At 43.4% G+C, this 121896-nt stretch overlaps 1 protein-coding gene and 1 long non-coding RNA gene across 3 annotated transcripts; one reads left to right on the forward strand and one right to left on the reverse strand.

Annotated features, from left to right (window-relative positions):
- Window positions 1–57796: 57796 nt before the first annotated feature.
- On the reverse strand, window positions 57797–58839 carry LOC311104805. The gene is made up of 2 exons (XR_014610188.1): window positions 58655–58839; window positions 57797–58422 (listed from the first exon to the last, which is right to left on the reverse strand). It is a non-coding gene; the product is annotated as an uncharacterized lncRNA (long non-coding RNA).
- A 7351-nt stretch (window positions 58840–66190) lies between these two features.
- On the forward strand, window positions 66191–119798 carry LOC311132573 (S-adenosylmethionine synthase-like; the record flags this gene model as incomplete). Of its 2 annotated transcripts, XM_084165832.1 has the most annotated exons (9): window positions 66191–66440; window positions 100053–100130; window positions 100630–100752; window positions 102444–102700; window positions 114896–115021; window positions 115195–115287; window positions 115698–115880; window positions 116092–116225; window positions 116552–119798. In XM_084165832.1, the coding sequence occupies exons 1-9, from the start codon at window positions 66371–66373 to the stop codon at window positions 116652–116654; spliced, it is 1167 nt and encodes a 388-aa protein (XP_084021958.1). In that variant the 5' UTR covers window positions 66191–66370. The 2 variants fall into 2 exon arrangements, with proteins under 2 accessions (XP_084021958.1, XP_084021959.1); XM_084165833.1 differs by lacking the exon at window positions 116552–119798 and having other exon boundaries at window positions 116092–116229.
- Window positions 119799–121896: the final 2098 nt, after the last annotated feature.

A 121896-nucleotide genomic window follows, 5' to 3' on the forward strand; every position in this document is an offset into this window, starting at 1 on the left:
TAAGGCAGTAGTTGTCAAAAACTGATTTGTTGTCATCTTTTGGTTGACAAGGTAAAAGGTCAGTGGTGAAACTTGGCAACTATGGCAACAGAATTTTCTCGAGTTCCCCACTTTTAATTCCGACTTGAAGGGTAATTAAAGTGAAACATGGTAGGCCGTCATTGTAAATAAGAATGTGTTCTTAACTGACTTGCCTAGTTAAATAAAGGTTAAAGAAAAAAAGAAAAGAAAAAAGAAACAAATATCCCAGTCTGAAATAGGAATTTCCGATAAATCCAATAGCATGTGAACGCATAGCTTTTAAAACATTGGCCAGTCAGACCATTACTAGCCTACTTTTCCAGCTGGTTTATTGCAATTTTTAGGCTACGTACAGTTGAAGTCGGAAGTTTACATACACCTTAGCCAAATACATTTAAACTCAGTTTTTCACAATTTCTGACATTTCATCCTAGTAAAAATTCCCTGTCTTAGGTCAGTTAGGATCACCACTTTATTTTAAGAATGTGAAATGTCAGAATAATAGTAGAGAGAATGATTTATTTCAGCTTTTATTTCTTTCATCACAGTCCCAGTGGGTCAGAAGTTTACATACACTCAATTAGTATTTGGTAGCATTGCCTTTAAATTGTGTAGCTTGGGTCAAACGTTTCGGGTAGCCTTCCACAAGCTTCCCACAATAAATTGGGTGAATTTTGGCCCATTCCTCCTGACAGAGCTAGTGAAACTCAGTCAGGTTTGTAGGCCTCCTTGCTCGCACATGCTTTTTCAGTTCTGCCCACACATTTTCTACAGGATTGAGGTCAGGGCTTTGTGATGGCCACTCCAATACCTTGACTTTGTTGTCCTTAAGTCATTTTGCCACAACTTTGGAAGTATGCTTGGGGTCAATTTGGAAGAACCATTTGCGACCAAGCTTCAACTTCCTGACTGATGTCTTGAGATGTTGCTTCAATATATCCACATAATTTTCCGTCCTCATGATGCCATCTATTTTGTGAAGCGCACCAGTCCCTCCTGCAGCAAAGCACCCCCACAGCATGATGCTGCCATCCCCGTGCTTCACAGTTGGGATGGTGTTCTTCGGCTTGCAAGCCACCCCCTTTTTCCTCCAAACATAACGATGGTCATTATGGCCAAACAGTTCTATTTTTGTTTCATCAGACCAGAGGACATTTCTCCAAAAAGTACGATCTTTGTCCCCATGTGCAGTTGCAAACCGTAGTCGGGCTTTTTTATGGCGGTTTTGGAGCAGTGGCTTCTTCCTTGCTGAGCGGCCTTTCAGGTTATGTCGGTATAGGACTCGTTTTACTGTGGCTATAGATACTTTTGTACCTGTTTCCTCCAGCATCTTCACAAGGTCCTTTGCTGTTGTTCTGGGATTGATTTGCACTTTTCGCACCAAAGTACGTTCATCTCTAGGAGACAGAACGCGTCTCCTTCCTGAGCGGTATGATGGCTGCGTGGTCCCATGGTGTTTATACTTGCGTACTATTGTTTGTACAGATGAATGTGGTACCTTCAGGCGTTTGGACATTTCTCCCAAGGATGAACCAGACTTGTGGAGGTCTACAATTATTTTTCTGAGGTCTTGGCTGATTTCTTTTGATTTTCCCATGATGTCAAGCAAAGAGGCACTGAGTTTGAAGGTAGGCTTTGAAATACATCCACAGGTACACCTCCAATTGACTCAAATTATGTCAAATAACCTATCAGAAGTTTCTAAAGCCTTGACATAATTTTCTGGAATTTTCCAAGCTGTTTAAAGGCACAGTCAACTTAGTGTATGTAAACTTCTGACCCAATGGAATTGTGATACAGTGAATTATAAGTGAAATAATCTGTCTGTAAACAATTGTTGGAAAAATTACTTGTGTCATGCACAAAGTAGATGTCCTAACCGACTTGCCAAAACGATAGTTTGTTAACAAGAAATTTGTGGAGTGGTTGAAAAACGAGTTTTAATGACTCCAACCTAAGTGTATGTAAACTTCAGACTTCAACTGTAGGTGGTGTGCAAAGCACAACACAGTGCAAAAAAAATATGTCATTGTATATACTGTGTGGGATCATCAAATCAGGATATTTGGCTTTTTCATACCAAGGCTTGGTGATTATCGAGGCCGGGAGAGTGTTGGAAAGATTTTTCAAATACTGTGAGGAACTATTCGGCTATCATTCACAATGAATGTTAAAAACACTTTATTCGTTGACTTACTGTGTGAGGTGAAGAAAAAAGGACTGAGAAACTCAGATTATTAGTGGTGGATGTGGTGAGTTAAGAAAATAAGAAATCAGACATCCCCAAAAGGGCACTTTGTGGCAGCAGGCCAGGTACTTCTATGCGTGCTCAGGCGTGCGCGCTCCCTTGACATTATCAGGACAGAGAAACCAGACACATGCTCATTGCTCACATGACACTCCAAACAAAAGACAATGAACAAAATGACAAACCTCGTAAAGGATGGTTATGGAATAAACTGAAACTTGTTTCTCACAAATGTAGCAGGTTGTGAACTCTGCAAACAACGTTTCCACTCTGAGAATGAGAACGGTAAACTGTAGCCTAATTAATACATGCATTAACAGACATTTATGTAACCAAATGACTGGGATTAATGGTACATTTACTAGGCCTACTGGTGACGTATGTAATTGGGAATCGATAAAAATAAACAATCAAAGGGCAAACAATTCACACAATGAAACAATGAATCCGCAATAATTGTCTGGAGACAGCTGTGCCATTCTGGAGAGCGTGCATTCTGGAGAGAGACGCGCCACTTCTTCTTGTCTCAATGTTTTGAATTATACCCAAGACACATTGTCTTCACACATATTTTAGATGTTTTTTACTGACAGATGCAACTCAATAGTCAGTCAGGCCTACTGCCACGTGCGCTGCCCAAATTGCTGCCTTCCCAAATAGGCATAGGCCTACTCGCTTATGATTTGAAACAATCCACAGCAAAAAAAAGAAAAAAGAAAAGAAGCTAATGATCAAATCAAATCAAATCACATTTTATTGGCCACATGCGCCGAATACAACAGGTGCAGACATTACAGTGAAATGTTTAGTTACAGCCCTTAACCAACAGTGCATTTCTTTTTAACAAAAAAAGTAGAAATAAAACAACAACAAAAAAAGTGTTGAGAAAAAAAAGAGCAGAAGTAAAATAAAATAACAGTAGGGAGGCTATATATACAGGGGGGTACCGGTGCAGAGTCAATGTGCGGGGGCACCGGCTAGTTGAGGTAGTTGAAGTAATATGTACATGTGGGTAGAGTTAAAGTGACTATGCATAAATAATTAACAGAGTAGCAGCAGCGTAAAAGGATGGGGTGGGGGGGCAGTGCAAATAGTCCGGGTAGCCATGATTAGCTGTTCAGGAGTCTTATGGCTTGGGGGTAGAAGCTGTTGAGAAGTCTTTTGGACCTAGACTTGGCACTCCGGTACCACTTGCCGTGCGGTAGCAGAGAGAACAGTCTATGACTAGGGTGGCTGGAGTCTTTGACAATTTTGAGGGCCTTCCTCTGACACCACCTGGTATAGAGGTCCTGGATGGCAGGAAGCTTGGCCCCAGTGATGTACTGGGCCGTATGCACTACCCTCTGTAGTGCCTTGCGGTCGGAGGCCAAGCAGTTGCCATACCAGGCGGTGATGCAACCAGTCAGGATGCTCTCGATGGTGCAGCTGTAGAATTTTTTGAGGATCTGAGGACCCATGCCAAATCTTTTCAGTCTCCTGAGGGGGAATAGGCTTTGTCGTGCCCTCTTCATGACTGTCTTGGTGTGTTTGGACCATGATAGTTTGTTGGTGATGTGGACACCAAGGAACTTGAAGCTCTCAACCTGTTCCACTACAGTCCCGTCGATGAGAATGGGGGCGTGCTCAGTCCTCTTTTTTTTCCTGTAGTCCACAATCATCTCCTTTGTCTTGGTCACGTTGAGGGAGAGGTTGTTGTCCTGGCACCACACGGCCAGGTCTCTGACCTCCTCCCTATAGGCTGTCTCATCGTTGTCGGTGATCAGGCCTACCACTGTTGTGTCGTCGGCAAACTTAATGATGGTGTTGGAGTCGTGTTGGAGTACAGGAGGGGACTGAGCACGCACCCCTGAGGGGCCCCCGTGTTGAGGATCAGTGTGGCAGATGTGTTGTTACCTACCCTTACCACCTGGGGGCGGCCCGTCAGGAAGTCCAGGATCCAGTTGCAGAGGGAGGTGTTTAGTCCCAGGATCCTTAGCTTAGTGATGAGCTTAGAGGGCACTATGGTGTTGGATGCTGAGCTGTAGTCAATGAATAGCATTCTCACGTAGGTGTTCCTCTTGTCCAGGTGGGAAAGGGCAGTGTGGAGTGCAATAGAGATTGCATCATCTGTGGATCTGTTGGGGCGGTATGCAAATTGGAGTGGGTCTAGGGTTTCTGGGATAATGCTGTTGATGTGAGCCATGACCAGCCTTTCAAAGCACTTCATGGCTACAGATGTCAGTGCTACGGGTCGGTAGTCATTTAGGCAGGTTATCTTAGAGTCCTTGGGCACAGGGACTATGGTGGTCTGCTTGAAACATGTTGGTATTACAGACTCAGTCAGGGACATGTTGAAAATGTCAGTGAAGACACTTGCCAGTTGGTCAGCACATGCTCGGAGTACACGTCCTGGTAATCCGTCTGGCCCTGCGGCCTTGTGAATGTTGACCTGCTTAAAAGTCTTACTCACATCGGGTACGGAGAGCGTGATCACATAGTCATCCGGAACAGCTGGTGCTCTCATGCATGCTTCAGTGTTGCTTGCCTCGAAGTGAGCATAGAAGTGGTTTAGCTCGTCTGGTAGGCTTGTGTCACTGGGCAGCTCGCGGCTGTGCTTCCCTTTGTAGTCTGTAATAGTTTTCAATAATAATAATAATAATAATAATTAATTATAATTTTCAAGCCCTGCCACATCCGACGAGCGTCAGAGCCAGTGTAGTACGATTCAATCTTAGTCCTGTATTGACTCTTTGCCTGTTTGATGGTTCGTCGGAGGGCATAGCAGGATTTCTTATAAGCGTCCGGGTTAGAGTCCCGCTCCTTGAAAGCGGCAGCTCTACCCTTTAGCTCAGTGCGGATGTTTCCTGTAATCCATGGCTTCTGGTTGGGGTATGTACGTACGGTCACTGTGGGGACGACATCATCGATGCACTCATTGATGAAGCCAGTGACTGTTGTGGTGTACTCCTCAATGCTGTCTGAAGAATCCCGGAACATGTTCCAGTCTGTGCTAGCAAAACAGTCCTGTAGCTTAGCATCTGCGTCATCTGACCACTTTTTTAATGATCCTCTGAGGCTAAGTCATGCTCTCTGGTGAAGTATTTTGAATGGTTTTATTTAGACAGGAGCATTGGCTTATCACAGTTTCTCTGGACCCCTCCCTAAAATAAAAATAAAATGCGTCAGCCAGACAGCCACTCACAAAGTAGCCTATAGACTAGGGATCGCAGTCCATGGTGCTGAAATTGTGACATGTCAATGAGGCTGCCTATCAAATGGATGATATGTTATCTGTGGTGCCAGGGCATGTAGCCTATAGCTTTGCTTTAGCTAATGGATAAATGTTTATTGCTAATGGATAAACGTTTTATTTGGTCATCATTTTCTAAGCTTAACATTTCACGAAGCTGTACTGTGTGGGAAGGCTGCCATGTAATTACTTGTTCAGTAACTAAAGTGGCAATATGTAACTTTTGGGGCCACCTGACCAAATTCACATAGAAATGCTTGTTATAGAGCTATCATTCTACTTGAAAGTATGGTATTATTTTATGTATCATTAAGGCAAATGTAGGGAGAGGTCAAAGGTAAAATATAATAAACATGTTTGATATTTTATAATCCAGATACATGCTTAAATAAAGAATATAGCCATGTAGTATATGCTGTGTTTCAAATGAATGTATGTGCTCTTTCACAAAAGCTCTCAACAGTATGCGTTACATTAATTCTTTTTTAAGAAGGGGCCTAGGCCACGCAGCCAATAGAATGATAGAATGAGAGGCTTCGTATAGAAAAAAGCATTCATGACCTTTTGGAGTGGACATTGTGTGACAGCTGGACGTTGAAAAAGAAGGGTGGTGTAGAACTAAAATAAGTTAGGAATTTGCCATAAGGGGGGTAACTGAATATGCCATGTAAGTATGTTTGTGCATTTGTGTGTGTGTATAAAAGGGATGTCTAAGCCAGAGAGAGACAGCCGTTCCATGGAACTGCTCGGCTTTCGTTATTAGATAATAAGTCTAATTTTTGGATTCACAGGCTCCAGTTTCTTGAGAGATATGTTTGAGTTGACTACTTTCGAGTCATATATTTCTACGACAAAAGAAGCGTTAGAACTGTTCTATGTGCGCTATTTCTATGCTTCCAGTTTTTAAGTTTAGTTTTTGTCTTTTACTTTTGGTTTTGTACACCAGCTTCAAAAAGCTGAAACAACAATATTTTTGGTTATGGAAAATATATTTCACAGCGGTTTAGACGGTAGAATGATTCTCTACACTATACTAGCTTATTTTGTCACATAAACTGAAATTAGGCGAACAATTTGAGTTTTAGCAACCAGGAAATGGCGTAGCGATTTCTGAATAGTGCAACTTTAAAGTTCGAAATTCAAACATTGCAGATTGTAAAATAAATGTTTGATACAACAGCATACTTATCAGCAACCAATAGATTTTTTTGAATATAAAACTGTCCTGTATAACCTACCTGAACCTGCATGGCATGAGCAGTCCTTGCTCTCTCCCAGCTTTGATTTAAAGTTGTTGTGCGTAAAACTAGTCTATTAATGCAAATAATACAGTTAGTCCACCCTCAAAACACTAGTTTACTATGAATTGTTTCTGTAGTATCTAAACAGTTTATGACTTTGCTGACGTTTGCAAATGGTGTGTTAGAGGAAGTTGACTCAGCTTGCGGAAGCATCTGGAAAGCATTACTATAGGGAACCCCTAAAACAGAGGAAGTCTGTTATGTGAAGGCCAGAGATTGGTCTTTAGAAAAACCACCCATATTATGTTACATATTATAAATACCATGTTTGGAACAAAGGACGGGGAGAAATAACACATTAGAGATTGGGTCAGTTGTTCTCCAGATGTCTGCAGGAGTCTGTAAATTGACGCTGAAATCTTTGATATAATAAACCATTATAATCAAGGACAGTGTCAGCGGATTTCTTGTCATCACAGCATAATCAGCATCGTTATCTCGACACTACATTAATGGCGACGAGGAATTTGGGACGTGTTGCGTCTTTTCTCAGCATTCCATTCATGGGCGCCGAGCTGACTCCCGCTCAAGAGGCATGCAGATACGAGACGAGAAGGAGGAGAAAGAGAGAGAGAGGAGGTGCTGACGAGTGCGTCACTCGACAGTGTGTGCTGCTCCGGATCCAGTCCAATCAAGGCCAGTACTGCTCTGTTCACAAAACTTACTTTCCCATAGAGGATATTGTGTGTGCCTAGCATATTTCATGTTGTGACAATTTGACAGGGACTTGGCAACAGACTGATCAATTGATGTAATTAAGAATTGCACATTGGAGTTATTGTGCATGAGTTGGTTTGATTAGAGTTGTGTTGGAAATCCAGCACTGACATTATTCTGTAAAATTAAGGTAATTTGGTGCGTATTAAGCAATTGGTTTGTGAGTGCTGTAGTGTTGCTGGATTACAGGTCTTTCTTTTTTGGATTGCTCTGAAGTTGACTACTTTCCTTTACTTTTCCTGATCGGATGTGGTAAGATTGCCACTAATCAATAATTTGGTAAAATAAAATAAAATAAAATAAAACATTAATTAATAAATTAATAAAAATAAATAAATATATTGATACATTAATTAATTGATTGATTAATTAATTAATTAAAATTTTAAAAAAGGAGGGAAACATAAGCTACATAGTCTAAAGTATTTTTTGGTTTATGTCACGATCGTCGGTAAGAGATGAGGACCAAGGCGCAGCGTTGCAGACGAACATACTCTTTATTTAGCGAACACGACCAAAACAACAAAAACGATAACGTGACAGTCTACGGTCAAACACAAATCAACTTGAACAAGATCCCACAAACACGAATGGAAAACAGACTGTTTAAATATGGCTCCCAATCAGAGACAACCAGCAACAACTGACACTCGTTGCCTCTGATTGGGAGCCACTCTGGCCAACATAGAAATAGCACCCATAGAATTTACACCATAGAAACAAAACACATAGATCTACACACCCTGGCTCAACATAACAGTGTCCCCAGAGCCAGGGCGTGACAGTACCCCCCCCTAAAGGCGCGGACTCCGACCGCGTCAACCAAATACCACAGGGGAGGGACCGGGTGGGCACTCCGCCTAGGCGGCGGATCCGGCTCCGGGCCTGATCCCCGCTCCCTCTCCAACCCCCCAAAGTACCCCTGGTCCGGTCTGGCCCCGCTGGCCGGAGCTGGACTGCACACTGATGGAGCGGATTGCTCTAGCTCCGGCGTAAAGCATCTGACCGGTGCCGAACCAGGCACCAGTGGAACAGGCACGGGCCGTGCCGGACTGACGACGCCCACCACTGGCTTGGTGTGGAGAACAGGCACGGGCCGTGCTGGACTGACGACGCACACCACTGGCTTGGTGTGAGGAGCAGGAGCGGGCCAGACCGGGCTGGCGATGCGCACCATAGGCTTGGTGCGGGAAGCAGGAGCGGGCCGGACCGGGCTGACGATGCACACCCCTGGCTTGGTGCGTGGAGCAGGAACGGACCGGACCGGGCTGACGATACGCACCCCTGGCTTAGTGCGTGGAGCAGGAACGGGCTGGACCGGGCTGACGACTCGCACCCCTGGCTTGGTGCGAGTGGCAGGAACAGGCCGGACCGTGCTGGCGACGCGCACCATAGGCTTGGTGCGGGGAGCAGGAACAGGCCGGGCCGGGCTGGCGAAGCGCACCATAGGCTTGGTGCGGGGAGCAGGAACAGGCCGGGCCGAGCTGGCGACGCGCACCGTAGGCTTGGTGCGAGGGGCAGGAGCAGACCGGGCTGGGCTGGCGACGCGCACCGTACACTTGGTGCGGGGAGCAGGAACAGACCGGACCGTACTGGGGACACACACCACTGGCCCTACACCGGGATCTGGAACGGGCCGGACCGGACTGGTAACACACCCCAGTACCTCTCGCCGTGCCTCTACACCTTCCTTCCCTTCTTTGACCAGTGGCCCCCGTAACCTGGCGCTCTATCGCGGCCTCCTGCTGCCCCGACGTCGTGAGCCCCCCCCCCCCCCCTAAAAAAATTCTGGGGGTCTCTCTTCCCCGTGGGCCAGGCCTCTATAGTTCTCGCCCAACTCTCACTCTTCTGCTTCCAGCTCCAGCCATTCTGCTCCTCATTTGGCTTGACCCAGTCGAGACTCTTCCTCCACTGTTCCCAAGTCCACCCTCTCTGCTCCTCACTAGGCTTGACCCAGTCGAGGTTGCCACGGAGATCTGCTAGCGATTCCCCTGGCGATGGCTCCTGGACACGCTGCTTGGTCCAGTTTTGGTGGGATCTTCTGTCACGATCGTCGGTAAGAGATGAGGACCAAGGCGCAGCGTTGCAGACGAACATACTCTTTATTTAGCGAACACGACCAAAACAACAAAAACGATAACGTGACAGTCTACGGTCAAACACAAACCAACTTGAACAAGATCCCACAAACATGAATGGAAAACAGACTGTTTAAATATGGCTCCCAATCAGAGACAACCAGCAACAACTGACACTCGTTGCCTCTGATTGGGAGCCACTCTGGCCAACATAGAAATAGCACCCATAGAATTTACACCATAGAAACAAAACGCATAGATCTACACACCCTGGCTCAACATAACAGTGTCCCCAGAGACACGGCGTGACAGTTTACAAATTAATTGGTTTAAAATAATAATAATAATAAAATAATTCACAATAAAGGAATATAAAAGAGTTGTTACAATGGGGAAAAAGGACATCAAAACTATGAAAGTAATTACTCCTGTTGATGTAGTACAAAATAGTAATCCTCTAGTTAATGGTATTGGAAGATTTGGAGATTAAAGGTGCTTCATGTTCAAGAGGATTTTATCCTACAATGAAGGGAGCACAAGTAAGAAGATGATGCCAGTGATAATTCGAGGACAGAACCTGGAGTATAAGCCTTTGCAGAATACCGATATGTCAGATATACTTGAGAAGCTGCCTACTCTTCAAGATGGAGCATATCCTTGGATTTCAAAATTGGAAGAAATTACGGTGGGAACACAGTCTGCCATAGGAGACATTAAGAGACTTTTGGCTAATCTCCTTGGGATTCCAGATATGGAATAAATTTTTCAGAGAGCTGGACTTAATAGATATGTGGGGACTGCGGTGAATGATCCTGAATTGTTGGCTGCAAGTAGAAATCGGCTGTGGAGAGCACTGAAAGATATGTTTCCAACAAATGTGCATCCTGACAACATTCTGATTGACCCACTGGGACAACAAGAAAATCAGAGAGCATATGTGTGTCACGGTTTCGGCCGAGGCTGCTCCTCCTCCTTGTTCGGGCAGGCTTCGGCGGTCGTCGTCTCCGGAGTACTAGCTGCCACCGTTCTTTGTTTTCGATGTTTGATTGGTTTGGTCTGTTTAGTACACCTGTTCATGTTTAGTGTTGATTAGGTGTCCTATAAGTTCTCGTTGTTTCTGTCATGTGTTGTGTGTAGTTTTTCCTGTCTGTTGGTGTTCTACTGTTGTTTGGACAGACGCTAGTTATTACCGTCGCACATTTGTTCGTGCGTAGTCAGTTTTTGTATTTTACGCACTGTTGCGTATTGTTCGCCTCCGGGTTAGTTTGACCCGTTTATTTTGTGCTTTTCCAGTAAAGTCAAGTTTGACTGAGCTCCTGTGTCCTGCACTTGATTCCACACCACATTCGCATCAGAACCCTTGACAATGTGTCAAGAGTTCATCAAGTGTGGAGAAATATTACCGGAAATGATCCAGATGTGAGTCAAATTGAGCAGTCAATTTTGAGAGATAAATTGCAGATGGGACTGCCCTCACCAGTAAGTAGCAAACTGGCTGAGGTGGTTGGACTTGGAAGCATGACAAAAGGTATCTATACAGATCATATAGCCCATCAAGTGGATCTGTACAGGAAAAGGAACACAACCAGAAAGAACAGGACCAAGAAACTCTCAGAAAACTCAATCAAATACAACTGGTGGAGAATAAGAAGGAGAAGAAATAAGCTTTGGTTATGCAGAATCAGTGTGCACCAAATCAACAATCACTGCCACAGCTTCAACCGGACCAGTTCCAACTGCAATTGTACCAGCAACCAATAGCGGTACCAGTTGTTTCATATCCACAGCCAGTTTCTGGACAGACACAGAATTGGAGAGGTAGAGGACGAGAAGGCTTAGGAAGAGGAAGAGGAGGAAGATTTAAGCCATACTTCCAGCAATCTTCAGAAGTGTGTTATGATTGTGGACAGGTTGGTCACTTTGCTGTGAGTGTAATGGGCCAGGAGGAAACACAAGAGGGAATTTCAGAGGAAGATACAGGGGCCAGTCAAGATCATCTGGAGGACTGGTGAACCCTTATAGAGGCCCGGAGCAAGGATTCTAGGGGTGCCCAGAAGATCCGAAAGGGGGGTGTCAGCTGGTAGCATCAGGTAAAAAGATCCAACAATTGAGGTGAAAGTAAACAACTGACCATTGGAAGTGATGGCGGATAGCGGAGCTGCTTTTATCTGTGTTCGGCCTGAAGATGTTACACATCTCCCTATGTCCAATCAACTAATTAGGACAATTGGATTTGAGGGAGTGAAACAGCTGATTCCTCTTACGGAACCAATTGAGCTCTGCTATGAAAATCAGAAAATTACAATACCCATACTGGTATCAGAACATACACCTATTGCATTGTTGGGAAGAGATGCATTGTGTAAATTGAACTATACAATAAAATGTACACCAGACGGCTGTCTGGTAGAAGTGCCAAAGGAAAAGGTTTACCAATTGTTGATGACGACAGAGATGGATTCTTCTTCAGTATTCTGGATTGGAAATCTCAGTGAAGATTTTTTGAAGCAGGCTAAGATATGGGAGAAATTCATTGTGGCAAATATGCCAGATGCGAGGCTTCGGGAATATCCATTTCATTGTACGCTCAAGTATTTCAAGAATGCTGCCCAATCGAACTCAGAGGAATGGTTGTGTCATCAACAAAGAAAGTTCAACTCAGCTCATGTTGCATAATTTTAGGACCACAAGGAGCAGCTATGAAGATAAATACAGACGATTATCTGGATAAAAAATTTGAGATTGAGAAGAGTGTGCCACATGTGACCTTGTTGCTATGAGCAGAAGCAAATAGGAGAAATGATGACAGAAGCAGAGAAAGCTGTTGAAAATGAAAGAGAATTTGGGGATTTGGAGGAGTGAAGATCAGCGATTTCTCAAAATAATGATTTCGGCTCAAGGACAAGGAGAGCCACAAGATGTACGGATGACACATTAATCTATTTGCAGTGTGAAGATCGATTCAGACCCTATGAAAGAGGAGATGTTGCAATAAGTTCCAGAATGTTTGTGGTCTCAACACAGTACCGATATTGGACTTGTGAAATCAGCCCAATTGAGGTGAAAGTTGAACTTCGACCAGGAGCCAGACCTCCTTGGAAGAATCAGTATCCATTGAAAGATGAAGCAATCCAAGGGATTGAACCACAAATTGAAGGACTTTCGAAAGCAGGTGTTTTGAAGACAATAAAAAATCCTCAGAGTAACAATCCTTTGTTGTCTTTGGAGAAACCATGAGGGGTTGATAGTAGCGCCTCTAGACCTATTAGGTCTGATGATTTAGGAAGCACATGGGTTAGCTAATGTTGCAAGGGGGGAGGTTAGGAGAAAGATCACAAAGGAGTATGGTTTTTGGGAACCATATTTGCTTGAACAGGTTGACTATGTCATAGGCAGGTGCACAATCTGTCTGAAAAATAATGTTCGCAGGGGTGTGACTGTTATTCTTGGTTACATTCCTACACCAAGAGGTGCATAAGATGTCCAACTAAGCTAAAATATGCTCAATCGGTTGCCAAGTTCTTGTGTAAAGAAGTCATAAGCAGGTGGGGACTACCCGATCGAATATCCTCAGATAATGGGAAGGAATTTGTGGATAAATCAGTGAAATTGATGTTGAAAAAATTGGGAATTAAGCAACGTCTTGGAGCAGTTTATCACCCACAAAGTCAAGGGATTTGTGAAAAAATGAAAAATCGCATTGTCAAAATTTGTCAGCATACGGGTCTAAACTGGATAGCGGCGCTTCCTTTAGCATTAATGGTGTGTCGCTCAAGTGAGTTGCGTGATCTACGTATGACACCCCATGAACTGGTCACAGGAAGAAGGATGCCTACGCCTTGTTTGCAAACAAGCGGAAAGGGTCCAAGCTTGGCTCTTTTGGAAGATGAAATGAGAGCGTACGTTACATATATGGCCAATTTTCATAAAAAGTTGTCCACATATGTTTCTGACAGGCAAAGAAAAGAAGAGGTGCAGGAGAAGCTTGATGAGCAAAAAATGAGTACAGTGCAAACTGGGGACAAGGGGTTCGTGAAGGTATTTAGAAGGAAGTGGTATAACGAACGTCGTGAAGGACCATTTGAAGTTGTTCGTAGTACTGGAACTGCTGTCGAGGTTAAAGGGTCTCCAACGTGGTATCATTTGTCACATTGTGTTAAAGCGCCTGGAGAAGAGGTGCCACGCGCAGAGAGACAGGATGTTGAAGGCTCAAGAGAGCAGGATGAAGATAGGGGAGAACAGGCAGAAGGAGGGATGCATGACAATATCCAGAGTCAAAACCCAGAAGGAGAGATTGTCCATGTTGTGGACAACGTTGATGATAATGTTTACACTTCTGATGATGCCAGAGATGACTCTGCAATGGATGGAAAGGAAAGGAGATTTGGGGACATTGATTTTCAATACGTCCCAGAAACAACAGGGAATATTTCAGTGGAATGTGAAACAGCGGAGATCACCAAGGGGAACTCTGTTACAGGAGAAGCTGGTGATTCGGTTAGACAAAGTAGGCCCAGACCAGTTAAGAGAAAAGTCAGACCAAAACGTTCGAAAACTAGGGTTGAAGTAACTCTAGGAAAGTCAGATCAGCTTCCATGTCAGTGCACGAGAGAGAACAGTGGTGAAGGGAAATTTAGAGTTCAGTGGGAAAATAGCTATGGCAGGAGTTTAGATCTGTTAGGAGCAGTTGCATTGAGAAAGTATGCGCTGCTGAATGATAAGAGAAGACTGAAGATTGAGGGTGATTGTAGTCTCTATGTGTACAATTCCCAGCAGGAGGATCAAGGTGATTATAAATGTATTTTTTATAATCCACAGTTTGAAAGTGAGGGATTCGAGTCGGGACTGAAAGTTAATGTAGTGACACTAGTGGTGATAGATGGAAATACAAGTAAAGAGCTCAAAGCTGTAGGGATAATAGATTAATCAACAACAATGACATCAACACTTCAGCCTAATACAACAAGCGTGAGAAGCAATTCAACTCTTTCAACATTGACAGATATTAAAGCTATAAATGTATCACATTTGATTACAATGGTGCATCAGAAAATCGCTCCAACACCAATTTTAGAAAAAAAGACTGTAATTAGGGTTAGGATGGGTGGTACAGCTCATCTTCCTTGTAGATGTGAGAGACAGAGTGGGGGTGGTGACATTCCTCCCACGTGGAGAGATAATTATAGAGAAGAAGTGTTGTTATCAGGACCAGAAGTAGAAGCTGTTTCATCTAGTCAAAGGAAGTATATTTTGTACAACGATATGAAGTGGAAGAGGGTTATGAGTGATTGCTCACTTATTTTGCGTAATGTTACATGGGAAGATCAGGGAGAATATACGTGTACTTATTTAGAGCCAGCGTAAAAATTTGTTCCGGTTAAGAATTATTGGTTAAAAGGCTATGTAACTCGTAAGGTGACGCTTATGATGGAAGATTTTAAGTCTGCTGAAGTTTCCACAGTCACCAAAGGAGTTCAGGAGCAGTATATTACAGTAGCCACTCCAACAGTAAATAATACACAGAGGATATCTGTCACTTTGCCACTGGAAATAATTAAGAGTGTTAATACATCAACTAAAGCCACTATTTTAACAGTAACTTTGAAAGACCCTATGCTTTGCTTTGACTTCTTTCTCCCCTCTCTCTCCAGATAAAATCTTGCGACTAGTGACTGCAGGCCGCCCAATAACCTGCCCGCTTGACCCCATCCCCTCCTCTCTTCTCCAGACCATCTCCGGTGACCTTCTCCCCTACCTCACCTCGCTGATCAACTCATCCTTGACCGCTGGCCATGTCCCTTCCGTCTTCAAGAGAGCGAGAGTTGCACCCCTTCTCAAAAAACCAACACTCGATCCCACTGATGTCAACAACTACAGACCAGTATCCCTTCTTTCTTTTCTTTCCAAAACTATTGAGCGTGCCGTCTTTAGCCAACTCTCTTGCTATCTCTCTCAGAATGACCTTCTTGATCCAAACCAGTCAGGTTTCAGGACTGGTCATTCAACTGAGACTGCTCTTCTCTGTGTCACGGAGGCTCTCCGCACTGCTAAAGCTAACTCTCTCTCCTCTGCTCTTGTCCTTCTAGACCTGTCTGCTGCCTTTGATACAGTGAACCATCAGATCCTCCTCTCCACCCTCTCCGAGCTGGGCATCTCCGGCGCGGCTCACTCCTGGATTGCGTCCTACCTGACCGGTCGCTCCTACCAAGTGGCGTGGCGAGAAGCTGTCTCCGCACCACGTGCTCTCACCACTGGTGTCCCCCAGGGCTCAGTTCTAGGCCCTCTCCTTTTCTCCCTATACACCAAGTCACTTGGCTCTGTCATATCCTCACATGGCCTCTCCTATCATTGCTACGCTGACGATACACAACTAATCTTCTCCTTTCCCCCTTCTGATAACCAGGTGGCGAATCGCATCTCTGCATGTCTGGCCGACATATCAGTATGGATGACGGATCACCACCTCAAGCTGAACCCTGGCAAGACGGAGCTGCTCTTCCTCCCGGGGAAGGACTGCCCGTTCCATGATCTCGCCATCACGGTTGACAACTCCGTTGTGTCCTCCTCCCAGAGTGCGAAGAGCCTTGGCGTGACCCTGGACAACACCCTGTCGTTCTCCGCCAACATCAAGGCGGTGACCCGATCCTGCAGGTTCATGCTCTACAACATTCGGAGAGTACGACCCTGCCTTACACAGGATTCCAGCACCAGGCACATGGGGTTCAATCTTAGAGACGGTGGCTCAACCTCTATCAACTGCGTGTCAATCTTATGCTTTATCATGGCTGTTGTATCAGCAACAATCATTAACAGATATAATGATGTCGTTGTCGAAGCATTTGTTTAGGCCTAGGTTTAATTGTTATTGGTTAAATTAATTACCCTATGTGAATTTGTTAGATCGGAAGGAAAATCAGTTAAAAGCGATTCCTGAAGCATTGGAGGTGAAACCCGTGAGGGCTAAAAGCTGTTTTTGTTCAAATAAAACATATGATGGACCGGGTATGTTTATGGGAATATCAGATTGTGATGATTATATGATGACTTTGGGTAAGCATGAACGTAAGGTTAGTAATGAGAAACATAAAGTAACTTTTTATGTTCCATTTAGTAAGAAGAGCAGGACTTTGATGGTGAAAGATCAGCTTTTGCCTGGCAATGTGACTATTGGGAATTTTCTAGATATTTGGTGGGTTTGTGGTGATAAAGCATATATATTCTTACCCTATGGATGGACAGGATGTTGTTACATGTCGACGTTGAAGCTTCCATATGAGGTTTATACCATTCAAAAGGGGGAAGCACCGGACACAGATAAATCTGATTCTAGGTCTGGAAATAGGGTGAAAAGGGAAATGGCGCAATTTCATAGTCTGGAATCCTACCATTGGAGGATAAGTCTAGGAGAGAAGTGGGGACTTGGACTTTTTCCATGGTATGGTGTAACATTTTTGGCAGATCACATTGATAATATTAGCTATACCTTGCAGGGTTTTGCAAATGAAACGATACAAGGGTTTAACCTTCTGTCAAACACTCAAAGAAGTCACAGACTGACGCTGTTGAAACATGACATGGCTCTTGACTATATTTTAGCAAAACAAGGTGGCTTATGTTTGGCAATGAACTTGACGGGGGATGATTGTTATACTTTGATCCCCGACAGTTCCGATAATATCACTAGTGTTATAGATGCATTGAAGAATATAAGGGATGCGTTTGGTCGATCTGAAGGAGCTGGATGGTCAGCGAAGGCTTGGTTGCAAGATCAGTTAGGCCCAGTGTGAGCAGTGATAGTTCAGATTTTAGTGGCCGCTCTTGTAGCGCTGTGTGTGATGTTTTGCTTTTGTACTTTGTTATTGACTTTTGCGAAGGCTATGATATTGAGATGGGTTCGAGTTGTGATGCCTGGATCCACCATAATTTGCAAATAAATTCATAAAAAATCCTACAATGTGATTTTCTGGATTTTTTTCTTCTCAATTTGTCTGTCATAGTTGACGTGTACCTATAATGAAAATTACAGGCCTCTCTCATCTTTTTAAGTGGGAGAACTTGCACAATTGGTGGCTGAATAAAAATATTTTTCCCCCACTGTATCCATTTTGAATATCCGATCATTTTTCACATGTCTTTACATATTATTGTGATATTTAGTATGTTGTTATGAATCAAAGGGGGGAAATGGAATGTGATTCATTTTATATATAATTTTTATATTATTGTTGATATTGATGTTTTAATTTGCATGTGTTGTTTTGCAAAAGATACTGGTTGGTGTTTTCTTTTCTTCCAGAAGCATATGGGGGAATGTGTAGAGGGGATTCAAATACTCAAACATGGACAATATGAATGGACTGGAGGAAGTGGAACAAGGAAGGTGTGGAAACGTTCAGATTCCATCATCAACGTTGCATTGAAAGTCAACACTGCTGAGGAGATGCAGTGTAGTGGACTACATTCCAGTGTCTGCAATGATATATAGACATATTTGTATGTGTAATACATAATTTGTGTCATATTCTTACTGTATTAATTTTTGAAGAATTATGTTTTCTGTTGTTGGGTACATGTGGGGACCTCAGATGTTTTTGTTTATTTCGTGGATGCTTAGGGATATTGGGTCTAGGCAGGGACAGAGAGAATCCACAGGAGGGTCCGATGGGTCGACCAGCCTGAATGTGGGCATTTTTGATTGTATTTTGTTTTCTGAGGCTTTCATGTGTATTCAATTGCATCATAGTTTAAAATGCATTGATAAAGATTTATGAATTGATCTGGAGTACTTAGGTGGTCGCCTGGGGCAGAGGAGCCGTGAGATAATTTTACTGTCTTGATTGATTGATGGATATTTGGAAAGAAAGCTGCCAGACAGGTTTTTCGCTCTCACACTCCATAAAGATTTGTTCATATTTCATAGAAATGTATTTACACTCCATATAAAAATTTGTTTTTGGTTTATTGCTGAAGTTACTCAATAAGAAAAATTGTTATTTGTCATAATCCTATTCTTTTTGTTTTCGAGACTTAATTAGTCTCGAAGGGGGGAAATATGTAGTATCTAAACAGTTTATGACTTTGCTGACGTATGCAAATGGTGTGTTAGAGGAAGTTGACTCAGCTTGCGGAAGCATCTGGAAAGCATTACTATAGGGGCCCCCTAAAACAGAGGAAGTCTGTTATGTGAAGGCCAGGGATTGGTCTGTAGAAAAACCACCCATATTATGTTACATATTATAAATACCATGGTTGGAACAAAGGACGGGGAGAAATAACATATTAGAGATTGGGTCAGTTGTTCTCCAGATGTCTGCAGGAGTCTGTAAATTGACACTGAAATCTTTGATGTAATAAACCATTATAATCAAGGACAGTGTCAGCGGATTTCTTGTCATCACAGCATAATCAGCATCGTTATCTCGACACTACAGTTTCATTATGCAGTGTAGCCTACTATCTATAGCTATAGGCCTACATTATTTAGCTGCTATTTATCTGCTATATATAAACAATTTATTTAAAAAAAATTCAATTAGTTCAATAATTTATTTTTGAGGGGCCTGAGGCACTTTGATCAGTCACATTCTTGAAGCCCAAGAAACCAACACTTAGCTTCCTAGTACATATGGAAATTAAAAAGGGTTCGGAATTATTATTTAGAGGATTACTGTCGAAATGATTTATATATATTTAAAAAATAGACATCGATGATGGGCGCATGGGGCTGTGGGGATGTATGCCAGTGGACAGGAGTAATTATATAATTTTGTCAAAACATCAATTTACTTCAGGGGAAGCCAGCATCTGCACAGTGCACTCTGCACCTGCCAACTTTCCTTTCCGATTTGAAAATGGCTGAAACCAGAGATCTGTATATAATGACAAGATTATCATGTCTCCGCCCTAACAATGGGAGTCGTTGTTCCAAAGGCAGGAAGGCAGGAAGGAAGGCAGGGACTTCATGCACCCCAAAATCGGAGGGGTCACAAATTACTTGAGGATGGCTTGGGGGTGGTCCAGAAGGGGGCTAGGTCCCCCGTCCATAAGTTGGAGAATAAAATAATAAAATAATATGAAACAGCTTTTTCCTGCAATCTAGAGACATAATCATTATGTTTAATTTGATGTAAAAATACAAGTGTATTTTTCTGCATATCTAAGAGTACTTCTTGAGCTGACTGTCATCTTGACTAGTGGTTCTTTAAAAAAAAAAACTAAATATGCTTCTCTACATCTCTGCTAAAATCTGGGTAACCGATTGAAAGGAATGTGAGTCTTTTTCAGTACATTTAGTTATTGCTTGCTTTTCTAAAGTCTACCAACCTTGCCAGCAGGCATGCCAGCTAAGATAGTTAGACAAGCTAGCTACTGTAACTTGATTGATAGCCTGAAATGGCTTCTTGGAAGCTAGTTATAAGGTTGGGATATTGGAAACCTATCTGGGCTAGCTAAAGCCAACTTAATAAAATTGCTAGGTGGCTAGAATACATGTATATACATATACAGTTACATTACATTTTACATTTTAGTCATTTAGCAGACGCTCTTATCCAGAGCGACTTACAGGAGCAATTAGGGTTAAGTGCCTTGCTCAAGGGCACATTAACGTCATTTAGCAGACGCTCTTAGCCAGAGCGACTCACAAATTGGTGCGTTCACCCTATAGCCAGTGGAATAACCACTTTACAATTGGGGGGGGGGGGGGGGGGGGGGTGGTAGAAGGATTCCTTTATCCTATCCCAGGTATTCCTTAAAGAGGTGGGGTTTCAAATGTCTCCGGAAGGTGGTGAGTGACTCCGCTGTCCTGGCGTCGTGAGGGAGCTTGTTCCACCATTGGGGTGCCAGAGCAGCGAACAGTTTTGACTGGGCTGAGCGGGAACTATGCTTCCGTAGAGGAAGGGGAGCCAGCAGGCCAGAGGTGGATGAGCGCAATACTCTCGTTTGGGTGTAGGGACTGATCAGAGCCTGAAGGTACAGAGGTGCCGTTCCCTTCACTGCTCCATAGGCAAGCACCATGGTCTTGTAGCGGATGCGAGCTTCAACTGGAAGCCAGTGGAGTGTGCGGAGGAGGGGGGTGACGTGAGAGAACTTGGGAAGGTTGAACACCAGACGGGCTGCGGCATTCTGGATGAGTTGTAGGGGTTTAATGGCACAGGCAGGGAGGCCAGCCAACAGCGAGTTGCAGTAGTCCAGACGGGAGATGACAAGCGCCTGGACCAGGACCTGTGCCGCTTCCTGAGTAAGGCAGGGTCGTACTCTCCGAATGTTGTAGAGCATGAACCTGCAGGAGCGGGTCACCGCCTTGATGTTGGCGGAGAACGACAGGGTGTTGTCCAGGGTCACGCCTAGGCTCTTCGCACTCTGGGAGGAGGACACAGCGGAGTTGTCAACCGTGATGGCGAGATCATGGAACGGGCAGTCCTTCCCCGGGAGGAAGAGCAGCTCCGTCTTGCCAGGGTTCAGCTTGAGGTGGTGATCCGTCATCCATACTGATATGTCTGCCAGACATGCAGAGATGCGATTCGCCACCTGGTTATCAGAAGGGGGAAAGGAGAAGATTAGTTGTGTATCGTCAGCGTAGCAATGATAGGAGAGACCATGTGAGGATATGACAGAGCCAAGTGACTTGGTGTATAGGGAGAAAAGGAGAGGGCCTAGAACTGAGCCTTGGGGGACACCAGTGGTGAGAGCACGTGGTGCGGAGACAGCTTCTCGCCACGCCACTTGGTAGGAGCGACCGGTCAGGTAGGACGCAATCCAGGAGTGAGCCGCGCCGGAGATGCCCAGCTCGGAGAGGGTGGAGAGGAGGATCTGATGGTTCACAGTATCAAAGGCAGCAGACAGGTCTAGAAGGACAAGAGCAGAGGAGAGAGAGTTAGCTTTAGCAGTGCGGAGAGTTTCCGTGACACAGAGAAGAGCAGTCTCAGTTGAATGACCAGTCCTGAAACCTGATTGGTTTGGATCAAGAAGGTCATTCTGAGAGAGATAGCAAGAGAGTTGGCTAAAGACGGCACGCTCAATAGTTTTGGAAAGAAAAGAAAGAAGGGATACTGGTCTGTAGTTGTTGACATCAGTGGGGTCGAGTGTTGGTTTTTTGAGAAGGGGAGCAACTCTCGCTCTCTTGAAGACGGAAGGGACATGGCCAGCGGTCAAGGATGAGTTGATCAGCGAGGTGAGGTAGGGGAGAAGGTCACCGGAGATGGTCTGGAGAAGGGAGGAGGGGATGGGGTCAAGCGGGCAGGTTGTTGGGCGGCCTGCAGTCACAAGTCGCAGGATTTTATCTGGAGAGAGAGGGGAGAAAGAAGTCAAAGCATAGGGTAGGGCAGTGTGAGCAGGACCAGCAGTGTCATTAGACTTAACAAACGAGGATCGGATGTCGTCAACCTTCTTTTCAAAGTGGTTGACGAAGTCATCCACAGAGAGAGAGGAGGGGGGGGGGGGGGGGGGAGGAGGATTCAGGAGGGAGGAAAATGTGGCAAAGAGCTTCCTAGGGTTAGAGGCAGATGCTTGGAATTTAGAGTGGTAGAAGGTGGCTTTAGCAGCAGAAACAGATGAAGAAAATGTAGAGAGGAGGGAGTGAAAAGATGCCAGGTCGGCAGGGAGTTTAGTTTTCTTCCATTTCCGCTCCGCTGCGCGGAGCTCTGTTCTGTGAGCTCGCAATGAGTCATCAAGCCACGGAGCTGGAGGGGAGGACTGAGCCGGCCGGGAGGATAGGGGACACAGAGAGTCAAAGGATGCAGAAAGGGAGGAGAGGAGGGTTGAGGAGGCAGAATCAGGAGATTGGAGGGAGAAGGATTGAGCAGAGGGAAGAGATGATAGGATGGAAGAGGAGAGAGTAGTGGGAGAGAGAGAGCGAAGGTTGCGGCGGCGCATTACCATCTGTGTAGGGGCAGAGTGAGTAGTGTGGGAGGAGAGCGAGAGAGAAAAGGAAACAAAGTAGTGGTCGGAGACATGGAGGGGAGTTGCAGTGAGATTAGTAGAGGAGCAGCATCTAGTGAAGATGAGGTCAAGCGTATTGCCTGCCTTGTGAGTAGGGGGGGACGGTGAGAGGGTGAGGTCAAAAGAGGAGAGGAGTGGAAAGAAGGAGGCAGAGAGAAATGAGTCAAATGTGGACATAGGGAGGTTGAAATCCCCCAAAACTGTGAGGGGTGAGCCATCCTCAGGGAAGGAACTTATCAAGGCGTCAAGCTCATTGATGAACTCTCCAAGGGAACCTGGAGGGCGATAGATGACAAGGATATTAAGCTTAAATGGGCTAGTGACTGTGACAGCATGGAATTCAAATGAGGAGATAGACAGATGGGTTAGGGGAAAAATTGAGAATGTCCACTTGGGAGAAATGAGGATTCCTGTACCACCACCCCTCTGACCAGATGCTCTCGGGGTATGCGAGAACACATGGTCAGACGAGGAGAGAGCAGTAGGAGTAGCAGTGTTTTCAGTGGTGATCCATGTTTCCGTCAGCGCCAGGAAGTCGAGGGACTGGAGGTTGGCATAGGCTGGGATGAAGTCAGCTTTGTTGGCAGCAGAACGGCAGTTCCAGAGGCTGCCTGCGACCTGGAACTCCACGTGGGTGGTGCGTGCAGGGACCACCAGGTTAGAGAGGCAGCAGCCACGCGGTGTGGTGCGTTTGTGTAGCCTGTGCAGAGAGGATTGAACAGGGATAGGCAGAGGCATAGTTGACAGGCTGTAGCAAATGGCTACAAAAATGCAGAGGAGATCGGAATGAAATGAGCTAAGCATCTGGGAGCGGAGAGAGCAGGGCCTCCCTCACCAAAAACTTCTACCTCAGAAACTAAAATTGTTTCACTGAACCACCCGAACAAAAACTCTCCCAACTTCCACCTTTAGAAATCAGAGTTGTTGTGAACCACAGCGGTTCAATGTTTAAAGGAATAGACTCAACCCACTTTATTCAACTATGACACCATAGCTAACTAGCAAGCTAGCATCCAATAACAATAACACACCGTATAGCACCAACCCTTGGTCACAACAAACCACCAATAGTGTGATAACACACTAAACAGATCATTCGTGTCTGTGTCAAGTTCCTTTCATGACGCAGCAATGATTAGACGTTGGCTAGCTAGGACAAGTATATTGTATTTAGCTACTACCGTACAGTTAGCTGGTCGTGTTGGGTAGCTAGCAATGGCCACTGTGTTGACTTTGTTTGAAGAACGGCTAGCTAGCTAGCTTCGTGCTACACCCGGCACACAATGGCTATTGTGTTGACTCTGACTCTGTTCGAAAAAAACGGCTAGGTAGCTCACTTCGTGCTACAGCCGGCGCTGCCAAGACACAGAACGGCTAGCTAGCTAGCTTCGTGCTACACCCGGCACACAATGGCTATTGTGTTGACTCTGACTCTGTTCGAAAAAACGGCTAGGTAGCTCGCTTCGTGCTACAGCCGGCACTGCCAAGACACAGTAACTACCCACAACAACCCACGATGCCTAGCTATGACGCCGTAGCTAACTTGCAGGCTAGCATCCATTAACACACAATTTAGCATCAATACTTGGTTACAACAAACTGCCAAGAGTGTGTTAGCACACTAAACAGATAATTCAAGTCCGTGTCTAGTTCCTTTCATAACGCATAACGCAGCAAAAATTAAACGATGGCTAGGACTACATTAACATTGGAAACAGCTCTCCAGCGTTGCTAATCGATACCAGTAGCTACCCGCTAGCTAGCTAGCCTCGTGCTTCGATACTAACCTACAATTACCTACGGAAACCTACAATAACAACACTACTAACCTATAATAAATACAATACCTAACTACAGCTAACTACCTACCTACGATCTAATACATGGTTAAGCTTTACTCAACACCATATGAGAAGCTTACCTCCTGCTTACCTCCAGCTAGAGAAAAACACGACCTCTCCCTCTCTCTTTGATTGTTCCTGTAGGAAGTTTACATGCACTTAGGTTGGAGTCATTAAAACTCGTTTTTCAACCACTTCACACATTTCTTGTTAACAAACTATACTTTTGGCAAGTCGGTTAGGACATCAAACGCCTGAAGGTACCACGTTCATCTGTACAAACAATAGTACGCAAGTATAATCACCCTGGGACCACACAGCCATCATACCGCACAGGAAGGAGACGCGTTCTGTCTCCTAGAGATGAACGTACTTTGGTGCGAAACGTGCAAATCAATCCCAGAACAACAGCAAAGGACCTTGTGAAGATGCTGGAGGAAACAGGTACAAATGTATCTATATCCACAGTAAAACGAGTTCTATATCGACATAACCTGAAAGGCCGCTCAGCAAGGAAGAAGCCATTGCTCCAAAACTGCCATAAAAAAGCCAGACTACGGTTTGCAACTGCACATGGGGACAAAGATCGTACTTTTTGGAGAAATGTCCTCTGGTCTGATTAAACAAAAATAGAACTGTTTGGCCACTGTATATATAAATATATATACAGTGCATTCAGAAAGGATTCAGACCCCTTCACTCTTTCCATATTTTGTTACGTTACAGCCTTATTCTAGAATTGATTAAATTGTTTTTTTTTCTCATCACTCTAAACACAATACCCCATAATGACAAAGCAAAAACAGGCTTCTAGAAATTTGTGCAAATGTATCAATAAAATAATATCACATTTACGTAAGTATTCAACCCTTTACTCAGTACTTTGTTGAAGCACCTTTGGCAGCGATTACAGCCTCGTCTTCTTGGGGATGACACTACAAGCTTGGCACACCTGTATTTGGGGAGTTTCTCCCATTCTTCTCTGCAGATCCTCTCAAGCTCTGTCAGGTTGGATGGGGAGCATCGCTGCACAGCTATTTTCAGGTCTCTCCAGAGATGTTAGATCGGGTTCAAGTCATGGCTCTGGCTGGGCCACTCAAAGACATTCAGAGACTTGTCCTGAAGCCACTCCTGCGTTGTCTTGGCTGTGTGCTTAGGGTCGATGTCCAGTTGGAAGGTGAACCTTCGCCCCAGTCTGAGGTCCTGAGCGCTCTGGAGCAGGTTTTCATTAAGGATCTCTCTGTACTTTGCTCCGTTCATCTTTCCCTCGATCCTGACTAGTCTCCCAGTCCCTGCCGCTCAAAAACATCCCCACAGCATGATCTGCCACCACCATGCTTCACCAAAGGGATGGTGCCAGGTTTCCTCCAGATGTGATGCTTGGCATTCAGGCCAAAGAGTTCAACCTTGGTTTCATCAAAAAACTAAAAAAATGTGTTTTGCTTTGTCATTATGTTGTATTGTGTGTAGATGAATGAGGAAAGCAATTAATTTAATCAATTTTAGAATAAGGCTGTAACGTAACAAAATGCGGAAAAAGTCAAGGGGTCTGAATACTTTCCGAATGCACTGTATGTACATATACTGTAGGTAAGGATAAAGTGACTAAGCAACAGGATAGATAATAAACTAACAGTGGCTTATGTGATTCTAACATGTATTGACTCATGGGTGTGAATACTTCTGCATTTTTAAAAATTAGATACTTCTGTATTTCATTTTGAATAGATTTGCCAAAATTTCGAAAAACATGTTTTCACTGTCATTATGGGGTATTGGGTGTATAGTCGTGGTCAAAAGTTTTGAGAATGACACAAATACTAATTTTCACAAAGTCTGCTGCCTCAGTTTTGATGATGGCAATTTGCATATACTCCAGAATGTCATGAAGAGTGATCAGATGAATTGCAATTAATTGCAAAGTCCCACTTTGCCATGAAAATGAACTTAATCCCCAAAAAACATTTCCACTGCATTTCAGCCCTGCCACAAAAGGACCAGCTGCCATCATGTCAGTGATTCTCTCATTAACACAGGTGAGAGTGTTCACGAGGACAAGGCTGGAGATCACTCTGTCATGCTGATTGAGTTAGAATAACAGACTGTAAGCTTTAAAAGGAGGGTGGTGCTTGAAATCATTGTTCTTCCTATGTTAACCATGGTTACCTGCAAGGAAACATGTGCCGTCATCATTGCTTTGCACAAAAAGGCCTTCACAGGCAAGGATATTGCTGCTAGTAAGATTGCACCTAAATCAACCATTTATTGGATCATCAAGAACTTCAAGGAGAGAGTTTAAATTGTTGTGAAGAAGGCGTCAGGGTGCCCAAGAAAGTCCAGCAATCGCCAGGACCGTCTCCTAAAGTTGATTCAGCTGCGGGGCCTCACCAGTGCAGAGCTTGCTCAGGAATGGCAGCAGGCAGGTGTGAGTGCATCTGCACGCACAGTGAGGCGAAGACTTTTGGAGGATGGCCTGGTGTCAAGAAGGGCAGTGAGGAAGCCACTTCTCTCCAGGAAAAACATCAGGGACAGACTGATATTCTGCAAAAGGTACAGGGATTGGACTGCTGAGGACTGGGGTAAAGTCATTTTCTCTGATGAATCCCCTTTCCGATTGTTTGGGGCATCCGGAAAACACCTTGTCCGGAGAAGACAAGGTGAGTGCCACCATCAGTCCTGTGTCATGCCAACAGTAAAGCATCCTGAGACCATTCATGTGTGGGGTTGCTTCTCAGCCAAGGGAGTGGGCTCACTCACATGTTTGCCTAAGAACACAGCCATGAATAAAGAATGGTACCAACACATCCTCCGAGAGCAACTTCTCCCAACCATCCAAGAACAGTTTGGTGACGACCAATGCCTTTTCCAGCATGGTGGAGCACCTTGCCATAAGGCAAAAATTATAACTCAGTGGCTCGGGGAACAAAACATTGACATTTTGGGTCCATGGCCAGGAAACTCCCCAGACCTTAATCCCATTGAGAACTTGTCGTCGATCCTCAAGAGGCGGTGGACAAACAAAAACCCACAAATTCTAACAAACTCCAAGCATTGATTATGCAAGAATGGGCTGCCATCAGTCAGGATGTGGCCCAGAAGTTAATTGACAGCATGCCAGGGCGGATTGCAGAGGTCTTGAAAAAGAAGGGTCAACACTGCAAATATTGCCTCTTTGCATAAACTTAATGTAATTGTCAATAAAAGCGTTTGACACTTATGGAATGCTTGTAATTATACTTCAGTATACCATAGTAACATCTGACAAAAATATCTCATAACACTGAAGTAGCGAACTTTGTGAAGACCAATACTTGTGTCATTCTCATAACTTTTGACCACGACTGTAGATGGGTGGGGTACACTGTATGTGTGGGATACAGACATGAGGTAGTTATTCAAAAATCATGTTAAACACTATTATTGCACACAGAGTGAGTCCATGCAACTTATTATGTGACTTGTTAAGCACAGTTTTACTCCTAAACTTATTTAGGCTTGCCATAACAAAGGGGTTGAATAATTATTGGCTGAAGACGTTTCAGCTTTTCATGTTTAATTAATTTGTAAACATTTCTAAAAACATATAATTCCACTTTGACATTATGGGGTATAGTGTGTAGTCCAGTGACACAAAATCTCAATTTAATCCATTTTAAATTCAGGCTGTAATCCAACAAAATTTGGAAAAAGTGAAGGGGTGTGAATACTTTCTGAAGGCACTATAGAATTATCTGTAAGGTCCCTCTGTCAAGCAGTGAATTTCAAACACAGATTCAACCACAAAAACTAGGGAGGTTTTTCAATGCCTCTCATAGAAGAGCACATATTTGTAGATGGGTAAAAAAAAGAAAAAGCAGAAATGGAATATCTCTTTGGATGGTGTATCAATACACCCAGTTACTGCAAAGATACAGGCGTTCCTCCTAACTCAGTTGCCGAAGAGGAAGGAACCTGCTCAGGGATTTCACCATGAGGCCAATGGTGACTAGGAGAAAACCGAGGATGGATCAACAACATTGTAGTTACTCCACAATGCTAACCTAATTGACAGAGTGAAAAGAAGGAAGCCTGTGCAGAATAATGATATTGCAAAACATGCATCCTGTTTGAAAAAAAGCACTAAAGTACTCCTGAACTTATTTAGGCTGGCCATAACAAAGGGGTTGAATACTTATTGACTCAAGACATTTCAACTTGTCATTGTCAATCAATTTGTGAAAAAAATTATTGTTTACCAACTTTTCTGCTACACATGTGTAGGCTTATATTGATTCTAAGGTGTTTTGTCTGCTCTTTGGTTTTCTAGCAAGGTGTTTTATATACCTTCCGGAGCAATAGATCATGGCCCATAGAAATAGAATTAGACATATCCCACTAGGCACAGACATCTACAGTTGAAGTCGGAAGTTTACATACACTTAGGTTGGAGACATTCAAATTCCTTTTTCAACCACTCCACAAATTTCTTGTCAACAAACTATAGTTTTGGCAAGTCGGTTAGGACTTCTACTTTGTGCATGACACAAGTAATTTTTCCAACAATTGTTTACATTTACATTTACATTTTACATTTTAGTCATTTAGCAGACGCTCTTAACCAGAGCGACTTACAGACAGATTATTTCACTTATAATTGACTGTATCACAATGCCAGTGGGTCAGAAGGTTACATACACTAAGTTGACTGTACCTTTAAACAGCTTGGAAAATTCCAGAAAATAAGTCAATTGGAGGTGTACCTGTGGATGTATTTCAAGGCCTACCTTCAAACTCAGTGCCTCTTTGCTTGACATCAAAAGAAATCAGCCAAGACCTCAGAAAAGAAATTGTAGACCTCCACAAGTCTGGTTCATCCTTGGGAGCAATTTCCAAATGCCTGAAGGTACCACGTTCATCTGTACAAACAATAGTACGCAAGTATAAACACCACGGGACCACGCAGCCATCATACCGCTCAGGAAGGTGCGAAAAGTACAAATCAATCCCAGAACAACAGCAAAGGACCTTGTGAAGATGCTGGAGGAAACAGGTACAAAAGTATCTATATCCACAGTAAAACAAGTCCTATATCGACATAACCTGAAAGGCCGCTCAGCAAGGAAGAAGCCACTGCTCCAAAACCGCCATAAAAAAACAGACTACGGTTTGCAACTGCACATGGGGACAAAGATCATACTTTTTGGAGAAATGTCCTCTGGTCTGATGAAACAAAAATAGAACTGTTTGGCCATAATGACCATCGTTATGTTTGGAGGAAAAAGGGGGTGGCTTGCAAGATGAAGAACACCATCCCAACCGTGAAGCACGGGGGTGGCAGCATCATGCTGTGGGTGTGCTTTGCTGCAGGAGGGACTGGTGCACTTCACAAAATAGATGGCATCATGAGGAAGGAAAATTATGTGGATATATTGAAGCAACATCTCAAGACATCAGTCAGGAAGTTAAAGCTTGGTCGCAAATGGTTCTTCCAAATGGACCCCAAGCATACTTCCAAAGTTGTGGCAAAATGACTTAAGGACAACAAAGTCAAGGTATTGGAGTGGCCATCACAAAGCCCTGACCTCAATCCTATAGAAAATGTGTGGGCAGAACTGAAAAAGCATGTGCGAGCAAGGAGGCCTACAAACCTGACTCAGTTTCACTAGCTCTGTCAGGAGGAATGGGCCAAAATTCACCCAATTTATTGTGGGAAGCTTGTGGAAGGCTACCCGAAACATTTGACCCAAGCTACACAATTTAAAGGCAATGCTACCAAATACTAATTGAGTGTATGTAAACTTCTGACCCACTGGGTATGTGATGAAATAAATAAAAGCTGAAATAAATCATTCTCTCTACTATTATTCTGACATTTCACATTCTTAAAATAAAGTGGTGATCCTAACTGACCTAAGACAGGGAATTTTTACTAGGATTAAATGTCAGGAATTGTGAGTTTAAATGTATTTGGCTAAGGTGTATGTAAACTTCTGACTTCAACTGTATTTCACGTTGGTTCAAAGTAATTTCATAAACAACATTTATTCAGTGTGTTCCCAGTGGGATGGCGCTTGTCAAAAGGGTATAATGAAACACAACCAGTTTTGAGAGTACAGTAGCAACCTCTCACCCTTGAAGTTCTGAGAAAAACGTGCCACCCTTGCCTCTCCAACAGTTTATTACTGGCAGCATTTATTCATCAATATGGGTGTTCCTACAGTCTATGGATGTTTTGCAGTAATGATATCAGTAGTAGAGGAGGTAAAATGAATGGCATTGATAATGGCCTTATCATCACCATTATCAACATGTAATGCAGTATTAATATGTGTACAGAACAGTAGGTTAAAGCCAATTCCCCTCCTGACTAAAAGGCTTCTGATCCTACATTTTATTTATATGTCACAGGGGTGATTCCTCACGAAACTAGAACAAAAAAAGTTCACAACATTTAATCCATAGAAGGGTCCTTAGGAGGAATGATTCTTGACATATATTTGACATTTGTATCTTAAAGCATCATTGAAAAATAATTAAAGTTGGACAATTTGTGACATTTTGGCCTTACCTAGGCCTCCTTTTAGACTCCATAATGCAGCGATTCCCAAACTCGGTCCTCGGGACCCCAACGGGTGCACATTTTGTTTTTTGCCCTAACACTACACAGCTGATTCAAATCAAAACTTGATGATTAGTTGATTATTTGAATCAGCTGTGTAGTGCTAGGGCAAAAAACAAAATGTGCACCCCTTGGGGTCCCGAGGAGCGAGTTTGGGAAACCCTGCCATAATGTTTCATCTGTAGGTGCTACAAAGCTTTACCACTTGCTCTGTAAAATGTGTAGTATTTTGATTTCAATAAAGAAAAATCTTACATTAAGTTATGAATATTGAAAAATATAAAAATTTATATTGAAAATATACAATTTCTGATTTGGCTAATTGTTCAATATATTGTTGAACATAATATACTCTAGGGCAGGGCTCTCCAACCCTGTTCCTGGAGAGCTACCCTCCTGTAGGTTTTCGCTCCAACCCCAGTTGTAACTGACCTGGTGCGCTAGAATAGGGTTGGAGCGAAAACCTACATGATGGTAGTTCTCCAGGAACAGGGTTGGAGAGCCCTGCTCTAGGGGCATATCAAAGTTCCAGGGAGTTCTCTGCAGAAACAGGCACAGATAAGGCTCAAGGGGTGCATGAGAATCTGCCCTTTTGCCCTCCTATGAGAAAAGTTCCTTTCAGACAATGCAAATAGTCCGGGTAGCCATTTGATTAGCTGTTCAGGAGTCTTATGGCTTGGGGGTAGAAGCTGTTAAGAAGCCTTTTGGACCTAGACTTGGCACTCTGTTACCGCTTGCCATGCGGTAGCAGAGAGAACAGTCTATGACTAGGGTGGCTGGAGTCTTTGACAATTTTGAGGGCCTTCCTCTGACACCGCCTGGTATAGAGGTCCTGGATGGCAGGAAGCTTGGCCCCAGTGATTTACTGGGCCATACGCACTACCCTCTGTAGTGCCTTGTGGTCGTATGCCGAGCAGTTGCCGTACCAGGCAGTGATGCAACCAGTCAGGATGCTCTCGATGGTACAGCTGTATAACTTTTTGAGGATCTGAGGACCCATGACAAATCTTTTCAGTCTCCTGAGGGGGAATAGGCTTTGTCGTACCCTCTTCACGGCTGTCTTGGTGTGTTTGGAACATGATAGTTTGTTGGTGATGTGGACACCAAGGAACTTGAACTCTCAACCTGCTCCACTACAGCCCCGTCAATGAGAATGGGGGTGTGCTCGGTCCTCTTATTTTTCCTGTAGTCCACAATCAGCTCCTTTGTCTTGATCACGTTGAGGGAGAGGTTGTTATCCTGGCACCACACGGCCAGGTCTCTGACCTCCTCCCTATAGGCTATCTCATCGTTGTCGGTGATCAGGCCTACCACTGTTGTGTCATCGGCAAACTTAATGATGGTGTTGGAGTCGTGCCTGGCCATGCAATTATGGGTGAACAGGGAATGCAGGAGGGGACTAAGCACGCACCCCTGAGGGGCCCCCGTGTTGAGGATCAGCATGGCAGATTTGTTGTTACCTACCCTTACCACCTGGGGGCGGTCCGTCAGGAAGTCCAGGATCCAGTTGCAGAGGGAGGGGTTTAGTCCCAGGGTCCTTAGCTTAGTGATGAGCTTTGAGGGCACTATGGTGTTGAACGCTGAGCTGGAGTCAATGAATAACATTCTCACGTAGGTGTTCCTTTTGTCCAGGTGTGAAAGGGCAGTGTGGAGTGCAATAGAGATTGCATCATCTGTGGATCTGTTGGGGCGGTATGCAAATTGTAGTGGGTCTAGGGTTTCTGGGATAATGGTGTTGATATGAGCCATGACCAGAATTTCAAAGCACTTCATGGCTACACACGTGAGTGCTACGGGTCGGTAGTAATTTAGGCAGGTTACCTTAGTGTTCTTGGGCACAGGGACTATGGTGGTCTGCTTGAAACATGTTGGTATTACAGACTCAGTCAGGGACAGGTTGAAAATGTCAGTGAAGACACTTGCCAGTTGGTCAGCGCATGCTCGAAGTACACGTTCTGGTAATCCGTCTGGCCCTGCGGCCTTGTGATTGTTGACCTGTTTAAAGGTCTTACTCACATCGCCTACGGAGAGCATGATCACCCAGTTGTCCGGAACAGTTGATGCTCTCATGCATGTTTCAGTGTTACTTGCCTCGAAGCGGGCATAGAAGTAATTTAGCTCGTCTGATAGGCTCGTGTCACTGGGCAGCTCGCGGCTGTGCATCCCTTTGTAGTCTGTAATAGTTTGCAAGCCATGCCACATCTGACGAGCGTCGGAGCCGGTGTAGTACGATTCAATCTTAGTCCTGTATTGACACTTTGCCTGTTTGATGGTTCGTTGGAGGGCATAGCGGGATTTCTTATAAGCGTCCGGGTTAGAGTCCCACTCCTTGAAAGCGGAAGCTCTACCCTTTTGCTCATTGCGGATGTTGCCTGTAATCCATGGCTTCTGGTTGGGGTTTGTACGGTCACTGTGGGGATGACGTCATCAATGCACTCATTGATGAAGCCAGTGACTGATGTGGTGTACTCCTCAATGCCATCGGAATAATCCCGGAACATATTCCAGTCTGTGGAAGCAAAACAGTCCTGTAGCTTAGCAACTGCATCATCTGACCACTTCTTTATTGACCAAGTCACTGGTGCTTCCTGCTTTAGTTTTTGCTTGTAAGCAGGTGTCAGGAGGATAGAGTTATGGTCAGATTTGAAATGGAGGGCTAGGGAAAGCTTTGTACGCGTCTCTGTGTGTGGAGTAAAGGTGGTCTAGAGTTTTTTTTCCCCTCTGGTTGCACATTTAACATGCTGGTAGAAATTAGGTAAAACAGATTTAAGTTTCACTGCATTAAACTCCCCGGCCACTAGGAGCGCCGCCTCTGGATGAGCGTTTTCCTGTTTGCTTATGGCTTTATACAGCTCATTGAGTGCGGTCTTAGTGCCAGCATCGGTTTGTGGTGGTAAATCGACAGCTTCGAAAAATATAGATGAAAACTCTCTTGGTAAATAGTGTGGTCTATAGCTTATCATGAGATACATGGAGTCTTAAAGGAGGCCTGGATATGGCCATAATGTCACAAATGTTCCAACTTCAAATACTTATTTCTCAATTATGCTTTAAGATACACATGTCAAATATACACTGAGTGTACAAAACATTAGGAACACCTTCCTAATATTGAGTTGCACCCCCTTTTGCCCTCAGAGCAGCCTCAATTTGTCAGGGCATGGACTCTACAAGGTGTCAAAAGCGTTCCACAGGGATGCTGGACCATGTTGACTTCAATGCTTACCACAGTTGTGTCAAGTTGGCTGGATGTCCTTTGGGTGGTAAACCATTCTTGATACACACAGGAAACTGTTGAGCGTGAAAAACCCAGCAGCGTTGCCGTTCATGACACACTCAAACCGGTGGGCCTGACACCTACTACCATACCCCATTCAAAGTTACTTCAATCTTTTGTCTATGTCATGGTCAGCCTATGGCAATGAAAGAGCAGGTGTTTCTAATGTCAGTGTATATCAACAATCCTTCCCCCAAAGGGCACTTCTATGGATTAAATGTCATGAAGAAAAAAAAAAGGTATTTTTTTGTTCTAGTTTTGTGAAGAATCACCCACAGTTCTAACATGATCTATTTAGCTCCTATCTCCGAATTAATCTGTTTTGGCAGACAAGGACAGATCATTCTAGACATGTAAACATACAAAAAGTAGACTCAAAAGCAAGTCTTTCACTGCTTGTCAAAACTAGCAAGAAAGCCAGATCCGTTCACAACAGCCCTTCTCACAGTAAAATAATAGTGAGCTTCTTGATTTGATAGTGATACAGTGTTAGTGTCTCTATGTCGTTGTTTGTGTCTCTAGTATTTTTGGGTGTTCTGTGCTGTCCATTGTGTGGAACTCCAGGAGGAGTAGCTGTGGCTACAATAACAGTGAATGGGGATCTGAATAAACTGGAAAAAGAGAAGCCAGATCAGAAGTTATTTGAAGAGCTTAATACCAAAAAGCTACATATACATTTTCTGAAATGTTGGTAAATAAGCTTTTATTGTTTAAAGCTGCAATATGTAACTTTTTGGGCGACCCGACCAAATTCACATAGAAATGTGTGTTACAGATCTCTCATTCTCATTGAAAGCAAGTCTAAGAAGCGGTATATCTGTTCTATGTGTGCTATTTCTATGCTTCCCGTTCTTAAGTTTCGTTTTTGCGTCCTTTACTTTCGGGTTTGTACACCAGCTTCAAACATTTGAAAATACAATATTTTTGGTTATGGAAAATATATTTCACAGTGGTTTAGATGGTACAATGATTCACTACAATATACTTGCTTGTTTTGTCACTGTGATGAGTGTGGTGAAAGGAGTCAGGCGCAGGAGGGTAATCACCGAATACAGAGTTTATTCCTTCGTTGACACACAAATGCGCTCCAATAGGGATCAACGAAACAGGTACAGGGGAAACAAACATCCCTGGCAATTACACTGTAACGGAATCCAATAATACATAGGCACAGGGGGAAAATCTACCCTGGCAACACAATGTTATGAGTAGCTCCACCGAGCTACATTACTCTCACAATTAACAATCACCCACAAGGACAAGGGGGCAGAGGGAACACTTATACAGACTAATTAAGGGATAGGAACCAGGTGTGTGTGATTGACAAGACGAGACAATTGTGATGATGATTGGGGCGGCAGTGGTTAGTAAGCCGGTGACGACGAACGCCGAAGCCTGCCCTAACAAGGAGGGGAGGCAGCCTCGGCCGAAGTCGTGACAGTACCTCCCCTTTGACGCGCAGCTCCAGCAGCGCACCAACCCCGGCCTCGGGGACGGCCAAGAGGATGCAGAGCAGGGCGAGCCGGATGGCGACAGTGGAAATCCCGCAACAGGGAGGGATCGAGGATATCCCTCGCCGGGACCCAGCACCGTTCCTCCGGACCGTACCCCTCCTACTCCACGAGGTACTGAAGGCCCCCCACCCGCGATGTCCAGAGGAGGTGGAGGAACCTCCCGCACCTCAGACTCCTGGAGCGGACCAACCACACACTCAGCGGAGGGGCATATTCTGGGTCCACACACTCAGGGCAGGCGGAGGGGCATATTCTGGGTCGAGAGCGAGACCCGATCCCCGGTACTAAGACCAGGGCCTCACTGCGGTGACGGTCAGCGTTGGCCTTCTGACGATGCACGGTGCGCTGGAGGTGAACGTGGGCAGTGTCCCACGTCTCCTCCACGCGCCGAAACCAGTCATCCACCGCAGGAGCCTCGGTCTGGCTCTGGTGCCACGGTGCCAGGACCGGTTGGTAACCTAAAACACATTGAAATGGTGTTAGGTTAGTAGAGGAGTGGCGGAGAGAGTTCTGTGCATATTCTGCCCATGGCAAGAACACAGACCACTCCCCCGGCCGGTCCTGGCAGTAGGACCGCAGGAACCTACCCACATCCTGATTTACTCGTCCCACCTGCCCATTTGACTCGGGGTGGAACCCAGAGGTCAGGCTGACCGAGACCCCCAGACGTTCCATGAACGCCTTCCAAACCTTGGACTTGAACTGGGGACCTCGGTCGGACACTATATGCTCTGGCACCCCGTAGTGCCGGAAGACGTGAGTAAACAGGGCCTCCGCAGTCTGCAGAGCCATGGGGAGACCGGGAAGAGGAGGGAGGCGGCAGGACTTGGAGAAGCGGTCCACAATGACCAGGATGGTGGTGTTACCTTGGGAAAGGGGAAGATCAGTCAGAAAATCAATGCTAAGGTGAGACCATGGTTGTTGAGGAACTGGTAACAGTTGTAGCTTACCCGCTGGGAGGTGCCTAGGTGCCTTACTCTGGGCGCACACCAAGCAGGAAGAGACGTACACCCTCACGTCCTTAGCCAAGGTAGGTCACCAGTACTTTCCGCTCAAGCAGCGCACTGTACGACCGATACCTGGGTGACCAGAGGAGGTTGACGTGTGTGCCCAGAAGATCAGACGATCACGGATAAGAGCAGGCACGTACCGCAGCCCAGCTGGACACTGCGGTGGAGATGGATCTGTGCGTAATGCCCGCTCTATATCCGCGTCCATCGCCCATACTACCGGCGCCACAATGCAGGAGGCCGGGAGTATGGGGGTGTTGTCTCTGGGCCACTCCTCTGTGTCATACAGCCGGGACAGTGCGTCTGCCTTCACGTTCTTCGTACCCGGAATGTATGATAGTGTAAAATCAAACAGGGTGAAGAATAGGGCCCACCTGGCCAATGTCTCCATATGGTCAAAGCTCGGACAACAGCCAACAGTTCCCGATCACCAACGTCGTAGTTCTGCTCCGCCGGGCTAAGCTTCTTCGAGAAGAAGGCACAGGGGCGGAGCTTGGGTGGCGTGCCCGAGCGTTGGGACAGGACAGCGCCTATCCCTACCTCGGACGCATCCACCTCCACTACGAACGGTAGTGATGAATCGGGGTGGGCCAGTACCGGAGCTGAGGTGAACAGACCCCGCAGTCTCCTGAAGGCCAGATCCGCCTCAGCAGACCAGCGGAGCCGGGACGGCACACCCTTCAACGGGGATGTGATGGGAGCTGCGACCTTGCCAAAGCCCCGGATAAACCTTCGGTAGTAGTTTGCAAAGCCAAGGAATCGCTGCACCTCCTTAACCATGGTTGGAGTCGGTCAATTACACACGGCTGAAATGCGATCTCCCTCCATCTCCACACTTGAGGTGGTAATGCTGTATCCGAGGAAGGAGACGGACTGCTGTAAAAACATACACTTCTCTGCCTTGGTATAAAGGTCATTTTCCAACAGTCGGGCCAGCACTTTGCGAACCAGGGACACATGCTCGGCGCGAGTAGCGGAATACACCAGGATGTCATCGATGTAGACCACCACACCGCGACCAAGCATGTCCCGAAACACCTCATTCACAAAGGACTGGAAGACGGATGGAGCATTCAGCAAACCGTAGGGCATCACCAGGTATTCATAATGCCGTCTTCCACTCATCCCCCTCCCGAACACGCACCAGCTTGTACGCACTCCTGAGATCTAGCTTTGTGAAGAAGCGCGCCCCATGCATTGACTCGATCACTGAAGGAATGAGGGGGAGAGGATAACTAAATCTAATCGTCTCCTTGTTCAGTGAGCGATAATCAATGTACGGGTGCAGACCGCCGTCTTTCTTCTTCACAAAAAATAAACTTGAGGAGGCGGGCGAAGTGGAGGGACGTATGTACCCCTGGCCCAGGGACTCGGAGACGTATGTTTCCATAGCCTCTGTTTCAGCCTGCGACAGGGGGTACACATGACTCCTGGGAGGTACAGAGTCTACCCGAAGGTCTATCGCGCAATCCCCCGCCCGATGAGGTGGTAATTTAGTAGCACGCATCTTGGAAAACGTGTGCGCCAAATCAAGGTATTCGGGGTGAATGCGCACGGTGGAGGTACCGTCTGGACTTTCCACCGTGGTTGCACCAACGGAAACATCTAGACACCTACCCTGACATTCACGCAACCACCCCGTGAGAGCCCTCTGCGGCCATGAGAAGGTGGGTGATTCTGTGATGAGTGTGGTGAAAGGAGTCAGGCGCAGGAGGGTAATCACCGAATACAGAGTTTATTCCTTCGTTGACACACAAATGCGCTCCAATAGGGATCAACGAAACAGGTACAGGGGAAACAAACATCCCTGGCAATTACACTGTAACGGAATCCAATAATACATAGGCACAATGTTATGAGTAGCTCCACCTAGCTTCATTACTCTCACAATTAACAATCAACCACAAGGACAAGGGGGCAGAGGAAACACTTATACACAGACTAATTAGGGGATAGGAACCAGGTGTGTGTGATTGACAAGACGAGACAATTGTGATGATGATTGGAGAGGCAGTGGTTAGTAAGCCGGTGACGACGAACGCCGAAGCCTGCTCGAACAAGGAGGGGAGGCAGCCTCGGCCGAAGTCGTGACAGTCACATTAACTGAAATTAAGCGAACTATTTGAATTTTAGCGGGCAGGCAGTCTCGGCCAAAGTCGTGACAGTCACATTAACTGAAATTAAGTGAACTTTTAGAATTTTTGCAACCAGGAAATAGTGGAGCGATTTCGGCATAGTGCATCTTTAAAGAAATTCCGAAAGAGATCGGTGTGTTTTTTCACTATCTAATCTGTTCAAGGACAGACATGTATTTGTTTTAAATCTATCACTTGATGATTTCATTTCAGAGAGACAAATAAACATGTTTCTTTGCTAAATGCTATATATCCACCTCACTCTCAGAGAAATAAGTAGTAGGCCCTACTGCTAGGTTTTACACAGTCAAATGTAACAAATAAGCTTCAAGTTCCTCACATGGAAACCATGTGTTTGATTAGTTAGATTACCATTCCATTCATTACGCTCCAGCCATTACGATGAGCCCGTCCTCCCCATTTAAAGTGTCAGCAGCCACCACTACTGAGGCCAGTAAGTCTCTCCCTATCCCTAACTTTGTGATAAAGTCCATAACCAGAGAGACTACCAAGGGTCCAACTAGACCACTACAAGGCCATGGTGCTTGCCTACGGAGCCGCAAGGGGAACTGCCCCTCCCTACCTTCAGGCTATGCTCAAACCCTACATCCCAACCCGAGCATTCTGTTCTGCCACCTCTGGTCTCTTGGCGTCCCACCCCGATGGATGGTCAGCTACCACTCAGCTCAGTCAAAGCTTTTCTCTGTCCTGGCACCCCAATGGTGGAAGCAGCTTCCCCCTGAAGCTAGGACAGCAGAGTCCCTGCCCATGTTCCGAAAATGACTGAAACCCTACCTCTTCAAAGAGTTTCTTAAATTAATCCCACTAGCACTGACTCTGCTAACTACTTTGAGGGAAAATGTACTTGCTACGACTGTGATATGTGGCTGTCTCACCCCAGCTATCTCAAGATGAATGCACTAATTGTCAGTCGCTCTGAATAAGAGCATCTGCTAAATGACTAAAATGTAAAAATGTAGATCTACCTGCCATGGCCAGGCTCTGGATGGTACTGGTTCACAATCTAACAAACACCCAGGGCTGGGGTTGGGGCTGGGCCTATGATCGTGGCTTCCCAGGCAACACGACCTTGAACCTGCAGAAAGACAAACAGCTGTTAACAACCTTCCTACAGGCTTCACATCACAGGCAGCCCGACTCCAACTCACTTATCTCAGCCTGTTCTCTCAAGTTTAAGGTCTGACGTTCAGCCAATCCCAAATCAACCCTTCGCTCCTACCCCTTTGGTAAGGGTAGGTAACAACACATCTGCCACACTGATCCTCAACACGGGGGCCCCTCAGGGGTGCGTGCTCAGTCCCCTCCTGTACTCTCTGTTCACCCATGACTGCATGGCCAGGCACGACTCCAACACCATCATTAAGTTTGCCGACGACACAACAGTGGTAGGCCTGATAACCGACAACGATGAGACAGCCTATAGGGAGGAGGTCAGAGATCTGGCCGTGTGGTGCCAGGACAACAACCTCTCCCTCAACGTGACCAAGACAAAGGAGATGATTGTGGACTACAGGAAAAAAAAGAGGACTGAGCACGCCCCCATTCTCATCGACGGGGCTGTAGTGGAACAGGTTGAGAGCTTCAAGTTCCTTGGTGTCCACATCACCAACGAACTATCATGGTCCAAACACACCAAGACAGTCGTGAAGAGGGCACGACAAAGCCTATTCCCCCTCAGGAGACTAAAAAGATTTGGCATGGGTCCTCAGATCCTCAAAAAATTCTACAGCTGCACCATCGAGAGCATCCTGACTGGTTGCATCACCGCCTGGTATGGCAACTGCTTGGCCTCTGACCGCAAGGCACTACAGAGGGTAATGAGTACGGCCCAGTACATCACTGGGGCAAAGCTCCCTGCCATCCAGGACCTCTATACCAGGCGGTGTCAGAGGAAGGCCCTCAAAATTGTCAAAGACTCCAGCCACCCTAGTCATAGACTGTTCTCTCTGCTACCGCACGGCAAGCGGTACCGGAGTGCCAAGTCTAGGTCCAAAAGACTTCTCAACAGCTTCTACCCCCAAGCCGTAAGACTCCTGAACAGCTAATCATGGCTACCCGGACTATTTGCACTGCCCCCCCACCCCATCCTTTTTACGCTGCTGCTACTCTGTTAAGTATTTATACATAGTCACTTTAACTCTACCCACATGTACATATTACCTCAACTACCTCAACTAGCCGGTGCCCCCGCACATTGACTCTGCAACGGTACCCCCCTGTATATATAGCCTCCCTACTGTCACTTTATTTTACTGTATATATAGCCTCCCTACTGTCACTTTATTTTACTTCTGCTCTTTTTTTCTCAACACTTTTTTGTTGTTGTTTTATTCTTACTTTTTTGTTTAAAATAAATGCACTGTTGGTTAAGGGCTGTAAGTAAGCATTTCACTGTAATGTCTGCACCTGTTGTATTCGGCGCATGTGACCAATAAAATTTGATTTGATTTGATTTGATTTTACCCTCCAGATGATTGAATAGGGGTTAGTCTCACAAAGCCAGACTCCAAGCCGGAAGATCAAGGTCTGATAGGTGTAAGCAATATGGCGCTATAAGCAATAAGCTTTAAGCAAATGGCACTAGCTCCTGCTTGCCGTCTGATAGGTGGAACTTGTACCATACAGCTCTGGGTCAGGGCTAGGGGTCGATTTGGAATTGGGAAAGAAAGTAAAAAAGAACACATAGGGGGTTTCTACACCTCTGTCACCAAAGTACATTACACAGTCCAGGGAATCCCCCTACACATACTAAGTCAGGTCGTTATGTGTCCTCAATGACTTACCTGGTTAGGTACTCTTGAAAACAAGATGGTGCATCTCAAAAGATTTTATCCTGCAAAATTTCTAATAAATAAAGGCAAAAAATGAAATAAATAATAATCTCTCTCTATGGCTCACACACACAAAACACACTATGCCAGATAACTCTCTATAAAGGTCTGGGAATTAATAATCACTACTGATAATAATAATTTTGTTTTTTTCATCAGAAATGATAGCGAGTACCTTTATGTGTGTGTAAAATATTACTATTCTCAGATTTGTAATTCATTGACATTAGATGTGTATGAAAATGTTTAGTTTTTTTGCAAAACGCTATACTGTATATCCATTGTTTAGCTGGAATGGAATGTTCGTATCCTGTATATTTGACTGTGATATATGTGGTTGTCTCACCTAGCAATCTTAAGATGAATGCACTTACTGTAAGTCGCTCTGGATAAGAGCATCTGCTGAATGACTAAAATTTCAAATTAATAAAATAAAAAAATATCATTAAATATTTATGTCACAAATGTATCATTTGTACATTTCTTTATTTAAAATGTAGTTCTTTGTTACATTTGACTGTGTAAAACCTAGCAGTACTACTTATTTCTCTGAAAGTGAGGCAGATACATACAGTGCATTCAGAAAGTATCCCCTTCACTTTTTCCACATTTTTTACGTTACAGCCTTATTCTAAAATTAATTAAATAGTTTCCTCATCAATCTACACACAATACCCCACATTGACAAAGCGAAACTAGGTTTATAGAATTTTTTGCACATTTATAAAAAATACAAAACTTTAATATTTACCATTTACATAAGTATTCAGACCTGTTACTCAGTACTTTGTTGAAACACCTTTGGCAGCGATTACAGCCTCGAGTCTTTGTGGGTATGATGCTACAAGCTTGGCACACCTGTATTTGGGGAGTTTTCCCATTCTTTTCTGCAGATCCTCTCAAGCTCTGTCAGGTTGGATGGGGAGTGTCACTGCACAGCCATTTTCAGGTGTCTCCAGAGATGTTTGATCAGATTCAAGTCCGGGCTCTGGCTGGGCCACTCAAGGACATTCAGATACTTGTCCCGAAACCACTCTTGCGTTGACTTGGCTGTGTGCTTAGGGTCGTTGTCCTGTTGGAAGGTGAACCATCGCCCCAGTCTGAGGTCCTGAGCGCTCTGGAGCTGGTTTTCATCAAGGATCTCTCTGTACTTTGCTCCGTTCATCTTTCCCTCGATCCTGACTAGTCTCCCAGTCCCTGCCGCTGAAAAACATCCCCACAGCATGATGCTGCCACCAACATGCTTCACCGTAGGGATGGTGCCAAGTTTCCTCCAGACGTGATGCTTGGCATTCAGGCCAAAGAGTTCAATCTTGGATTCATCAGACCAGAGAATCTTGTTTCTCATGGTCTGAGAGTCCTTTAGGTGCCTTTTGGCAAACTCCAAGCGGGCTGTCATGTGCCTTTTACTGAGGAGTGGATTCCGTCTGGCCACTCTACCATAAAGGCCTGATTGGTGGAGTGCTGCAGAGATGGTTGTCCTTCTGGAAGGTTCTCCCATCTCCACAGAGGAACTCTGGAGCTCTGTCAGAGTGACCATTGGGTTCTTGGTCACCTCCCTGACCAAGGCCCTTCTCCCCCGATTGCTGAGTTTGGCCGGGCGGCCAGCTTTAGGAAGAGTCTTGGTGGTTCCAAACTTCTTCTGTTTGGTTTTGACATGCACTGTCAACTCTGGGACATTGTATAGACAGGTGTGTGCCTTTCCAAATCATGTCCAATCAATTGAATTTACCACAGGTGGACTCAAATCAAGTTGTAGAAACATCTCAAGGATGGTAAATGGAAACAGGATGCACCTGTGCACAATTTCGAGTCTCATAGCAAAGGGTCTGAATACTTATGTAAATAAGGTATTTTTGTTTTTGTTTTTTATTAATTTGTATTTTTTTCTAAAAACCTTGTTTTCACTTTGTCATTATGGGGTATTGTGTGTAGATTGATGAGGAATATGTTTTACTTAATCAATTTTAGAATAAGGCTGTAACATAACAAAATGTGGAAAAAGTCAAGGGGTCTGAATACTTTCCGAATGCACTGTATAGCATTGCGAAAAATGTGATTTTTTTGTCTCTCTGAAATGAAACCATCAAGCGATGGACATGTATTTATTTAAAATCTGTCATTGAACAACCCCATGCCATGATTAGATAGTGAAAAAACACACCAATCTCGCTCATAGTTTCTTTATACAATAAAAGCTAATTTACCAACATTTCTGAAAATGTATATACTGTATAGCGTTTTGGAATTAAACTCTTAATTCGTTGTAGCTTTGACATTTGACCCTAGTAAGATTAGATATATCAAGGTAAGACCATGCATCATCTACTGACCTCTACCTCTCTTTATCTTTTTCTCAGCACGTGCATGCTTACGTACACACATTTGCATGCACACGGGCCCACACTCAGACAATCTCTCCCTCTCTTATTCTGCAGTCACTCTTATTTACCAAAACTGCAATCGGTCACATATCTAATTTATGTTACCCCACGTTTCACGTATACAGTATGAATGTGAGCCATGCCTCCATCTGTTAGCTCCTCCTGTATAGCCCTAATGGTCATCTGTAAAACTGTGTCTGAGTTCGTCTCTGCAGGGCCCCTTGGCTCTGTGCAGGTTAAAGTTCATGTGTTTGTGAACTTTGACTCGTCTTTATCCACTGTTGCACTGAGTCGCTGAGGAGGGATTTAATAACCCACCGTCCCCGAGTAAGTAACCCCTCAGACCTAGAAAGAACGGGTGCATGGAAACACTGCATGGTGATAGAAGTTACCTCCTATACTGTCTTGGTTTGTTGTATTGTTGTGGTTGATGTCTTCACCTCCTATATAACACAAACAATCTTTGAATGATTGTGATGATTCTTTGTGCTTTCATTCTCAACATTACAATTACTGTCATAGATAGCACTTATAATGGATTAGTAAATAATTATTCATAATTTATTAATCATAATATAGGTCCTTATAAACCATTTACTAATATTAGTAAAGTATTTTTGTGTGGCCTCATCCAAAGTGTTGTCTATTTTATTTTATAAATACTTTATAAATGTTTTGAGTGACCAGTGTAATTTCTCACCAAAAAAGTAGACATTCCAGCAGTACCTGATGCTCCTTAAGGGCTCAAAATGGCCCCTAGAACATATCAATGGTTAAACAAGAAGCAAGGATATGAGGAAGGTTGGCTCAGAGTTTTCTTTCCGAGGGTGGAGACTTCGCAAACCGGAACGCCCAATTTCTAACACGTATGACTACAATTTCTAACACAGTGACTGTATATACATATCCCAACCAGAAGCCATGGATTACAGGCAACATCCACAATGAGCTAAAGGGTAGAACTGCCGCTTTCAAGGTGCGACACTGTAACCCGGAGCTTATAAGAAATCCCACTATGGCCTCCGACGAACCATCAAACAGGCAAAGCGTCAATACCGGACTAAGATCGAATCGTACTACACCGGCTCCGACGCTCGTCGGATGTGGCAGGGCTTGCAAACTATTACAGACTACAAAGGGAAGCACAGCCGCGAGCTACCCAGCCGCAGGGCCAGACGGATTACCAGGACGTGTACTCCGAGCATGCGCTGACCAACTGGCAAGTGTCTTCACTGACATTTTCAACCTCTCCCTGTCTGAGTCTGTAATACCAACATGTTTCAAGCAGACCACCATAGTCCCTGTTCCCAAGAACACTAAGGTAACCTGCCTAAATGACTACCGACCCGTAGCACTCACGTCTGTAGCCATGAAGTGCTTTGAAAGGCTGGTCATTGCTCACATCAACACCATTATCCCAGAAACCCTAGACCCACTGCAATTTGCATACCGCCCCAACAGATCCACAGATGATGCAATCTCTATTGCACTCCACACTGCCCTTTCACACCTGGACAAAAAGAACACCTACGTGAGAATGCTATTCATTGAATACAGCTCAGTGTTCAACACCATAGTGCCCTCAAAGCTCATCACTAAGCTAAGGACCCTGGGACTAAACACCTCCCTCTGCAACTGGATCCTGGACTTCCTGACCGGCTGCCCCCAGGTGGTAAGGGTAGGTAACAACACATCTGCCACGCTGATCCTCAACACGGGGGCCCCTCAGGGGTGCGTGCTTAGTCCCCTCCTGTGCTCCCTGTTCACTCATGACTGCATGGCCAGGCATGACTCCAACACCATCATTAAGTTTGCCGATGACACAACAGTGGTAGGCCTGATCAGCGACAACGACGAGACAGCCTATAAGGAGGAGGTCAGAGACCTGGCCGTGTGGTGCCAGGACAACAACTTCTCCCTCAACGTGATCAAGACAAAGGAGATGATTGTGGACTACAGGAAAAAGAAGAGGACCGAGCACGCCCCCATTCTCATCGACGGGACTGTAGTGGAGCAGGTTGAGAGCTTCAAGTTCCTTGGTGTCCACATCACCAACAAACCAACATGGTTCAAGCACACCAAGACAGTCATGAAGAGGGCACGACAAAACCTATTTCCTCTAAGGAGACTGAAAAGATTTGGCATGGGTCCTCAGATCCAGGTTCTACAGCTGTACCATCGAGAGCATCCTGACTGGTTGCATCAATGCCTGGTATGGCAACTGCTCGGCCTCCAACCACAAGGCACTACAGAGGGTAGTGCGTACGGCCCAGTACATCACTGGGGCAAGCTTCCTGCCATCCGGGACCTCTATACCAGGCGGTGTCGGAGGAAGGCCTTAAAAATAGACAAAGACTCCAGCCCCTGAATATAGCCTCGCTATTGTTATTTTACTGCTGCTCTTTAATTATTTGTTACTTTTATTTCTTATTTTTTTTAGGTATTCTTTCTTAAAACTGCATTGTTGGTTAAGGGCTTGTAAGTAAGCATTTCACTGTAAGGTCTACACCTGTTGTATTCGGTGCATGTTACAAATAACATTTGATTTGATTTGATTTTATCTGTGGACCCAGAACTGAATCACGCTGACCAAATTACGCAAGATTTTAGTCTCTACACACTTTGGTTTTGGTAGAAAAGTCACTGCCAAGAAAAGCTTTTGTTAGCATTTTCAGACTAAAAACATGATTTTACTCAGCATAGAGTGTGTCTGAAGTTACACATCACACTATTACAACAGTGTGACTGTTTTGGAATAAAATGTTCCATATTACAGTATTTTCTTAAACATCCTCTGTATTGTGTGCTTATTGTTTAACCATTGATATGTTCTAGCGGACATTTTGAGACCTTAAGGAGCATCAGGTACTGCTGGAATATCTACCAATGGCATGTCTATCTTTTTTTGAGAAATTACACTGGTCACTCAAAAAAATAATAAAGTATTTATAAAGTATAAATAGCCCACACTTTAGATGAGGCCACGCAGAAAGACTTAACTAATGATTAGTAAATGATTTATAAAATACCTATATTGAACATCTTATGAATAATTATTAAATACTTAAAAGTTGTTTATAAATGTGTGAATAACTAGGTTACTAACATTTACAAATGTGGGAGTAATGGTTAATAAATGATGAATAAACTGTTTACTAATCCATCATAAAGAATGTATTACGTGGAGTTATTATAAAGTGCTACCAAGTCATATTTCCTTAGTGTCACAGTCCCACTGTAAACTCACAATCCTTATCATAATTGAAACATCCCTAATCCATATATTATGTTTCTTATTCACCGGAAGATAAATTCTGCTTCAGCAACTGTTCGGATTATAATTGATCTATGTTCAATTGTAGTGCCATGACCTTCTTTAACATGTTATATGACACGTGGTCACCCCAGCGATAAATAGCCATTATCTTTCTACACAACCAGAAAGATATTGTCGGTGGTGAAAAACTTCCCCTGCTGCGTCAGTCAGTCATTAACCTTGGCTGTGTAGAGACAGGTTGCTGCCAAACCACATCACTCAACTAACCACTGTCTGTCTTTAATGGTTTGTCCGTGAGGGCACACACTTACACATACACTGGCATGCAGACACACATGCACTGGCACGCAGCACACCGACACATATGGTATGCAGACACACACACACACGAAAACCACAACTTTCTCACTGATTTCTGTGGGACAGAGTGCACAATGTACTATACTGTAAATAATTTCATAGAAAAGAACACACAGATGTGTGTGTGGCCAAACCAAACATTGGTGTCCTCCCCCAGGGGTCAGTTGAGGTGTTGGCAGGCACTATGTGTCACTGTGTGACATTGAACTGGACCGGTTCTGGTTCTGGAGCTCTCTGGTTTGGGCCGAGGATAGGTGTGTGTGTGTGTGTGTGTCAAGAGTAGCTAGTTGCCTAAAACCCTGATCCGGGGTAAGAAATGTTTTCATCCCCCTGATGGTTACGTTTAGGACTGCGGGTGGGATAATCTGGTACTAGATCTGTAGGGTTCTCACTTCAATCACTTGTGTCAGAGGTTGATCCCTTGTTGTCACCAAATGATGACAAAAGACTGTACCAAAAATTGTGCTTGCAACAGTTATCCTTAACTATCAAATGAAGGTAAATGTGTGTATTTGCTGCTATAACATGCTATAAATTGTGCCATATTCGATCCAGAGACAGGTTGGACACAACAGGTTCACAGCTACAGCCGACCACCTGTCTTGAAATATTAACAGTATGGTAAGAGGAGGAGGTGTTAGATCATCACAGCACTCATTACCCAGCCTCTACAACACATTTAACCATTATCTCAATGTGAGTTTGAGATACTGTACCACTATGATGACTGTCTGTCAGTGACAAAGGAAATATAGTGAATATTGCTTTATAAAAATCTGCTTCTGGTATCCTAACAGGAAAGAGACTATTAAGCTGAGCGCTGCTGAAGTCTTGTTAAAATTCTCCTCTCATTTCTTGGAGCTGAGTCAACATGAACTGTAACCAGATCCAGATGTGTGTGTGACTGTGTGTATGCCTCTGCACCATACAGTTGTATTATATATGATTTGTAAAATGGTACATATTCTTGTGTGTCTTGTAGTTGCAGTAGCTACTCTTCCTAGGGTCCACATCAAATGTACAAATACATGACAAAGTACAGAACACTTATAGACAATAACAACACGAGATATTATATTAAATTCAAAATAAAAAATGATAATAAAATAAGAGTCATATAATACTATTTACACACTATTCATATGTATATGCTTATTCATATTCTTATATACAGTACAGTTAAATTAGATCTTTAGAAAGAGGAGAGGCGCTGTGATACAATATGTTTTTTTGTCTGTTTTTTAAAGCTAAACTTGCTTTTTGCCTTAGTAACCTCTAGTGGCAGAGCATTCCACGATGATATGGCTCCATACATAACTGAGTGACGCATTAAATCTGTTTTCTGTGAAGAAATCCATAGTGCCTTCAGAAAGTATTCATACTCCTTAACTTTTTCTACATTTTGTTGTGTTAAAGCTTGAATTTAAAATGTATTACATTTATATTTTTTGTCACTGGCCTACACACAATATCCCGTAATGTCAAAGTGGAATTATGTTTTTCAAAATTTTTACAAATGAATAAAAATGAAAAGCTAAAATGTCTTGAGTCAATAAGTATTCAACCCCTAATTGACAGAGTGAAAAGAAGGAAGCCCGTACCGAATAAAAATATTCCAAAACATGCATCCTGTTTGCAACAAGGCATTAAGTAGTACTGCAATAAAAACTAGAGTTGCTTACCAAGAAGACAGTAAATGTTCCTGAGTAGCCGAGTTACCGTTTTGACTTAAATCTACTTGAAAATCTATGGCAAGATCTGAAAAGTGTTGCCTAGCAATGATCAACAACCATTTTGACAGAGCTTGAAGAATTTTGAAAAGAGTAATGGACAAATGTTGCACAATCCAGGTGTTGAAAGCTCTGAGAGACCTACCCAGAAAGACTCACAGCTGTAATCGCTGCCAAAGGTTATTCTACAAAGTATTGACTCAGGGGTGTGAATACTTATGTAAATTGAATATTTCTGTATTTTATTTTCAATAAATTGGCAGTAATGTCTAAAAACATGTTTTCACTTTGTTATTACGGGGTATTGTGTGTAGATGGGTGAGAGAAAAATTTATATTTTATCCATTTTGAATTCAGCCTGTAACACAACAAAATGTGGAATAAGTCAAGGGGTATGAATGCTTTCTGAAGGCACTGTATGTCTGTTTGAAGTGTATGCAAATATATTATACACAACACAAAACATTTTCTTAAAAAGACTAGAAGAGAAGTAGTACATTTCTCCTCAACCATGAAAGACTATCATGCATGTTGTTGATGTTAGTTCTGTGTGTGCAGTTAGGAGCAAGGCATGCTGCTTTGTTTTGAGCCAGCTGCGGCTTTGCTAGGTCTTTCTTTGCTGCACCTGACCATATTACCGGACAGTAATTGTTGTGGAAAATAACCGCTATACTTTATTACAAATAAGGTCTTACAGAGTTTTTGTTGCATCAAGAAATTACTTTATTAAAGTTTCAACAAAGCCGATACCAGTCTGCAGAGTGGCACACCCCCTTACGGTCTCCCTCCATCTTATATAGTCCTCTTCAGTTTTCCCGCTCTTTTATTGCTCCGCCCACTTCCTTTGTCTCTGAGAGCGGCTAAACTCAACTTTCATTAAGTTCAGAGTACTACACTCAATCAATTATTATCTTGCAAAAACACTCATGTTTAGTTTAAACTCTGTTCAACCCTGTCTCTTTTCACTGTGTTTGAAGACAAAAACAAATGGCCCAAGCCAGTTTCAGTCTTTGATATGATAAGACAACCATGGATCTAAGTAAGAGCAAGCAATCTGACCCTAGGGCAGATTCCCTCTCTACTCAGTGAAATTAAATGACCCAATATAATTTCTGGCCCAGTAACAATGAATTCTAACTTTATGCTCTTGATTAACCCAGTTCTACCTCATAGTCCATTAAGCTCTACAGTTCATTAATAATAATTCACCACATAATCAAGAAGGGACAAGACCAGAGTCTGAACAACTAATACAGTTGATCTTTGTGTAAAAAATGCTGAACATATTTTTTATAATGGATATACCTCTTCCCATCTTCACAACAACTTTGTCAATATGACTTGACCATGATAACTGACCATCCAAAGTTACTCCTAGGAGTTCAGCTTTTTCAACTTGTTTAATGGTCACACCCTTTATGCACAACTCCAGTTGAGGTTTAAGTCTAAGAGAATGCTTTGAACCAAATACAATGTTTTTGGTTTTAGATGTATTTAAGACTAGTTTATTGTTAATTACCAATTCTGACACTGACTTTGACTCATTGCTAAGAGTCTCAGTGAGCTCACTGGCTGTAGGTGCTGATGTGTAGAGTGTGGAATCATCAGCATACATAGTCATATTAGCTTCTTGTAAGACAAGTGGCAAATCATTTGTAAAAATAGAGAAGTAATGGCCCAAGGCAACTGCCCTGAGGGACACCGCACTGTACATATCTGATGTTAGAGAAGCTTCCATTGAAGAACACTCTCTGAGTTCTATTGGATAAATAACTCTCCAACCATGTTATGGCAGGTGATGTAAAGCCATAACAAGTGAGATATTTTTCAATAACAAATTATGATCAATAACATAAAAGGCTGCACTGAAATCTAAAAATACAGCTCCAACTATCATCTTATTATCCAAAGACATGGCAAATAGGGGTGGCAATACAGTCTTCTACCATTCTCAATAGTTTCCCATCTAGGTTGTCTATACCTGGTGGCTGTAACGCCCTGGCTCTGGGGACTATGTTATGTTGAGCCAGTGTGTGTAAGTCTATGTTGGTAAATCTATGTTGGCCTGAGTGACTCCCAATCAGAGGCAACGAGTGTCAGCTGGTTGTCTCTGATTGGGAGCCATATTTAACTATCGGTCTTTTCACTTTGTGTTGTGGTTTCTTGTTCATTTCGGTTCGTGTTAAACCGTAGACGTTACGTTATCGTTTATTGTTTTTGATCGTGTGATCAGTAAAATAAAAGGATATGTTCACTTTCAACGCTGCGCCTTGGTCCACTCTGTTAGACGATCGTGACAGAAGAAACCACCAAAACTGGACCAAGCAGCGTGAAGAGGAGAGAGGAAGGACCTGGGATCAGGGGAGTAGGAGTTTCGGCTGGGCCACGCTAAGTGAAGAGGAGAGAGGCTGGTCTATGAAGCAATGGATCGAGAGTCTGGCGAGAGCTAGGGAGGCCTGGTCCACGGGGAGGAGAGAACCCCAGAAAATTTTTAGGGGGGGGCTCACGACGTGGACGACGGGGCAGCAGGAGGCCGCGATGGAGCGGTCCAGCGGGTGTGAAGAGGAGGCCGCCAGGTTAAGGGGGCCACTGGTCACAGAGGAGAGGGAAAGTGTGGAGGCACGGCGAGAGGTACTGGGGTGTATTACCAGTCCGGTCCGGCCCGTTCCTGATCCCTGCATAGGGCCAGTGGCGTGTGTCCCCAGTACGGTTCGGCTTGTTCCTGCCTCTCGCACCAAGTCTGTGGTGCGCTTCGCCAGCCCAGTCCGGCCCATCCAAGCTCCCCGCACCAAGCCAGTGGTGTGCGTCGTCAGTCCGGCACGGCCCGTGCCTGCTCTCCGCACCAGGTCTGTGGTGCGTTTCGTCAGCCCTGTCCGGCCCGTTCCTCCTCCACGCATCAAGCCAGGGGTGTGCGTCGTCAGTCCAGCACAACCCGTGCCTGGGTCATGTCCGGAGCCGGATCCGCCGCCGAGGCGGAGTGCCCACCCGGTCCCTCCCCTGTTGTGGTTGTTTGGCGCGGCCGGAGTCCGCGCCTTTGGGGGGGGGTACTGTAACGCCCTGGCTCTGGGGACTATGTTATGTTGAGCCAGGGTGTGTAAGTCTATGTTGGTAAATCTATGTTGGCCTGAGTGACTCCCAATCAGAGGCAACGAGTGTCAGCTGGTTGTCTCTGATTGGGAGCCATATTTAACTATCGGTCTTTTCACTTTGTGTTGTGGTTTCTTGTTCATTTTGGTTCGTGTTAAACCGTAGACGTTACGTTATCGTTTATTGTTTTTGATCGTGTGATCAGTAAAATAAAAGGATATGTTCACTTTCAACGCTGCGCCTTGGTCCACTCTGTTAGACGATCGTGACAGTGGCTTACCATTATTGATGGATAACAATCCTTTTTCCACCTCTTCCCACAAACTTGACCAAATTCAAAACAGCAATCCTTCTCTTTCATTATTAGATCTTCAATACACAAATATGATGGTTCACTGTTCAATGTTGTAATTTCACTTCTCAGTTTGTCCACTTTACCAGTGAATTAGTTATTGAAATGATTGGCTATATCAAAAGGTTTTGTTATAAATGACCCATCCACTTCAATGAACAATGGAGATTAATTGGGTTTTCTGCCCATAATATAATATAAGGCGCTCCAAAGTCTTTTCCCATTGTTTTCTATGTAATTTATCTTGTTTTGGTAATATAATTGTTAAATGTTTCAATTCATCATTGATCCAGGGGGCTCTAACAGTTCTCACAGTTATTTTCTTAACAGGTGCATATTTGTCAACAATTGGCAAGGATACTTTTACAAATACTCCAAGTGCTGCATCTGGATTCTCCTCCTCATACAAATCAGACCAACATAATATTTTTAGATCTCCAACAAAATAATCCTGAAAAAACATTTTGTATGATCTCTTTTAAATTATTTTAGGCCCTGCCTTTCGTACGTTGTCTTTTGTTGTTATTGCCTTAATGTTATGGTCACTACAGCCAATGGGAACTGATATTGCTTTGGAGCAAAGCTTTGCAGCATTAGTAAAGATAAAATATGATCAATACAAGTGGGTGTCACAGATCGAACACTATTGGTATACACTCTTGTTGGTTGAGTGATAACCTGGGTCATGTTACAGGCATTACTCACAGTAAGAAGCTTCCTCTTGAGAGGACAACTAGATGATAACCAGTCAATGTTCAGGTCACCAAGAAAATATATTTCTCTGTTAGCATCAGAGACCTTATCTAACATCACACACATATTCTCCAGATACTGACAGTTTGAACTTGGTGGCCTATAGCAGCACCCTAAAAGAAAAGGCTTCAGATGAGGCAGGTGAACCTGCAACCACAACACTTCTACTTCATTTGTGATGAGATCCTCTCTGAGCTTTACAGGAATATGGCTCTGAATATACAGTATACAGCAACACCTCCCCCGTAGACATTCCTGTCTTTTCTATAGATGTTATATCCTTGTATTCCTACTGCTGTATCATCAAAGGTGCTGTCTAAGTGAGTTTCAGAAATGGCTAATATATTTAGATTATCTAAGATTAGCAAATTACTAATCTCATTTTCTGAGGCTACATATACAGCGGGGAGAACAAGTATTTGATACACTGTCGATTTTGCAGGTTTTCCTACTTACAAAGCATGTAGAGGTCTGTAATGTTTATCATAGGTACACTTCAACTGTGAGAGACGGAATCTAAAACAAAAATCCAGAAAATCACATTGTATGATTTTTAAGTAATTAATTTGCATTTTATTGCATGACATAAGTATTTGATCACCTACCAACCAGTAAGAATTCCGGCTCTCACAGACCTGTTAGTTTTTCTTTAAGAAGCCCTCCTGTTCTCCACTCATTACCTGTATTAACTGCACCTGTTTGAACTCGTTACCTGTATAAAAGACACCTGTCCACACACTCAATCAAACAGACTCCAACCTCTCCACAATGGCCAAGACCAGAGAGCTGTGTAAGGACATCAGGGATACAATTGTAGACCTGCACAAGGCTGGGATGGGCTACAGGACAATAGGCAAGCAGCTTGGTGAGAAGGCAACAACTGTTGGCGCAATTATTAGAAAATGGAAGAAGTTCAAGATGACGGTCAATCACCCTCGGTCTGGGGCTCCATGCAAGATCTCACCTTGTGGGGCATCAATGATCATGAGGAAGGTGAGGGATCAGCCCAGAACTACACGGCAGGACCTGGTCAATGACCTGAAGAGAGCTGGGACCACAGTCTCAAAGAAAACCATTAGTAACACACTACGCCGTCATGGATTAAAATCCTGCAGCGCATGCAAGGTCCCCCTGCTCAAGCCAGCGCATGTCCAGGCCCATCTGAAGTTTGCCAATGACCATCTGGATGATCCAGAGGAGGAATGGGAGAAAGTCATGTGGTCTGATGAGACAAAAACACACAGCCAGGGCAACTAAGGAGTGGCTCCGTAAGAAGCATCTCAAGGTCCTGGAGTGGCCTAGCCAGTCTCCAGACCTGAACACAATAGAAAATCTTTGGAGGGAGCTGAAAGTCCGTATTGCCCAGCGACAGCCCCGAAACCTGAAGGATCTGGAGAAGGTCTGTATGGAGAAGTGGGCCAAAATCTCTGCTGCAGTGTGTGCAAACCTGGTCAAGACCTACAGGAAACGTATGATCTCTGTAATTGCAAACAAAGGTTTCTGTACCAAATATTAAGTTCTGCTTTTCTGATGTATCAAATACTTATGTCATGCAATAAAATGCAAATGAATTACTTAAAAATCATACAATGTGATTTTCTGGATTTTTGTTTTAGATTCCGTCTCACTCAGTTGAAGTGTACCCATGATAATAATTACAGACCTCTACATGCTTTGTAAGTAGGAAAACCTGCAAAATTGGCAGTGTATCAAATACTTGTTCTCCCCACTGTATTTACAGTATATGAGCACATTTTAACCCTTTCCTGGGTAGCTTATCTTAAACTGAACTGATAATGGGTTGTTTTTCTAATAATTCTATTTCTGATAATAACAAAGAAGAAATTAATGGATTTTGGAGCAGATTATGTTTAGCAGATGCTAGTAGACTAGAGCAGGCAACCTTTATTATTCCCAACTGGCAATTTCGCTTTGCAGCTATCAAAATAAATTTACAAAATACACAAGAGCAACAATTAGACATAGAGTACATTGAATACAACACCAAAAATACTTTTATGACACTGCTTTCACCATAATCTAAAAGTAAAAATATATTAAATTCCCAACACTGATTGCATCATCTAAAATACAGCATAAGCGTGACTTAAACCCAAGTGTGTGTGTACAGTATCAGCTGTACTTTCATATGCAATCACTGTCAGATCAGTGGGTCAGTGAGTCAATGTACTCATCATGCCACTATGTTTCCTCCCACATCCCACTCCCTGCAATGGATGCCATTTTTCAATCACTTTGGTGCCATTTTCACAAATTTGTGGTAAATTTTGACAACTCTTAGTACAAAACTCAAAACATATAATCAGAAAGACAGTTGTTTCAAAACTTTAAGGACATTTTCAATTGACTAAGTACAACACACAAAATCATACAGTTACAGAAATGTAATCAGTGTTTCATCTAGAAATACATGTTTCATATTGCAATACATGTTCATTTAAAGTAATTGCCTTTCACAATGCAACGCTCACATTACTTTTGATATGATTCTCTTCTCATTTATTCAAATACATTTAACTTAATCTGACTGCTCTTAATTGATAATCACTAAACCATTTGGTAAACCTATAGATTTTAAACTGGTTTGTCTACTACAGATTTTGAGAACTACATAATGAAAATGTATGTCTGTAAAGTAGAAACATATAAAGTATGATATATACTGTAATATTATATAATTTAGTCTATTACGATAATGACCATTATACATTTAATTCACAGTAAGTTTTAAAACATATAATATTGACAAGATCAGAGATGTACTGTATGTAACAAGTGTATCCCCTATACAGTAAAGATGTATGAAAAATGAAGTTGCTGGAGTGGGGTTGACACTGCTTTAGTAAAATTGCATTGACCAATACAGTACTGTAATACCGTAATATATGCCATTTAGGTACCAGACGCTTTTATCCAAAATGACAAGTGAGTCCACACATTTTCGTATGTGACCCCAGTGGGAATCGAACCCACAACTCTGGTGTTGCTAGTGCCATGCTCTTACGAACTGAGTTACGTACAGGACCACTACAATACATAATTACAATAAAATACTGTAAAATATGATAAATGATTACAATAATTGTGGAAGATGTATGACTTCCATCCTCATGAGCGTACCACGCTCCTTCAGGCCATGGATGAGGCAGAAATGACAGGCTTGGATTCGCCATGCCAAAATGTTTTTCTCCAGGTGCATGAACAATGAGGACATTCACTGCGATGTCGATGAAAAGCTATGGCCAAATGCTCAAGACAGGCTTGATGCAAACTGGTGTCTGCTAAACGTTATGTTTCTTTCATTAATTTTTATTTTTTTCATTTGATTACAGTACACCTATGTTGTAATTATATGTGAACAATACATTTATTTTGCATCAATGATTGTGAAAGATGTATTCAATAATCACACCTTTCATCACACGTGATAGAAATGATGGAAATCTGATGTTCAGTTAATTTTAATGGGTAGTGCAAGTGTATGGCCTAATGTGAAAACAGTGTTATGTACTGTAGTTTACAGTACTGTAGCATATTACATTCAAAGGGCACTTTTGAAACATATCTTGCATTTTTTGCTATTGGATTACAGTTTTTTTTATCGCTTTGGTAATATTTTCACAAGTATGTGGTACATTTTCACAACTCTTACTACAAAACTCCAAACTTGTCACACTTGTAACGCAGCCAGTCTTTCATTCAAAACCTGTCATTGTACATTCATTTGGATTGTAAACATCTCTCACCACACAACCATTGATTGAAAATATAAGTTTGTGAAATGTAATGAGAACATTGGTTTAATCACCAAAACACAATATAATATATTTTCAATTTAGTCATTCTAACTACCAGTTAATCCAATAGCAAACAATGCAAGGTACTGTACGTGTTTCAAATTGGCCTTAGAAGTGTTGAAAGTAATATGCTATAGTACTGTAAATTACACAGTTTTAACATGAGGCAATACACTTACATTACCCAACAAAATTTACAGAAAATCTATAATTTCCATAATATCTATCCAATGTGTAATCAAAGGTGTGATCAATGAAGACAGCCTCTACAATCATTCATGCAAAAAAACACATTTAATTTTTCAGATATAATTGCAACATAGGTGTACTGTCTGTAATCAAATGTAAGACATTTAATGAAACAAATAAAATTAATGAAAATAAAACATTACGTTTAGCACGCATTAATTTGCATTAAGCCTGGCATTTGGCCATAAATTCTAATTCACATCACAGTGAATGTCCTCATTGTTCATGCACCGCGGGAAGAACCTTTTGGCATGGCAAATCCAAGCTTGACATGGGTCTGCATTGATGTTGTCGCATGCCTCATCCATGGGCCGAATTAGGGTGACACGCTCATTGGGATGGCGATCGTACACCTTCCACCATGATGAAAGGAGAGTATGGGGGCAGGTATAGCGTCGGGGATGGGCCCGAAACCATACCTGAACCACCTCTACATGATGGAACCTGACAATGACATACCTTGACAGGCCTGCTCAATTTCATTGAGAAACACAATGAGGTGTGCAGCGTTGTAGGATCCAAGTAATGGCCTACGTCCTACCACACCATCTTCAGAGATACACTAGCTGCGCACATGGAGATGTTTCCCCCACGTTGTCCTGGCATTTGGATGGTCGCCCACAGCGCCGAGTTTTGGCCAGGTTGAAGCCTGCTTCATCAACAAAGATATACTTGTCATGGTTCACAGCATCATCAAGCACCATCACCCTCTAAAAATATATTTTTACAGTGTAGTTCCAATATGATATTGTGAAGTAGCATGTTTCAAATAGTAACAGTAATACAGTATAATAGTAATATACATGAACATACTCGGCCCACAGTTGTTTCGCCCGGTCATTGTTTCTCTCAAAAGGCAACAGGTAAATGTGTTTCATAGATACCTGCTGCCTCTTCAAAAGGCGGGTGATTGTTGGTAGGCTGATGGATGCCACATTGGCAAAGGTGTCATCGTTCTCCTCAATGGCCTGCTTTATTTCAGACAGCCGTATGTCATTCCTGGCCCTCACCATTTCCACCACTGCCCACTCCTTCTGGTTGGTCAGCACACGGCCACAGCCACCACCATGGGGTCTTCTGTCAATTCTGAGGGTAGAATGGAGTATACTGTCAATAGATCATGCTGTAAGAATACTGTAACATGTTTTGTGAATTTACATGCATTACAATATGTCATTTACTGTAAATATAATGGTAAAGCATAGTGCATATCCTGCAGACTTATCGGTTTTCTTGGCAAAATGTTCTCATGATCGAATTGACTGTTGATCTTTTCAGATTGGGGTGAACTAATCTGCCATGGTAAGGCCTCTGTTTATCACATGGTCAATGACGATGGCCCGGACTTCATTAGATACAACAGTTCTCTGCCGTCTGCCTCCCTCTCTCTGATGTCCACGTATTTGACGGGGCCCATGCCCACCTCTTTGACGAGGCCTATGCCCACCTTTTTGACAGGGCCCATGCCCATATCTTTGACCTCTTTGATGGGGCCCTGTTCCACCTCTCTGACAGGCCCCTTATCCACGAGCTCATTGATTTCGATTGATTTCTTCCTCTCTCTTGCTGTCTATCCTGCTCCATGTTGAAAGAAATTGCAAGTGTTCACACACACCGTTTTATATGGTGACCAATTGTGGTTAACACTATGTGAAATCAATTAGCAATAACGAGTAGACATTATGTATGGTTATCATGTATCATACATGTCATTTAGATGTTTATACTTTACAAACACACGTATTATTTCTGTAGTTCTCAAAATCCATATAAAGTAGACAAACCAGTTTAAAATCTATAGGTTTACCAAACTGTTAAGTGATTAACCATTAAGGACAGTTGGATTAAGTGATGATCAAATGTATTCAAACAAATGAGAAGATAATCATATGAAAGGTATAGCGAGCATTGTATTGTAAAAGGCAATTACTTTACATGAAAGGTATTTCTAGATAAAATACTGATTAGGTTTGGTGAAAAAGTTACTGTGTGATTTTGTGTGTTGTACTTAGTCAATTGAAAATGTGCTTAAAGTTTAGAAAAAACTGCCTTTTTGATTATCTGTTTTGAGTTGTGAAATTTTACCACATACTTGTGAAAATAGTACCAAAGTGATTAATAAAACTAACTAGTTGTTCAAATAACTAAATTGAGAAGATATCATTATGTTGTGTTTTGTTAATCAAATCAATGTTCTCATGATATTTCACAGTAAACTTATATTTTGGATCAATGGTTGTGTGGTGAAGGATGTCTTCAAACAAAACAAATGCACAATAAAAAAGTTTTGAATATGAGACTTCCTAGTCACAAGTGTAACCAGTTTGGAGTTTTGTACTAAGAGTTTTTAAAATTCATCACATACTTGTGAAAATAGCACCAAAGCGATTGAAAAAAACGGTATGTGGTTGGTTGACTGTCTTATTGTTTACAGTTGTGTATGTGTGTGTGTGTGTGTGTGTGTGTGTGTGTGTGTGTTTGTACCTAGCCACTGCTAGCAAATGCTTTGAAACAGTACACATGTATTGCACAATGTAGCCCAAACACTTGAAGCATTGCATGCTTTCAGAACCAATATTATGATCTGTAGAATACTTGTTTGCATGCCTCCTCCTGTGACACATCAACTAGCAGCGGGAACCCGGTTACTGAGATTTACCGGGATTTACCTTCCAAAACCACACCCTTTTCTCTGGGTAAATAACTGCGAGAAACCAGTCAATTATAATAAATGTATTATATGAACAGCATGATGTGAAATTGAACTGTTAAATGATATGCAATGTCTAAATCTGGTTTCTCTAAGGCCTCTGCATGATGAATCAACACTCAGGGTGGGGACAAACAGCCCATCTCAGTATAGAGCGCAATTCACAATGCATGTAGGTAGATCTATCATCTCATTATGGTAACTTTTTTTCTGGTGACAGATAGGCCTACATTTGCTGCAGCATAGCCTATGCTACAGTAACATAAAGACCAAATGCGCCTCTAATTTATTCATCTCCATCTGGCATTCGGGGTCACCTTGTTTTTTAATTGTAAAGTTTTATCTTTTTTCCTTACGTTTTAAAACAGCCTATCACTTACATTTACATTTACATTTTAGTCATTTAGCAGACGCTCTTATCCAGAGCGACTTACAGTTAGTGCATACATTACTTACCTTTTTTTTTTCATACCCCCCCGTGAATGTCATTGCTTTAAATCAGTGCACGCGCGAGCACTCTCGAGTCTTTCTCTCTCTCCATCAACAAAGATTGATATCAGCGGCGTAACTTTCACTGCATTTTTGTCCCCTCCAGTTGTATCATTGGAATGTGATACAAAACGAGGCAATGGTGTGCTTTAGGACCATGCGGACGCCTCCGAGCGGTCGGGTAGGCTGTTTGGAGTGTTTATCCAACTGGATAAAAAAGAATATATATAATAATGTTGTCCCCCCCCCACTTCTAAAACCAAACTTAGGCCCCTGATTGATATATAGCCCTATATATACAGTGGGGGAAAAAAGTATTTAGTCAGCCACCAATTGTGCAAGTTCTCCCACTTAAAAAGATGAGAGAGGCCTGTAATTTTCATCATAGGTACACGTCAACTATGACAGGCAAAATGAGAAAAAATAATCCAGAAAATCACATTGTAGGATTTTTAATGAATTTATTTGCAAATGATGGTGGAAAATAAGTATTTGGTCAATAACAAAAGTTTCTCAATACTTTGTTATATACCCTTTGTTGGCAATGACACAGGTCAAACGTTTTCTGTAAGTATTCACAAGGTTTTCACACACTGTTTCTAGTATTTTGGCCCATTCCTCCATGCAGATCTCCTCTAGAGCAGTGATGTTTTGAGGCTGTCGCTGGGCAACACAGACTTTCAACTCCCTCCAAAGATTTTCTATGGGGTTGAGATCTGGAGACTGGCTAGGCCACTCCAGGACCTTGAAATGCTTCTTACGAAGCCACTCCTTCGTTGCCCGGGCGGTGTGTTTGGGATCATTGTCATGCTGAAAGACTCAGCCACATTTCATCTTCAATGCCCTTGCTGATGGAAGGAGGTTTTCACTCAAAATCTCACGATACATGGCCCCATTCATTCTTTCCTTTACACGGTAGGTATGGTGTTCTTTGGATGCAACTCAGCATTCTTTGTCCTCCAAACATGACGAGTTGAGTTTTTACCAAAAAGTTATATTTTGGTTTCATCTGACCATATGACATTCTCCCAATCCTCTTCTGGATCATCCAAATGCACTTCAGACGGGCCTGGACATGTACTGGCTTAAGAAGGGGGACACGTCTTGCACTGCAGGATTTGAGTCCCTGGCGGCGTAGTGTGTTACTGATGGTAGGCTTTGTTACTTTGGTCCCAGCTCTCTGCAGGTCATTCACTAGGTCCCCCTGTGTGGTTCTGGGATTTTTGCTCACCGTTCTTGTGATCATTTTGACCCCAAGGGGTGAGATCTTGCGTGGAGCCCCAGATCGAGGGAGATTATCAGTGGTCTTGTATGTCTTCCATTTCCTAATAATTGCTCCCACAGTTGATTTCTTCAAACCAAGCTGCGCACCTATTGCAGATTCAGTCTTCCCAGCCTGGTGCAGGTCTACAATTTTGTTTCTGGTGTCCTTTGACAGCTCTTTGGTCTTGGCCATAGTGGAGTTTGGAGTGTGACTGTTTGAGGTTGTGGACAGGTGTCTTTTATACTGATAACAAGTTCAAACAGGTGCCATTAATACAGGTAACGAGTGGAGGACAGAGGAGCCTCTTAAAGAAGAAGTTACAGGTCTGTGAGAGCCAGAAATCTTGCTTGTTTGTAGGTGACCAAATACTTATTTTCCACCATAATTTGCTAATAAATTCATTAAAAATCCTACGATGTGATTTTCTGGATTTTTTTCCCTCAATTTGTCTGTCATAGTTGACGTGTACCTATGATGAAAATTACAGGCATCTCTCATCTTTTTAAGTGGGAGAACTTGCACAATTGGTGGCTGACTAAATACTTTTTTTCCCCACTGTATATGTCATAGCCTACCACTTTCAGGTTATACATTCAATGCAGTATTAGCCTTATATTTAGCTAATTAATGACGGGTTATGCATAGAAAGCTTCTAACTTATACCCTCTGTCTCTTGCGCAATACGCAAGCAACTGTGCTCCGCTGGCCTTTCATTAAAAAACGCTCCTTAGCTCTTGGAGTCCTATGCAGCAAAAGCTAGACTAGAATAGCTTGCTGGACATCTTTTTTTTTGTTGCATTTCTTATACCAATAGACTATTCAAAGAGGGATGCAAGCTCTTTTTTGCTGAATGTTATAAACAGTACCCAATAGAACTCACTGGTAGTTTGAAAGAAGAGCATACGCGCGATTGCGGCAGGCTATAGCAGTTATTTATTTAGACCCATAACCATTAAATCTTTGTGAAGAGAAGTGAAAGCCTTCTGCATCTAATTCTAGTCCTATATTATTCAAGGATGTCATTAGAATGATGAAGATAAGGACAACGAAACGTATGTCATGTAACTGTTGAAAGCGAGGAAGGAATGAAGCAACAATAGAGAGAGAAAGAGGAGGTAGGCTAATAACATTAGTGGAAATATTATGAATGTGTCAGCCTACTAACTATACAAATAGGCCCTATTATATTTCAAAGTTAAAATCAAATTCGCTAGCCTATACTTGTAACTTTCTAGGCCGCATGTGCTGCACCAGAATCACATTTTCTTTTGCTTTATCATGGTTTGAACTATGTGCTTACAGTACAATACAGTACAGTAATACAGTTCACACTCAAAAAGATAAGCCTATTGGAGCTAGTTTCATTTATTTACCCAAGAGAGCATATACAGTGGGGAAAAAAAGTATTTAGTCAGCCACCAATTGTGCAGGTTCTCCCACTTAAAAAGATGAGAGAGGCCTGTAATTTTCATCATAGGTACACGTCAACTATGACAGACAAAATGAGATTTTTTATCTCAAGAAAATCACATTGTAGGATTTTTAATGAATTTATTTGCAAATTATGGTGGAAAATAAGTATTTGGTCAATAACAAAAGTTTCTCAATACTTTGTTATATACCCTTTGTTGGCAATGACACAGGTCAAACGTTTTCTGTAAGTCTTCACAAGGTTTTCACACACTGTTGCTGGTATTTTGGCCCATTCCTCCATGCAGATCTCCTCTAGAGCAGTGATGTTTTGGGGCTGTCACTGGGCAACACGGACTTTCAACTCCCTCCAAAGATATTCTATGGGGTTGAGATCTGGAGACTGGCTAGGCCACTCCAGGACCTTGAAATGCTTCTTACGAAGCCACTCCTTTGTTGCCCGGGCGGTGTGTTTGGGATCATTGTCATGCTGAAAGACCCAGCCACGTTTCATCTTCAATGCCCTTGCTGATGGAAGGAGGTTTTCACTCAAAATCTCACGATACATGGCCCCATTCATTCTTTCCTTTACACGGATCAGTCGTCCTGGTCCCTTTGCAGAAAAACAGCCCCAAAGCATGATGTTTCCACCCCCATGCTTCACAGTAGGTATGGTGTTCTTTGGATGCAACTCAGCATTCTTTGTCCTCCAAACACGACGAGTTGAGTTTTTACCAAAACGTTCTATTTTGGTTTCATCTGACCATATGACATTCTCCCAATCCTCTTCTGGATCATCCAAATGCACTCTAGCAAACTTCAGACGGGCCTGGACATGTACTGGCTTAAGCAAGGGGACACATCTTGCACTGCAGGATTTGAGTCCCTGGCGGCGTAGTGTGTTACTGATGGTAGACTTCGTTACTTTGGTCCCAGCTCTCTGCAGGTCATTCATTAGGTCCCCCCGTGTGGTTCTGGGATTTTTACTCACCGTTCTTGTGATGATTTTGACCCCACGGGGTGAGATCTTGCGTGGCGCCCCAGATCGAGGGAGATTATCAGTGGTCTTGTATGTCTTCAATTTCCTAATAATTGCTCCCACAGTTGATTTCTTCAAACCAAGCTGCTTACCTATTGCAGATTCAGTCTTCCCAGCCTGGTGCAGGTCTAAAATGTTGTTTCTGGTGTCCTTTGACAGCTCTTTGGTCTTGGCCATAGTGGAGTTTGGAGTGTGACTGTTTGAGGTTGTGGACAGGTGTCTTTTATACTGATAACAAGTTCAAACAGGTGCCATTAATACAGGTAATGAGTGGAGGACAGATGAGCCTCTTAAAGAAGAAGTTACAGGTCTGTGAGAGCCAGAAATCTTGCTTGTTTGTAGGTGACCAAATACTTATTGTCCACCATAATTTGCTAATAAATTCATTACAAATCTTACAATGTGATTTTCTGGATTTTTTTTCTCTCAATTTGTCTGTCATAGTTGACGTGTACCTATGATGAAAATTACAGGCCTCTCTCATCTTTTTAAGTGGGAGAACATGCACAATTGGTGGCTGACTAAATACTTTTTTTCCCCACTGTAGCTAGCTACATCTATGGGCTGTTATGTTTTTCTGTCGTGCGTAATGTGCAGTAGCCTATATAATATATGTTGGATAACAGAACAATCATTTGGGCTTGGGCTCATTAATGTAGGGCTCATAAAATGTAGGCTATTTAATATATGGCTCATCAGGCTCAGGTAGCATCAGGTTTGAAATGTCATGCTGATCAAAGCTCTAATCAAATCCAGACGTATTTATATGCTTTATAATGCTTTTGAATGACACTTCCGATTTTTTTTCGGGAAATACCGGGTCACGGGAGAAAAGTGATTTATTCCCGGGATAGAACATTTATAAAATACCAGGAAAATACTCAACTATAGAAATTTTTATATTGTTAAATTCTCTCCATCTATTTTCCTATTAATAAAACGTGTTTTTGTACATCCAGTTATATTGCTAAACCAAAGTAGCTGAGGAAAGGTAGTTAACACGCTACATTGCATCATATGTAAAAGCCTCTCTCTCTCTCTCTCTCTCTCTCTCTCTCTCTCTCTCTCTCTCTCTCTCTCTCTCTCTCTCTCTCTCTCTCTCTCTCTCTCTCTCTCTCTCTCTCTCTCTCTCTCTCTCTCTCTCTCTCTCTCTCTCTCTCTCTCTCTACCTTTACACAGCCCCAGCTCAATCCTAAGGGAGAGCTAACCAACCCAGAGAATATGGGGGAGTGATACTTTGCGTTCTACAGCCCAACAACGGTGTCTGGGCTACAGCAGCACCCCTGTGGACGACAGAATTGATAGATTCCTTCCACCATTCAGGATTGTGGAAAGAACAAGCGTTTAACTGAGACTTCCCAAAAGTTTAAATCCCCTCCAATCAACAACTCCCCCTGGAATGGTTTGTCCCATGGGTTCGCATGATGTGTTTGTGTGTGTGTTTTTTTTTCTTTCTCTTAGCCATATATAGGACCATGTGTAGATAGTCCAGGAGTTCTATTGGATAGACAGACAGTCAATTGGCTGCAGGGCTTCAACCCTCGCTCTCTCTTTTTTCTCTCTCTCTCTCGCTCTACCTTCTCGAGCAGGAATATAAAGCTCTCACCAGATCTATTTGGCTGCTGTTGAAGGAAACGGTGGAACTTCTCTGTGTTTTTGAGTGGTTCTGAGCACCTACCTGTGTCAAAATGAGTGACACTCTGCTGGATGATGGGTCCTTCATGTTCACTTCTGAGTCCGTCGGAGAGGGACATCCAGGTGAGTCTTCACCTGGCTCCATTTTACTTTCTCTTTACCTGCTCTTTACCAGTACTCCAGATTTTTTCTAGCCGTGGCCCCACATGAATAGCAACAGGCTCAATAAGAACCTACATCTGTGCCTGTCAGATGAAGTGTGAATAGTTACTCAATGTTGATAATGCACATTATATGTTTGATGCATGGCATCAAATTCTAATCTGGAACTCAAAGCCAGTTCCAGTACTTTTTTAATACTTCCCCTTTAATCAGGGACTGATTTAGGTGGGTGCAATTAAAAATCAGGTAGGACAGAAAAACCAGCAGTAGTTTGGACCTCGTGTCAAACTCATTCCACGGAGGGCCGAGTGTCTGAGGATTTTCGCTCCACCCTTGTACTTGATTGATTAATTAAAGTCACTAATTAGTAAGGGACTAATCACCTGGATGTCTAGGTCTTCATTTAAAGGAAAAACCAAAAACCTGAAGACACTCGGCCCTCTGTGGAATGAGTTTGACACCCCTGTCTTAGGGTAAGATCTGAATACCCCTGGTATATAGATATAAAAGATGGAAAATTAAATTAAATTAGACAGAATTTAACAAAATGTGCATAGAAATGAAAGTTGATTACAGACAAAATCATTTTTTTAAACTCAAAAATGGATTACCGGACTGATGTAGAAACGCAGCATATTGGTGCTCTATGACACAAAGATAGTATCTAACCAGCCACTATAAGACCCTGGAGGTAGTTAATCTGTCTGTGCTCCTGGCAGACACATTTACACATTTACTATGAAAGCATATGGATGGTATTCCATTGATAGACTACCCCCATAGACATGTGACAGGCACTCATCATTACCACTCTCTCTTTCTCTTCCCCCAGTCACGCTTTCTCTCTCTCGCTCTCTCTCGCTCTCTGTCTCTCTGTCTCTCTCTCTCCCTCTCTCTCTCTCTCTTTGAGGGGGATATTGAGTAGAGGTCTGGTGTAGAGTTGCATTGCTGAGAGAAAGGGGGAGAGAGAGTGACATATGCTCCCACAGTGCACTATTGCCAGCACGGGGGGGGGGGGGGGGGGGGGTTCAATGTTGCTGTTTGATTTGGCTCTTATTGTAACGTGTTCATTCTGATAAAGCAACCAATGGTCTGATGTCCCATACACCCTGCCCCCTCCAACCATGTTAACTTCACGTCCAATCAAAAGTGCTAAAACCTACTCTGCCCTCTTTGGGCTAGATTAACCAAACAATGCTGACCCTGTGTGTGAGAATATTTACAGAAACATAGACAGTCATACATATATACACAGACACATACATGCACTCACAGAAACACAAACTGTCATACAAAGATCCTGATTGTGAAAGGTATGAAAAGTTATTGTACCATTGCGATAAGCTAACTACACAAGACTATTAGGGCCAAGTTAAGAGAAAACAAAACAGGAGGTGGTACTTTGAGGAATCTTTTATGCATGATAGTACTTTTAAAAAGTGGCAATATTTTGAGAATAAAGTGGCAATATTTCAATAATAAACAACGAAGCAGGGGTTTTACGCAAAGGTGTTTTTGGAGGGTTGTTGTATGTAACCACACGGACTACGATTAAATACCTCATCTGAGTCTGTGTGGTTCCTCCTTCTGAAAAGAATCTGTGGCACAACCTCTTCCAGGTCCTAATAGGCCTTCTTATAATAATATGGTTATTATGTGCTAAAAGAGATCGGGTTTCCTTGTTACTAAAGCCAATTCTAAAGTATCGTTTCAGCAGGCCATCTAACTTCAGGCATTTCACCGGTGGCGCACACAGCAACAGGGAGCCAGGGCGACATGCAGTTAACCAAATCCCCTACTTTAATCTTGAAATATAACTGGGACTTTATTCTCAAAATGTTGATTTTATTCTAAAAATGTTTTCTTTATTCTCGAAATATTGCTACTTTATGCTCGAAATATTGCTACTTTATTCTAGAAATATTGTCACTTTATTCTCAAAATATTGCCACTTCATTCACAACATTTTATGTAGACTTCATTCTCAAAAAATGTTCTCTTCACTTCGCCCTAATACTCTTCTTAAATCATGAAATCAACAAGGCTTCATATGCTTAGTTTAATACACTGAAAACAAACTTAAACATACCAAAAACAATTTAGTCCAATCAATGTTGCTCAATATCATGTGGCTGTTCATTCCACTGATTTCTGACTGTGTGTGTATGTGTGTGTGTGTGTGTGTGTGTGTGTTAGTGCTTGCGTGTGTGTGTGTGCGCACAAGTAAACATTTTTGGGGGATTTACCCTACTTGTAAACTAGTTGAACGCCAATGCCATCCTCCTCTCTTTCATGTTGGCAAAACTGTCTATGGCTCTGTCATAGAGTATGCTTTAAGTTTTTGTTTTCATTGGCTATCTTGCTAAAATGCTTGCTAGCCTAACTTCCTCGCACGGGCAACAATGAACCAGCTAAGTTAGCTAGCTAGCTAGTTAACATGAGCCTACTAGGCTACATCTAGGCTACATATGGAACTTCAATCATCGCAGGTCAGTGGCACAATATATGAATTTATGGTTAGATCAGAATCGCCGTCATAATCATTGGCCTGTACAGAGAATTAAATCAAAACCACAAGTCCAAATCCACATCTCCATCCATGGCTTAGGAAAGGGCCGATTTAGCAAGTTATCTACTGTACGACATCAACACAAGCAGACGAGAAAGAGACTTGTTTTTCTGACAATTATGACATTTTGCTTAGGATGTGATTTGATTGGAATGATGCGCCAGGACAACCCGCAGTTGAGCTCAGGTCAATGCTGATTGGCTAATTACTTTATTTTTAAAAAATATCAAGGGAGGCCAAATGCTTGCTGGCATCAATCAATCAAATGCTACGGCAGCAACATGTCATACTCTTTTGTTCCAGACAGCATCAGATACATGGGCTACACATACTGAGTCAGAGGGGTGCTGTTTCCCTCGTTCGGATGATTTCTCCAGTGAGATTCAGACACTTGCGAATTGACGGAAAATTATGAAAACACATAGAGATGAAAGATAAATTATTATTATATATATATATATATATATATATATATATATATATATATATATATATATATATATATATATATATATATATATACAGTACCAGTCAAAAGTTTGGACACACCTACTCATTCTTTATTTTTTTCTATTTTCAACATTGTAGAATAATAGTGAAGACATCAAAACTATGAAATAACACATATGGAATCATGTAGTAACCAAAAAAGTGTTAAACAAATCAAAATATATTTTATATTTGAGATTCTTCAAATAGCCACCCTTTGCCTTGATGACAGCTTTGCACACTCTTGGCATTCTCTCAACCAGCTTCACCAGGAATGCTTTTCCAACAGTCTTGAAGGAATTCCCACGTATGCTGAGCACTTGTGGGCTGCTTTTCCTTCACTCTGAGATCCAACTCATCCCAAACCATCTCAATTGGGTTGAGGCCGGCTGAATGTGGAGGCCAGGTCATCTGATGCAGCACTCCATCACTCTCCTTCTTGGTCAAATAGCCCTTACACAGCCTGGAGGTTTTATTGGTCAAATATTTGGGGAAGCATGGCTTCCCTTGCCATCCATGAATACATGCCACTGCTTCCCAATAGATGGGTTAGCTGACAACATCACGAAAATGATGCACAAGCTTCAATGGGGCAGAAGTCTGTGAGTTGTTGTGATTCTGGGTGGCCAGATAGCTGATAGATAGTGACTCGTTTCAGCTAGTTTGATCTTGTTCTTGATAACATGTTTTGTTTTGAGGTGTTCTGACTGATTTCAAGTCAATGGTAATATGGCAAAAAATTCACTAGCTAGCTAACCAACAACTGTAATTATGTATTTGTGGCATTCAAATTATTATTACATTCTAAACTGTCAGGATATTGTGGACATTGCCTGACTAAATAGATTGGATGCATGCATACCATGGCAATTTTTTTTAGCCTACTGTAGCGATGTTGGCGACGCAAGCACATTGATAAAGTCTGATACTAATCTCACCGTTGCCATTTGAGATGATGAAGGGTATTGTATCATATTTTCCAAAGGAGAAAGTGACCAAAAAAAACTTTTCCCTTTGTAATGGAACACTTTATATGGAAAGACTAATTGAAGCCAACATTCAATGTTGTCATCCTTATAATAACAGCACGTGGTTTTATCGCAACAAGTGCAACAGACTAGGGCACCACCTGTCAATTGAAACAGCAGAGGGGAAAACAAAAGCTTCTACATCGATCACCAACCTGGTCTCAAAGCATTTCATATTATTCTGTACGTAAATTGGGTTAAGGTTAGGGTTAGGTGAAGGGTTAGCAAAAATGGTTAGGGTTAGGGGAAGGGTTAGCTAACATGCTAAGTAGTTGAAAGGTAGCTAAAAAGTAGTAAGTAGTTGAAAAGTTGCTAATTAGCTAAATTGCAAAAGTTGTCCGTGATGAAAATTGAACTCACAACCTTTGGGTTGCTAGACTTTCACGTTATATGTCGACCCATCCACCCCGACAATCCACCCTACTTTAATTTTTGCCTTAAGTAACCATCTGTCTCATGTAACCATACCAAACATAACATATCATACTAAATGGAGTGTCTTGGATTTACATACAGAATAATACGAAATGCTCTGAGCTGGCTTTTGTCCCAGCACTTTTCAATCATTTTTATTTAGTTTAATGAAACATATTGACGCAAAAGTGTTAAAAAGAGGTAGAAAGTACAGTTTTTAAGACCTATTTGCCTCATGATTTGTCAAATCGAGCACAATATCTGTCCACATCAGAGTGCAGCAGGATCTGTGCGTTTCTTGACCAATCAGTTTAACTGAAATCACAGGTAGTGCAGGCTGGACACAAAGCACGTCTAGCAAAGCTCAAAGCGTGCTTTCCACTTCTCTTCGGTAGGCCAATTTATTGAGCTAACGTGATACAAGCTAAAACTCTTTACACATATGTTGCCGAAACCTACAAACATTAGCGATCTGACATGTTGTATGTGATGAAAACGTACCGATTTTTCAGTCTGATCAACAGCAGTTGCATACAGCCTAGTATGTGCCCTGTCCCTCTGGCCAGGGTAAATGCAGCAACATTATGTATTTATTTTTGTACAACTGGTGGGTCTAATCCTGAATGCTGATTTGATAAAACCACATTCCAGCCAGTGTCTATTCCACAAATTGCCACCGGCTAAATCTATGATGTTAAAATGCCTATTTACTCTGTTCCATCTGACTGCACAATCCACGGTCTCATCAGCCCAGCCAGGCAATTTATAAACTTGATCTCCACTATAAAAAGCATCTAGACACTATCTCACATTTCTTTTAGACTAACATTTCGTTTTCAACAGCGGAGATTTGTATCAACCTTGCTGACTGTCTCTCCGACATTTGCAACATTGTTTCAATATTCAAATTCGATCTCCTGCTGTCCCATAGTAATGACCGTTGTCGGGAGTCAGAATGAGACAGACAGGCAGGCAGCGTTTCTCAGCCAGTCTAAATTATGAATCAGCTAGCATCATTTTTATGGATATATACAAAAAAAGGTAAATAGAAAAAAGGTCAAACGAAACGCAGCTAACTTGCAGTCTTTCCAGCTTCAGTTTGCAGTGATTGTGTTACTGTAGCTGTGTTGTTGGCTAGCTCCTATGAACAACAGTGTCCTGACGAGTGAGCACATTTTCTATGCAAGGCGAAATCGCGCCTCATAAGCTCATTGTTATGTATGTATCCAAATAAATGTCACTAGAAAACAGCTTAAACAAATGCAAATGCAGCTACTTTGCTGTTATTCTGGCTGCACTTTTTGACGTGACTGTAAGTTAGCTGTAGTTGGCTAGCTAGCAAGCAAGGGATAAGAACGTTGCCAGCCAGTATGGCAATGGAACATTTAGAATGAACAACTGGGTCGCTGGCTAGCAACCTAGACCTTTTCAATCTACAATTACTAACGGGAAATAATCAATCAACAAAATAATGATGACATACTGCACATTTTTCTACAGTTGCAAAGGACTGACTACATGATGCAAACCTGCATAAAGCAAGCTCAGCCCTGTGAGTTCTATTGTCCCTGTGAGTTCTATTGTCCGCAGTTGTCTCTGTGTCCCTGTGTCCGTGTAGAGGAAGCCCTCGTTAGTCTAATTTTAAAGTATAATTTATATAAACAATGCAGTTTGACAGGGTTTTAATCCTCCCCAAGGCCAGGAGTTTTTTCAGGTTTAAAAAAACAACCCTGTGACCTGGTTAGAAAAACTAATCAAAGCCCATACAAACCTTTTTACATCTGATTAATCACTGTCATACCCTTTAGGGTCCGGAGTTTACCTGGTTTGGTTACCAGATCACAAGAAAATCGGAGCACTTCTCTGAAACATTGAAAATATGGAGCCCCAAGAGTCACCTTTATTTTCTCTGTTTGTCCCTTGTTAGAAATTAACCACATGATTTGGCTTTGCAGTACATCTCTCCTCACACACACACATTAGACTGGATACCAAACACAAAATGCACAGTCACCTCAGGAGAACAATGCTACACCACTGAAGCCAAACCCTGAGATAAGAACACCAGGCCAAGTCACAGACTGATACAACTGAAATTGTTAGGGATGTTGCCACAACAACAAAGTGTAGGCCTATTTTTCTTTCTCTAAGTCTGTTCTCGGAAGCCTGTTTTCTGTCCTACTTGATTTCCAATCCTTCTGAGTTATCTCAATAAGGAATACACATAAGGACACATAGAATTATCTCTCTCTCTCTATTTGAAGGAAACTCAGGTCCAGTGTAGTTCAGTTGGTAGAGCATGGCGTTTGCAACGCCAGGGTTGTGGGTTCGATTCCCACGGGCGGCCAGTATGAAAAGAAATGTATTCACTCACTAACTGTAAATCACTCTGGATAAGAGCATCTGCTAAATGACTAAACAAAAAAAGCCGCCAGGTTCTCTGCTAAAGTGTACCGTTGGCTTGGCCTTGCAGACAGGCTTTAGTATACTATTCCATCTGATAACAACCAAGAGGTCTGGATGGTTCCCACACATGGTGGAAAGTTGTTAGGCCCTCTTCCTTCCACAGTGGAAGACCTAGCAGAGCTATTGCATTGAATAATTATATATCCAGTGGGTACATTGTTGCATTGCCATTAAAGTGGCTACCCACAGGGCACACCATGTAATTTCAATGTGGATAATTGGGTAATATTTGGTTGAGACGCTGATCAATGAGATTACAACCTACAATACCTTCAGAAAGTATTCAGACCCCTTTACTTTTTCCAAATGTTTTTGTGTTACAAAGTGGGATTAAAATTGATTTAATTGTCATTTTTTTGTCAACGATCTACACAAAATACTCTAATGTCAAAGTGGAAGAACATGGTTACAGTGAGGGAAACAAGTATTTGATCCCCTGCTGATTTTGTACGTTTGCCCACTGACAAAGACATGATCAGTCTATAATTTTAATGGTAGGTTTATTTGAACAGTGAGAGACAGAATAACAACAACAAAATCCAGAAAAACGCATGTCAAAAATGTTATAAATTGATTTGCATTTTAATGAGGGAAATAAGTATTTGACCCCTCTGCAAAACATGACTTAGTACTTGGTGGCAAAACCCTTGTTGGCAATCACAGAGGTCAGACGTTTCTTGTAGTTGGCCACCAGGTTTGCACACATCTCAAGAGGGATTTTGTCCCACTCCTCTTTGCAGATCTTCTCCAAGTCATTAGGGTTTCGAGCCTGACGTTTGGCAACTCAAACCTTCAGCTCCCTCCACAGATTTTCTATGGGATTAAGGTCTGGAGACTGGCTAGGCCACACCAGGACCTTAATGTGCTTCTTCTTGAGCCACTCCTTTGTTGCCTTGGCCGTGTGTTTTGGGTCATTGTCATGCTGGAATACCCATCCACGACCCATTTTCAATGCGCTGGCTGAGGGAAGGAGGTTCTCACCCAAGATTTGACGGTACATGGCCTCGTCCATCGTCCCTTTCATGCGGTGAAGTTGTCCTGTCCCCTTAGCAGAAAAACAACCCCAAATCATAATGTTTCCACCTCCATGTTTGACGGTGGGGATTGAGTTCTTGGGGTCATAGACAGCATTCCTCCTCCTCCAAACACGTCGAGTTGAGTTGATGCCAAAGAGCTCGATTTTGGTCTCATCTGACCACAACAATTTCACCCAGTTCTCCTCTGAATCATTCAGATGTTCATTGGCAAACTTCAGACGGGCCTGTATATGTGCTTTCTTGAGCAGGGGGACCTTGCGGGCGCTGCAGGATTTCAGTCCTTCACGGCGTAGTGTGTTACCAATTGTTTTCTTGGTGACTATGGTCCCAGCTGCCTTGAGATCATTGACAAGATCCTCCCGTGTAGTTCTGGGCTGATTCCTCACCGTTCTCATGATCATTGCAACTCCACGAAGTGAGATCGTGCATGGAGCCCCAGGCCGAGGGAGATTGACAGTTATTTTGTGTTTCTTCCATTTGCGAATAATCACACCAACTGTTGTCACCTTCTCACCAAGCTGCTTGGCGATGGTCTTGTAGCCCATTCCAGCCTTGTGTAGGTCTACAATCTTGTCCCTGACATCCTTGGAGAGCTCTTTGTTCTTGGCCATGGTGGAGAGTTTGGAATCTGATTGATTGATTGCTTCTGTGGACAGGTGTCTTTTATACAGGTAACAAGCTGAGATTAGGAGCACTCCATTTAAGAGTGTGCTCCTAATCTCAGCTCGTTACCTGTATAAAAGACACCTGGGAGCCAGAAATCTTTCTGATTGAGAGGGGGTCAAATACTTATTTCCCTCATTAAAATGCAAATCAATTTATAACATTTTTGACATGCGTTTTTCTGGATTTTTTTGTTGTTATTCTGTCTCTCACTGTTCAAATAAACCTACCATTAAAATTATAGACTGATCATTTCTTTGTCAGTGGGCAAACTTACAAAATCAGCAGGGGATCAAATATATTCAGTTTTCAACCCCCTTAATCAAATCAAATCAAATCAAATCACATTTTATTGGCCACATGCGCCAAATACAACAGGTGCAGACATTACAGTGAAATGCTTACTTACAGCCCTTAACCAACAGTGCATTTATTTTTAGCAAAAAACTAAAACTGAAACAACAATAAAAAAAGTGTTGAGAAAAAAAGAGCAGAAGTAAAATAAAATAACAGTAGGGAGGCTGTATATACAGGGGGGTACCGGTGCAGAGTCAATGTGCGGGGGCACCGGCTAGTTGAGGTATTTGAAGTAATATGTACATGTGGGTAGAGTTAAAGTGACTATGCATAAATAATTAACAGAGTAGCAGCAGCGTAAAAGGATGGGGTGTGGGGGCAGTGCAAATAGTCTGGGTAGCCATGATTAGCTGTTCAGGAGTCTTATGGCTTGGGGGTAGAAGCTCTTGAGAAGTCTTTTGGACCTAGACTTGGCACTCCGGAACCGCTTGCCATGCGGTAGCAGAGAGAACAGTCTATGACTAGGGTGGCTGGAGTCTTTGACAATTTTGAGGGCCTTCCTCTTACACCGCCTGGTATAGAGGTCCTGGATGGCAGGAAGCTTGGCCCCAGTGATGTACTGGGCCGTACGCACTACCCTCTGTAGTGCCTTGCGGTCGGAGGCCAAGCAGTTGCCATACCAGGCGGTGATGCAACCAGTCAGGATGCTCTCGATGGTGCAGCTGAATAATTTTTTGAGGATTTGAGGACCCATGCCAAACCTTTTCAGTCTCCTGAGGGGGAATAGGCTTTGTCGTGCCCTCTTCACGACTGTGTTTGGACCATGATAGTTCGTTGGTGATGTGGACACCAAGGAACTTGAAGCTCTCAACCTGTTCCACTACAACCCCGTCGATGAGAATGGGGGCGTGCTCAGTCCTCTTTTTTTTCCTGTAGTCCACAATCATCTCCTTTGTCTTGGTCACGTTGAGGGAGAGGTTGTTGTCCTGGCAAAACACGGCCAGGTCTCTGACCTCCTCCCTATTGGCTGTCTCATTGTTGTCGGTGATCAGGCCTACCACTGTTGTGTCGTCGGCAAACTTAATGATGGTGTTGGAGTCGTGCTTGGCCATGCAGTCATGGGTGAACAGGGAGTACAGGAGGGGACTGAGCACGCACCCCTGAGGGGCCCCCGTGTTGAGGATCAGTGTGGCAGATGTAATGTTACCTACCCTTACCACCTGGGGACGGCCCGTCAGGAAGTCCAGGATCCAGTTGCAGAGGGAGGTGTTTAGTCCCAGGATCCTTAGCTTAGTGATGAGCTTTGAGGGCACTATGGTGTTGAATGCTGAGCTGTAGTCAATGAATAGCATTCTCACGTAGGTGTTCCTCTTGTCCAGGTGGGAAAGGGCAGTGTGGAGTGCAATAGAGATTGCATCATCTGTGGATCTGTTGGGGCGGTATGCAAATTGGAGTGGGTCTAGGGTTTCTGGGATAATGGTGTTGATGTGAGCCATGACCAGCCTTTCAAAGCACTTCATGGCTACAGACGTCAGTGCTACGGGTCGGTAGTCATTTAGGCAGGTTATCTTAGAGTCCTTGGGCACCGGGACTATGGTGGTCTGCTTGAAACATGTTGGTATTACAGACTCAGTCAGGGACATGTTGAAAATGTCAGTGAAGACACTTGCCAGTTGGTCAGCACATGCTCGGAGTACACGTCCTGGTAATCCGTCTGGCCCTGCGGCCTTGTGAATGTTGACCTGCTTAAAAGTCTTACTCACATCGGCTACGGAGAGCGTGATCACATAGTCATCCGGAACAGCTGGTGCTCTCATGCATGCTTCAGTGTTGCTTGCATAGAAGTGGTTTAGCTCGTCTGGTAGGCTTGTGTCACTGGGCAGCTCGCGGTTGTGCTTCCCTTTGTAGTCTGTAATAGTTTTCAAGCCCTGCCACATCCGACGAGCATCAGAGCCAGTGTAGTACGATTCAATCTTAGTCCTGTATTGACTCTTTGCCTGTTTGATGGTTCGTCGGAGGGCATAGCGGGATTTCTTATAAGCGTCCGGGTTAGAGTCCCGCTCCTTGAAAGCGGCAGCTCTACCCTTTAGCTCAGTGCGGATGTTTCCTGTAATCCATGGCTTCTGGTTGGGGTATGTACGTACGGTCACTGTGGGGACGACATCATCAATGCACTTATTGATGAAGCCAGTGACTGATGTGGTGTACTCCTCAATGCTATCTGAAGAATCCCGGAACATGTTCCAGTCTGTGCTATCAAAACAGTCCTGTAGCTTAGCATCTGCGTCATCTGACCACTTTTTTATTAACCGAGTCACTGGTGCTTCCTGCTTTAGTTTTTGCTTATAAGCAGGAATCAGGAGGATAGAGTTATGGTCAGATTTGCCAAATGGAGGGCGAGGGAGAGCTTTGTATGCGTCTCTGTGTGTGGAGTAAAGGTGGTCTAGAGTTTTTTTTCCTCTGGTTGCACATTTAACATGCTGGTAGAAATTAGGTAGAATGGATTTAAGTTTCTCTGCATTAAAGTCCCCGGCCACTAGGAGCGCTGCATCTGGATGAGCGTTTTCCTGTTGATTTATGGCCTTATACAGCTCATTCAGTGCAATCTTAATGCCAGCATTGGTTTGTGGTGATAAATATACAGCTATGAAAAATATAGATGAAAACTCTATTGGTAAATAGTGTGGTCTACAGCTTATCATAAGATACTCTACCTCAGGCGAGCAAAACCTCGAGACTTCCTTAGTATTTGATTTTGTGCACCAGCTGTTGTTTACAAATATACACAGACCGCCACCCCTTGTCTTACCGGAGTCAACCGTTCTATCCTGCCGATGTAGCGTATAGCCCGCTAGCTGTATGTTATCCATGTCGTCGTTCAGCCACGACTCGGTGAAACATAAGATATTACAGTTTTTAATGTCCCGTTGGTAGGATAACCGTAATCTTAGGTCATCCAATTTGTTCTCCAACTATTGAAGATTGGCTAATAGGATTGATGGGAGTGGCAGTTTACTCGCTCGCCGTCGGATCCTTACAAGGCTCCCCGACCTACGTCCACAATATCTCCGTCTCTTCCTCATGCGAATGACGGGGATTTGGGCCTTGTCGGGTGTCTGTATGATATCCTTCGCGGCCGCCTCGTTGAAGAAAAAATCTTCGTCCAATACGAGGTGAGTAATCGCTGTCCTGATATCCAGAAGCTCTTTTTGGTTATAAGAGACGATGGCAGAAACATTATGTACAAAATAAATTACAAATAACGCTGAAAAACACACATATTAGTACAATTGGTTAGAGGGCTGTAAAACGGCAGCCATCTTCTCCGGCGCTGTTATTCACATCACAATCAGTACATGTAAGAATCACGCTAGAGTTGTTAGAATTGCCTGTGCTTAGCTCTATTCCGTTTATTTTTATCCTAATTAAATACCCATAACATGATGCAGCCACCACAGTGCTTGAAAATAGGAAGTGTGTTACTTAGTGATGTATTGTGTTGGATTTGCGCCAAACATAACACTTTGTATTCAGGACAAAAAGTACATTTCTTTACCACATGTTTTGCAGTATTACAGTGGCTTGCGAAAGCATTCACATTTTTCCTGTTTTGTTGCCTTACAACCTGGAATTAAAATTGATTTTTGGGGAGTTTGTATCATTTGATTTACACAACATTCCTACCATTTTGAAGATGCGAAATATTTTTTTTGGTGAAACAAACAACAAATAAGACAAAAAAACTGAAAACTTGAGCGTGCATAACTATTCACCACCCCCCCAAAGTCAATACTTTGTAGAGCCACCTTTTGCAGCAATTACAGCTGCAAGTCTCTTGGGGTATGTCTCTACAAGCTTGGCACATCTAGCCACTGGGATTTTTGCCCATTCTTCAAGGCAAAACTGCTACAGCTCCTTCAAGTTGGATGGGTTCCACTGGTGTACAGCAATCTTTAAGTCATACCACAGATTCTCAATTGGATTGAGGTCTGGGCTTTGACTAGGCCATTTCAAGATATTTAAATGTTTCCCCTTAAACCACTCAAATGTTGCTTTAGCAGTATGCTTAGGGTCATTGTCCTGCTGGAAGGTGAACCTCCATCCCAGTCTCAAATCTCTGGAAGACTGAAACAGGTTTCCCTCAAGAATTTCCCTGTATTTAGCGCTATCCATCAATTCTTCAATTCTGACCAGTTTCCCAGCCCCTGCCGATGAAAAACATCCCCACAGCATGATGCTGCCACCACCATGGTGTTCTCGGGGTGATGAGAGGTGTTGGGTTTGCGCCAGACATATTGTTTTCCTTGATGGCCAAAAAGCTCAATTTTAGTCTCATCTGACCAGAGTATCATCTTCCATATGTTTGGGGAGTCTCCCACATGCCTTTTGGCGAACACGTGTTTGCTTATTTTTTTCTTTAAGCAATGGCTTTTTTCTGGCCACTCTTCCGTAAAGCCCAGTTCTGTGGAGTGTATGGCTTAAAGTGGTCCTATGGACAGATACTCCAATCTCCGCTGTGGAGCTTTGCAGCTCCTTCAGGGTTATCTTTGGTCTCTTTGTTGCCTCTCTGATTAATGCCCTCCTTGCCTGGTCCGTGACTTTTGGTGGGCGGCCCTCTCTTGGCAGGTTTGTTGTGGTGCCATATTCTTTCCATTTTTTAATAATAATGGTGCTCCGTGGGATGTTCAAAGTTTCAGATATTTTTTTATAACCCAACCCTGATCTGTACTTCTCCACAACTTTGTCCCTGACCTGTTTGGAGAGCTCCTTGGTCTTCATGGTGCCGCTTGCTTGGTGGTGCCCCTTGCTTAGTGGTGTTGCAGACTCTGGGGCCTTTCAGAACAGGACTATATATACTGAGATCATGTGACAGATCATGTGACACTTAGATTGTACACAGGTGGACTTTATTTAACTAATTATGTGGCTTCTGAAGGTAATTGGTTGCACCAGATCTTATTTAGGGTCTTCATAGCAAAGGGGGTGAATACATATGCACGCACCACTTTTCCGTTATTTAAAAAAAATATTTTTTATTTTTATTTTTTATTTCACTTCACCAATTTGGACTATTTTGTGTACAGTGGGGAAAAAAAGTATTTAGTCAGCCACCAATTGTGCAAGTTCTCCCACTTAAAAAGATGAGAGAGGCCTGTAATTTTCATCATAGGTACACGTCAACTATGACAGACAAAATGAGAAAAAAAAATCCAGAAAATCACATTGTAGGATTTGTAATGAATTTGTTTGCAAATTATGGTGGAAAATAAGTATTTGGTCAATAACAAAAGTTTCTCAATACTTTGTTATATACCCTTTGTTGGCAATGACACAGGTCAAACGTTTTCTGAAAGTCTTCACAAGGTTTTCACACACTGTTGCTGGTATTTTGGCCCATTCCTCCATGCAGATCTCCTCTAGAGCAGTGATGTTTTGGGGCTGTCGCTGGGCAACACAGACTTTCAACTCCCTTCAAAGATTTTCTATGGGGTTGAGATCTGGAGACTGGCTAGGCCACTCCAGGACCTTGAAATGCTTCTTACGAAGCCACTCCTTCGTTGCCCGGGCGGTGTGTTTGGGATCATTGTGATGGTGAAAGACCCAGCCACGTTTCATCTTCAATGCCCTTGCTGATGGAAGGAGGTTTTCACTCAAAATCTCACGATACATGGCCCCGTTCATTCTTTCCTTTACACGGATCAGTGGTCCTGGTCCCTTTGCAGAAAAACAGCCCCAAAGCATGATGTTTCCACCCCCATGCTTCACAGTAGGTATGGTGTTCTTTGGATGCAACTCAGCATTCTTTGTCCTCCAAACACGATGAGTTGAGTTTTTACCAAAAAGTTCTATTTTGGTTTCATCTGACCATATGACATTCTCCCAATCCTCTTCTGGATCATCCAAATGCACTCTAGCAAACTTCAGACGGGCCTGGACATGTACTGGCTTAAGCAGGGGGACACGTCTGGCACTGCAGGATTTGAGTCCCTGGCGGCGTAGTGTGTTAATGATGGTAGGCTTTGTTACTTTGGTCCCAGCTCTCTGCAGGTCATTCACTAGGTCCCCCCGTGTGGTTATGGGATTTTTGCTCACCGTTGTTGTGATCATTTTGACCCCACGGGGTGAGATCTTGCGTGGAGCCCCAGATTGAGGGAGATTATCAGTGGTCTTGTATGTCTTCCATTTCCTAATAATTGCTCCCACAGTTGATTTCTTCAAACCAAGCTGCTTACCTATTGCAGATTCAGTCTTCCCAGCCTGGTGCAGGTCTACAATTTTGTTTCTGGTGTCCTTTGACAGCTCTTTGGTCTTGGCCATAGTGGAGTTTGGAGTGTGACTGTTTGAGGTTGTGGACAGGTGTCTTTTATACTGATAACAAGTTCAAACAGGTGCCATTAATACAGGTAACGAGTGGAGGACAGAGGGGCCTCTTAAAGAAGAAGTTACAGGTCTGTGAGAGCCAGAAATCTTGCTTGTTTGTAGGTGACCAAATACTTATTTTCCACCATAATTTGCAAATAAATTCATTAAAAATCCTACAATGTGATTTTCTGAAGAAAAAAAATCTCAATTTGTCTGTCATAGTTGACGTGTACCTATGATGAAAATTACAGGCCTCTCTCATCTTTTTAAGTGGGAGAACTTGCACAATTGGTGGCTGACTAAATACTGTTTTTCCCCACTGTATGTCCATTTAAATTACAGGATGTAATGCAACAAAATAGGAAAAACGCAAAGGGGGATGAATACTTTTGCAAGGCACTGTACTTTAGTGCCTTATTGCAAACAGGATGCATGTTTTGGAATATTTTTATTCTATACAGGCTTCCTTCTTTTCACTCTGTCATCTTTGTTAGTATTGTGGAGTATCACAGCCATTAAACTCTGTAACTGTTTTAAAGTCACCATTGGCCTCATGGTGAAATCCCTGAGCGATTTCCTTCCTCTCTGGCAACTGAGTTAGGAAGGGCGTCTGTATCTTTGTAGTGACTGGGTGTATTGATACACCATCCAAAGTGTAATTAATAACTGCACCATGCTCAAAGGGATATTCAATGTCTGGTGCCCTTCTTTGCTAACCACTGGAAATCCTCCCTGGTCTTCTCGGTGGAATCTTTGCTTAAAATTCACTGCTCGAATGAGGGACCATAAAGAAAATTGTATGTGTGGGGTACAGAGATGGGGTAGTCATTTAAAAATCATGTAAAACACTATTATTGCACACAAAGTCCATGCAACTTATCATGTGACTTGTTAAACACTTAACAAAAGATTTGAATACTTATTGACTCAAGGCATTTCAGCTTTCATTTTTAATTCATCTGTAAACATTTCTAACACATCAAAATGTGGAAAAAGTCAAGGGGTGTGAATACTTTCTGAAGGCACCCACTCAAAAAGAAAGCGAAAAGGTAGTTTAATTTTCAATATGTTATCACTATGCTTTCAACCAACTAAAAGCACAACCAAGTTCCAGTGGAAAAACAATGTCTGATTTTTGGTTTAGTTGTCACCCAAATGGCTATCACTGTGCTTTGAACCATTTAAAAAGCACAGCAAAGTTCAAATGGGAAAACAATGTCAGATTTATATTTTTTATTTATACAACAGAATCATTTGTTAATGTGTGCTTCATCTAATAGGAGAACCAAATTACCTGGATTGCGGTTGAGATTAGATTACATGGTGCAAGTGTTCAATGCCATTCGAGATTCTGCGCAGATTATTACAGCAATTGTGAAGATCTCCACAGACCTGCGATGACCTATGCATGCTATCCTGAACATGCATGCTTTACATGATTACATAAGAAGAGATATATAGTTACAGTAACCACAAAATGTGGCTATGGATGTGTTACTAATTTCAAGGTTGGATGCTACATTAGTTTGTAAGAACTTTAGGCTATTTACAGTATAAAAAAATTAATATTGAATTGTGTTTGGTTGACAATGTAACCAAATACAGTATCAACATTTAGAGGAGATGTATCTACTGCTTGGATAGTTCGATATGAGCCACTGGCTTAATCCCTTTCTTTGACTTTTATTTTTGGTTGAGTTGGAGACGTGAATCCAACATATAATTTGTTAAATTGTCAAAGTTAATAGGCTATTTATTGTGTTTCAATTGACTTAGTCTGGCTTTAATTCCAGTTTGTCTACAAATTAATAATTGATATGTTGTATTCTCAACCAGAAATCGAAGTTAAAGAATAGGACTAATATGAATGGCTTTGCAAATGCTACGTAGGCCTAAATAGAATCATTGATGATACATGAGTGATAAAGTATGGTCACATTTAATCCTTAAGAGTCTATTGACGCACCAGTGTTTAAATCTAATTAACATAATAAACAAATCCTCATCAATATCCATCAGTTTAAGCTAGAGATATCTGTTTTTTTGCATGGGCTGCATCTCAATCCACCACATCTGCCTATGTCGCCCTTCAGCATCTGTGGTGGAAAGTGGCAGAGCTACAGCGCTGTTTGTCAGACCAGGAGACATCCCAAAAATCGGTCTTCTGACGAAAACGTCTGTAGTGTCTGAACGGTTTGGCCTAGTAACTAATCAGATGAGACTCTCACAAACACAATGGTGTTCTCCGTTTTGCTCTACGACCCCCACAAGTATTACGGGACTCATCTGAAGGTAACCCATACAAATGAATGGAAATACTGTTTGGAGGTACTGTAGTTTTTGTACCAACAAAAATAAAGGGTTAAATATGTGTTACAAAAAGCAAAAATATTTCCTGATCTTTCTTGTATCTCCTAGATGGACAGACACTTCAAAACCTTATTCCTTATGATTTATTTTTTAACTACAGTATCTTTTTTGCAATTTATGAATGTGTTATTCAATGCTTTTCTATGGGCTATAGTAGTAAAGGCCAAAGTCAATATTTTATCCCAATTATTTTTTATATATATTTTGGATACCTAAAGGGGTCCTAAAATTCAAAATCAAATAGCTAACTGATCCATGGAATGACCATCTAAAAACAACTCCATATGTTAGCTTAGTGACTGTGGGAAGAGTATCTCTCAACTGGGCACCTTAAAACAACATGAACGTATATACAAAGGAGAGAAGCCTTACCACTGATCTAAAAACAACAGCTGTGCTGCAGGGTCATCGGCGAGCACACACAGGAGAGAAGCCTTACTTCTGCTCTTAATATGGCAAGAGTTTCTCCTGATTGGGCAACGTAAAAACACACCAACGGTTACACACTGGAGAGAAGACTTATCACTGCACTGACTGTGAGACGAGATTCTACAGATTGGTCAATTTAAAAAGACTCCAACGTATGCATAAGAAGTGGTAGTGGATTGGATCAAATGAAGAAAGCGTAGAACACTCTATTGTAATCCCATTGTTTCTCACTGTGAGAGAACTGTGCAGATACAGTTGAAGTCGGAAGTTTAAATACACTTAGGTTGGAGTCATTAAAACTTGTTTTTCAACCACTCCACAACTATAGTTTTGGCAAGTCGGTTAGGACATCTACTTTGTGCATGACACAAGTAATTTTTCCAACAATTGTTTACAGACAGATTATTTCACTTATAATTCACTCTATCACAATTCCAGTGGGTCAGAAGTTTACATACACTAAGTTGACTGTGCCTTTAAACAGCTTGGAAAATTCCAGAAAAGGATGTCATGGCTTTAGAAGCTTCTGATAGGCTAATTGACATCATTTGAGTCAATTGGAGGTGTACATGTGGATGTATTTCAAGGCCTATCTTCAAACTCAGTGCCTCTTTGCTTGACATCATGGGAAAATCAAAAGAAATCACGCAAGACCTCAGAAAAAAATTGTAGTCTGGTTCATCCTTGGGAGAAATTTCCAAACGCCTGAAGGTACCACGTTCATCTGTACAAACAATAGTACGCAAGTATAAACACCATGGGACCACGCAGCCTTCATACCGCTCAGGAAGGAGACGCGTTCTGTCTCCTAGAGATTAACGTACTTTGGTGCAAAAAGTGCAAATCAATCCCAGAACAACAGCAAAGGACCTTGTGAAGATGCTGGAGGAAACAGGTACAAAAGTATCTATATCCACAGTAAAACGAGTCCTATATCGACATAACCTGAAAGGCCGCTCAGCAAGGAAGAAGCCACTGCTCCAACACTGCCAGACTACGGTTTGCAACTGCATATAGGGACAAAGATCGTACTTTTTGGATAAATGTCCTCTGGTCTGATGAAGCAAAAATAGAACTGTTTGGCCATAATGACCATCGTTATGTTTGGAGGAAAAAGGGGGTCTTGCAAGCCGAAGAACACCATCCCAACCGTGAAGCACGGGGGTGGCAGCATCATGCTGTGGGGGTGCTTTGCTGCAGGAGGGACTGGTGCACTTCACAAAATAGATGGCATCATGAGGAAGGAAAATTATGTGGATATATTGAAGCAACATCTCAAGACATCAGTCAGGAAGTTAAAGCTTGGTCGCAAATGGGTCTTCCAAATGAACAATACCAAATGAACATACTTCCAAAGTTGTGGCAAAATGGCTTAAGGACAACAAAGTCAAGGTGTTTGAGTGGCCAACACAAAGCCCTGACCTCAATCCTATAGAACATTTGTGGGCAGAACTGAAAAAGCGTGTGCGAGCAAGGAGGCCAACGAACCTGACTCAGTTATACCAGCTCTGTCAGGAGGAATGGGCCAAAATTCACCAACTTATTTTGGGAAGCTTGTGGAAGGCTACCCGAAACGTTTGACCCAAGTTAAACAATTTAAAACCAATGCTACCAAATACTAATTGAGTGTACGTAAACTTCTGACCCACTGGGAATGTGATGAAAGGAATAAAAGCTGAAATAAATCAATCTCTCTACTATTATTCTGACATTTCACATTCTTAAAATAAAGTGGTGATCCTAACCGACCTGAAACAGGGAATGTTTACTAGGATTAAATGTCAGGAATTGTGAAAAACTGAGTTTAAATTTATTTGGCTAAGGTGTGTGTAAACTTCCGACTTCAACTGTACCTTTAACGTTGGTCTAAACACCACCAATAAACACCATAGAAGAAGAATGCATGCTTAGCAACAACCAAGGGGCCATGCAGCTTTCCACTGTTCCAAAGACTGTCTATTATATGGAACAGATTGGCATGTGACCGCTCTAACAATGTAGACATGTCCTCAATGATTGGACATGAATCTGTGTTGGTCAAACTCTTCTCTTCTCTATCATTAAATACAACAAAACGATGTTTTAAGTGAAATATTTAGTTTTTGTCTGAAGCTGGAAAAAAGACCTGAAATGAGCATCACAAAGATACATTTGACCTACGCACTAACAAGCTTTTTCAATATACACAGCTTTATCACTGGCTACAGTGCTGTAGCTTTATTAATCTACTGTACTTCAATCAACATGTACTCACATTGGATGGGTTGATTAGGGTTCAAACCATGTCTTAAACCGCTAGCTAGCTACTTACAAGCCACAACACACGTACATTTGCTGTAGAACTGTTTCATGGGGTGTGATGTAATCAAAACTATCTTTAGAAGTAAAATTGTTCTACAATTTTCTTACACTTTGAAAATGTGGAATAGTTTTTGTAGGTTGGCAGGATAAAAACTGTATTTAAGCTAGCAAAATGTAAAGGGGTGTGTAGACTCACTGTGACTGTATACGTACCATTGACTTGTAATGGATTTGTGCCACAAATGCTAAAAAGTTAGCATTTTAAACAATAGTAAGATAAACAATATATGCCCAGGACTATATGGGGGGACAGACTGTTGAAATGCCCAGTTGATTGTGTAAACAGTCTTGTGGAACTCTGTCATTGATGGTCCATCTGAGGGTGTGTCATTGATGTGAATGCTCAGAGTAAAGGGGCTCTGAACTCACCTGTGATGGCCCACGTCTACCACAGCCTTTCCTGTTGTGTTTGTAAGCACCACAGCATTTTAGGCAGCCATTGTTCGGGATGTGTTCATACATACAGTACAATGGGAGGGCGCGTGGAAGGAACAGGGGAGAACCAGGAGTTTGATCTCTTACTTCTATTTAGGACTGGGATCCCTCTGTGGGCCGGGCTTTTCAGAATATCTCTTGATTCTCTTTTAAACATGCTAGAAACTTAAAGGACAGCCTAGAAAGAGCAGATGAAAATGTTCCCCCCCAGCATTTCCTATCCACCCTCCCCTCAAATCATTCTGAGAACTGTAATGCAATGACCAAGGGGGATTTCTTTCTTCACCCTCATACTGGAAATAAAATGTATGTCATGGGTAGAATTTCCTGTAACACAAAATGTGTGGTATATTTCCTGATGTGCCCATGTGGCTTTTATTATATTGGAAATTCTAAGAGAAAATTTGAAGTTGAAAGAGCAACTCCCCTGCGGTGTTGCCAACTAATTTTCAGGGGAAGTTGCTAGAGGCAGGTCGATTTGTTGCTAAAAGTTGCTAAATGACGTTGTGATGTCATTGCGTGATGACGTCATTACGTTATAACGTAAAACTGCGTAATTACGTAGAATACACAATAACGTAATTCAAATTGACTGGCCATCTTGGCGACAAATATGATTTGACATTTGCTAGCTTAGATTTGTTTGTTTATTATCACATATTTTTATTTGTAAATGTAATTAAAAACACAACACATTTATATGATCAGATATTTTTATTTTTAAACACAACACATTTAATTGTTGAACAATTACACATTACACATTATTGAACAATTGCATTTTATTATGTGAGCAAGACAAATGAGATGATCATGGACTACAGGAAAAGGAAGGCCGAACACGCCCCCATTAACATCGACGGGGCTGTAGTGGAGCGGGTCGAGAGTTTAAAGTTCCTTGGTGTCCACATCACCAACAAACTATCATGGTCCAAACACACCAAGACAGTCGTGAAGAGGGCCCGACAACGCCTTTTCCCCCTCAAGAGACTGAAAAGATTTGGCATGGGTCCCCAGATCATCAGAAGGTTTTACAGCTGCACCATCGAGAGCATCCTGACCAGTTGCATCACCGCCTGGTATTGCAACTGCTCGGCATCTGACCGTAAGGCGCTATAGAGAGTAGTGTGTACAGCCCAGTACATCACTGGAGCCAAAATTCCTACCATCCAGGACCTATATACTAGGCGGTGTCAGAGGAAGGCCCAATAAATTGTCAAAGACTCCAGTCACCCAAGTCATAGACTGTTCGCTCTTCTACCACACGGCACCCGGTACCAGAGCACCAAGTCTAGATCCAAAAGGCTCCTTAACAGCTTCTACCCCCAAACCATCAGACTGCTGAACAATTAATAAAATGACCCCCCCCCCTTTGTTTTTACACTGCTGCTACTCGCTGTTTATTATCACTGTACCCCTACATACATTTACATTTACGTCATTTAGCAGACGCTCTTATCCAGAGCAACTTACAAATTGGTGCATTCACCTTATAGCCAGTGGGATAACCACTTTACAATGGGTTTTTTGGGGTGGGGTGGGGGGGGGGGGGGTAAGGGGGGGGTAGAAGGATTACTTTATCCTATCCCAGGTATTCCTTAAAGAGGTGGGGTTTCAAATGTCTCCGGAAGGTGGTGAGTGACTCCGCTGTCCTGGCGTCGTGAGGGAGCTTGTTCCACCATTGGGGTGCCAGAGCAGCGAACAGTTTTGACTGGGCTGAACGGGAACTGTGCTTCCGCAGAGGTATGGGAGACAGCAGGCCAGAGGTGGATGAACGCAATGCCCTCGTTTGGGTGTAGGGACTGATCAGAGCCTGAAGGTACGGAGGTTCCGTTCCCCTCACAGCTCCGTAGGCAAGCATCATGGTCTTGTAGCAGATGCAAGCTTCAACTGGAAGCTGGTGGAGTGTGCGGAGGAGCGGGGTGACGTGAGAGAACTTGGGAAGGTTGAACACCAGACGGGCTGCGGCATTCTGGATGAGTTGTAGGGGTTTAATGGCACAGGCAGGGAGCCCAGCCAACAGTGAGATTGCAGTAATCCAGACGTGAGATGACAAGTGCCTGGATTAGGACTTGTGCCGCTTCCTGTGTAAGGCAGGGTCGTACTCTCCGAATGTTGTAGAGCATGAACCTACAGGATCGGGTCACCGCCTTGATGTTAGCGGAGAACGACAGGGTGTTGTCCAGGGTCACGCCAAGGCTCTTCGCACTCTGGGAGGAGGACACAACGGAGTTGTCAACCGTGATGGCGAGATCATGGAACGGGCAGTCCTTCCCCGGGAGGAAGAGCAGCTCCGTCTTGCCAAGGTTCAGCTTGAGGTGGTGATCCGTCATCCATACTGATATGTCTGCCAGACATGCAGAGATGCGATTCGCCACCTGGTTATCAGAAGGGGGAAAGGAGAAGATTAGTTGTGTGTCATCTGCGTAGCAATGATAGGAGAGGCCATGTGAGGATATGACAGAGCCAAGTGACTTGGTGTATAGCGAAAATAGGAGAGGGCATAGAACTGAGCCCTGGGGGACACCAGTGGTGAGTGCACGTTGTGCGGAGACAGCTTCTCGCCACGCCACTTGGTAGGAGCGACCGGTCAGGTAGGACGCAATCCAAGAGTGAGCTGCGCCGGAGATGCCCCGCTCGGAGAGGGTGGAGAGGAGGATCTGATGGTTCACAGTATCAAAGGCAGCAGACAGGTCTAGAAGGACAAGAGCAGAGGAGAGAGAGTTAGCTTTAGCAGTGCGGAGAGCCTCCGTGACACAGAGAAGAGCAGTCTCAGTTGACCAGTCTTGAAACCTGACTGGTTTGGATCAAGAAGGTCATTCTGAGAGAGATAGCAAGCTCAATAGTTTTGGAGAGAAAAGAAAGAAGGGATACTGGTCTGTAGTTGTTGACATCAGAGGGATCGAGTGTTGGTTTTTTGAGAAGAGGTGCAACTCTCGCTCTCTTGAAGACGGAAGGGACATAGCCAGCGGTCAAGGATTAGTTGATCAGCGAGGTGAGGTAAGGGAGAAGGTCACCGGAGATGGTCTGGAGAAGAGAGGAGGGGATAGGGTCAAGCGGGCAGGTTGTTGGCCGGCCGGCCGTCACAAGTCGCAAGGTTTTATCTGGAGAGAGAGGGGAGAAAGAAGTCAAAGCATAAGGTAGGGCAGTGTGAGCAGGACCAGCAGTGTCATTTGACTTAACAAACGAGGATCGGATGTCGTCAACCTTATTTTCAAAATGGTTGATGAAGTTATCCACAGAGAGGGAGGAGGGGGGAGGGGGAGGAGGATTCAGCAAGTAGGAGAAGGTGGCAAAGAGCTTCCTAGGGTTAGAGGCAGATGCTTGGAATTTAGAGTGGTAGAAAGTGGCCTTAGCAGCAGAAACAGATGAAGAAAATGTAGAGAGGAGGGAGTGAAAAGATGCCAGGTCCGCAGGGAGTCTAGTTTTCCTCCATTTCCGCTCGGCTGCCCGGAGCCCTGTTCTGTGAGCTCGCAATGAGTCATCAAGCCACGGAGCTGGAGGGGAGGACCGAGCCGGCCGGGAGGATAGGGGACATAGAGAGTCAAAGGATGCAGAAAGGGAGGAGAGGAGGATTGAGGAGACAGAATCGGGAGATTGGAGGGAGAAGGATTGAGCAGAGGGAAGAGATGATAGGATGGAAGAGGAGAGAGTAGCGGGAGAGAGAGAGCGAAGGTTGCGACGGCGCATTACCATCTGAGTAGGGGCAGAGTGAGTAGTGTTGGAGGAGAGCAAGAGAGAAAAGGATACAAAGTAGTGGTCAGAGACATGGAGGGAGTTGCAGTGAGATTAGTAGAAGAACAGCATCTAGTAAAGATGAGGTCAAGCGTATTGCCTGCCTTGTGAGTAGGGGGGGACGGTGAGAGGGTGAGGTCAAAAGAGAAGAGGAGTGGAAAGAAGGAGGCAGAGAGAAATGAGTCAAAGGTAGACGTAGGGATGGTGAAGTCCCCCAGAACTGTGAGGGGTGAGCCATCCTCAGGAAAGGAACTTATCAAGGCGTCAAGCTCAATGATGAACTCTCCAAGGGAACCTGGAGGGCGATAAATGACAAGGATGTTAAGCCTAAATGGGCTAGTGACTGTGACAGCATGGAATTCAAATGAGGAGATAGACAGATGGGTCAGGGGAAAAATAGAGAATGTCCACTTGGGAGAGATGAGGATTCCTGTGCCACCACCCCGCTGACCAGATGCTCTTGGGGTATGCGAGAACACATGGTCAGACGAGGAGAGAGCAGTAGGAGTGGCAGTGTTTTCAGTGGTAATCCATGTGTCCGTCAGCGCCAAGAAGTTGAGGGACTGGAGGGTAGCATAGGCTGAGATTAACTCTGCCTTGTTGGCAGCAGAACGGCAGTTCCAGAGGCTGCCTGAGACCTGGAACTCCACGTGGGTGGCGCGTGTGTCACGATCGTTACATGATGTAGCGGACCAAGGCGCAGCGTGATAACCGTACATTTTTTATTAGTACACACACAAACAAAAACAACAAACCAAACGATACGTGAAGTCCTAGGTTAACACCAAAACAAACCTTACGGAAAAAGATCCCACAATAAACTGGTGCCAACAGGCTGCCTAAGTATGAGCTACAGCTGTCTCTGATTGGGAACCACCCTGGTCAACATAGAAACTAAACGATCTAGAACACAAAGAGTCCCCAGAGCCAGGGCGTGACAGTACCCCCCCCCCCCCCCCCTCCCCAAAGGCGCGGACTGCGACCGCACAAAACCAACAACAAGAGGGTAGGGCCCGGGTGGGCATTCTGCCTCGGAGGCGGATCCGGCTCCGGGCGTGACCACCACACTCTCTCTACCCCCCCGTTGCACCCCTGGTCTGGTCTGGCCCCGCTGGCCGGAGCTGGACTGAAAACCGGTGGAGCGGATTGCTCTGGCTCCGGCGTGGAGCAGCTGGCGTGGAACAGGCACGGACCGTGCCGGACTGACGACGCGCACCACTGGCTTGGTGCGGGGAGCAGGAACGGGCCGGACCGGGCTGACGACGCGCACCACTGGCTTGGTGCGGGGAGCAGGAACGGGCCGGACCGGGCTGACGACGCGCACCACTGGCTTGGTGCGGGGAGCAGGAACGGGCCGGACCGGGCTGACGACGCGCACCACTGACTTGGTGCGGGGAGCAGGAACGGGCCGGACCGGGCTGATGATGCGCACCACTGGCTTGGTGCGGGGAGCAGGAACGGGCCGGACCGGGCTGACGACGCGCACCATTGGCTTGGTGCGGGGAGCAGGAACGGGCCGGACCGGGCTGGCGACGCGCACCACTGGCTTGGTGCGGGGAGCAGGAACGGGCCGGACCGGGCTGACGACGCGCACCATTGGCTTGGTGCGGGGAGCAGGAACAGGCCGGACCGGGCTGGCGATGCGCACCATTGGCTTGGTGCGGGGAGCAGGAACAGGCCGGACCGGGCTGACGACGCGCACCATTGGCTTGGTGCGGGGGGCAGGAACAGGCCGGACCGGGCTGGCGACGCGCACCACAGGCTTAGTGCGGGGAGCAGGAACGGGCCTGACCGTACTGGGAACACATACCACTGGCCTTGTGCGGGAATCAGGAACGGGCCGGACCGGACTGGTGACACACACCACTTGCTTGGTGCGTGGAGCGGGACTGGGTTTCCTCATAAACCTCCGCTCCCTCTGCTGCCTAACCAGTTCCTCTCGCCGTGCCTCCACACTCTCCTTCTCCCTCGTGACCAATGACCCCCTTAATCTAGCGGCCTCCTCTGCTAACCGGCTGAACCGCTCTATCGCGGCCTCCTGCTGCCTCGTCGTCCACGGCGTGAGCCCCCCCCTAAAAATGTTTTGGGCTTGTCTCTCCCCCGTGCTCATGGCCTCCATCCCTCTTGCCAGACTCTCACTCATCTCCTCCCAAGTCCATCCTCTCTCCTCGTCACGCTGCTTGATCCAGTCGTGGTGGGATCTTCTGTCACGATCGTTACATGATGTAGCGGACCAAGGCGCAGCGTGATAACCATACATTTTTTATTAGTACACACACAAACAAAAACAACAAACCAAACGATACGTTAAGGGCTGTAAGTAAGCATTTCACTGTAATGTCTGCACCTGTTGTATTCGGCGCATGTGACCAATAAAATTTGATTTGATTTGATTTGATTTTGATTTGATACGTGAAGTCCTAGGTTAACACCAAAACAAACCTTACGGAACAAGATCCCTCAATAAACTGGTGCCAACAGGCTGCCTAAGTATGATCCCCAGTCAGAGACAACGAGCTACAGCTGTCTCTGATTGGGAACCACCCTGGCCAACATAGAAACGAAACAATCTAGAACACAACATAGAAAACTATAACATAGAAAAATCCACACCCTGGCTCAACATATAAGAGTCCCCAGAGCCAGGGCGTGACAGCGTGCAGGGACCACCAGGTTAGAGAGGCAGCAGCCACGCGGTGTGAGGCGTTTGTATAGCCTGTGCGGAGAGGAGAGAACAGGGATAGACAGAGGCATAGTTGACAGGCTACAGAAAATGGCTACAATAATGCAAAGGAGATCGGAATGAAATGAACTAAACATCTGGGAAAGGAGAGAGCGGGGCCTCCCTCACCACAACACCCAAATATAACTCTCCCAACTTCCACCTCAGAAACTATAATTGTTGTAAACTACAACGGTTCAATGTTTTCTAGGAATAGACTAACTTAGTTTATTCAGCTAGCTAACTTGGTACAGTATTCTTCCGTGAAAATCGTCCAGGGCACCTAGTCATAAGACGCCACAGCCAGATAGCATGCCGGACTCCAACAACACGGTTTAGCACCAATACTCGGCCACAACAAACCACCAGTGTGTCAACACGCCAAGCAGATCGTTCGTGTCCGTGTCTAACGTTGTGGGTTAGTCCCGACAGCTTGAGCGAGTCCGTCAACTTATTCAGCCAGTTAGTTAGCTAGAATAGTTAGCATACTAGCTAGCCATTGCTTTCAGACAAAGAAGAAACCCCTCCTTTCACGGCACGAACACACAAAGAGAGCCAAGCTAACGTTAACTAGTCACCCATGTCCCGAATTCCTTGAACGACTCTGGCTACCAATATGTAAAAAAAAACACAAATGTAGGTTATGACTTACCCCTAGCAGCTACTGTTAGCTAGCCAAGTGCAACGCTAGCCACTGAATTGACTGAGCCAGTTCGCGTCTGTTCACTAGGTCGTTCCAGCAATTGTTTACTAGTAGCTATCCAGGCAGCAACAAGCTAGCTAAATTTCAAGCACAGTAGCCACTTACTACCTAACATTAACGGTTCAGACAATGAGGTTAGAAAACAGCTGAATGGTAGGCATTATTGTATGTAATTATTGTAGGCAGCCAGCTGGCGTAATTACAGGCACTCTCAGGCGTGAAACAACTATACCGTTGCTAATAGTTGCCAGTAGCTACCCGCCAGCTAGTCCAGGTAGTGGGTTAGCTAGCTAGCTTCGTGCTTCACCGGGCTCAGCCGAATACAATACTAACCTACAATAATTACATACAACAACCCACGATAACTACCTACAATACCTAACTACAATCTAAATACATAGTTTAAGCTTTACTCGACAAAGCCCAAACTATGTATAAAGCCAAGCTTACCCAACGACATCACGACCTCACCCGACAACCTCCTCCTCTCCTCGACAGGTAAAATGTTTCAAAAGTAGATTTGTTTAAGACTACCTACATGTACAAATTACCTCAACTAACCTGTACCCCTGCACATTGACTAGGTACCGGTACCCCCTGTATATAGCCTCATTATTGTTATTTTATTGTGTTACTTTTATATATTTGGTCTTTTTTTTTACTTTGACTTATTTAGTAAATATTTTTTTTACTCTGTTTTATTAAAACTGCATTGTTGGTTAAGGGCTTGTAAGTAAGTATTTCACGGTAAGGTCTACACCTATTGTATTCGGCACATGTGACAAATAACATTTTATTTGATATAATATTCATGACTTACAAACAGAGAGAGAAATATTATATCCATGACATGCAAACAGAGAGATAAAGTCCCCTGTAGCTCAGTTAGTAGAGCATGGTGCTTGCAATGCCAGGGTTGTGGGTTCGTTTCCCACAGGGGGCCAGTATGAAAATGTATGCACTCACTAACTGTAAGTTGCTCTGGATAAGAGTGTCTGCTAAATGACTAAAATGTAGTAGAACCCCCTCACCAACAATGGATAATACTTTCAGAGGTTAATTTGCTCTGTTAAAACTACTCTTTGGAATGACTTCGATAGCAGCAGTGAATTGATTTAGTTTTTAAGTGGAGATCACTCAACAATCTTTCAAACGATAGCACATTGGTAATAGTCAGTGACACATAGCTAAGCAGGGCTTGGTTAAAACACTGGATGGGAGACCAAGGGGTAGCTGTAGATAGGTTAATTCTCCAGTAGGAGGTGCGGCCCTGCCTATAGTTTTTTTTCTTCTGATAATGGATATAACGTTGAAGATCTGCCGTTGTTTTAAAGGTACAAATTCAACATATTTTATACAAGGTTTGTCTATGTTGAAATGTGGTTACCATGATGAGATAATACTGTGGTTGAAATTTCACCCTTAAAACAACAGTTTACGGTGATAACTTTTTCAAATCCCATGTATTTTCCACGTAGATTCCATTTTACAATATGTTGACAAATTACACTGAAACAACTTTGATTCAACTCGTTTGTGCCCAGTGGGTAGTTGGCCAAAGCAGACAGACAGGATAATCAACATCATACAGATGTAGGTTATTCATTTGATCACTCTTTTGTTGCTGAGAATTTTACTGCTTTGCAGGAAATGCAAACTTGTAGTGTATTTGAGTTTTAAAAAGGCTTCTAAAATTTGTAATTTCCACTTTGAAATTTTTGACTTAATTTGCCCTAACAAAAAATCTATCAACCCCTACAAAAATTTCCATTAATTATAATCCACATAACAATTCACATTTCCTGTTGCTGCAGGATTATTTTCGTGCTGTAGCAAACTGGCTCAAATTAAGATCCTACATCTGTATGTAGCCTTTACACCAGGGCTTGAAATACAGTGGTAAGATTCAGTTCTAGATTAAGATTATTAATGTGAGATAATGATGACTTTGGGGCATTTGCATCTGTATTGCATAGTTTTGCCTGCCAGGCCTAGGATACAGTGCCTTCAGAAATTATTCATACCCCTTGACTTATTCTACATTTTGTTGTGTTACAGCCTGAATTTAAAATAAATGCTCAACCATCTACACACAATACCCCATAATGACAAAGTGAAAACATGTTCTTAGAAATGTTAGCAAATTTATTGAAAATTGAATACAGAAATATTGAATTTACATAAATATTCACACCCCTGAGTCAATGCAAGTTAGAATTACCTTTCGCATCGATTACTGCTGTGAGTCTTTCTGGGTAAGTCTCTAAGAGCTTTGCACACCTGGATAGTACAATATTTGTCAATTATTATTTTCAAAATTCTTCAAGCTCTGTCAAATTGGTTGTTGATAATTGCTAGACAACCATTTTCAAGTCTTGCCATAGATTTTCAAACAGATTTAGGTCAAAACTGTAACTCAGTCACTCAGGAACATTCACTGTCTTCTTGGTAAGCAACTCTAGTGTAGATTTGGCCTTGTGTTTTAGGTTATTGTCCTGCTGAAATGTGAAAAAATCTCAGACTGAACCAGGTTTTCCTCTTGGATTTTGCCTGTGCTTAGCTCCATTCCATTTATTTTTTTTACCCTGAACCCCCCGAGTCCTTAACAATTACAAGCATACCCATAACATGATGCAGCCACCAGTATGCTTGAAAATATGGAGAGTGGTACTCAGTAATGTGTTGTATTGGATTTGCCCCAAACATAACACTTTGTATTCAGGACAAAAAGTGAATTGCTTTGCCAAATGTTTTGCTGTATTACTTTAGTGCCTTGTTGCAAATCGGATGCATGTTTTGGAATATTTTTATTCTGTACAGGCTTCCTTCTTTTCCCTCTGTCAATTAGAATAGTATTGTGGAGTAACTACAATTGTGTTGATCCATCCTCCATTTTCTCCTATCACAGCCATTAAACTCTGTAACTGTTTTAAAGTCACCATTGGTCTCTTGGTGAAATCCCTGAGCGGTTTCTTTCCTCTCCGTCAACTGAGTTAGGAAGGACGCCTGTATCTTTGTAGTGACTGGGTGTATTGATACACCACCCAAATAAACCAATAAGAAAGAGAGTTCCAAACCTCTCTGCCAATAACAGCTAGTTTCCCCTCCCAGACAGTCATTTTTACATTTTAGTCAATAAGCAGACACTCTGATCCAGAGCGACTTACAGGAGCAATTAGGGTTAAGTGCCTTGCTCAAGGGCACCTTGTCACCTCTGGAATTCAAACCAGGGACCTTGCGGATACTGGCCCAACACTCTAACCGCTAGGCTACCTGCCACCCTTAGTTCTGGAAAAAAAATTACTTGAGAAATTGCTCTTTGCTAAGAAGCTATTTTTGTTTCTTTTTGACCATTTTAATTTAAAACAATCACAGTAAGTTACTTAAGTTTTACCCAGAATGCTGTATTAAACCTTTAACAGTATTTAACTTTTCATGAAACCTCATTTTGAGCAGTTAATAACCTAACCACAGATCAAGCAACATTTATCTAATCATTTTATGAAATTTTTTTGTCACAAGCTTCGTAAACAATAGGTGTAGACTAACAGTGAAAAATAATAGAAAAATAATAACAGAGGGAATAAATACACAATGAGTAATGATTACTTGTACCAGTACCGAGTCGATGTGCAGGGGTACGAGGTAATTGAGGTAGATAACAGTGGAGGCTCCTCAGAGGAGGAAGGGGAGGACCATCCTCCTCAGTGAATTTCACAACAATTTAAATGGGGTACATTGACTTCAATACAAAACCTAGGAGGCTCATGGTTCTCACCCTCTTCCATAGACTTACACAGTAATTATGACAACTTCCAGAGGACGTCCTCCAGCCTATCGGAGCTCTTGCAGCATGAACTGACATGTTGTCCACCCAATCAAAGGATCAGACAATTAATCTAGTACTGAAAGCATAAGCTAAAGCTAGCTAGCACTGCAGTGTATAAAATATGGTGAGTAGTTGACTCAAAGCGAGAGAAAGACAATAGTTGAACAGTTTTGAACAAATTAATTTCTTCCAAAATGAAGGGGGAAGCTAGAGAGAAATAGAGAGAGAGAGATTTCATAATTTTTTTTCACTTACTTAGCTAGGAAATGCAGCTAGCTAGATTAGCCTACTGAAACACCCTGCTCAAACAGAGGGATGCTATGTTAGCTGGCTAGCTATGACCTTCCAACACAACACTGGAACTCTTCCAAGTCAAGGTAATCTTTTGGTATTACTAATTTTTTGCCACCGGGGCCCGCCGGCGTAACTGTTTACTGACCGTACACGAACGTTACTGCATGATTGTTGCGGGTTTACTAATGCGTTAGTTCTATTAGCTGTGCTGACTATGATGTTACTTTAGCTAATATGGTGACAACGATGTAGGGCAACTGTGTGCAGCGGTTTCGCTTGGAAAGGTTTTTTCACCTGGTCACATACAGCTGATGTGTTGTGCATTGAAGTCCACAAGCGAAGGGAAGAGGTGAGAGGAGGACAGCGCATAGATGCGAGAAGGATTACAACATAGCTGCTATGAAAGTGAACTGTGTTTATGTGTTCAGGGGTGTATTCATTCTGCCGATTCTGTTGAAAACCGTTTCTTAAACGGAAGCAAACGGAACAAAACGGGGATAAACATACCTGAATTTGTCCAATAGAAACTCTTGTTTGCAACTGTTGGATTAATGATTACACCCTATATCATCTAGATGCAGGCAAGAGTGTGCAAGGCGGTATTGAATGGCACTGTCTGTCACCTCAAATTTGTCTCTCGACCTGTGTGTGCCTACGTTGTAAACTTTAATTCATAGGCTATGGTTGTAGCAACCTCATGATGGGTATAGGGAAAATTCGAGTATCATGTAGTAGCCTAAACCTATTGGTGTTACATTGAACTGGGTGAATGGAATATGAATGAGAGTAATCCAATATGCTGTAATAGAAATAAGGCTATGCTCATGAAAATTGAACGGCACTGACAGCCACTGGTAGATACATACATATAGGTAGGGCTAAAGTGACTTGGCAACAGGATAGATAATAAGCAGTAGCAGCAGTGTATGTGATGAGTCAAAAGTGTTAGTGCAAAAAGGGACTAAACGTTATGGATTTAACATTCAAATCCTGTTGCTGCAGGATTATTTTGCTGTGACAATACAGGTCAAATTAATATCCTACATCTGTACATTCCTACAGGGCTATTTGACTGTGTGTGGTGTGTAAAACGGTTGTGAAAAATACTGTTATTTTGTACTTTGGGATTATCCCAGCAAAAGGAATGTGACACTTTTTAAAGATTTCACAAGTTCAATGGGTACAATCCTGTTCATGAGGAAATTATTAATTTGCATCACGCTCAAATACACTTTGTTTCGGTGTGCTTTTGATTAAAGCCATGTGCCGGGTGGCGGGTATCACTCCAAAGACTCATTCATTTATTTGTTTCCCCTTTATATCCTTTGTTCTTTTCATTTATTATTGTCCTCTTTCTGTCCTTTTCCAGACAAGATCTGTGACCAGATCAGTGATGCTGTCCTGGATGCTCACCTGAAACAGGACCCAGATGCCAAGGTTGCCTGTGGTGAGTTAGAGGGGGACACATTTAAGTGAAACACACAGAACAAGAAAACAAAGCCAAATGTCCCAAAAGCATTTAAATATTTTATTCCTACTGTTCTGTCTAAAGCTAGCACTTCTTTCTACTTTGTTTGAACTCAAACCCTTTGATTTTATCTTACGTAATCTTCTTAATTTCCAAGAAATAACTCAAGAAAATAAGCTTGTTAGAACAGTTGGGACACAACACATAAGAAGCCCACTGACCCCAAATTGGGATATTGACCTAATGACACAAGTGTACATTCTACACTTATCTATGTCCACTATGAACTCAAAACTATTTGTTGTTGTTGTTGTTTTTTATCCCAAGATAGAGGTCTAAAAGTTCAAAATACCTTACTAATCAATTACGCAACACCTGAGACATACTTACATAGAATGTCACTGATCTAAAGATAAAAGTGTCATAGGTTGTTTTTACACAGATATAAAGTGTTAACGGTTGTCTTCCCTCTGTGTAGAGACGGTGTGTAAGACTGGCATGGTGCTGCTGTGTGGAGAGATCACATCCCGGGCCAACGTAGACTACCAGAAGGTTGTCAGAGACGCTATCAAACACATCGGCTACGACAACTCAGACAAAGGTGAGAAACAGGCTTCTGTTGTACTCAAACCAATATGTTTCCTATTGAAACAGATGTTTTTATATATACTGAACAAAAGTATAAACGCAACATGTAAAGTGTTGGTCCCATGTATCATGAGCTGAAATAAAAGATCCCCGAAATGTTCCATACGCACAAAAAGCTTATTTCTCTCAAATGTTGTACACAAATTTCTTTACATCCCTGTTAGTGAGCATTTCTTCTTTGCCAAGATAATCCATCCACCTGAAAGGTGTGGCATATTAAGAAGCTGATTAAATAGCATGATCATTACACAGGTGCACATTACAAAACTGCACCTAAAATGTGCAGTTTTGTCACACAACACAATCCCACAGATGTCTCAAGTTTTGAGGGAGCGTGCAATTGGCATGCCGACTACAGGAATGTTCATCAGAGCTGTTGCCAGAGAATTGACTGTTAATTTCTCTACCATAAGCCGCCTCCAACGTTGTTTTAGACAATTTGGCAGTACGTCCAACCGGCCTCACAACCACAGATCACGTGTAACCACGCCAGCCCAGCACCTCCACATCCAGCTTCTTCACCTGCAGGATCATCTGAGACCAGCCACCCGAACAGCTGAGGAAACTATGGGTTTGCATGATCTAAGAATTTCTGCACAAACTGTCAGAAACCGTCTCAGGGAAGCTCATATGCGTTTTCGTCGTCCTCACCAGGTTCTTGACCTGACTGCAGTTCGGCGTCGTAACCGACTTCAGTGGGCAAATGCTCACCTTCGGTGACCACTGGCACGCTGGAGAAGTGTGCTCTTCACGGAAAATCCCAGTTTCAACTGTACCGGGCAGATGGCAAACGGTGTGGATGGCGTCGTGTGGCGAGCGGTTTGCTGATGTCAACGTTGTGAACAGAGTGCCCCATGGTGGCGGTGGGGTTATGGTATGGGCAGGCATAAGCTATGGACAAAGAACACAATTGCATTTTATCAATGGCAATTTGAATGCACAGACATACCGTGACAAAATCCTGAGGCCCATTGTCATGCCATTCATCCGCCGCCATCACCTCATGTTTCAGCATGACAATGCACTGCCTTATGTCGTAAGGATCTGTACACAATTCCTGGAAGCTGAAAATGTCCCAGTTCTTCCATGGCCTGCATACTCACCAGACATGTCACCCATTGAGCATGTTTGGGATGCTCTGGATCAACGTGTATGACAGCGTGTTCCAGTTCCCGCCAATATCCAGCAACTTCGCACAGCCATTGAAGAGGAGTGGGACAACATTCCACACGCCACAATCAACAGCCTGATCAACTCTATGCAAAGGAGATGTCGCACTGCATGAGGAAAATGGTGGTCACACCAGATACTGACTGATTTTCTGATCCACACCCCTGTCTTTTTTTTAAGGTATCTGTGACTAATAGATGCATATCTGTATTCCCAGTCATGTGAAATCCATAGATTAGGGCCTAATGAATTCATTTCAATTGACTGATTTCCATATATGAACTGTAACTCAAAGTAAAATCTTTGAAATTGTTGCATGTTGCATTTATATTTTTGTTCAGTGTACATACTATAATGTAGATTGCATAATGTCATGACACTCTGTCTCTCTCTTCCTCCATCTTTCTCTTCCTCTCTCTCCCCCTCTCTCTCTCTTTATGTCTCTACCTTTCTCCCTCCTCTCTCTCTCCCCAGGTTTTGACTATAAAACGTGCAATGTGTTGGTGGCTCTGGAGCAGCAGAGTCCAGACATCGCTCAGGGTGTCCACATCGACAGGAAAGAGGAGGATATGGGAGCTGGAGACCAGGGTCTGATGTTTGGCTACGCTACAGATGAGACAGAGGAGTGCATGCCTCTCACCATCGTCCTGGCTCACAAACTCAATTCCAAGATGGCCGAACTCAGACGCAACGGAACCATCCCCTGGCTCCGCCCCGACTCAAAAACACAGGTGAACAGAGTACCTTCTTCCATATGATTGGGGAGTCTCCCACATGGCTTTTGGCGAACACCAAACATGTTTGCTTATTTTTTTCTTTAAGCAATGGCTTTTTTCTGGCCACTCTTCCGTAAAGCCCAGCTCTGTGGAGTGTATGGCTTAAAGTGGTCCTATGGACAGATACTCCAATCTCCGCTGTGGAGCTTTGCAGCTCCTTCAGGGTTATCTTTGGTGTCTTTGTTGCCTCTCTGATTAATGTCCTCCTTGCCTGGTCCGTGAGTTTTGGTGGGTGGCCCTCTCTTGGCAGGTTTGTTGTGGTGCCATATAATTTTTTTATAACCCAACCCTGATCGGTACTTCTCCACAACTTTGTCGCTGACCTGTTTGGAGTGCTCCTTGGTCTTCATGGTGCCACTTGCTTGGTGGTGCCCCTTGCTTAGTGGTGTTGCAGACTCAGGGGCCTTTCAGAACAGGTGTGTATATATACTGAGATCATGTGACAGATCATGTGACACTTAGATTGTACACAGGTGGACATTGTTTAACTAATTATGTGACTTCTGAAGGTAATTGGTTGCACCAGATCTTATTTAGGGTATTCATAGCAAAGGGGGTGAATACATATGCACGCACCACTTTTACGTTATTTATTTTTTTGAATCTTTTGAAACAAGTTATTTTTTTCATTTCACTTCACCAATTTGGACTATTTTGTGTATGTCAATTACATGAAATCCAAATAAAAATAAATTTAAATTACAGGTTGTAATGCAACAAAATAGGAAAAATGCCAAGGGGAGTGAATACTTTTGCAAGGCACTGTACATGGCGGAGGCTCAATCAAGCTAGTCGTCTTGACTACTTTCTTATGTCATTCTCTCTGGCACCAAAAGTTTAAAAAGTGTTGACAGGGGACAAAATGCGGTTGGACCATCAAATAATTGCAATGTATATTACTCTTACAGAATTTCCATGTGGCGAGGATATTGGAAATGTTATCAAAGCCTATCGGATGATAACTGTTTTTAACTAGGACAGAATAATTTATTACTGACTTTTTACGACATAACATAGGTACAGCAGATCCCCTTATTGTATGAGACACTTTTAAATGTGCCTTTAGAGGCCATGAAATTCAGTACTCATCTCTAAAACAAAAGCAATTTAGGTCAAAAGAGTCCATATTAACAAAGGAAATGGAAGGACTAACAGTACAGATAGATAACAATAAAAACGTTACCATAGAGGCTCAGAATGAGTTAGAGGAAAAACAAAAAGAAATGGAGGAACTTATTCAAGAAAGACCAAGTGTAATATATTATAAAAAATTAAGGGAACTGGATGGAATATGGGGATAAATGCACCAAATTCTTTTTACATCTTCAACATAGAAATGCTACCAAAAAGAATTTACTGAAACTTGTTACAAATGACAGAGTCAACCATGATTCACCAAACAATATTTTGAAAGAGGAAGTAAAGTACTTTAAGCATATGTTTTTGTTTCAGTCTCCTCCATCGCCACTAACCGAAGCTAATTGTGTGTATTTTTGTTCTATTAATCATGTAAAATTAACAACTGTACAGAAAGACTCATGTGAAGGTCAAATTACAGAGGAGGAACTTCTTGATGCAATTAAAGCCTTTAAGTCCGAGAAAACTCCAGGGCTGTATGGCATACCAGTGGAGGTATACCAAACCTTTTTTGATATACTCAGAGGACCATTATTAGCATGTGTTAACCACTCCTCTATAAATGGTAGATTATCAGACACTCAACAAGAAGGTTATTATTACTGAAACAGGATCCAAGTGGTAAATATAAAAATTCAGTCCATTAAAAAAATTGGAGGCCTTCAGTGTTGTGATGCAAAAATTCTAGCAAAATGCATAGCGCATAGAATTAAAAAGGTATTGTCGGATATTACTAGTACTGGAAACAATAGAACAATATGAAAAATCTGGGAAACCAGGCCTAGTATTCATAGCTGACTTTGAAAAGGCTTTTGATAAAGTACGACTGGAGTTTATATATAAATGCCTGCAATATTTCAATTTTGGAGAATCTCTTATAAAATGTGTTAAAGCTATGTATAGTAACCCTAGGTGTAAAATAGTAAATAATGGCTACTTCGCAGAAAGTTTTAAACTGTCAAGAGGAGTAAAACAAGGTTGTCCACTATCGGCATATCTATTTATTATTGCCATCGAATTGTTAGGTGTTAAAATCAGATCAACCAATAATATCAAAGGGTTAGAAATCCAGGGCTTAAAAACAAAGGTGATGATTCATATTTTCTTTAAAAATCCACAATTTGGATCCCTCCACAGCCTCATAGAGGATCTAGATACTTTTTTAACCTCTGGATTACAACCAAATTATGATAAATGTACTATAATACGTATTGGATCACAAAAAAATAAAACCTTTACATTACCGCATAGTTTACCTATAAAATGGTCTGACGGTGATGTGGACATACTCGGTATACATATCCCGAAAAAGAAAGAAATGATCTCACTCCAATACATTTTAATAGAAAGATAGCAAAAATAGATGAGATCTTCCTACCATGGAAAGGAAAAATCTCCCTGATTAACTCTTTAGTCATATCCCAGTTTACCTATTTGCTTATGGTCTTGCCTACTCCTAGCGGCCTGTTTTTTAAATTATAAGAGCAAAAGATATTCAATTTTATTTGGAATGGCAAGCCAGACAAAATTAAAAGGGCCTATTTATATAATGAATATGAATTCGGAGGGCAGAAATTATTAAATATTAAAGCATTAGACCTCTCACTAAAAGCGTGGGTCATACAAAAGTTGTACTTACAGTTGAAGTCGGAAGTTTACAAATACCTTAGCCAAATACATTTAAACTCAGTTTTTCACAATTCCTGACATTTAATCCTAGTAAAAATTCCCTGTCTTAGGTCAGTTAGGATCACCACTTTATTTTAAGAATGTGAAATGTCAGAATAATAGTAGAGAGAATGATTTATTTATGCTTTAATTTCTTTCATCACATTCCCAGTGGGTCAGAAGTTTACATACACTCAATTAGTATTTGGTAGCATTGCCTTTAAATTGTTTAACTTGGGTCAAACGAGTCGGGAAGCGTTCCACAAGCTTCCCACAATAAGTTGGGTAAATTTTTCCCTATTCCTCCTGACAGAGCTGGTGTAACTGAGTCAGGTTTGTAGGCCTCCTTATACTCACACACTTTTTCAGTTCTGCCCACAAATTTTCTATAGGATTGAGGTCAGGGCTTTGTGGTGGCCACTCCAATACCTTGACTTTGTTGTCCTTAAGCCATTTTGCCACAACTTTGGAAGTATGCTTGGGGTCATTGTCCATTTGGAAGACCCATTTGCGACCAAGCTTTAACTTCCTGACTGATGTCTTGAGATGTTGCTTCAATATATCCACATAATTTTCCTTCCTCATGATGCCATCTATTTTGTGAAGTGCACCAGTCCCTCCTGCAGCAAAGCACCCCCACAGCATGATTCTGCCACCCCCGTGTCAGTGTAGCTGTAGGTGGGTGTGGTGGTGGAATCAGGCGCAGGACGCACAAAGTAAGTCCAAAAGACTTTAGTTGTTTGGCAACAAAACACAGCACGAAAACAAATGCCCTGAGGCGAGAAACTCCGCACACAGGCGAAATAAAGCGGGCGCACAAAATACGTGCGACAAAATACTCCAAAAACACAGAATAGAGAGCAGCTCAACCGAGCAAACTGTACATACAAAAGCTAAGCGCACGACAGTGAAAACAATCACACACAACACTAGACAAACACAACGAGAACTTATAGGACACTAATTACACTAAACAATAACAGGTGTAACAACAATCAGACAAAAGCAAACGAACATAGAAACATGCAACGGTGGCAGCTAGTATTCCGGAGACGACGAACGCCAAAGCCTGCCCGAGCAAGGAAGAGAGGCAGCCTCGGCCGAAACCGTGACAGTACCCCCCCCTTGACGCGCGGCTCCAGACGTGCGCCGACTCCGGCCTCGGGGACGACCAGGAGGACGCGGAGCAGGGTGCGTCGGGTGCCCACGATGGAATTCCGTTAGGAGAGACGGGTCCAAAATGTCTCTCCTCGGCACCCAGCACCGTTCCTCCGGGCCGTACCCCTCCCACTCCACTAGATATTGGAGACCCCCCATCCGACGTCTCGAATCCAAGATGGACCGCACGGAGTACGCCGGTGCCCCCTCGATGTCCAATGGGGGCGGAGGAGTCTCCCTGATCTCACTTTCTTGGAGTGGGCCAGCTACCACCGGCCTGAGAAGAGACACATGGAACGAGGGGTTAATACTTTTATACTCAACAGGTAGTTGTAATTTGTAACACACCTCGTTCAACCTTCTCAGGACTTTAAATGGCCCTACAAACCGCCGACCCAGTTTCCGACAGGGCAGGCGGAGGGGCAGGTTTCTGGTAGAGAGCCAGACTCGATCACCAGGTGCGTACACCGGTCCCTCACTGCGGTGGAGATCGGCGCTCGCCTTATGACGACGGAGGGCCCGCTGCAGGTGGACGTGTGCAGCGTTCCATGTCTCCTCCGAGCGCCGCGCCCACTCATCCACCGCAGGAGCCTCGATCTGGCTCTGCTGCCAAGGTGTCAGAACCGGCTGGTAACCCAACACACATTGGAAAGGGGTTAGGTTAGTGGAGGAATGGCGTAGGGAATTCTGGGCCATTTCGGCCCAGGGAACGTACCTTGCCCACTCCTCCTGCCGGTCCTGGTAGTATGTTCTAAGAAACCTACCCACATCCTGGTTCACGCGTTCCACCTGCCCATTACTCTCCGGGTGGTAACCCGAGGTGAGGCTCACCGAGACCCCCAACCGCTCCATAAAAGCTCTCCAGACTCTGGAGGTAAATTGGGGACCTCGATCAGACACAATATCCTCGGGTACCCCGTAGTGCCGGAACACATGGGTGAATAGTGCTTCGGCGGTTTGCAGGGCAGTAGGAAGGCCCGGCATAGGGAGCAAACGACAGGCCTTAGAAAACCGGTCCACAACGACCAGTATAGTGGTATTCCCCTGTGAAGGAGGAAGGTCAGTGAGGAAATCCACCGAGAGGTGAGACCATGGTCGTTGTGGAACGGGCAGGGGTAGTAACTTACCCCTAGGCAGATGTCTAGGCGCCTTACACTGGGCGCACACCGAGCAGGAGGAAACATAAACCCTCACATCCCTCGCCAACGTGGGCCACCAGTACTTGGCACTAAGACAGTGCACTGTCCGGCCGATACCAGGGTGTCCAGAGGAGGGTGACGTGTGAGCCCAATAGATCAATCGATCCCGAACCTCGAGCGGAACGTACTTCCGACCCTCCGGGCATTGAGGTGGACTAGGGTCGGTGCGTAACGCCCGCTCGAGTTCAGCATCGACCTCCCACACTACCGGTGCCACCAGACACGACTCCGGCAGTATGGGAGTGGGCTCCACGGACCTCACCTCCGTGTCATACCGCCGAGACAGTGCGTCTGCCTTACCGTTCTGTGACCCAGGGATGTACGTGATCTTAAATGTGAACCGGGTCAAAAACATATTCCACCTCGCCTGGCGAGGAATCAGCCTCCTCGCTGCCCGGATGTACTCCAGGTTACGGTGGTCCGTCAAAATGAGGAAAGGGTGTTGAGCCCCCTCAAGCCAGTGCCTCCACACCTTTAGGGCCTGTACCACGGCTAACAGCTCCCTGTCCCCCACGTCATAGTTTCGCTCCGCCGGACTGAGCTTCTTGGAATAAAAAGCACAGGGGCGAAGTTTAGGTGGCGCGCCGGACCGTTGCGACAGCACGGCTCCTATCCCGGCCTCTGATGCGTCCACCTCTACCTGAAATGGCAAAGAGGGATCCGGATGCGCCAGCACCGGAGCCGAGGTAAACAGGTCCTTCAGCCTCCCAAACGCCCTGTCCGCCTCGGCTGACCACTGCAGACGCACCGGACCCCCCTTCAAAAGAGACGTTATGGGAGCTGCCACCTGTCCAAAACCCCGGATAAACCTCCGGTAATAATTCGCAAACCCCAAAAACTGCTGCACCTCCTTCACAGTGGTTGGCGTTTGCCAATTACGCACGGCTGACACCCGGTCTACCTCCATCTTCACCCCTGACGCAGACAACTGATAACCCAAAAAGGAGACAGACTCCTGGAAGAACAGACACTTCTCTGCCTTGACATACAGGTCGTGCTCCAACAGTCTCCGCAACACTCGGCGCACCAGGGCCACATGCTCGACTCGGGTAGGCGAGTACACGAGAATGTCATCGATGTACACGACCACCCCCTGCCCCTGCATGTCCCTGAAGATCTCATCCACGAAGGATTGGAAAACTGAAGGAGCGTTCATCAACCCGTATGGCATGACAAGATACTCGTAATGGCCCGAGGTGGTACTAAAGGCTGTCTTCCATTCATCGCCCCCCCTAATGCGCACCAAGTTGTACGTGCTCCTGAGATCTAATTTAGTGAAGAAACGCGCCCCGTGCAATGACTCCGTCATGGTCGCAATCAGCGGGAGTGGATAACTGTACTTCACCGTGATCTGATTGAGACCACGGTAATCAATGCACGGGCGTAATCCTCCATCCTTTTTCTTCACAAAAAAGAAACTCGAGGACGCAGGGGAAGTGGAGGGCCGTATGTATCCTTGTCTCAGAGATTCGTCTATGTACGTCTCCATAGCTCTCTTCTCCTCCTGAGACAGAGGATACACATGGCTCCGTGGGAGCGCAGCTCCTGCCTGGAGGTCTATCGCACAATCTCCCTGCCTATGGGGAGGCAACTGCGTCGCCCTCGACTTACTGAACACAATAGCCAAATCCCCATACTCAGGGGGAACGTGCAATGCGGGCACCTGGTTTGGACTCTCCACCGAGGTAGCCCCTACGGAAACGCCTAAACATCGACCCACACACTGGGCAGACCACTCCATCAGAGCCCTCTCCTGCCACGAAATAGATGGGTTATGGGTACTCAACCAGGGCATGCCCAGCACCACCGGATACGCAGGCGAGTCGATCAGAAATAGCTGGATCATCTCCTGATGACCCCCCTGCGCACACATCCTAAGTGGCGCAGTGACCTCCCTGATCAAGCCCGCACCCAACGGACGGCTATCTAGGGCATGAACGGGGAAGGGAACGTCAACAGGGAGAAGGGGAATCCCTAAGGCTAAGCAAAACTTCTTATCAACAAAATTCCCAGCCGCGCCTGAATCTACCAGCGCCTTATGCTGGGAATGAGGTGCTACCTGTGGAAAACGCACAGGTATACAGAAATGTGCAACAGAGAGCTCTGGGTGAGTGGGGCGCCTACTCACCTGGAAGGACTCCCCAGTGCGGGACCTGTCGTCCTCTCCCCTAGGAGGCCATCCCCAGCACCTAGCCGCGGTGTGTCCTCCCCGACCACAGTTGGTGCAGGAGATGGACCCCCTCGTAAGCCGACCCCTCCTCTCTCTAGCGCCAGCGCCCCCGAGCTCCATGGGGCACGGCTCGGAGGCGCTGGAGGGTGAAATGGACGGACCCCCCTCGGGACGTCCGCGGGTAGCTAGCAGGGTATCCAGCCTGATGGACATGTCGACCAACTGGTCGAACGAGAGGCTGGTGTCCCTACAGGCCAGCTCCCTACGGACGTCCTCGCGTAGACTACATCGGTAGTGATCGATGAGAGCCCGCTCATTCCACCCTGCATCCGCCGCTAGAGTATGGAATTCCAAGGCGAACTCCTGGGCACTCCTCTTCCCCTGCCGGAGGCAGACCAGACGCTCCCCCGCCGCTTTCCCCTCCGGGGGATGGTCAAACACCGCCCTGAAGCGGCGGGAGAACTTGTCGTAGGTGATGGTGTTCGCGTCGATTCTCCTCCACTCTGCGTTGGCCCATTCCAACGCCTTCCCGGAAAGGCAGGAGATCAGGGCGGACACGCTCTCGTGTCCTGAGGGCGCCGGGTGCATGGTGGCCAGGTAAAGCTCCACCTGGAGAAGGAATCCCTGACACCCGGCCGCGGTCCCATCGTAGGCCCTCGGGAGCGAGAGCCGAACTCCTCTGGGTTCCGGAGCGGGATTGGGCTGACCTGCCGATGGTGCGGGCAGGGAGGATGGCGGTGGAGGAGTCCCTCGGGTCTCCCAGCCTCGGATGGTGGTGATCACCTCCTGCAGTGCGGACCCCATCCGCAGGATCTGGTCATTTTGTTCGCGGATCCTGTCCTCCAACGTCGCCTGTGCTGCTGCGGCTCCTGCTGACTCCATCGAGTATGGTGTGTGATTCTGTCAGTGTAGCTGTAGGTGGGTGTGGTGGTGGAATCAGGCGCAGGACGCACAAAGTAAGTCCAAAAGACTTTAGTTGTTTGGCAACAAAACACAGCACGAAAACAAATGCCCTGAGGCGAGAAACTCCGCACACAGGCGAAATAAAGCGGGCGCACAAAATACGTGCGACAAAATACTCCAAAAACACAGAATGGAGAGCAGCTCAACCGAGCAAACTGTACATACAAAAGCTAAGCGCACGACAGTGAAAACAATCACACACAACACTAGACAAACACAACGAGAACTTATAGGACACTAATTACACTAAACAATAACAGGTGTAACAACAATCAGACAAAAGCAAACGAACATAGAAACATGCAACGGTGGCAGCTAGTATTCCGGAGACGACGAACGCCGAAGCCTGCCCGAGCAAGGAAGAGAGGCAGCCTCGGCCGAAACCGTGACACCCCGTGCTTCACAGTTGGGATGGTGTTCTTCGGCTTGCAAGCCACCCCCTTTTTCATAACATAACGATGGTCATTATGGCCAAACAGTTCTATTTCTGTTTCATCAGACCAGAGGACATTTCTCCAAAAAGCACGATCTTTGTCCCCATGTGCAGTTGCAAACCGTAGTCTGGCTTTTTTATGGCTGTTTTGGAGCAGTGGCTTCTTCCTTGCTGAGCGGCCTTTCAGGTTATGTCGATATAGGACTCATTTTACTGTGGATATAGATACCTCTGTACCTGTTTCCTCCAGCATCTTCTCAAGGTCCTTTGCTGTTGTTCTGGGATTGATTTGCACTTTTCGCACCAAAGTATGTTCATCTCTAGGAGACAGAACGCGTCTCCTTCCTGAGCGGTATGATGGCTGCATGGTCCCATGGTGTTTATACTTGCGTACTATTGTTTGTACAGATGAACGTGGTACCTTCAGGCGTTTGGAAATTGCTCCCAAGTAGGAACCAGACTTGTGGAGGTCTACAATTTCTTTCTGAGGTCTTGCGTGATTTCTTTTGATTTTCCCATGATGTCAAGCAAAGGAGGCACTGAGTTTGAAGGTAGGCCTTGAAATACATCCACAGGTACACCTCCAATTGACTCAAATTATGTCAATTAGCCTATCAGAAGCTTCTAAAACCATGACATCATTTTCTGGAATTTTCCAAGCTGTTTAAAGGCACAGCCAACTTAGTGTATGTAAACTTCTGACCCACTGGAATTGTGATAGAGTGAATTATAAATGAAATAATCTGTCTGTAAACAATTGTTGGAAAAATTACTTGTGTCATGCACAAAGTAGATGTCCTAACCGACTTGCCAAAACTATAGTTTGTTAACAAGAAATTTGTGGAGTGGTTGAAAAACTAGTTTTAATGACTCCAACCTAAGTGTATGTAAACTTCCAACTTCAACTGTAGGTTCAGAACTTTTGTGAAACAGTACAGTTATAAATATATGGCAAATAGAAATCAAACTGGATGGACATCAGAAATAGATGGGAGAGGTTGAGGGTAGAGGAAGAACAGGACTAAAAACAAACAAAAGAAACTATTGTAAAATAGATTGTGTCCGTAAAATGTACATAGTATGTATAAGCTGGAAGTAGAAGTTGAAGTGTTGTTGTTCATTAGTTTACTCCAATTAGGGGAGGGGTGGTAGGGTTAGTGGAAAAGAATACATTATACGTATGTATGTTTATGTATGTGTATATTTATATATACAGTGCCTTCGGAAAGTATTCAGACCCCTTGACTTTTTCCACATTTTGTTACGTTACATTACGCCTTATTCTAAAATAGATTTAAAAAATAATAATAATCATTGGTGGTTTCGAGTTGGAGTGATTTTTCGCATTGAGAGAGGAACTGTTGTCATTCACAATGGATGTAAAAAATATATATATATATCTGTGTAATGAAAATAAAATGTGTCTCCTTGCCTATGTAACAGACATATTTGGGAAACTGAACGAACTGAACGCAAGCATGCATGGGAAATACAAAAACATTCTATAGATGAGTGACCGAAACAGTGGATTCAGAGGAAACCATTCTTATTGGAAAGTCTTTCAAAAGTGAACCATGCCCCCTTCACTCAGCTGTGCATGTTACTAACAGAAAACAACATCAGTAAGTGTCCCACACGAGTGATGACTGCTCACCTACAACGCTTGGAAGAGCACTTTGTTACGTTACAGCCTTATTCTAAAATGGGTTAAATGTTTTTTTTTTTTTTTTTATCTACACACAATACCCCATAATGACAAAGCAAAAACTGGTTTTTAGAAAGTTTTGCAAATGTATTAAAAATAAAAAACAGAAATACCTTATTTACATAAGTCTTCAGACCCTTTGCTATGAGACTCGAAATTCAGCTCAGGTGCATCCTGTTTCCATTGATAATCCTTGAGATGTTTCTATAACTTGATTGGAGTTCACCTGTGGTAAATTCAAATAATTGGACATGGACATTGGAAAGGCACACACCTGTCTATATAAGGTCCCACAGTTGACAGTGCATGTCAGAGCAAAAACCAAGTCTTGAGGTCGAAGGAATTATCCGTAGAGCTCCGAGACAGGATTGTGTCGAGGCACAGATCTGGGGAAGGATACAAAACAATTTCTGCAGCATTGAAGGTCCCCAAGAGCACAGTGGCCTCCATCATTCTTAAATGGTAGAAGTTTGGAATCACCAAGACTCTTCCTAGAGCTGGCCACCCGGCCAAACTCAGCAATCGGGGGAGAAGGGCCTTGGTCAGGGAGGTGACCAAGAACCTGATGGTCACTCTGACAGAGTTCTAGAGTTCCTCTGTGGAGATGGGAGAACCTTCCAGAAGGACAACCATCTCTGCAGCACTCCACCAATCAGGCCTTTGTGGTAGAGTGGCCAGACGGAAGCCACTCCTCAATAAAAGGCACATGACAGCCCAAGAGTCTCTGGTCTGATGAAACCAAGATTGAACTCTTTGGCCTGAATGCCAAGCGTCAAGTCTGGAGGAAACCCGGCACCATCCCTACGGTGAAGCATGGTGGTGGCAGCATCATGCTGTGGGGATGTTTATTAGCAGCAGGGACTGGGAGACTAGTCAGGATCGAGGCAAAGATGAACGGATCAAAGTACAGAGAGATCCTTGATGAAAACCTGCTCCAGAGCGCTCAGGACCTCAGACTGGGGCGAAGGTTCACCTTCCAACAGGACAACGACACTAAGCACACAGTCAAGACAATACAGGAGTGGCTTCGGGACAAGTCTCTGAATGTCCTTTCCCAGCCAGAGCCCGGACTTGAACCCGATCTAACATCTCTGGAGAGACCTGAAATTAGCTGTGCAGCAACCTGACAGAGCTTGAGATTATCTGCAGAGAGGAATGGGAGAAACTCCCCGAATACAGGTGTGCCAAGCTTGTAGAGTCATACCCAAGAAGACTTGAGGCTGTAATCGCTACCAAAGGAGCTTCTACAAAGTACTGAGTAAACGGTCTGAATACTTAATTAAATGTGATATTTCTGTTTTTTAGGTTTTATAAATGTGCAACAATTTCTGAAAACCTGTTTTTGCTTTGTCATTATGGGGTATTGTGTGTAGATTGATGAAGGAAAAAATCTATTTAATCCATTTTAGAATAAGGCTGTAACGTAACAAAATGTGGAAAAGGTCAAGTGGTCTGAATACTTTACGAATGCACTGAATATATGTGTATGTATGTGAATATTTATTTATAAAAAAATATATGGGGGATTGGAAACTATGCAGACAATTACATTGATGGAAGCTACAATCTATCTGCAATATTAAAGCTGATCTACCCCCTAAAAATTTAAACAAACAAAAAACATGTAGCAGAACAAATATGATAACATATCTCATCTCATCCCCTCTTTTCCCCCCTCCATCCCTCCCTCTCATCGCTATCTCCTCTTCTTCATCAGGTGACAGTACACTATCAGCAGGAGAACGGGGCAGTGATCCCTATGAGGGTCCACACCGTGGTCATCTCTGTTCAACACGATGACTTCATCGGCCTGGAGGAACAGAAGACGGTGCTCAAGGAGAAGGTACGTACTAGGTGCTACGACTAGGAAGTTAATTGAAATTCCAATTCAAGGATATTTTCTATACTTGGCCAAAGTATCTGTATGTGTGGCTCTGGTAGTGGATGCAATGTAAAGTACTTTAATGCATATTGAAAGGCTCCATAAAAATGATCTACATCATTCCCTCCTATCAGGTGATCAAGGCAGTAGTTCCAGCTAAGTACCTGGATGATAAGACCATCTACCATCTGCAGCCCAGTGGACGCTTCGTCATCGGAGGACCCCAGGTGAATGTCATAACCGAAATGGGTGCAATCACGCATGTAAACAGACACAAGTTCACTTATAATATAATAATAACATGCCATTTAGCAGACCCTTTTATCCAAAGCGACTTACAGTCATGCATGCATATATATATATTTTTTGTGTGTATGGGTGGTCCCGGGGATCGAACCCACTACCTTGGCGTTACAAGCGCCGTGCTCTACCAGCTGAGCTACAGAGGACCACACTTACCTCACCTGCATACACACACACAGCTCATTCTTTAAAGACCAAAGGATGTTATGCAAGATCAAACCTCAAAACAAACATTACATTTACATTTTCGTCATTTAGCAGACGCGCTTATCCAGAGCGACTTACAAATTGGATAAACATAATATAAACTCCTGCTATCTTCTTCCTCCGCCAGGGTGATGCTGGAGTGACGGGTAGGAAGATCATCGTTGATACGTACGGAGGCTGGGGGGCCCACGGTGGTGGAGCTTTCTCTGGTAAAGACTTCTCCAAGGTGGACCGCTCGGCTGCCTATGCTGCCCGCTGGGTGGCCAAGTCCCTGGTCATGGCCAAACTGTGCAGGAGGGTGCTGGTTCAGGTGAGGTCTTATCATGGTTCTCCTGGTTTTCCTAGTTCTCCTCCTCAATAAAATAGCAACCAAATACATCAGTTCTCCTGACAGAGCTGACATCAGCTTATGACTTTTGACTTTATGTTCTCATGATTGTCACTACCGTTGTAGGTTTTATCAGTGGTTGTCTCAAAATGTTGACATGAGCATTGAGGGCATTCTGTCTGTGTGACTGTAGGTATCCTACGCCATCGGAGTGGCCCACCCTCTGTCCATCTCCGTGTTCACCTACGGCTCGTCACAGAAGTCTGAGAGAGAGCTGCTGCATATCGTCAACAAGAACTTTGACCTACGACCTGGTGTCATCGTCAGGTAAACACCTCACCTCTGCAGTCACACCATCTTGACGTCATCAAAGGAAAACTGTTGTTTGTAACACATAGATAATCTCACACAACAATGACTTAACCATAGAGGTCTATATCAGGTTTAAGGTCAATTTTTGTTCGTATTATCAATTAAAGAACCCGTCTCGAGAGCTGCAAACCCCTCTAAAGTTTCAGGTCACTCAGTTCATGTAAGTCATGCTTATCATGTCATTGAGAGATTTGTGTGGACATTTACGTTACAGAAGAGGTGGTAGTGTACATTTGTGTATCAAATGCTGTTACAGGTGTGTTTTATCTCTCTCTCCACAGGGAACTGAACCTGAAGAGGCCAATCTACCAGAACACAGCGTGCTACGGCCACTTTGGCCGGAGTGAGTTCACCTGGGAAGTCCCTAAGGAGCTCACCTACTAAACATCCTCTGCTGGTGGTCAAATATATAATGAGCTGATCTGGAGATAGAAAACAGGCCCCCTCTACAGGCTCAAACCACAAATGGTTCTGCTTTTTCATTGGCTAGTGTTGAGGTTAAAGGGATACTTCGGGATTTTGGCAACGAGGCCCTTTATCTACTTCCGCAGAGTCAGATGAACTTGATAATGCTAGCAAATACCCATAGACTTCCAGTCATTGCGCTAACGCTAGTTAGCATTGGCTCGTGAAACTACCTCTAACTTCCTTCATAATGGACACAGAGACATAAAAAATGGTATCCACTAGTTCATCTGACTCTGGGGAAGTAGATAAATTGCCTCATTGCCAAAATCCCGAAGTATCCCTTTACGTTTTAGGGTTTGTGTTTATGATTAGGGTTAAAGGTTCTCCCAATCATTAATGTTGTTGTAGCCCATAGAGTGGGATTTGTTTGTTTATTCTTCTTGTCTTGAATGAGAGATCAGCGACATAGAGGGGTATCTCTCTTCTCCCTCCCCCTCTCTCTCCTCTCTCTTTTTCTATGCCACCAAACATCTCAGTCAATAGAGAGGATAAACTCACTGTGATTTTATTCAGACAATCCACACATTTTCATTGAGATAAATGGTGTCCTTTGTATAGTGGCTCACCTACATTATGTGCCTTAGTATCAAAACAATGATGCGTTAGAAGTATTACATGTGCAGAAGTATTCACACACACTCACTCTGGCCATGAGTGATTCCACGATCACTTCTGCTATTAAAGAATGAAACAAACAAACAAACAAAACCAACCAAATAATAATCAATAAAGTTAAATATTGAAAAAACATATAAAGCAGAGCATTTAGCCTCAAAACTGTGAATATACTGTATAGCAATATATCCCCTCCACTCTGTCCATATCACTTCAAGATGGTGCTATGAATCCTGTATTTGTATTCATCCATAATCTAAGGGGAAGATAGTGCCTTCGGAAAGTATTCAGAACCCTTGACTTTTTCCACATTTTGTTACGTTACAGCCTTATTCTAAAATGTATTAAATAACTTTTTTTCCTCATCAATCTACACACAATACCCCATAATGACAAAGCAAAAACAGGTTTTTAGGAATGTTTGCTAATTTATTAAAAATACAAAACGGAGATATCACAGGTTTCCTCCCGACGTGACGCTTGGCATTCAGGCCAAAGAGTTCAGTCTTGGTTACATCAGACCAGATAATCTTGTTTCTCATGGTCTGAGAGTCTTTAGGTGCCTTTTGGCAAACTCCAAGCCGGCTGTCATGTACCTTTTACTGAGGAGTGGCTTTCGTCTGGCCACTCTACCATAAAGGCTTGATTGGTGGAGTGCTGCAGAGATGGTTGTCCTTCTGGAAAGTTCTCCCATCTCATCAGAGGAACTCTAGAGCTCTGTCAAAGTGACCATCGGGTTCTTGGTCACCTCCCTGACCAAGGCCCTTCACCCCGATTGCTCAGTTTGGCCAGGCGGCCAAAGAGTCTTGGTGGTTCCAAACTTCTTCCATTTAAGAATGATGGAGGCCACTGTGTTCTTGGGGACCTCCAATGCTGCAGACATTTTTTGGTACCCTTCCCCAGATCTGTGCCTCGACACAATCCTGTCTCGGAGCTCTACGGACAATTCCTTCGACCTCATGGCTTGGTTTTTGATCTGACATGCACTGTCAACTGTGGGACCTTATATAGACAGGTGTGTGCCTTTCCAAATCATGTCCAATGAATTGAATTTACCACAGGTGGACTCCAATCAATTTGTAGAAACATCTCAAGGATAATCAATGGAAACAGGATGCACCTGAGCTCAATTTCGAGTCTCAAAGGGTCTGAATACTTATGTAAATAAGGTATTTCTGTTTTTTATTTTTAATACATTTGCAGAACTTTCTAAAAAAATGGTTTCGCTTTGTCATTATGGGGTATTGTGTGTAGATTGATGAGATTATTATTTTTTAAAATCCATTTTACAATAAGGCTGTAACATAACAACATTTGGAAAAAGTCAATGGGTCTGAATACTTTCCGAAGGCACTGTATCTGCAGGTTCCATCCACAACCTTCAATCAACCAAAGTATATTTATCTTTTATTAATAGGGTCTTTCAATCCCATCTAATATTAGAAGGGAGATCACCCTCTAACGTGGGTTTCGGCCGCGGTTACAACAATTTTCTTTGCTATGTATCAAACTGGTTTATATTATATGTAGATCAAATCCACATGAAAGTCTTAATTTTGTAATTATTATCATCGATGCAGCAGGATTATTATTTTTATTTTTTACAGTGCATTACTACTACGACGACACAACAGCAACAACAACAACACCAATAACAACAACAGGTGTATAGTCAGATGACACAGGTCTCTTATACCAGGGAGGTTCCGGGCGGTATACTGTACCTCTTATCAGTGTGTTACAGTTGACCAAATGTAGCAGTAGAAATAGATTTGCAAAATAAGGCTTCAAAACCCATTTATAAGGCATCATAATGATGCTTTATAACTGTTTATAAGGCCTTATAATGCTATATGATGCATCTATTAACCCCTGCTCAGTCCTGTTTGATTATGCTATTTGTATCTTCATCTGTAGAGCTGCTGCTGGGATCTATCTCACTGTAAACAATATTAGCGGCCTTGAATGAATTAACTGTTCTCATCTCAACTCTGATGGCCGATAGTAGATAAGGTTTGATGTATTTCATTTTTTGACTTGATTGTGAGTTAATTGATTATTTTTCTATGAATAGATTATGAATAGATTGCCAAACTGCATGCTGCCAACAGTAGGCATATTATTTTGTGGACCATAGATGTCTTAATGTTTCTACATTTGTACAATTTGACATGCCTGAGATGATGCTGTCTGAGAATAATAACGTTGAGCTTGCCAAAAAAACATGACAAAAGTATTTTAAGGTGATGACATAATGTCCTTCTTTCCTCAGAGTTTCAAACCACTTGTGTATTTTTTCTTTCATCCATTTTCCAAAATGTTTCTAACCATCTCTGGGACATTCACTTAAGTCTTATTTGCTTGCAGCTGCTTGTCTGTCTCTCTGTCAGTATAAATGTATTTTGTATAGACTCTTGTCTGTTTACATTATAAGTCTTACTCTGAGTTTCTGGGCGCTGTATTTTCTTTAAGGACCTAGTAGGGGAATAGTGTATAAAACAAAGTCTTCCAAAACGTTTCAGGATGCTGGTTTTGTCAAACAATAATTAAAGAACCCGAGAAATACCTGCACATAGTTAAAAACCATCCTGAGGTGTTTCATTTTTATCAACATAAAGGAAATGAAACACTTTGGGTGTTCTAGTAGCAGTGTGTGGGTGTTTCTGCCCTTGTTTCCCTTCTCCTGCTGAGTCATTAACCATGATGACCCAGGGCTTTAGCCTTCTGATGTATTCAGCAAACACTGAACTGATTTAGCTATAATCTCTTCCTAACTGTGTCCCAAACCTTGTTGTCCCCCCCACCCTCTCTACCTAGTAGCTACTGTATGCTGTTCTACCCTCTGTACCTGGTAGCTGGGTCATTCCACGAAACAAATGCCTTTTGCGTTTAAGTAGGAATTGTGCACAAATATTGAATTTTAAAAGCCTGTTATATAGACCACATGGAAAATTCAATAAATCAGTTTTTTAATGTGGATAATGACTTGCTAAAGTACCACAATTTAGCATTTTGACATGTCCCTCTGTGCATCCTCTGTGAGGAAGATTTTAACCCACTTAATGTCGCCAAGCCCTAGTTATTTGGTTGCTATGATAAAATGTTTTCTGAAGATTATTATTATTATTTCATGTGATTAGTGATTCATTTTAAGGTAAAAACAACAACAACCTGTCCCTCATTTTGAGGTCAACCCAGTTACATGAACTGAACTCTCATTTTAATATGGTGAAACTATTCCTTTTAAATAATTATTTCAAAAGAAACATTGAATATAATAGTCAAATCATAGTATAAAAGCAGGTGAGCTGGTTCTACTTTTTTTTGCCATTTTCTGGTGTTTTGTGGTGGAAAACTGAGCGGGTCGAGCATAACACGTCAACCATGTTACCCTACCCATAGCATAGCTACTCAGGCAAGAAATGTTTTCACAATGTACTTTTTTTGGGGGGGAAGCTTGCATTCAATTGCCCCTCCCTGTTGCACACAACAAGCTTCCATTCCCCCTGTCCCAAGGGGATTAATGGCTGATTTAAGATGAAATCGTCAACACTGTTACTTTATTTGGCACTTAATATGCACTTACTATAGTATATTTTCTATTTAACCTCTTGAGATGGTATAACATGTTTTTTATTAAGTTGAACAAGTGCTCTTTATGGCAGAATGTTAAAATTAGGTGAAATAATACAGATAGTTTTTCTCACCAAATTACAGTACTCAAAATGACCCTAATTGGTGGAATGCTGTTCTACCCTCTGTACCTAATAGATAATGTATGCTGTTCTTTCTTCCCCCCACCCCCTGCACCCAACTCTACACAAAGTCAAAACAGTTGGTGGAGAAACCTAAACAAGTAAATAAGTGTTGACAATAAAAAATATTTAAAACATAGAAAGCTGTGTATAGAGCATTTGTTTGGGTGGTTATGAATGGTGTTTTTGGTTTTATCATATCCAGAGTCCTCAGGGACTTGGTATTTAAGGTGTATATGTATCACTATTAAAGTTAATATATTCATGTTGAACATAACTTATTTTCATAATTTCAAGACATCTTATTCCAGTGAAATTGGAATTAGCAATGAATTCCTTGTGGAAAGGTGGTGAGAGAGGAGGGTGAGTAAAATAAGATAAAGATGTTAAGATATTACTTTATTGATCCCCAAGGGGGACATTTGTAAGAGATGGGGGACAAGAACACTGAATGATGAAATACAATTAAACATAGATTTCTTTGGTTTCATCAAAATAAAGGCACATACAAGTAAATATATGCTTCTGCATAGAACATAGAACCAATGGAACCAGGGCAAGTGACCAATCAGGTCAGATATGGACAGAGCCAATGGCACTTTGACATAGAAATGTAAAATCAACCCACTGGTCAAAACAAGTTCTCTAAAACACAATTGAATATACAAAAAATATCCCAACAAACACAATTTATTTTAAGAAGTGAAAAAAAAGTTTCATTAAGTCACTGATTGTGAACAGCTGGTGATGTAACAGATTCCTGAGAGGTAAATGTTTGAAGGTACATC

This window comes from Coregonus lavaretus, assembly GCF_964263955.1.
Source record: "Coregonus lavaretus genome assembly, chromosome: 1".
Classification (NCBI taxonomy): domain Eukaryota; kingdom Metazoa; phylum Chordata; class Actinopteri; order Salmoniformes; family Salmonidae; genus Coregonus; species Coregonus lavaretus.